This window comes from Leuciscus leuciscus, assembly GCF_965113295.1.
Source record: "Leuciscus leuciscus genome assembly, chromosome: 3".
Classification (NCBI taxonomy): domain Eukaryota; kingdom Metazoa; phylum Chordata; class Actinopteri; order Cypriniformes; family Leuciscidae; genus Leuciscus; species Leuciscus leuciscus.
In genome coordinates, this window is record NC_138727.1 from 13,328,792 (window position 1) to 13,472,970 (window position 144,179).

General features: G+C 40.1%; 5 protein-coding genes and 3 long non-coding RNA genes across 13 annotated transcripts in view; 7 read left to right on the forward strand and 1 right to left on the reverse strand.

Moving 5' to 3' along the window:
• Positions 1 to 533: 533 nt before the first annotated feature.
• LOC309494390 (uncharacterized protein) lies at positions 534 to 3,714 on the forward strand. Its single transcript, XM_082163710.1, has 2 exons — positions 534 to 2,779; positions 3,185 to 3,714. The coding sequence occupies exon 1, from the start codon at positions 793 to 795 to the stop codon at positions 2,245 to 2,247; it is 1,455 nt and encodes a 484-aa protein (XP_082019836.1). The 5' UTR covers positions 534 to 792; the 3' UTR covers positions 2,248 to 2,779; positions 3,185 to 3,714.
• A 25,204-nt stretch (positions 3,715 to 28,918) lies between these two features.
• On the forward strand, positions 28,919 to 64,792 carry pcdh7a (protocadherin 7a). 2 transcript variants are annotated; one of them, XR_014204855.1, is made up of 5 exons: positions 28,919 to 32,386; positions 33,187 to 33,903; positions 60,508 to 60,706; positions 61,879 to 62,797; positions 62,950 to 64,792. XR_014204855.1 is itself a non-coding variant. In XM_082165745.1 (5 exons), the coding sequence occupies exons 2-5, from the start codon at positions 29,825 to 29,827 to the stop codon at positions 62,379 to 62,381; spliced, it is 3,981 nt and encodes a 1,326-aa protein (XP_082021871.1). In that variant the 5' UTR covers positions 28,919 to 29,329; positions 29,467 to 29,824; the 3' UTR covers positions 62,382 to 64,792. The 2 variants fall into 2 exon arrangements, 1 of the variants encoding a protein (XP_082021871.1); XM_082165745.1 differs by having other exon boundaries at positions 28,919 to 29,329; positions 29,467 to 32,386; positions 61,879 to 64,792.
• A 5,967-nt stretch (positions 64,793 to 70,759) lies between these two features.
• Positions 70,760 to 71,898, forward strand: LOC309495914. The gene is made up of 3 exons (XR_014204870.1): positions 70,760 to 70,900; positions 71,502 to 71,591; positions 71,665 to 71,898. It is a non-coding gene; the product is annotated as an uncharacterized lncRNA (long non-coding RNA).
• A 128-nt stretch (positions 71,899 to 72,026) lies between these two features.
• Positions 72,027 to 75,407, forward strand: LOC309495911. Its single transcript, XR_014204867.1, has 3 exons — positions 72,027 to 72,133; positions 72,279 to 72,399; positions 74,684 to 75,407. It is a non-coding gene; the product is annotated as an uncharacterized lncRNA (long non-coding RNA).
• A 2,049-nt stretch (positions 75,408 to 77,456) lies between these two features.
• On the forward strand, positions 77,457 to 93,565 carry hgsnat (heparan-alpha-glucosaminide N-acetyltransferase). 2 transcript variants are annotated; one of them, XM_082165792.1, is made up of 18 exons: positions 77,457 to 77,742; positions 78,566 to 78,687; positions 80,451 to 80,587; positions 80,737 to 80,855; positions 81,294 to 81,363; positions 81,479 to 81,548; positions 81,822 to 81,919; positions 82,504 to 82,580; positions 82,771 to 82,801; positions 84,221 to 84,381; positions 85,659 to 85,774; positions 86,764 to 86,885; positions 87,365 to 87,491; positions 88,370 to 88,456; positions 89,088 to 89,165; positions 90,972 to 91,042; positions 91,239 to 91,351; positions 92,037 to 93,565. In XM_082165792.1, the coding sequence occupies exons 1-18, from the start codon at positions 77,583 to 77,585 to the stop codon at positions 92,216 to 92,218; spliced, it is 1,941 nt and encodes a 646-aa protein (XP_082021918.1). In that variant the 5' UTR covers positions 77,457 to 77,582; the 3' UTR covers positions 92,219 to 93,565. The 2 variants fall into 2 exon arrangements, with proteins under 2 accessions (XP_082021918.1, XP_082021919.1); XM_082165793.1 differs by lacking the exon at positions 77,457 to 77,742 and adding an exon at positions 77,846 to 78,335.
• A 993-nt stretch (positions 93,566 to 94,558) lies between these two features.
• Positions 94,559 to 112,371, forward strand: pi4k2b (phosphatidylinositol 4-kinase type 2 beta). Its single transcript, XM_082165819.1, has 10 exons — positions 94,559 to 95,071; positions 102,371 to 102,522; positions 106,042 to 106,242; positions 106,344 to 106,475; positions 106,860 to 107,013; positions 107,419 to 107,483; positions 109,075 to 109,174; positions 109,582 to 109,715; positions 110,156 to 110,215; positions 111,523 to 112,371. Exons 1-10 carry the CDS (start codon positions 94,738 to 94,740, stop codon positions 111,694 to 111,696), a joined length of 1,506 nt encoding a protein of 501 aa, XP_082021945.1. The 5' UTR covers positions 94,559 to 94,737; the 3' UTR covers positions 111,697 to 112,371.
• Positions 112,372 to 118,090: 5,719 nt separating this feature from the next.
• The window catches only part of dlc1 (DLC1 Rho GTPase activating protein), a 118,343-nt gene continuing 92,254 nt past the window's right edge, over positions 118,091 to 144,179 (reverse strand). For 3 of the 4 annotated variants that reach the window (XM_082165741.1, XM_082165742.1, XM_082165743.1), the window contains 13 exons: positions 135,368 to 135,439; positions 134,133 to 134,214; positions 133,025 to 133,088; positions 129,732 to 131,302; positions 129,024 to 129,203; positions 128,021 to 128,180; positions 127,008 to 127,215; positions 124,017 to 124,230; positions 123,566 to 123,680; positions 121,539 to 121,751; positions 120,700 to 120,917; positions 120,415 to 120,588; positions 118,091 to 119,724 (listed from right to left, as the gene is read on the reverse strand). In XM_082165741.1, the coding sequence (XP_082021867.1) occupies positions 119,628 to 119,724; positions 120,415 to 120,588; positions 120,700 to 120,917; positions 121,539 to 121,751; positions 123,566 to 123,680; positions 124,017 to 124,230; positions 127,008 to 127,215; positions 128,021 to 128,180; positions 129,024 to 129,203; positions 129,732 to 131,302; positions 133,025 to 133,088; positions 134,133 to 134,214; positions 135,368 to 135,439 (3,368 nt within the window). In that variant the 3' untranslated portion in view covers positions 118,091 to 119,627. Of the gene's footprint in view, positions 119,725 to 120,414; positions 120,589 to 120,699; positions 120,918 to 121,538; positions 121,752 to 123,565; positions 123,681 to 124,016; positions 124,231 to 127,007; positions 127,216 to 128,020; positions 128,181 to 129,023; positions 129,204 to 129,731; positions 131,303 to 133,024; positions 133,089 to 134,132; positions 134,215 to 135,367; positions 135,440 to 142,892; positions 143,239 to 144,179 lie in introns of those variants that run through there. The other variant, XM_082165744.1, reaches the window with a different exon arrangement.
• On the forward strand, positions 135,446 to 141,315 carry LOC309495913. The gene is made up of 2 exons (XR_014204869.1): positions 135,446 to 139,337; positions 139,457 to 141,315. It is a non-coding gene; the product is annotated as an uncharacterized lncRNA (long non-coding RNA).

A 144,179-nucleotide genomic window follows, 5' to 3' on the forward strand; every position in this document is an offset into this window, starting at 1 on the left:
TGCATTCGTGAGAAGTTTGTATACTGTTTTGATTCAATTATTGATAAAAATATATATATATAAAATAAAATGAATTCATTTTGAGTGCTTGAGAACTTGTGTTCTATGAATATCCCATAGTTTACAACATTTGTGCCACATAAATAAATAACATATTTGGTGAGTGTTATGGAATCGTGTCTTATTTAATGTAACAGTTGGATTTTACTGTGCATCTTGGTAGATCAAAGTATCCCACTGCACTGATTTTAAGTCAGTACACGACTGGCAGGCTCTTTTAACTTCCGTAGAAACGGATTTCCTGAACTGCATCTACAGCTTGTTTTTGCAGATTTACATGCTCCATCTGTACAAGCTTTACAAGCATCCATACTCATGCTCTCCTTTTATACAGATCAACTGAGAACTCCTTGTTTTCTTCATTAAAGGACAAGTTCGGTATTTTACACTTAAAGCCCTGTTTTCAGGTCGTTTCTGATGAAATACAATGGTTAAGATTGAACTTTGGACAAATGCTGCTGTCCCGAGAATTTTAGGTTCCCTTTCGAAAGGGAACTCTACACTACGTCAGAATGACGCTATGGGGAACGCCTCAGGCGTGACAGGTGTCTGAAATCACTATCAAATCACGGCAATCACAATGACCGGCGACAGCCCGTGAATCATTAACGTGAATGATTAACGTGCGACCTGCAAGTATAAAAGGGCGCCTTGCCAACATGACAAACATCTTTTCATCTTCAGGGACTGTCTGTTTGAAATATCGCTGGGAAAAAAAGTCGGCAAAGAAGTATGAAACGCACGGAGAAGGCTGAAAGCTTCAGGAAGTGTGCAGATCCGTGCCCAAGGTATTTGACGCCGTGTGATACACACGAACTGTGCGTTCTCTGTCTGGGCAAAGAGCACGCACAGGCGGCTCTTGAGGGAGCCGTCTGTGCAAACTGTGAGCGTTTTGCTTTGAAAATGCTCCGCTCTCGTCTAGCCCTCTTCTCGAGTGAGGAGGGCTTACCATCTGTACCTCGTGGCTCAGGTCCCGCTCGCGCTGAGGCAGAGCGGCGACTCGCGTCATGGGGTTCCCAGAGGGATCTCGCCGATCGCCTTGAGAGGGGTGTTAACCTCTCAGATGATTCGGCGGATGACGAGGGTGAGTTGCAGGTGGATGACGAAGAGGATTTTTCTCCGACTATTCCTGCAACAGATGCTCTTCAGGACGGGCAGGTGATGGATGAGGAGGAGGTCATTCAGGTGGACCCTGAACCCTCTCAGCCACCCTGCCCCGTGTATGCTGAGCTGCTGGATGTAATGGAACGCGCCACTGACAGGTTGCAACTGCCATGGCGGCGCGTTAGGGGAGAAGTTGCTCGTGGCAGGCTGGACGATCGATTTCTCCCCGGCCATAGACCACCAGCTCAGGCGAGCCTTCCATTTCTTCCCGATCTCCATACAGAGATCGAGAGGGCATGGAAGAACCCATACTCTGCTCGGATCCACCGACATCAGCGGGCTAGTTTCGCTGATGTTGAGGGGATCGGCGAGTATGGGTATGTGTCGATGCCGCCCATTGACGAGACGTTTGCGAACCATCTCGTGTCTGGGCGGGCGTCGACGCTGAGTGCTCCAGCCCTGCCATCCAGACCGCTCAAGACCACAGCGCGTCTGAATGGCAGAGCATACACGGCAGCGGGTCAGGCCGGTGCCGCCCTGCACACTATGGCGGTGTTGCAGGCGTACCAGGCCGACCTGCTGGGGGATCTCGACCAGGGGACAGGGCTGTCCCCTGAGGCGGTGGCTGAGCTGCGCCGCACCACAGATCTTGCTCTCCGGGCCACTAAACATACTGCCGCTTCGATCGGTCGTTCGATGGCGGCAATGGTGGCCACGGAGAGGCATCTGTGGTTGAACCTGGCTGGCATCGGGGAGAAAGAGAAGGCCTTTCTCCTTGATGCACCGGTTTCGCCCTCTGAACTTTTTGGCACCTCCGTGGAGGCGGTGGTCGGAAAGTTCAGGGAGGCGAAGGCGCGCTCAGCGGCATTTAGGACCTGTATACCGCTGAGATCCGGGTCCGAGCCCAGACAGGCGGGAGAGCCTGGCCCTTCACGACCTGAGGGCCGTAGACAGGGCCAGAGAGCTAGTGTCGCCTCTCGTGCACCCCCTCCATGTAGGAACAGGTCACAGAGGAGGCGTGACTCCCGCAGGAAAAAGAAGGATCTGAGGGAGGTGATCCAGTACAAACGATCAAAGCGTTAGTGATGGATCATCTCCTGGAGGGCGGTACAATCCCAGCCTCTCCTCTTTTTCCTGACTCCCCAGGCGTTTCTTACACCAGGCCTGGGGCTGGGCCTATGATGAGAACAAAGTTCTGATGGCCTGCCTCGGCTTGGTTGGTGAGAGCGCCTCTTTCAGGCATGTAAGGTGATGGACCCCAGGTTCATAAAGAACTCTCTGGCGAGTCTTCACTCCGCACGCCGCAGGTGAACTGGTTGGTTTTTAAACAAATTTCTGTGTGTATACTAACACTGATTTGTATTTCTCTACAGACCTTGTTCCCTGTATAGATCTAGGGGGGTCATTCCTAGAGGAGCAATGAGGTAAGGTATTGGACTTCAGGGCCCTGAAGCCTCCCCCCAGCTTGTGGCTAGAACGATTTAGGGAGAAGCTCAAAAAAAGATTTGGCTCCCGTGTTGAGTGTGATGGCCTTCCTGTCATAACATATGATATGCGTGGTGGGCCACCACTCATTTCTATTTAGCCTCAGGGCTTTTAGCCACCTAGGGGTAGAGTAGTTGGTCTTCCAAAAAAAAAAAAAAAAAAGCTTTTTTTGCTTTAGGTTTAGACTGACGCTGGCGCTTCAGATAGATCTTATGTCCTACCTATCGGTTTGTGACATTGGTGTCCTGAGTATTTCGCTCCCCTGAGCTCTAAGGTTTCAGTAGGTGAGTGTTTCTTAGCCTCTCAATCTAGTAGGCTGTGGCTCCTCCGAGCCCTCAGGTAGATCTATGCTTGTAGGTCGGCCCTCACCCGGGCCGCCTCTATAGCTGGCCTAGGCTATGCTAGGGGTTTTGGAGGCGTTCTGCTAAGTATAGCTGCCACATTCATTCAAGGTGTAGGCTTCCTCCCCTTTATTTCAGCCTCCTCCCTTAAATGGGAGTTGTTGGCCAAGGCCCGCCCCTTTCACTGCATTCAGGGGTGATAGAGTAATGCAGGGTGGTAGTTGAGGTATGATCCTTCAGGCAGGGTTAGGCTGTCTTTCGCTCTGCGATGTGATAGTTTGCCAGACCCTGCCGAACAGAGCTACTTATGATTAGGCCTTGAGCTGGCTCCACTTAGCCCGTTGAGCTGAATCGCTCGAGTGATGGGTGAAAGTTGGTTGGCTTGCAAGCAAGCCCCGCTCCCCTAGGCTGGGCACAGGACAAATCCCTGTCACCCTTTGGAGCCATTTACAGGCTCGCTCCCTGTCTAAATTTTCAGGGGCATATGGTGTTACTCCCCTGCTAACTCAGGGTAGTTTTGAGTATTCCATTCTCAGCTCTGTATTATCTACCTCACACCACGATGGCTCCGGTTGAGCAGGGAGTTCTAACTACATTTCATTCCGGTCTTTTGAACTCCGCTCCCTTGAAGCCAGAGCATTGCCATGGGCTGACGCCCATGCATATAGTAGGTAGGCCCTTAAAGTGGGGCCTCCACTAGGCAGAGTGGCATATGTTGTACTCCCCTGCTATAAGTGTATTGCTTTTTGCTGAGTACACTGCCTTTGGCAATGTGATTAGGTACCAGGATGCGGTAAGCGCTGTAGTAACAGTTTTTCTGCCTTGAAGGCTGCACAGTTAGGTAGTAGGCCCCAGCAGGCCTCATTGACCGGGTAGCCCCTACATATGGCTCCTAGGCCAGCTCACCTTCGGTGGTTGGCCCTGGTAGTTCGGGCAGAAGGCTCACTGCCGAGTAGTAGGCCTTAACAGGCCTCCTCGGAGGTGGGTCACAACATTGTGGAACATACACTAGTACAAAACTATAGGAAAAGTTTTTTAATGGTATGGTTCCAGCAGTGCTCGTTGAGGTAGCAGAATAGACTCGCTATCAGCTAGTAGGCTCGACCAGGCCTCCCTGTTAGGCGAGTCCCCAGCAGCAGTCACATCCAGCTGATTAGACTGTTTCAGGGAGTAGGCCTCTTCAGGCCTCCCTGAAGATGGGCTCCCACATTTTTTGTGGTGGTCAGGTAGTAGGCTTTACTAGGCCTCCCTGAGGGCTGAATCCCACATACTGTGGTTACTAGGTGGCAGGCCCCACAGGCCTCCCTGAGGTTGGATTCCCGCTTTTTTGAAGGCAAAGCCCCAAAGACAGTCAACTGGACTGCCAGTCTGGCCCACTGTCAGCTATGGTTTTCAGGTAGTAGGCCTCTCCAGGCCTCCCTGAAAGTAAGCTCCTTCATGTCATGGTTCTCTGGTAGTAGGCCTCACCAGGCCTCCCTGGAGTTGAGTTCCAACATACCTTGAGTTTCCACTTAATGTGGTTTTCTGGTAAAGGGTAGTAGGCCTCTCTAGGCCTCTCTGTAAGTGAACTCCCATGTACTGTGGTTATCAGGTAGCAGGCCTCACTAGGCCTCCCTTAAGTTGAGCTCCCACATTCTGTGGTTGTCATGTAGTAGGCCTCTCCAGGCCTCTCTGTAAGTGAACTCCCATGCACTGTGGTTATCAGGTAGTAGGCCTCACTAGGCCTCCCTGAAGTTGAGCTCCCACATACTGTGGTTGTCAGGTAGTAGGCCTCACCAGGCCTCTCTGAAAGTGAGCTCCCACGTTTTGTGGTTGTCAGGTAGTAGGCCTCTCCAGGTCTCTCTGAGAGTAATTTCACAGTGGTGCTGGGTTTTGTAAGCTAGTGGCCGCTTACTTTCAGTTTAGCAGACCTTATCAGGCAGCTACCGAATGTGAGCTTGCGCCCTGGCTTGACTCAAGTTTTTATTCTCTGCTACGGGTCCCCTCCTGGAACCTCTTTATCCTGCTACAGCCTGGTTGCCTACCAGGTAGATCTAGTGCTCCCCTCACTGAGGGTCAGTATGAGTATGTGGTCTCCTGAAGCTGGTCAGTCGGTCGTAGGCCTCTCATGAGGCCTCCCAGTTAGATCAGTCCTTAGGCCCTCACAGGCCTCCTCAGTGTTTTGAAACACAAACACTGGGTTGATCCGTGGATCGAGTAGAGAAACTCCCCTCGCTGGCAAGGGTTGTAAAGCACTATGCTGAGTCATACTCTCCAGGATATCCCGTCTCTGAGATCCGGGCCGAGTGGTTCACTGCCTACTCCGCAGTTCCTCGGGTTGGATGCCTTCCTAAAGGCGAGTGTCCAGAGGCTCTGTCTTCGGACAGACAGGAAGTGGCCAGACTGTAGTGTCCTATGTAGTGACACCAGGTCAGGCCTGCCTGGTGGCATTTCAGGTGGCACGTTCCCCTGAATAGTGACTGGCTGGGGTTCCCTCGGGTTCCCTAGCCACATTCCCTAGAAGGGACCCCTTCTAAAGAGTTGAAGTTGTGGTCCTAGGCCCTTGAGCAGGCCCAGGTAGACCTTTCACTAAACTTTGTTTTTTTTTGGAGGTTTTCTGTGGTATCATATAGCTTGGGCTATGACCGTAGGGAGTGCTGTCACTGACAGCCCAGTGTGACCTGAGGGTGAGTGGTTCTAGCGTTTCATTTGAATTTGCTGGTTCTGACAGTTGTCACTGCCATTGGGCATGCACTCCCCTTAGCATGGTGGCGTTGGTATATCGTTCCCCATAGCGTCATTCTGACGTAGTGTAGAGTTCCCTTTCGAAAGGGAACGTCTCAGGTTACGACTGTAACCTATGTTCCCTGAGAACAGGGAACGAGACACTACGTCTTCCTGCCATGCCTCGGGGCCTGCCTGCAACAGTCCCTTCAGACGATAGGATGTTTGTCATGTTGGCAAGGCGCCCTTTTATACTTGCAGGTCGCACGTTAATCATTCACGTTAATGATTCACGGGCTGTCGCCGGTCATTGTGATTGCCGTGATTTGATAGTGATTTCAGACACCTGTCACGCCTGAGGCGTTCCCCATACAGGGCTCCAGACTAACTTTTTGCCTTGGTTGCACTGGTGCGCCTAACTTTTTTATTTAGGTGCACCAGCACAAAATTTGGGTGCACCCAAATTTTTCCTCGGCTGTATCACCTTTAACGCCACAATTTTAAGGTCACCTTTTTATTACGCTCTATACACATTCATATATATTATGTAAATGAATTTAAACAAGAAGGTGTAGGTAAAAACGTTTATTTATTTTTTGAAGCACAATTATTAACGGTATTCCTACTCTTACCGATACTGCTTATCGATACAGTACTTTAACTGTATTCTTATGGTTCTTTTTGTTTTATATATAACAAACAAAGATAAACAATAGATAAACAAAAGATAAACAATTAAACAAAGATACACTTTATATAGGCCTACACAGTGCTTTAATTTCAGGAAGGCCTATCAACATTACTGTTCAGGCATGGTCTAAAAAGAAATCTAATAAAGTAATAAAATGTAAAATAACACTGTAAAATTTATCATAAATAGATTAATGCTTATTAAAGCTGAAGTTATTCTTTCAAGAGCTGTGAGTGATTTTTCTCTTGTTGTTTGATTTACAGTAATGGCGCAATCGTCAGCATGTTTATTAGACTGCGGCCCCTTTAAGACCGGGTGCAGAATGCAGATCTAATAGGCTACTACTGATGCACCATTTTCTCCCAACTATTTCCATAACTACGTCCATTTAAGACATAAACTGTTTTAGTGAATCTCAAAGCCGGTAATTGACACGCTTTTGTGTACAATTGATCGTTTAGACGCGCACAATCTGCACATGAAACCGAAAGTATAATTTGCTTGTCTCGGCCGGTCTCGGTCTGTTTCGGAGCGCGCGCCGCCATGCGAACAGCATCTCTTGCGCAGATTTTTGTGTTTTTAATATCTCTTTCAGTTATTAAACGCGTCCCGCAATTTAGCAACAGTAGCTAGACTGCATTTACAACAATCACTGATCGTGCTGATTCTGAGTTTTAGGGAGAAATGACCGCCTAATGCTGCTAAGGGAAGAAGTTGCGCGTAGTTAGATAGTTTTTAATGGGTTTACCTCAATATATATTTTTTTATAATCTTTGGAAGCCGAAATTTTAAATAAAATCAGACTAATATAACAGACCTTAAGTGTAACCAGGCTACGTTTAAATGTTTAATTCTGTCCTCCGTCGTCACTCATTATTAAGCAGGGCTGTCGTGCGAGCTGTGGCACCGCGTGAGAGAAGAGTGTGAGTTCCGTCAAAGGAGAACAAACGCCAACAAACGTCCGTGGAGAGGCAGCGGATGCGAGGACGTTAGGTGCACCGGTGCGACTTAGGAAAAATGTTAGTCGCACACTTACAAAATTTGGTCGCATATGCGACCAAATTGGTCGCACTCTAGAGCCCTGCCATAGCGTCATTCTGACGTAGTGTCTCGTTCCCTGTTCTCAGGGAACATAGGTTACAGTCGTAACCTGAGACGTTTTGTGTTAGCATCCCCCCACCTTAACAATGGCTGCATAGGTGCACTGGAATAATCCTTCCTAAAACGCATTAAACTTTCGTTTACAAAGACGTGAAACTCACAGAGTGGTCAGGGGTGTTCACTGATATGCTCACACAAAAATCGCTGCAAAAGATGCTTTCCAACAGGTTTTATCGTAGTTTTTGTCCAACTCCATTGACTTGTATAGGACGTGCTGTGAGACCGCAGCACCTTTACGGTATTACTCCGCCGCTTCTTCTTCTGCTTCTTCTGTGTATTCAATGAAATGCCAGTGGTTTGCTTGCAATTGGCAAAGGTGCATTATCACCACCAACTGGGCTGGAGAGTCTATTATTCAAGCTCTCAACGGAAGAATGTACGGGTGTGAGGCGTTTGGAAAAATAGGTCCACAGTTTTACAACGAATGGTAAAACACCTGTTTGAAAGCATCTTTTGCAGCGATTTTTGTGTGAGCATATCAGTGAACACCCCTGACCACTCGGTGAGTTTCACGTCTTTGTAAACGAACGATTTTTCCAGTGCACCTATGCAACCGTTGTATAGGTGGGGGGTGCTACCACAAAAACCTAAAATTCTCGGGACGGCAGCATTTGTCCAAATTTCAATCTTAACCATTGTATTTCATCAGAAACTATCTGAAAACAGGGCTTTAAGTGTAAAATACTGAACCTGTCCTTTAAGCTTGTAGAAATAATATATTTTCATGCCTTGTTTAGCAACTTGGGTGATAAAATGTTGTTGACACTTTTCTTTAAAGTAGGAATACAGCAGAGAGCCTTAATGCTGAATGCTTTGTATACATTTACAGCAGCCTTTCTGTCAGGTCCGGGTTGAGGAAGGAGACAAGCCAAGCGAAGTACCAAAATAACAATGGTTTATTAACAGGAGGTAACTAAAAACTAAAAACAAACAAGAAACAGTGTGCTGGTGCACAAACAATAACCGACAAAAGACGAGTGAAGACCAGGGCCCGTATTCATAAAGAATCTTAATGCAAAGAGTACCTCCTAGTGACAAAATTCTAAGAAAATTCTTAGAAATGTGGGCGTTTACTCTTAAAATTTAAGAAAAAATCCTAGTAAAGAAAAAAGTAATTCAGAAAGCATCTTAACCCTTAAAAGAGGTCTTAAGGTCAAAATTGTTAGGAGCACGGACGAGGACTTTTAAGAGGCTTAAGAGTTTCTTTAGCAGAGGAGAAAATGGCAGAAAGACGAAGAGGGAGAAGAAATGTGTTGAAGACAATGAATAACAGTGAGTTAATAAGACGCTATAGATTAGATCGTGCAGGGATCATGTTTGTGACTGATCTTATTAGAGACACGCTAACATCTCCGACACAGCACAGAAATGCCATAGCGCCAGAAATGAAAGTAATCACTACATTACGATATTTGGCAACTGGGAAAATTCCATGTTTGATACATTAAAACCAACATTCAAACCACCACTTAAATAGACATGCCAGCAATCAGTGTAATTGGAAAGAGTGGAACAATTTTTATCATTCTAAGCCAATCAAATACCTTATACGGAAATTAACAGCATGGTAAATAAAATAAAAAGGATTTATATACACATATATAATGTGTGTGTGTGTGTGTGTGTGTGTGTGTGTGTGTGTGTGTGTGTGTGTGTGTGTGAGAACGGTCAAATAGGAAAAATTATGCATGTAATTTCAAAGTGAAGGCTTAGAATATACCCTATACTTAAAATCAAAAAAAAAAAAAAAATTCTTCTTGGACAACCAACCAATCACAGTCTTCAAAAGATTGTGTCATACATAGCAACGGGGTCAACCCCGCCTCCTTACTAAGATGAAAGTTTTTTGGCTTTTCCTTACTCAGAGTTGCTCTCAGATCAGTCCCGAATCGCTTTTAAGCTAAGACTCCTACGTAAAAGTTTTTAAGCTAAATTAAGAGTTTTCTTAGAGGATTCTTAGAATCTTTATGAATACGGGCCCAGGAACTTAAATACACACACAGATGAACACAAGTCAGGTGATGCAGATGATAACGATGAACAGGTGGGTAATTGAGGGAGTGAGTTCAAGAGTGGAGACAAGGAGGATTCTGGGAACTGTAGTGAACAGCACTAAGACAGACGGTGAATGTGACATTACTCCCCCCTCCCGCTAGGCGCGACCCGCGCCGTAGAAGGCAGAACACAGGAGGGGGGGTGGGCATCCTGGAGTCTGTGACCAAAGGGTGAACAGAGAGAAGACAGGAGACTCCAGGATGGCATCGCCGCCACGGTGGTGCAGGACGAGGAGGTGGCCATGGTGAAGCAGGCCCTTCGGACGGCCATGGTGGAGAAGACCCTTCAGGTGACCATGGCGGTGAGGACCCTTCGGGCAGCCATGGCGGAGAAGACCCTTCGGACGGCCATGGTGGAGAAGACCCTTCAGGTGACCATGGCGATGAGGACCCTTTGGGCAGCCATGGCGGTCAGGACCCTTCGGGCGGCCATGGTGGAGAAGACCATTCAGGTGGCCAGGACGGCATTGGGAACCGTGTCGGTGAGACCTCCACGGTCCCCCCAGAGGACAGAGAGACAAGCGGGCATGACGCGAACTGCCTTGGCTTCGGCAGATCTGGCGTGAAGTGCAGGCTCGGCTGGACTGGCGTGATGCGACAAATCGTGGCTATCCCGAGCCAAAGCCACGATCTGTCCAGCGAGCTCCCAGCTCATGATGTGGTCGGTTATTCTGCCAGGTCCGGGTTGAGGAAGGAGACAAGCCAAGCGAAGTACCAAAATAACAAAGGTTTATTAACAGGAGGTAACTAAAAACTAAAAACTAAAAACAAACAAGAAACAGTGTGCTGCTGCACAAACAATAACCGACAAAAGACGAGTGAAGACCAGGGCCCGTATTCATAAAGAATCTTAATGCAAAGAGTAGCTCCTAGTGACAAAATTCTAAGAAAATTCTTAGAAATGTGGGCGTTTACTCTTAAAATGAAAGAAAAAATCCTAGTAAAGAAAAAAGTAATTCAGAAAGCATCTTAACCCTTAAAAGAGGTCTTAAGGTCAAAATTGTTACGAGCACGGACAAGGACTTTTAAGAGGCTTAAGAGTTTCTTTAGCAGAGGAGAAAATGGCAGAAAGACGAGGAGGGAGAAGAAATGTGTTGCAGCCAATGGATGACAGTGAGTTAATAAGACGCTATAGATTAGATCGTGCAGGGATCATGTTTGTGACTGATCTTATTAGAGATGCACTAACATCTCTGACACAGCGCAGAAATGCCATAGCACCAGAAATGAAAGTAATCACTACATTACAATATTTGGCAACTGGAAAAATTACAAGTTTGATACATTAAAACCAAAATTCAGACCACCACATAAATAGACATGCCAGCAATCAGTGTAATTGGAAAGAGTGGAACAATGTTTATCATTCTAAGCCAATCAAATACCTTATAGGAAATTAACAGCATGGTAAATAAAAAAAAAAGGATTGATATAGCCTACACATATATAATGTGTGTGTGTGTGTGTGTGTGTGTGTGTGAGAGAGAGAGAACGGTCAAATAAGGAAAAATTACACATGTAATTTCAAAGTGAAGGCTTAGAATAGACCCTATACTTAAAATCAAAAATTTTTCCTTCTTGGACAACCAACCAATCACAGTCTTCAAAAGATTGTGTCATACATAGCAACGGGGTCAACCCCGCCTCCTTACTAAGATGAAAGATGTTGTCTTTTCCTTACTCAGAGTTGCTCTCAGATCAGTCCCGAATCACTCTTAAGCTAAGACTCCTACGTAAAAGGTTTTAAGCTAAATTAAGAGTTTTCTGAGAGGATTCTTAGAATCTTTATGAATACGGGCCCAGGAACTTAAATACACACACAGATGAACACAAGACAGGTGATGCAGATGATAACGATAAACAGGTGGGTAATTGAGGGAGTGAGTTCAAGTGTGGAGACAAGGAGGATTCTGGGAACTGCAGTGAACAGGACGAAGACAGACGGTGAATGTGACACTTTCACTGTATTAATATAATTTTATAGATGTGCTAGTTGTGTTGTTTACATAACAGTCCTTTTGTATTTGCATTTTAAAAATAGCCTTGTACAGTGCGTAATTGCAACAAGACAAATTTTAAATGGATAAAATCTGATGTGAAACAGTTTTATTCTACCTAGTTTTAAGTTCTCCTGGGAAAAAAATTGAAATCACAATTATGATATAATGTGCATTCAAGTGTTTTTTTTTTTTTTTAAGGTAACATTTTTGACATTTTCTTTTTTTAAGCGCTGATGGAACAAAATGAAGGGCAAAAGACTTGGATTTGTTGTGTAATGATGTTTATTAAAGGGATAGTTCACCCAAAAATGAAAAATCATTTACTCACCCTCCATTCAACCTGTATGAATTTCTTTCTTCTGCTGAACACAAAAGAAGATATTTTAACAATGTCGGTAACCAAACAGTTGATGGACTCCATTGACTTTCATGGTATTCCCCCCCCATCAACTGTTTGGTTATCCATATTCTTCAAAATATCTTCTTTTAATCTTCAAAATATCACCCTGAGTGAGCTGTACACAGTCCGCCATGTTTATCTCCTCGCCAGAGCATTTAACAGCAGCATTCAAGCAAGAAATTTCTTCTTATTAAAGCTACTAAAGTTATCAAGTTAGCAGTGAGTAGATATTTAGTAGTAGGTACTGTATATTACGCTGCATACACAGATCTAATATACACATGTGATTTCTTTGCTGGCTGTTTACGTTCACAGACATAACCAACTGTGTTTATGTGAACTTTGTGGTTCTCTTACGAGAGTACTCTCGTGTTGCGTAAGCTAGCTTACGCTACAGGAAAAACCCTTTTCTCGAGAATACTGAAGCCAAAAAATTATCCTTAATTTTTGCATTAATTTAAAACGCATTGCTGCATAAGCAGACCTAGGCGAAGCAGCTCGTGCGCCTATTGGTTGCTCTGCAGCAACTGCTGCAACCTATCCAGGGTCTGCCCGTGACGACGCACCAATGAGGGCGCGGGCACCCGTGCACGTCACGTCCCGCCAGAATGGGCATGGCTAAAGGCTATAAAGGCAGAGTCCAGAAGGTTGTTCTTTGATTTTTCAACTCTTCAGCGAAGTGGACTCTCACCTCGCTGTTCTCCAGAGAAGCCTGCGCCGTCGAAGAGCCTTCAGCGGGACGAGCCTTCAAGCCGGCCATCTCTCGCCGCTTCAGCCGCCGTTCCTGCTGTGCAATCCGGCGCCAATATCCTTTCTCTACACGCGTTTTTTACGTTACACACGCTTTTATAAAAGAGCGAGGCGTTGTTGCAAATGCCTCTTTTCAAGAAATGAAAAGCGACGGGGACCTCTCAGCGACGGGGACCGCCACATCCTGTGTGTTTCCTGCCTGGGACAAAGTCACACGGACCACGCGCTTTCCCTGGGTGGCTGCCCGGAATGCGAGGAATTGCTCGTGAGGAGAAGAAGTAGATAAAGAAGGAGATATGGCGGACTGTGTACAGCTCACTCAGGGTGATATTTTGAAGATTAAAAGAAGTTATTTTGAAGAATATGGATAACCAAACAGTTGATGGGGGGGAATACCATGAAAGTCAATGGAGTCCATCAACTGTTTGGTTACCGACATTGTTAAAATATCTTCAATTGCAAGGAATTGCTCATGAACAAGATGGCGCCGCGGATGGCTTCCTCGGTGTGGAGCTCTCCAGTTATTGTGTTGTTTTTGTTGGTTTGTTCTGCGTTTAGTCATTCTTTTCCTATCAGTTTCACCAAAGACAAACTACTGGACATTAGGAAACACACACCAGACAACTCTTTTACAGATTTTAATTACTCGGACGTTTTACTGGACATTCTCGTCGGAGGGGCAGCGGTGGTGTTCAAACGCGCGGTCAGACGCAAACGCGGGAAGCGCGCCGGCGCGCTGGTTAAACTCCGCGAGCGCGGCCTCCGCACTGCACTCCCCAGTATTCATCTTGCGAATCTCCGATCTCTTCCTAACAAAATGGACGAACTTCTTCTCCTCACCCGCACCAACAAGGATTTTTTAAACTCCGCTGCTCTGTGCTTCACTGAAACCTGGCTGAGTGAAGCCATACCGGACAACGCACTACATCTGCCGGGCTTCCAGCTGTTCCGAGCGGATCGCATCGCGTAACTAACGGGGAAAACGAGAGGTGGTGGATTGTGTTTCTACATTAACGAAAGTTGGTGTTCAGATGTAACAACACTGAAGAAGATGTGCTCTCCTAATTTAGAGGCACATTTCATAAACTGTAAACCTTTCTACTCGCCACGGGAGTTTTCCTCATTCATTCTCGCGAATGTTTACATTCCTCCAGACGCGTGTGTGAGCGCGGCGCTACAACAGCTGGCTGAACATATAGCTGAAATGGAACAAAGGTACCCAGACTCTCTTTTAATCATTCTTGGGGATTTTAACAAAGCAAATCTCTCCCGTGAACTGCCAAAATACAGACAGCATGTTACATGTCCTACCAGAGACAGTAATATATTAGACCACTGTTACACCACGATAAAGAATGCGTATCACTCCGTCCCACGGGCAGCTTTGGGGCTCTCTGATCACTGTTTGGTTCATCTTATACCGACCTACAGGCAGAAACTGAAATCAGCTAAACCTGTAATAAGGACTGTAAAAAAATGGACCAACGAAGCAGAGCAGGATCTACAGGCCTGCTTCGATTGCACTAATTGGACTGTTTTTGAAGCTGCAGCCACCGACCTGGATGAGCTCACAGATACTATAACATCATATATCAGTTTCTGTGAGGATACATGCATTCCTACCAGGACATTCTTATCATTCACTAATGATAAACCATGGTTTACTGGGAAACTCAAACAGCTTCGTCATGCCAAAGAGGATGCTTACAGAAGTGGGGATAAAATCTTGTATAACCAGGCCAGAAACAGACTGACAAAGGAGATCAGAGTTGCTAAAAGAAGCTACTCTGAAAAGCTGAAAAAACAGTTTTCAGCCAACGACCCGGCATCAGTCTGGAGAGGCCTGAGGAACATCACCAACTACAAATCACCATCCCCCCCATCTGTGGAGAATCAACAACTGGATGACACTCTCAATGCATTCTATTGCATGTTTGAGAAGCCCAGACTCACACCTCACACCCGCTCTGATGTGCACTTCACACATCCACCATCACCTCCTGCAACCCCTCTCAACCTGAGCTTAAGGTCTGTGTGGAGGACGTGAGCCGAGTCTTCAAAAAACAGAAGACTAGGAAAGCTTCAGGCCCAGACGGCATCTCATCTGCTTGTCTAAAAGCCCGCGCTGACCAACTGGCCCCAGTCTTCACGCAGATCTTCAACAGATCATTGGAGCAATGTGAAGTTCCCTGCTGCTTCAAACGCTCCACTATCATTCCGGTTCCCAAAAAAACCTAAAATCACTGGACTTAATGACTACAGACCTGTCGCTCTCACGTCTGTGGTCATGAAGTCATTTGAAAGACTGGTGTTGGCCTATCTGAAGGACATCACTGGACCCCTGCTGGATCCCTTTCAGTTTGCATACAGAGCAAACAGGTCTGTGGATGATGCAGTCAACATGGGACTGCACTATATCCTGCAACATCTTGACAGACCTGGGACTTATGCACGGATCTTATTTGTGGACTTCAGTTCGGCCTTCAATACCATCATCCCTGATCTTCTCACAGCCAAACTGACTCAGCTCTCCATGCCATCCTCAATCTGTCAGTGGATCTCCAGCTTCCTGACGGACCGGCAGCAGCGAGTGAGACTGGGGAAGCTCACATCCAGGACCCTCACCATCAGCACTGGCGCCCCCCAAGGGTGCGTTCTCTCCCCACTGCTCTTCTCCCTGTACACTAATGACTGCACTTCTAAAGACCCCTCTGTCAAGCTCCTGAAATTTGCAGACGACACCACCGTCATCGGTCTCATCCAAAATGGTGACGAGTCTGCTTACAGACTGGGGGTTGAACAGCTGGCTGTCTGGTGCAGCTATAACAACCTTGAGCTGAACACGCTCAAAACAGTGTAGATGATTGTGGATTTCAGGAGAAAATCCCCAGCACTCCCCCCTCTCACCATCATGAACAGCACTGTGGAAGCAGTGGAGTCATTCAGGTTCCTGGGCTCTACCATCTCTCAGGACCTGAAGTGGGCAAATCACATTGACTCCATTGTGAAAAAGGCCCAGCAGAGACTGTACTTCCTTCGCCAGCTGAAGAAGTTCAATCTGCCACAGGAGCTGCTGATCCAGTTCTACTCAGTTGAGTCTATTTTAAGCACTTCCATCACTGTCTGGTTTGGTTCAGCTACCAAATCGGACATCAGGAGACTACAACGGACAGTCCGGACTGCAGAGAGGATTATTGGTGCCCCCTTGCCAACCCTCCAGGACCTGTACTCTTCCAGAGTGAGGAAGAGAGCAGGTAAAATCATCACAGACTCCACTCACCCTGGACACCCCCTGTTTGAACTATTACCGTCAGGACGGCGACACAGATCACTGGCCACAAGAACATCCAGGCACAGGAACAGTTTCTTTCCACAGGCCATTTCCCTTCTGAACACTTAACATGCCCCCCAAGGTATATGCCTGTAAGTGCAATACTCCCACTGTCTAGTGCAATATTCTCTAACTCAGGTGATATTTATATTTATATTATTCATACTACTCAAAATACTGTAAATATGTTCATAATCTGTAAATGTTTATTCGGACTAAACCCAACTGTGACCCCTTTTTTACTTTTATACTATTTAAAAAAAAAAAATTATATATTTTATTCTTAGAATTTGTATTACTATGTTTCTTGTTGTATTTGTATTTGTATATATGCACTGGAAGCTTCAGTACCAAGAAACATTCCTTGTGGGTGCAAGCACACTTGGCAATAAAGCTCTTTCTGATTCTGATTCTGAGGAGATGTCTATGGCGACCCTGCGGGCTCGTCTAGCATCCTTCAACGTGGATCCCGCTCCTCCGCTTCTCTCTTCTGGGCCGCTCCGTAAAAAGCGCCGTTCACAGAGAACGCCGGAGGCATCTGCCGCGAGCGCTTGCATGCCGGATCTCTCCCCGTGTGCATCGCTCTCTGGATATCCCACCTCTATCACGGCCGGCCAGCTCCCTGCCGTGCATATCGAGTCCGGGGGAGATGACGCAGAAGAGGACAGCTGCTCTCTTCTGGCTTCTGAATGTGAAGGCTGGTCGGGCTCCATTCCAGACCCCGCCCCTTCCCTTCAAGAGTCGAGCGGTGTACGTTCTAGCTTCGACGCCGAACTTCTCCGCCTGCTCACCAAGGCCGTGGAGGACCTCGGCCTCGATTGGTCGCTGCCCGAGGAACCCACGCCCAGCAGGCTGGACGGCTGTTTTCTGCCCGGTCGCCGCTCGACGCCTCACACGAGGCCCGCCCCCTTCCTGCCGGAGCTCCACGAGGAGCTGACTAAAAACTGGAAGGCGCCATTTTCTGCCAGGCTGCACTCTACTGTCTCTTCGACGCTCTCTCATATTGACGGCGCGAAAGACAAGGGCTACCTCTGCATTCCTCCGGTCGAGGAACCGGTAGCCACGCACCTCTGCCCGCCTTCCGCCGGATGGCAGTCCAAGCCTTCGCTGCCCTCTAAAGCCTGCAGGACTACTTCGGCTCTGATCGGTCGCGCTTACTCTGCCGTCAAGCCGCGTCAGCGCTTCATTCAATGGCCGTGCTCCAGGTGTATCAGGCTAATCTTCTCCGTACCATGGACGAGGCTGGCCCGAACCCGGAGAACTTCACGGACCTAAGGAGTGCGACGGACTTAGCGCTACGAGCCACCAAGTCCGCTGCTCAGGCCATCGGGAGGAACATGGCGTCTCTCACCGTCACTGAGAGGCACTTGTGGTTAACCTTGTCCGACATGAAAGAGTCCGACAGAGCCACTTTCCTCGACGCGCCTGTGTCGCCATCAGGTCTCTTCGGCCCGGCAGTTAAGGGGTTTACGGAAAGGTATTCTGAGGTACAGAAAACCTCACAAGCCATGCGGCACTTCTTGCCTAAGCGCACTAGTTCCGCGACGGGCCGCCCAAAGCAGCCGCCCAGCCGGAGATCAGCGCCACAGCCGCCCCCGCCGCCAGCTTCACAACGCCGTCAGCCGAAAGACTCTCAGCAGCGCTCGCGCTCTTCGAGCCGCCACAGGCCGCCTCCCCCCCGGGGACCCCGGCCCAAGATAGTGCTGAAGTCTGAGCCCTCAAAGTCTTCCTGACCACGCTAGGAAGACGGAGATGGTCGAGTCTCGCTGCAGCCGGACCGCCATCAAAATCAGCGCGCTTCGCTCTCTCAGTTCCCTCAGCAGAGGCGACTGGAGATGTGTATTTCACAGCCAACGAGCCCGTTACACAACACGCTCGCCTGTACCCAAAGGCCGTTTTTACGGCCACCCAAATAAATCTAAAAAAGAGCATTTTGTCTGTTTGTCCGGCTCACACCGATGGTGTTATAAACGTAAGTTCTGTGCCCACTCCCCAGTGCTCACTCCTACACACAAACACGGCCCGTTCAGTGATACACACTCATTCACGGCCCACATCAATAAACCCGGCGCACGCCACATGTGTTTTAAACGTAGAAAAGGTGCCCGCTGTACTGCACTCACCCCTACACACAAACACGGGTCGCTCTGTGACACGCACTCACTCAGAGCCCCCGTCAATAAGCACAAAATGTGTTCTGTGTGCAGACAACCCTTCAATAAACACAAATTGTGTTACGTGTGTGCAGAGCGCGCGCGCCTCCATGAGCGCGCGCTCACTATCAAGCGCTGTATTTGTGCCACACACACACAGCGACAACAGCCCGCGCACCATTCTCCCCTTAGCTTTTCACATAAAAGTTTCACATGATCCCGGGCGTGTCAGATTGGGTACTGAAAACGGTAGAACGAGGCTATTCACTGCAGTTTGCTCACAGACCCCCACCTTGCGAAACTGCTGAAAAAAGGGGCTATAGAAATTGTCCCTCAGACACTGAGCGAGTCAGGTTTCTACAGCAGATATTTCCTCGTTCCAAAGAAGGATGGTGGTCTCAGACCCATCCTAGATCTCAGACGGCTGAACAAAGCCCTCATGCAGAGATCGTTCAAAATGCTCACGACCAGACAAATTCTCGCGCAAATTCGCCCGAGAGACTGGTTTATCTCGGTGGATCTGAAAGACGCATATTTTCAGATTCAAATAGCGCCCCATCACAGGCCTTTCTTGCGATTTGCCTTCGAGGGTCAGAGCTATCAGTACACCGTCCTGCCGTTCGGTCTATCTTTGGCACCTCGTACATTCACGAAGTGCATGGATGCAGCACTCGCTCCCCTGAGACAGCGGGGGATGCGAATACTGAACTATTTGGACGACTGGCTTATTCTAGCGCAGTCAGAGGCAGAGCTGATAGCTCACAGAGCTCTATTACTCGACCATTTACGGGATTTGGGTCTCCAAATCAACTGGACCAAGAGTTCGCTGTCTCCCAGCCAGAAGATTTCTTTTCTGGGAACAGACTTAGACTCTGTGTCAATGACAGCACGGCTGACGTCACAACGCGCGCTGCAAATTCAGCGCTCAGCAGTGTCTTTCAAGGTCGGCAGCATTTTTCCTCTCAAGCGCTTTCAGAGGATGCTGGGTCTTATGGCTTCGGCCTCGGCAGTGCTTCGACTGGGCTTGCTTTTCATGCGCCCTCTACAGCACTGGTTGAAAACGCGGGTCCCGCTCCGAGCATGGACCTCCGGCCGCGTTCGCCTCAGGGTGACTCAGAACTGTGTCACAGCACTGAATCCCTGGAAGGTGACAGACTGGTATCAGTCAGGCATGGATCTAGGCATGGCCTCGAGAGGAAAAGTAATCTCGACAGACGCCTCCAACTCAGGTTGGGGCGCCCTCTACGAGGGCAGGCCGGTGTTTGGCCTGTGGGCAGCCCCAGAAAGGTGCCTGCACATAAACTGTCTGGAGATGAAAGCGGTCGATAATGCCTTGGGATATTTTCTCCCCTTCCTGAAAGGCCACAATGTCCTAGTCCGTACGGACAACATGGCTGTGGTGTCCTATATAAACCGTCAGGGCGGTCTCAGGTCACGGAGCCTCCACGCGCTGGTGGAACGCCTTCTTGTGTGGGCCCAGCACAACCTGCGCTCGTTAAGAGCATCACATGTACCGGGTTGCCAAAATGTGGGCCCGGACATGCTGTCCAGAGACAATGTTCCCCCCGGGGAATGGTCCCTGCACTCTCAGGTAGTCCAGTTACTATGGGATACCTTCGGCAGAGCGGACATCGACCTCTTTGTGTCGTCAGAGAACGCGCACTGTCCAATATTCTTCACGAAACACAGAGACGCGCTGGCCCTCGACTGGCCCAGCCGTCCGCTCTATGCGTTTCCTCCGATCGCGCTATTACCACAGGTAATCAGGCGCATCAGGGAGAGCGAATGCTCTGTGCTCCTCGTGGCGCCGCTCTGGAGGAACCAAGTTTGGTTTCCAGAGCTGATGCAACTGACAAGCACAACCCCATGGGCGATTCCGGTGAGGAAGGATCTCCTCTCCCAGGCCAGAGGCGCGATTTGGCGCCCGCGCCCCGACTTATGGGCCCTGCATGCATGGGCCATCAACGGGTACCCACTGATCTCCCAGCGGCAGTGTTGAACACTATTACTCAGGCTAGAGCACCCTCTATGAGAAGGCTCTACGCCTCTAAATGGTCAGTGTTTTCCGGCTGGTGCTCGGCCCAAAACGCAGATCCACAACGCTGTAGCGTTACGGAGATTATCTCCTTTCTCCAAGGGCTTTTGGACGAGGGCAGGTCCCCGTCCACGCTCAAGGTATACGTGGCGGCCATAGCTGCGTTTACGAAACCTTTGCATGGCCGGTCACTGGGAAGGAACGACCTTATTGTCCGTTTCCTGAGAGGAGCTAGGAGGCTAAATCCTCTGGTTCCAGCCTGGGACCGCTCCATGGTCCTGGATGCCATGAAGAGCGAAACCCTTTGAACCCCTTCAGTCCGTGGATCTGCGGTATCTTTCGCTTAAGACCGCTTTCCTCGTGGCTCTCGCCTCAGTTAAGCGAGTGGGTGACCTCCACGCGCTCTCCGTGAGTGCTACGTGCATTGAGTTTGGGCCTAATGACTCCAAAGTCATCCTTAAACCAAGACACGGTTATGTCCCCAAAGTTCTTTCCACTCCGTTCAGATCACAAGTCATTTCACTGTCAGCTCTTCCGAGATCTGAAGGTGAGGGCGATGTGAATTTTCTCTGCCCTGTCAGGGCATTAAGAATATACGTTGAACAGTTTGCTGCTTTCAGGCAGTCAGAACAGCTCTTCGTTTCTTTTGGTGGCTGCACTAAAGGGCTAGCCACGTCGAAACAGAGCCTATCCAGGTGGATAGTTGATGCTATCGCTCTAGCTTATAGGTCTAAGAACCTTCGATGCCCTCTGGGCGTCAGAGTGCACTCCACCAGAGGCATGGCCTCCTCGTGGGCATGGTCCTGCGGAGTTTCACTCCATGATATTTGTATGGCGGCGGGCTGGGCCTCCCCGTCTACATTTATGAGGTTTTATAACCTGGAAGTTCCTGCCTTACAGGCTAAACTGTTGTCAGTTTAACATAACAGGTTCTGTTTGCTCGAACTCTGATCGGCGCAGACTGTTATCAAGTACGTGCTGCCGCATGGAAACTAGATCGACAGATCAGGCTTCCCCTGACTGTGTATATACATTTACATCTGTCCCTCCGGCTCAGGTGTCTGACAAGCAGTTATAAAATCATTCTTAGATTCAGCCCACAGATGTCTATCCTGGCTGTTCTACTGTATTAAGCACCCATTTCCCCTCTCAGGAATGGTTAATTATATTCTCGGGCCCACCCCCGTCGGCCCAGATATTACCACTATTATGTGTATCCCCGGGCACATGCCCTTGGGAACGTATATGCGTATATTCTCTATATATAGCTTACGCAACACGAGAGTACTCTCGTAAGAGAACGCTCTCGGTTACTAGCATAACCTCGGTTCTCTCTAGATGAGGGAACGAGTGTTGCGTAACCCTGCCGTGCTTGTGCTACTTCTGGTTCGCTTAGAATGAAAAACCAAAGAACAACCTTCTGGACTCTGCCTTTATAGCCTTTAGCCACGCCCATTCTGGCGGGACGTGACATGCACGGGCGCCCGCGCCCTCATTGGTGCGTCGTCACGGGCAGACCATGGATAGGTTGCAACAGTTGCTGCAGAGCAACCAATAGGCGCGCGAGCTGCTTCGTCTAGGTCTGCTTATGCAGCAATGCGTTTTAAATTAATGCAAAAATTAAGGATAATTTTTTGGCTTCAGTATTCTCGAGAAAAGGGTTTTTCCCGTAGCGTAAGCTAGCTTACGCAACACTCGTTCCCTCATCTAGAGAGAACCGAGGTTACGCTAGTAACCGAGAGCGTTTTTTTTTTTACATAACCTTGTGTGTATTTGACAGTTTAAGCGCAATAAGACGTGAAAGAGAACGTTTAATACTCACAGACTGACATCCAGCTTTCTGTGCGCGTGCTTCGGGTGTGTGCGCTCAGAAAATCATGTGTCAGAAGTTTTGACTGATATGGCTTTAAAACACATGCAGATAATAATCTTTCATGATGATGAAGAACTGCAATGTCATGTGAGCGTGACCGCGATTCGAGATGACAATCAAAATCAAACAGATGTTTTTGTTTTTGGCAGAGTATCCCAGGCACGAGCTGTAAAGGCTCCGCCCTCTGCTTCCCCGGGTAGGAAGCAGCAGCTCATTTGCATTTAAAGATACATGCACGAAAACAGCATGTTTTTCCTCCTACTCAAAAATGGGCATTTACAACATGGGTATAATAAATGAACTATGGGGTATTTTAAGCTGAAACTTCACAGACACATTCTGAGGACACCTGAGACTTTTATTACATATTGTAAAAAGGGGCATAATAGGTCCCCTGTAATGTATTTTTTCCTTCTTGTGCTGCACTGAGAATAATGAGAAATGTGCTCACATGAAGGTGGTACATGTCTTTAAGGAATTTTCTGGGTTATTTTCATCTTGAAGGGACTGTTCATCCAAACCTGACAATTCTATCATCATTTATTCCCCCTCACGTTGTTCCAAATCCGTATGAGTTTCTTTCTTCTGCGCAACACAAAAGGAGCTGTGAATGTAGAGAATGACAGCCTCAGTCACCATTTATTTTCATTGTATGGAAAACAGACACAATCAAAGTGAATGGTGACTGAGGCTGTCAGTCCTCAACATTATGCCAGACATCTCCTTTTGCGTTCCACGTTAAAAGGAAAGTATATCATGCAGTTTTGGAACGATATCAGAGTGAGTACAGTAAATGATGACAGTACTTTCATTTTTGGGTGAACTATCTCTTTAATGTCTTTCTTTTCAAGCCTGTTGCCTCATACGCTGGTCGTATTTTCTTGCACGCTTCATCAACAAACTAAATTGTAGCAAATCAATATTCACAATTACACCTTAATAATGACCATTAACAACTGGCTTTCATCTTGAACCTCCAGTTGAACCCCCAATCTGCAAATTCAAGGATCAATAAAAATTCTTCCTGTTAATTGTGACATTGCTTGCACCTAGTAAACGCTCATACCAATATGAAGGCAGCATTTCTAGCATATTTCAAATAACCCAACCACTGGCTCCTGGAGAGGTCATATTGCAGGGAAGAGTTGCTGAGTGTGGCTCTTATCTGTCTGAAGCTTACTTAAAGGCGTTCCCACTAAGCAAAGATTGGTTTTTAAGTCTTTAAAAAGACATCACCTGTTACAGTACGTTCTGTCTACATTTACTTGTTAGCTTAGAAGGCTGTCTAAGTAAAAACCACAGTGCTGAAAAGGCCCGCTTATCATTTGCAAAGGCTTTCCATTATGGCTAAATGAAGCTTTTTCATAGACCGAGGAACCACTAATGCATTTTATCTCTCATAAACACACAAATAGATGCAGACACACACAAAGGTGTAATTACAGTATCTTGCATATATTCTTTTTTTTTAACCTTTGTTATGTTGTGGGTCAAGTTGTTGGAAATACTGGTCAACCTATGATTTTTTTCTTTTCTCATTTAGAATCATGAAAATACATGCAAAGTTTCAACATTCTAAGGTGTTGTAGAATGTGCATATCAAATTTTTTGGTTCACGGGTCAAAAACGGATAAATGACTTTAAAATCCATTTTGCACATGTGGGCGGTCATGAGACGCCCCTTTCAGCCAACAAAATAATAGTCCTATGGCTCTGCGTACCACTTCTTAAACTGTACAGGGCAGGTCCTAGATTGGGCTTTCTTCTGTGAACTTAACGTGTTTCACAGAAATATTTATATCAAACATATTAAATATTAATCTGCACCCAGCCGGTTTTATTTAGCTGTGCAGAGTTAAATCTGTGTGGTGCTGTGCTAGACATTGGACTTCATTGTTTGCTGTAAGCTAGTCCTGGAGAGTTCCTGAAAACCTCCACCTCCCCAGCTCCACCTGCCTAGATCTGCTGCGGTATCTATGGATGTCTATTTATGCAGCAAAAGTGTGCAATAACATGCTTAAACTATTCCGAGAGTTGTCATGATTTAAATATATTTAGTATAAAATAATTGTTTTTTTAATTATTTATTTGCTTTACAGTGAACTTAAACTTCTATAACTTTTTTTCCACTTTCATTGTTTGAAGGACTTCACTTCTGCAATAATCTGCAGTGTCTTTAAAGCTGGGGACACCCTTAACGACTAGCTGAACTGAACACACTTACAGACTGTTTCCAACAACTGCAGCAGATTTTAAACATCAACTGAACACCGACTGAACGCACCTCGGCACGTTTGGGCATGATCAGTCATAAGTATCAAATTACATTCATAATCGGCCTTACAGTCGTTAAATGTGACCATAAAAAGAGACCATTTCTAAAGCATTTATGAATTATATCCATTTAAAGGGTTAGTTCACCCAAAAATTAAAATTCTGTCAGTAATTACTCGCCCTCATGTTGTTTCAACCCCGTAAGACCTTCGTTCATCTTTGGAACACAAATTAAGATATTTTTGATTAAATCTGAGAGCTGGATCCCTCCTCCATAGGCATCACACATGACCAGCGTCGGCCAATAGTGAGCCTACGTGTGACGTACAACACAGAAGCGCTGCACAGTTATACTACATGAAAAAACACGAGGCCCAGAGAGAAGGAAATGAATAGTGGAATAAAGTCATTATTTTGGGGGTTTTTTGCACACAAAAAGTATTCTCGTCGCTTTATAAACTTAAGATTGAGCCACTGGAGTCACTTGGACTATATTAACGATGTCTTTAATACATTTTCTGGGCCAGCAAGTTATAATGCCTTAGAAGCCTAGGAGGAGTGATCCAGCTCTCAGATTTAATGAAAAATATCTTAATTTGTGTTCCGAAGATGAACGAACGTCTTACGGGGTTGGAACAACATGAGGGTGAATAATTACTGACAGAATTTTCATTTTTGGGTGAACTAACCCTTTAAGTTTAGATATATGCTCGAAAAAGGGGGATGACAGTTAACTGGAATTCTATTTCTTTCAATACTGATTTTAGTATTCAAATACCCATCCCAAGTTGGCATCCTAGAAACACCATTGTCGTAAAGAGAAATATCTTAGTTACTGGAATGAGTTGATTGTGATAAGACTGAAGTCCTAAGGTTATTCATAGCACTACAGGACTCAAGTACTAATGTATTTCTCCTCTAACTTCATGAAATTGCACTTTTCTGTATTTTCATAAGTCCCCTACTTCGTTCTGCACTCTGAGAACCCATGGTCAATTTTCTCCAGTTTCTTTTTGTTAAAGGTGGCTATAAAGCATTTCATTTCTTTTTCTTTTTCTTTTATTAGGTATTAGGCTTCCACACAAGAGTTAGGCTCCTTCTCCATCAGGGATTTTGATATAATGTCCATCACTTGTTTTGCTTAATATGTTCTGTCTTTCTTCTCTATCAGGGTTTCTCAATTCAGTCTGCATTTACATTGCAAATAAGTGAGTAAACTTTCTGTTCTGATGCTTTAATTTTGAAATGTAACTATGGAAACCTTGTAACTGAAAGTGAGAGCTAAAACTGTGTTCAGAGTAGAATACCTGCAGGTTTTGATTCTAGATGTTTCTTATTTGACTCTTGTATTATTTTATATTTGACGGTGTATTTTGGGTTTATGTGACTTGCATTAGACAAGAGGCATTACATCCTTGGATGCCTTGGTAAAATAACAACTAAAAGACAGAATCAGCCACAGATAGATATGCTCACTGACAGATTGCATGTTTAAGAGACTGTAAATAAACTAGCAACTGACAGTGCAGAGGAAGTGGTGAAAATGCCTCATAAACCAGCCTGGTCTAATTGTCAATAGGTATTAATACGTAACATTTACAGGTACAAAACGTACATTTTTGTACGTTTGGATATGATGAAACGTACAATATATATTGACAACATTTAAACATAAACATTATTACGTATTGTGTTGGGCAACGATTAATCGCATCCAAAATACATGTTTGTGTTTACATAGCCTAATATATGTGTGTGTACATGAGTATAATTATTTTGTATATAATACACACATATGCATGTATATATCTAAGAAATATTTGCATATAATATACTGTATATATATTTATACATCATTTAATAAATATTTTATACAAAAAATGGTGTATTTATATATACAAAATAATTATACACAGCACACACACATATATTATGCAAATATAAACTTTTATTTTGGATGCGATTAATCACGATTAATCGTGGCCCAGTAAAAAAAAAAAAAAAATTTACTAATCGTTTATATCTTAAAGATATTTGTATAATTGCCCTTTTACCATTTTATAGATACATTTTAGATCCTTCAACCCTATACCCATTGTATATAGATGATATAAATAGAATATATAAAGCGTAGAGTCAAAAAAGTGTTGGAAAATGTAAATTTTAGCAACAATAATAAAATTCTAAATCATTTCATATAAGGTAGATGAGTAGCCTAAACTGTGTTTAATAAATGTGACTGAAAACATAATGTCATTGATGTGACAATTGAATACAACAGAATCGAGATATTAATGCCAGGATTATATTATTCATTAACAAGGATAAGGAAAACTCCTGTGAACAGGGGGAGAAAAGCTGAAGAATATAATGAAATTCCATGCAAAATTGTAAACGTTCTTTTTTACAATGCTGAAAACAAACATATCATCATAAAAACAAAGTACAAAAGCACAGTGAACTAATTGGTGCTCCCAATACATAGGCAATTCCCCCAGCTCATTTTACATGTTTAAAATTCATGTCCTCACTCCATGCATCAGTTAGACAATGCAAGATTGCAACAGTGGGGCCGACCTTTCATTCCAAAAATCTATCTATCTATCTATCTATCTATCTATCTATCTATCTATCTATCTATCTATCTATCTATCTATCTACTGTACCTTTCTTCCTTTTAGGTGATGGTTTTGACTGCTTCTTAGATGATGAGGATAAAGAATGTGCATTTTATTTGTATCCACCGCTTTTTCTTGGAGACTTGTGCTGTCTTTTTTCATATGCTTTAAATTGAGGATATAGCTACATATGCAGTCTCATAGCCAGGGGTGTTTGCAATTCGAGTGTGTTCTGCAGATGGTAAAGTTTCACCGGTGGATTATATGCTAACTAGACCTACGCGTTAACGTGATGGGATAAAGATGGAGGGTGCTCGCGGGACAGGAACGCTGAATCCACTCTCCCACCCACTTCGACTGGGCGATTGATTGCAGAAGCGAAATCAAAACGCGCGCGGTGGAACAACAGAGGGCGTGAGATGCAGAGTATACGCTCGTGTGTTGACGCCGGTGGAATGTTAACCAGCCCCGGTGCAGCAGCAGCAGGAGAGTCGCGCCGAGATCTGATGCTGCTCCTCTACTATATGACCAAACGAACTGATATTGACCAGGGAAACCCTCCTACGTGAATCTCAAATCATCCCAATCCTCGAATTAAACGCATGTTTGAGACTGAGGACACGGGATGGAGAGTATAGATGGAAAAGGGCTGCTCCTTTTGTTGTGTGTGACTGTAGTATTACGTTCATTCAGTGCTGCATTGCGCTCGCGCATCCGCGTGGCTACGGGGCAGCCCGTGCTGGGACCGGATAGAGTGAGTGGCGATACATGGTTATTGTTCACAGGATGAGCGAAAAGCACTGCCGCATTCAGACAACGAGAACACTTCTTCGTGATTAAGAGATATACAAAATAAAAATAAAATAAAATTCATAAAAAACAATAAGATAATAACAATATGGATTTTAAATAACGGAATGACATTAGCTATTCAACCCAATAGTCCCTTATGGTAAAAAGAAAACCGTCTAGATCTATCTATCTATCTATCTATCTGCACTTTGAAGTTTTTATTTCACAGTTGAATCTCCTTAAAGAAATATTTGGTGGCCAAATACCTCGAGCACTAACCTTACAACCATTAGCCTATATCATCATTGTATTCAACTTAGCAGTAACAAAAGAAGGATCACACTTGAACACACTGACCTTAAACAACCAAATATCCAAGACATTTCTTCGTATGTTTTTGTGTAGGCCATACACCAATATGGCTTAGAAATGCCAGGTCCATTGTAAAAGACCCCAGTGACCCCAGCCATTATGTGTTTCCTTCTAAACAGCTTCTAACCACAGAAAGACTACCAAACATAAAATAGATACTGTCTCTCTGCATGAAGCAGCTCCCACTTGTATAAAAGCAGCTTTAAGTGGTTGTTATGGTTGCTTTATTTCTTTTTGTTTGTATGTACATGCATAGGCTACACCTCTTTAATATTTTTTAATGCTATGCATTTTAATAGCTTTGAATTTACTACTAATACTTTTCTCTTTTACTTATTTTTACTACATTTTCTTCATATTAATTATTTTAAATGTAACATATTTATTTTAAATGTTTTTGGTAGAAAAATACATTCAGTGTCAACAAGTACTGCTTTTGTTGTGTTGATGCACATTTAACAAATTAAACGGGCACAGATGCTTAATTTTAAATGTCCGTTCACATTTAGGACAGTGCTGTGAAAACTATTTGATTTAATTAGTTGTTCTGTTTTGAGAAAATTAAGTGCTTCACTCGACTTGTCTAGTTATATCAGTGTATTTTTCGCTTCTGAGGTATTTTGTTTTGTGGTCGTATGCAAACACACCCCCTGTATTTGCGCGTTTAGACTGGTTAAAAGGAAAGCGCGAGCTCCTTCGAGACACTCTCGGTCTTCCGTTTCATCTGAACGGTCGAGTTACGTAGCGAGGGAAGTGTTGCAGTGAACGGAGGGAAGAGAGAGGGAGAGGTTGAGAGAGAGTGAGGGAGAGACTGCAGCATCATTTGAGGGACGTTCACATGCAGTGCAGTAGAACGTGCAGGTGAGGGGAGGAGGAGAATGCGGGACTTTTTCCCTCAAACACTTCACACACATCCACCACGGACTCCGGAGGAATTACTAAAGGCTTTTGTTGCTACTTCTCTATCCTGCTCTCCATCTTTCCATAAGTGGCTAATTTACGTGCTCTGAGAAGTCGAACTGAAAAGCTTTTCTCTTTGTCAAGTTCACCGTAAAGGAATCTATAAGAGCTTGGCACGCGCGCGTAAGACTGCGGGAAAAGATTTCCAATTTTCCTCCCACTGTATTTTAAGGTAAGATAATATATAATTTCAGGGAAAGACTTTAAAAGGCACTTTGGCTTCTTCCCAGCCAGTAACGAAAGCTCTGGGATGCGAATGTGAGAGCTGAATTCACAGACAGATCTCTTTTGTGTTCTACTGCATTGCAGTTTAAAACAGTGAAAGCGCGAGAGGAACCCGCGCTCCGCAGCATCTCAATGAGCCGGACAAAGTCATTTAAACTGCTCAAATTTTACTCTCGCTTACTCCTAAAAGACACAAAGGAACATTCTTGTCCGTAAAAGAGCTGTAAAGACTTATCGCCAATGCCGATGTCTTCACAAAGTGGATGTGTTATTGTATCGTGTTGAAAACGTGACTGGGGAACTAAAAGACTGTCGGAGAAAATAAGATTTTGCCAAAGGAAGCGTTTATAGAAATTATTCGGTGGCGAGTCTGTCTTGGACCGGAGGAAACTGCAGATAGAGAGTGAAAGAGAGAGAGAGAAAGAGAGAGAGAGAGAGAGTCATGGGGAGCAGGAGCGTTGGCGCAGTGCACTCGGCGCGCTGCTACCTCGTGCTTATCCTGCAGCTGCTGACTCAGCTCCCGAGCGCCAATTCAGTGCTGCGCTACCGCGTGGCGGAAGAGGGGCCGGCCGATGTGCACATTGGGAACGTGGCTTCAGACCTGGGGCTGTCCACCTCTGGGATTGGGACTGGTGATGTCACTTTTGCTTTGGAATCTGGCTCTGAATACTTCAAAATTGACAACGTCACTGGAGAGCTTACTACAGGCACCAGGAGGATTGACAGAGAGAAGCTGCCGCAGTGTCAGATGATATTTGACGAGAATGAGTGCTTTTTGAACTTTGAGGTGTCAGTCATAGGTCCCCTGCAGAGTTGGGTGGATCTGTTTGATGGCCGTATTGTAGTCACAGACATCAATGACAACACCCCCTCTTTCCCTTCACCAGTACTCACACTATCTGTTGAGGAGAATCGCCCAATCGGCACTCTCTATCTCCTTCCTACAGCCACAGATCGTGATTTTGGTCGCAACGGCATTGATCGCTATGAACTTATCCAGGACAGTAGAGATGGGGGGTCATCTTTGCGCCGACCTGCGAATGGCCCAACAAATGGGAACGGTGGTGACCGTAGGAGAGGGTCAGAAACAGGGTCAGGGCCTGCCAGCAGGAGCAGCGTGTTTGAACTGCAAGTTGCCGACACACCTGAAGGACAGAAACAGCCTCAGCTAATTGTGAAAGGGCCTCTGGACCGTGAAGCGCGGGATTCTTATGAACTCGTGCTACGCGTTCGTGATGGCGGCAACCCGTCCCGCTCCTCTCAAGCTCTGTTACGCGTGTCCATCACAGACGTCAACGACAACAGTCCACGCTTTGAGAGAGCAGTGTATGAAGCGGAAATGGCAGAAAACGCCCCACCTGGCACACCTGTCCTGCAGGTGCGTGCCACAGATCGTGACGTCGGCGTGAACGGGCAAGTTGAGTATGTGTTTGGAGCAGCGACGGAATCAGTGCGGCGCCTCCTGAGGTTGGATGAGGCATCAGGTTGGCTGAGTGTTCTACATCGAATAGACCGTGAGGAAGTTTCACAGCTACGTTTCACCATCACAGCCCGTGACCGTGGCCAACCACCCCGCACTGACCGCACTACAGTCGTTCTCAATGTGAGGGATGAAAATGACAATGTACCCATTGTCGAAATTAGAAAAATTGGACGAATTCTCGTTCGGGATGGCGCTGCAATGGTTCCAGAGAACGTGTTGGTGGACACACCAGTGGCGTTAGTGCAGGTGTCGGACCGTGACCAGGGAGAGAATGGAGCGGTTACCTGCACTGTGGTTGGGGATGTTCCATTCACATTGAAACCGGCTGGTGAGACAGCTCTAGCACCTCCACCAGCCACGGATGATGCCTTTGAACGAAACAAAAAGAAATATTTTCTCCACACGTCAGCACTTTTGGATTATGAAGCTACTCGTGAGTATAGTGTCACTATCGTGGCGGTGGACTCCGGTAGCCCAAGTCTCTCTAGTAATAGTTCCCTTCTGGTGCGAGTGGTGGACATAAATGACCACGCTCCCACTTTTGCCCAAAGCTTAGTGGAAGTGCATTTTGCAGAGAATAATGCCCCAGGAGAAAGAGTGGTCACTGTTGTGGCGGCTGATGCAGACAGTGGCAAGAATGCAGAAATTGCCTACTCACTGGATCCATCTGTTAATGGAGCTTTTTACATTGATGCTGATAATGGTGATATTCGTGCCACTGGGACACTAGATAGAGAGCAGAGGGAACGCTATGAGTTTCGTGTGATAGCTCGAGATAAGGGCACCCCGTCTTTGCAGGGTTCTGCTACCGTCATAGTCCAAGTCACAGACAGAAACGACAATGCCCCCAAATTTGTCCAGGAAGTCTTCACATTCTATGTCAAAGAGAACCTGCTCACCAATAGCCCTGTCGGCATGGTGACTGTTACCGATGCAGATGAAGGCGAGAATGCAGAGTTGAGTCTTTTTGTTGAGCACGATGAAGAGGAGGGTGGAGAGGAGGGGAAGCAAGAAGTTTTCTCCATTGAAAATAACACTGGAACCATTTTCTCCTCTGCATCCTTTGACCGCGAACGACGTAGCGCATACTCATTCCGCGTGCGTGCTGTTGATGGCGGAGAACCGCCACGGTCTGCCACCGCCACGGTCTCCCTGTTTGTCACTGATGAAAATGACAACGCGCCATCCATCACATCACCCGCTAATGATTCATACACCCTCCTGCCACCCGCTAGCGGGGCCCGGACTGTAGTCCGCACAGTCACAGCCTCTGATGGTGATACAGGGTCTAATGCCGATGTCCGCTATGCTCTGATAGGCGGAAACCCTTTTCGTCTGTTTGAGATTGGCTCTAGTAGTGGGGTCATAACCTTGGCAGAGCCCCTGGAGAGAAGACACAGGGGTCTGCACCGCTTGGTGGTCCGGGTCAATGACAGTGGCATGCCTTCCCTTTGTGCCACAGCACTGGTGCATGTCTTCATCAATGAGAGCTTGGCCAATGCTACGCTGGTGGATGCACAGGTGAGACACATCAGTGCAGCATGCTGTTCAAATAAACTCAAACAAAGTGTAATTCAATATAGAGAAACAATAACTGTTTGTGCTGTTGAACAAAGAGCCAGTGTAGAACAGAACCAAATAAGAATAATTAAAGTTTTAGATTTAAATTTAAGAAATGGGGGGTTCAGATTTAAATTGAAATTAATAATTTTATTTCACATGAGAGGATGGAGCAGAGAAGTGAACTGCAGTCAGGAACTTACTGATAACTTTGCACAACTAGGAAATCCTAGCACGAAATAGCACATAAAAAAAAAAATATATATTGCTATTTATAAATATTCATGCATCAAATTGCTGTTGACCCACATTGGATATTGGATAGAAGGAAACACACAAATACAAAGATGAAAGTTACACAAACACGCTCTCACACACACACACACACACACACACACACACACACACACACACACACACACACACTCACACTCACACTCACACACACACACACACACACACACACACAGTCACTCTTGCCTGCGCAGAATAACTATGATTGAATATCCAAGCCTTGACATGATAATTGAGAAGTCTGGGCCTTGCAGTGGGGATGAATGTGTATGTGTGCGTGTATGGTTCAGCAGACATAGATGTAAAATGAGGATGCAGTTATCAAAGGGCAGACACACCATTTATGACTTTCCATTTTTGCTCTCTCTCTCTCTCTCTCTCTCTCTCTCTCTCTCTCTCTCTCTCTCTCTCTCTCTCTCTCTCTCTCTCTCTCCCTTCCTCTGTATGTCTGTCTCTCTTTCACTCAGGTGGCCCGCAGCCTTGCAATCCCCCTCTATATGGATATTGCAGGTGACCCAGACAGCGAGAGAGCTCTGGGTAAACAACGCCTGAGCGTTGCTATTGGTGTCCTGGCTGGTGCTGCCGCCGTTATTCTGGTGATCCTTCTGGTTGTGACAGCACGACAGTGTGGGGTGCAGGGTAAGAACGGCTATGAGGCTGGCAAGAAAGAGCCAGAAGAGGACTTTTTCAGTCCACAGCCTCCCCCTCTACAAGCCCAGGCCTCCCAAAATGAACGTGGGCGCAAACCACGCAGAGACAAGCGTAATAATGGTACTGCCAAATCTGAGCGTTCTTTATACAGTGGAATTATGACGGTGAATGGCTGCAGACGTGGGGGAGGTGATGAAGAAGAGGATGACGAAGAGGCAAGCAGTGCCAGTGAGAGGATTGCGGCCCGTTATTGTGCAGCTGCTAATGGAGACCCCAGCAGTCCAAGGCTAAGCGCGAGACGTCACCAGTCAAGCCCAGATCTGGCCCGCCACTACAAGTCCAGCTCACCTTTGCCTGCAGTGCATCTTCAACCCAACTCACCACCCGTGGAAGGCAAGAAGCACCAGGCTGTGCAGGAACTGCCCCCCACCAACACCTTCACTGGCAACGGCACCAGTAATGCAGACGCCATGTCACTCAGCTCAGACCAGTGCTCCGATTATGGCTGCCAAACTGTCAAGTACAGCAAACAGGTAAGAACATAAAGATATATGACTCAGTTTCACCACTGCACCTTTAACAAGTACAAAAAATGTTACAAGGCTTGTCAGGACAAAAGCCTCAAGCTTGAACTAGATTTGGATCCCCAAACTAACCTGAATTCAGCGAGTCCTGTGGGATATTCCCATATTATTTTCTTTGAGTAAATTGATATGAGATTTTCCAAGAAATAAGCTGGTGTATATGAAAGCCATTTTCCACCTCAATAAAAAAATTAATTAAATTGTGAGATAATGTTTAAAATAAAAAAAATTAAGTCAAGCTGTGATATATAGTCACACTGTGAGACAAAAATTGCAACTGTGAGCAATAAAGCCACATTGTTAGATATAAAGTTGCAATTGTTACATATAACGCCACTTTGTGAGATATAAAGTCACATTTGAGATCGAAAGTCACAATTGGGACATTGAAATTATGAGAAATAAAATATCATAATTTTGTGATGTATTGTCAAAATTACATTTTACAGGCGGGAACAGGCTTCCCTGGATGGATAACACAAGATTCTGTCCATTTAGCTACAATATTTTGCCCATATCTAGTCAATGACCCTGGGGTTCATTTGTATTTCTGAGGCAAATTCTGGGCCTTTTAACGAAATCATATCCCATCAAATACAAAAGAAAAAGAAAAACTATGACAAGCACAAATGTAACAACTTCTGCAATCATCCTGTACTGTTGTTGCGTTACTGCGCGTGGAGTGGTTAAGGTTATACGGTGCTAACTGCCTGCTCTCCTTTCCAGGAGTAGCTACTGAAAATAGACTGTCGAAGAGAGGATAAATGTAACCCATTTTCTCTCACACCACCATAGATCTCTTTCCTCTTGCTCAGTCTCTCTCTTTCTCTCCTTCTGTCTTGCTTTCTATCCTTCTCTCCATCATACTCTCTTTATTTTTCTGTCTTTGACATTCTTTCCCCTCCTTTACATGGTCTTTAATTTTTCTGACACTTTTGGAAGTGTTAAATATAGAGTGAAATATACAGTGTGTCTACCTGCTTTGAGCGGAAACTGGCCAGTGTGTTTGACAGGATGAGCGTGAAGCGCTTGAGGGAGAAACCATGCAGGCTTGCGGAGTTGTCTTTTTTTTACTTAATCTGTCATCTTTACAGTTGTATCCAGGTCAGATTTTTAATGCAGCATATCCAAACTGCTAGCTTAGCACTTAACGAGAAGCATTAAAAAAAGATTACCTGTGCACCCTTTGACAGGTGCTTTGGACAAGCCCGAACCAAAGGGTGGCCTCGTACTATAGAGAGACATGGTTAAATTGAACACTGGGATCGCATTACATTTTCTGACAGGTGTTGGGAGCTTAAACCAAATCCGCGGAGGTCTACATGCAAGATATTGAGTCCTAAATGACATGTAATTTTTGGTCTTTTTAGCATGACTGACAGTCGGATTGTAAATCTCTTTACCCAGAGCCTAAAAAACAGCTGATGCAGTCGTTAGGGAAATGTGCGCCTCACAAGACCTAATCAATCTATCCATGCTGTGGTGATCCTGACCGCAGTGGGTGGGTTAATCCAATACCGAGTCAATCCTCTTAATCTGCTGACTTTTATTTCCTCTGAAAATGCTTAATAGAGAATTCGGTTGTGTATTTATGTGCTTCTGCATGTGCATTCATACTCGTCCAAGAGTATGGTGTGTGTGAGAGAGCGTTAATGCTTACTGGTGAGTTTGTTGGACTCTTTCTGACGGTTTAATCAATTATTGATCACACTGTAATTAACTCCTCTACCGTGGAGCTTTGTGACCTAGCCTAACTTGAGCCCGGTGCAGACGGTGAGTGTATGCGTGCACTTGGCTGTTGCTTCCATGATGGGACAGTATAGCGTGATAGGAAGCCAATACCCTACCGCTGTCTGAATTTGCAAATAGGCCTGTGTGCGGACACATGCATAAACGGCACTCTCGGAAATTGAACGCCAATGAAAATGGTAATCTTGTTGACCTATATCTGTCTCACTCTCTCTATTGCACGTCTCTCCCATCTTCTATAAATGCACAACTCAGCATTTTCCTAAGTGAAACTCCGAACTCCCTCTTTGCTGATGGGCACTTTTTCTATAGCCCCTCCCCTTTACGCCCACTCACGCCAACACCTATCGACCGGCTGCATCCTGTCCCCAGGTCGGCCCACATTACTATCATTTTAATAGACACAGTGGCAATCAATGTACTAGGCTTGTTAATGTTGCTAGCACCGACGCACACCCGAAGACGTGCCACTCGGGTGTGCAGGGTTAACGGTCAGACAGGTGGGCAGTAGGTGAGTCTGTGTAACTCAACACACACACTTGGGATCAGGCAACAGGTCAGATGGATAGCCGATACACTTGACACTCACACTTGCATGCTCACGAGGGGCCATGCATATGCTAGTGAGGGCCGACTCCAGAGATAGATATTATAAATTAATGGAGGAGACCAGTGATGGAGGGTCCAGGAGACAGTGGGAGACACATGGGGAGAGAGAAAGCGAGAGAGAGGGAGAGAGAGAAATGAAGGGAGATTGCTAATGCTAACCTCACTTTTGCAGGGCTGTATTGATTTTCATTGGGAAAGCATTATGAAAGCTTTTACATGGACGTGCACTGCAATGGTTATAAAAGATTGAGAATGATGGTGGAAGTATGTGTGTGTGTTCGACCTAGCAATGTTATTGGGGGAAAATTGATGAGAAATGTCAAGAAGTCTTCTAAATCTGAAGAGGGAAAAAAAAATCAAATTTTGGGGAGATCCTTAAAAGGAAAAATGGTTAATTAAGTCACTAAATTATGTTTTGATTCACCTCTAAAAATGGCAGTTTCTTTTAGGGACAGATTTGGGTTTAGAATGGAGCGATTAGAATTAGTAATATTAATTCCAGACCAATATAAGGCAATTAGAAGTCCCTATTTAGATACATGAACATTTTCAATTCTCTCTGTTTCTGCTTTGTTTTCTGATTGTCTCTCTGATCATATTTAATGTCAAGCGCTCGATTAAAAGTCATTTAGTGTAAATGCAAGTACACTTGCAGTAAATAACCTCAGTACTGTGTACTTCCCATAAAATTGTGCTGGACATCTGTGAAACGCAAGGCTATAAAAATGACAGAGGATGCTTTTTAGTGGCCAAGTGTAACGTACTGAAAAATGAGAGGTTAATAATTTATAGATGACACATTAGGTTAGTAACACTGATGGCCATGACCAGATGGGAGGTGTTCTCATGTGACCACCACATATCTTTACAACAACAACCATTAGTGCAAGGTTAACTCATTGTTTATCCATATATTCCTTCAGTGAAACTGAATGATAATTGAGAATAGAGAAGATGTGTAAATAGTGTTTACATGTATACCTGACATTTAATCTCATATGTTATATTTCCAAGGGGTCCAAAATATGGAGAAGCTTTCTGATTTATTGAAAAGTTATTCATGCAGAGACCTTAAAGTCAGCATGAATTGCTGTTCGCTCGCAAACCCATTTTATTTCCATAATGTGACATATTTCCAATTGAAACAAGATTTTCAGCTTGTAGAAGAGAATCAATTGGGTGTTAAAAAGGGAGTTTTTTTTTGTCAGACTGAATTCAAATTTGCTACAATAATTCACAAATAGCTATTTGACTATTGATTAACATTAGCCTAGCCTGCTTAGTGATGTCAGCGTTAAATGAAAATTAATTTCAGTTCTTTTGAATAACATGCAATGAAGAATCATTCAATATAAGCAACCACAAATGTGCATTTGGAAAGTACTTGGGGTCATTTGAGACTTAATGTTGATTTTTGGCAATTTTTAATACTAAATAAAGCCTCAAGGACACTTACCATCAGCTTACCTCCTGCATTCATGCTGTTTTTCTTTTCAGACTTAAATTATTCTAAAGAGTGAAAGAAAATAGTAAATTTCATTCAAGTAGGTCATATGGATATAAATGCTGGGAAAACACAATTTTATTAAAATATCTTTTTTTCATATCTCCGACACAAAGGCTTTGTTTGCCACATCGTAAAAAATCTGAAATGAGCCAGAGAGTCAAGGCTGTCAGAGCTTTGTCATGCACAGTCCTTTTCGCCCGACTGTTTCAACCTCAGAATGAGACACGACAGGAATTCAGGGTATTCCTTACCCATATACTCCCAGACAAGCAGCAACAGAACGAAGAAAACACACACACACACACACACACACACACACACACACACACACACACACACACACACACACACACACACACACACACACACACACACACATTAAGCTGAGATGCAAAGGTATGCATGGAGATGAAAAGTTCCCATCCTCTTGCATCAGTTTCTAGCACAAGATCTAGGCCATGACTCTTTGCTGTTTCTTCTTCTGTGTCCAGACTGGGAACAGAATTTAGTTTGTGTTTTAGTTAGTTTTTGTCTTTGACAAAACTGCAGCCACTTCATTGTCTTTGCAAAAGTAAGTTGTAATATGATGTTTATGTTGTGGATTTAGCTGACTAATCTCATATACTGTACATATAGGATGCATTTGAGTAAACAAAGTGGTTCAGTTAACCGGTATTCACTTCTTCCAGCTCAAGTAGGTCAATCCCCAATGTACTATGATTGGATTATTAAAATCAATAATTTCTATATTTGCCTTCTTACAAAAACATTGCTAGTGCATTGTTATTATCCTGCAGTGTTTCTTTTTTTCTCCGATCATATTTCATCAACAGTTTTAAATAAAATAATTTAATCACCTTGCCCTCGTTAATGAAAAAAAAAAAGAAAAAGAAAAAAGACGTTGTCAACAAGCATTTTTGTCAGTTATTTTGTTGACTAGATGAATACTGAATGGGAATCCTTTGTAAAGAGATGCTAATGGAATGTTGGAATCAAAATTATTCTTTATCATCTTTCAATGATGCACCATACTTTAGTTCTGCAGCCAAAATATCATCTGGCCAAATGTTTAATGGCTATTATTAGAGATATTCCTGTGCTGGCAGCCCCTTAAAGGCATCAATTCCACACAAAATCACACACACACACACTTAAACAATTAAATACACACACCCTGAGCAGGCTATTAAACAAACAACCCCACACAATAACACACCTCTTTGTTAGCCCTGTGTATTGTGTCTTTAGCACACTGCTGGCATTGAGTGGGAAAGCTCAAGCATTTAGAGTCCCAGTGTCATTTCCTATTCAGCTCTTACTGAATTGCATTCATATTTGAGCCGGCATTAACTCGGCTCTCCGATTCCCTTGTTCCCAGTACTGAAGGTTGTTGTGGGGTGATCCTTTTGTTGTGGTCTGACTGTAGCTCTGTGGTTCTACGGTTACAGTTCAGGGTTACCCCAGTGTCATGAACCAGCCTGAGTATTCATCTTTTATTCAAACACCCCAGGCTGCTTCTGTCACTGCCTGTCAGAGAAAGAGAGATGCATAGTTAAACCCCTGAGTAATTGAAAGAAAAAAAAAAGAGTTAAGTTAATAAATATATAATAGGTAGCCTAATAAATAAATAAAATAGAAAGATCAGCTATTTTTGCAGACTGAGATATTATAAGAAGTATTACTGTATACAAATAAATACAATATCATAAATAGCCTATTAGAGCTGCATGATTCCAGATAAATAGTTTTTTGTGCTTATAATAGAGATCAGGATTCTCTCAAGATTCTTCAAGAAAAAGTCAGTGATTTACAAAACTTGAACATTAGGCTACTAAATAAAATATACAGTATATTTCGAGGTTCTGACAAAATTTTCTTTACTCTGTCCATTTAGAAAATGCAATAAATAGTAGGAAGCATGTGAGTCAAAATATGTCTAAATTAATGGAAGTACATATCCAATTAACAGTTTACATGGGGTACATAGCTTACACACTTTTAGCTGTCCCTACTTAAAAGGAAACACTGGCAAAGATGAATGAAACATTACAGATGTGTCGGTTTTAAGTTTTTACCTACAAGTATTTATTAATTTATTATTTTGAATAAATACATTTTTAAACAAATTGGTTGAATGTCAACTCAAGTCACTAATAAAGGTATTTACTTTTTCATTGCTTAATCAATTAGTGGCTTTGAATGAATCAGTCGAAAAAAATACGTTGTGTCCCAATTTACCTACTTATACTATGCCCTAAAAGTATGAGTGTGTTTTTTGAGTGTGTAGTGGAAGAGTAGGCAAGCTTTGGGACATAGGCTACTATTTCATCATACAGTAATTGCGTCTTTAAGGGACCAATCTGTCACTTAGTTTTGTGCATCCTGTCACAGTTTAAAGGCCCACTGAAGTACCTTGAAACACACAGCATTATGTGTTGCCATAATTTCCACTGAAAAAGGAAGACAGGACGGGATATATCGAGCAGCTCCTCCCCTTTTTTTAATAGCCAATAGTGTTTTATTTATATTACAGCAGGGCCAGAGCAGTTGAGCTCGGTAAAGCCGCAGTTTCCTCCTAATCTCCTCCATATCGTTTTAAAATATTGCATTCTGTGTAGAATTAAAATGGGTCCGATATGTTTTCTGGTATGCGCCGACTTGCGCATATGATCCGCTCTGTGCTATCGTGTCTCTGGACCGGAGCTGCAGCAGTTCGCATGACACTAACATGAAACCAGACTTCCTTTGCCCCAGTGGAAAGCATATATGTACTCTGTCTGAATCATTCCCTATCCCCATAGTGCACTATGTGCCATTCACCATGTAGAAAACAGCAAATGTGTGAACAAGTGACCAATTTTAGCCGCAGCTTCAGCGTCTATTTATAATGCAGGGGGCGGGACACTTCAAATTCTAGAGAGCGTTTGATTGGACAGAAAATCTGATAAGAAGCTGAAGTTGGGTTTGCCAACTGCCATTAAAAGAAAAAGAAGAAGTTTAAATGTGTGTGCAGGAGAACTGTTATAGCGTGTACTTTTGTAATGAATAACTCAAAATAATTTATTTACTGTTTTTATCTGCCATCAGATTATCCAAGATGTCGTTGCCAAAACTCGTTGCTATGGGTTGCTTCTTGTTTCGGACTTAACCGTTATTCTGACACCTCGAGCTTCATGCTTTCTAACTTTATCTGTGCTTTCTAATTCACAATTTATTTTCTTTTTGTTGTAATTTTTTAATATATAAAAATATATGTATATAAATACAACGGTAATTGTTATATTGGAATTACTCCATAGTGATCGTATTTATAAAAGTTCACAATGTTGTTGGAGATAAAGTATAATGTGGATAACATTGAATACATTTTTTTTTTTCATCAGGTTAGATACTGATTCTTAATCACTCAAACCCCTTACTGTCGGTCTCGCATTATGTTTGTAGTTTTTAACACTTTTTATTTGTGTTTGTTGTAATCGAATCCTCGTTCAAAGCGCGATGAGTTGTGGGCAATATTAGCTGTTAGATTGTGCATGGATCTGCACTAGACCATTCGGGTATCTTTAGAATACTAATTTCAGCATATTTTTAATACTATTCATCAGGATGGATATTATGCAAATTGTGACTCAGCAAATCTTTCGTTTTTTTTTCATGAATGTATCACCGTATTTGAACGAATCGGTTGAATGAATGATTCAATGAATCACTAAATAAAACTAAAGTCGTTTGCAGTTTTGGTGGTGCTTAACAATTTATTCATTTGAAAAGTCTTCATTTCATACAGCTATTAGCTTTGTCAAATTAGGTTTAAACATTAAATAACTTTATTAAATAAATATATCTATGTTAAAACTTACAAATTAATTTAATTTATTGTAAGTACATATATTTATAATTTTCATAAAGATTTGTAGGCCTATGTCTCTGAAATTGTCTTTAGTGAAGCTGTCCTTACTTTGTCTAAATTATCTGTTTGCTTGAACCGCACATTACATTCAAACACTAATGAGATCACGTTGAAATTCCATATGCACAATGTATCAGTTTGGATAACAAAGAATAAAGGGCACAGTCTTTAATTAGCGTTTTAGTCTGTTTGGACTTGCACACTTAATTATAAGTCTGTAATTAGGGATTTTACCTTGGCTCAACTTTTTCTTGCTGAAAGAAAGCTCAGAAAGGAAAGTAGATAAAAACGGAGAGAAGAGGTTTTCTGTCCTCCTTTCATCACATTGTTAGGCCTGCGAACCTGATCATTATATTGACTCGCTAATTCCTGACTACCCATATATCCATGAACATGACCACCCAAGAGTTTGTTCATGTATGTATAGTTGTACGTCAATCAAATCAAATAAGTTTGTATTTTTAATTGCTCACTTTTACCGCATTGTACACAATCCATGTGTGAACAGCATGATGATGTGTGAAAGAATAGTGGCTGAATACAGCATTACCGAGAGTCATGGGTTTGTGAACTACAGTCTTAGAAAGGTTCAGATATACTACTGTGACATTATTCTGCTTCAAACCACAGGCTTTACTCTTTATTTATTTGTTTGTTTAACTATTTGTATATTTTACCATTTAAGGCACACTATAGGAACACTATAGATTTAATCTTTTGCTCCTTTTGCTCCTGTTGCAAAAGCGCTTTTCATGTAGAAGAAAAACTACTTGTCGTTCTCCTTGGATACACCATTATACAGTCGTCCACCCCCCTCCGTCTCACAATGAGTGTGTGGGCAAGTTAGGGCCTGTGGGCCTGTTCCTCTGTGTGTGCGCGTGTGTGTGTGTGTTAGTGTTTATGTGTGTGTGATCCCTTACACCTGCCTGTACACGTCGACCGGAAGCCCTCAGAGATAAGGCCTGATGCTTTCCCTACACTGCCCAAGTGTAACAGTGTTCAGAACAACACCCACCACGCTTCAAAGAATGCTAAAAATGCTTGAAAGTAAAGCAACCGAGGCAACACACTTTCTAACCCTGGATCTAAATCCGACACCCTCCCCAATCTGGATCACACTCACACACACACACACACACACACACACACACACACACTCTTTCGGTCTGCTTTTTGATGCGCACACATACAGCAACACCCATAAACACCCATGTGCACAACCCGCACACACTCACACGTGGCACCGGCCCCGGGGGAAACAACAGCCGCCTGGGCGAAAATAAAACTCTTCACTCGGTTAGAATTAAATCAAAGCGATGCAAATCAAATGGCCAATTAAAGCCACAAACACGTTTCCTGGGAGATGAAATGCTGACGCCTAATTGGTCGGATAAAAGGGGCAATACATCTAAGAAGACAGACCTGAGAAGGACGTTTTGGAAACGCAGCAATGAGAAGAGAGGGAGACGTGTGTGTGTGTGTGTGCGTGCGCGCGTTTGTGTTGGGAGATTCGCTGAACATAAGTTAGACTGTCAACTATGTGGGCCGTAAGTGCCTCGTTCTCTTTGTAATTTAGAGCGAGCACTTTGCTAAGCGAAAAGCATAGCGTGAGGTGGAAAGTCTTTTTTTGAAGTTCAACAACACAGTAGTTCTTCAGGCTTCTCACAACAGAGGAGGGATTTTAAAGGCGTTTGTGCTGGAAAAACAGCTATGAAGAAAGAACGTGTCTGATGTCTATGCACACACACAAACACGTTCAAGCTGGGGCTGAGTCTTCAGTCGCACGACACGGTCAGATAACTCCCGCTGAGATGTCACAGTTGCAGTGTGTGTTTGGTGTGGGTGATGACGAGTGAAACAGCTTGTGAGGAGAGGCAAATTCACAGTATTTCACAGAAAGTGGAAATGTCTGATGAATTGATATGATTAAATAACCAAACAAGGAAATGTCAAAGTAAATTTTGAAATTTACAATTGTTTTGGTTCAGAATTTCAACTAATGGTTGTCAACTTCAACTTCAACTTCAAACCTCAGCTGTTTTACTTGGTCAACCTTGTGAAACAGAAGTTTACTTTTTATACTGAATATGCACTTGTAGTGTACTTCAAATCTTAAAAGTATATTTTTCAAAAACGACTTGCAGATTATATTAATGAAATTAAAAACAACTTAAAGAGAGTACACTTTTATGTATCTTAACACACTTTTAAAGTGCACCTTGCAATAATGTCTTCAAATTAAACGTTTTACTTTAAAGAACATTTCAAATCATTATGTTTTATAATTTTTCGTCATGCTTTAAAGAAGTACACTTATTTTGAAGTGTTGACTAACGTACTAAAGCACATGCAAAGTACTTAATTGATTATAATTGTGGCTGTAGTTTGTTATTCGATACTACTTTTATGTACTAAATTGCAACTTCATCTTTACAAATGTGTAATTAAAATTTTTACTATTTTACTATTTTCAATAGAAGTGACTTCAAAGTATATTTTAGTTTACCTTAAATGATGATTGTCAGTGCATTATCACACTTTAATTATATTTCAAAGACAATAGAAGTAATTATGAAATCTTAGTCCTATGGGTCAAAAAGCATTCTAACGTTCAGTTAATTGCTTTTAATTTGAATTTAAATTATAATGCATTTTCATTTAATGGCAATTAACATGCAATTAAGTATCTAAAAATGACTTTTAGTTTCCTAATCCCTATTTTGTTCTCTCCTTTTTTCTTTTTTTTATGTTGGGTTTTCATGTTTTATGCGGACTTTCCATAGACATAATGGTTTTTATACTGTAAAAACTGTATATTCTGTCCCCTTACACTAACCCTACCCCTAAACCTATTTATCACAGAAAAGCATCTGCATTTTTACATTAAAAAACATCACTTAGTATGAATTATAAGCTGTTTCCATCATGGTGACCAAAAAATGTCCCCACAAGGACAAGGATTTCAGATATTGCCATCTTTGTGGGGACATTTCGTCCCCATTATGTGGGCTACAATTGTTTATTGCTTCTAAATGGATAGATTTTTTTTTCCCTTTCCTGTGTCGGGTATTTCCAGAGGCAGCACTAAAAACTGTCTTTTCTATTCTAAGCTTCTTAGGTTAGTGATACTAACCTTTTTAGCCTTATGTAGCATCAGATTCAGTCTCCATCAGGCCACTATCACTGACCTGATCTCCGTTTAAATCACCATTCCTTAAAATACAGTGGTTGTGGCAGTTTTGGTGTTTCATAAGAAAACATGGCAGCTTTCTCCCTCAGGAGTGCTGTGAGCCATCAGTTATATTCGGATCTGATAAAGCGTACAGTATGATATTCCACATAACATTTGTTTGAGCTGCAGGCTTGTGCTTTGACACATTGAGCTGTGGTTTTCGTGTGAGAAATGTGGGTTCGAATCTGACGTGAATTGATTCTATCCTCCATCATTTTAAGTTATCTGTCTACTTTCTCTCCCAGTAACATGGTGAAAAATATACAATAGACAGACAACTGTATATATTTACAATATATAACAGATACTTGAGACATAATAATCAAGTTCCAAACGGATGTTCAGGAGGAGCATGTTCATCTAATTCTGCTAATCATGCCACGAAGGATATATACACAGCTGCTTATCTCACTCCTTTGATAATTCTTCTGGCATCTCTCCACAACCCAGACTCCACCTTAATTTTTATAATTAAATACGTCCGGGAGGTGGGGGTGGGGGTGGACTCAAGCCCCTTCATTGTGGACAGCAAATCCTTCATCACACTCAAGGATATGATGAACATTTGAACTCATCAAATTGATGTTTACAACAACCTGGTCTTTAAAGAGAGGTGCCCATATTGGCAGGTGTCTTTATGATGGTTTATGCTGGTCGTTATAACTCTGGATTGGGTTTTATTAAATGTGCAGAGTGATTTAATGTTTGCATTTAAAGGTCTGAATATTTTATAGCCTAAAACAACAGATGGAGAGAGAAAAAAAAACAGTAGCAGAGGGAAAGGAGAGCTGAACACTGCTTTAAAACTGTAGCTTGTCAAGTTATGCTTTTGGAAAAGTAGTTAGCTACTCTATAATACCTTTTTTGAAATGTGTATTTTTTTATTATTTTTTTACAATGAACTTCAGCATTTGACAGATTTATTTACACTTAATTACATGAATAAAGCTAGAAAACAACATAATTTATATTAAAAACATAGTGACCAACAGTGACATTTAGCAAAATGTTATTTTAGTTTTACAAAATATTACTACAAATATTAAAAGGTAATTTTATATATGGCTAGAAAATGAAAAATTGTCACGCAGACATCTGCACATGGACACAAATGAATCCATTCCATAGAAAAAAAAAAAAAAAAACTTAATTTATATCAAAGACATTTAACAAAATATTGTTTGAGAAATTATTGCTATAAATTTTATGATTTAATATTGTGTATGACAAACGAAAATACTGCATTGACACAAATGTGAATCGTTTTATTGAACTGGTGCATATACAGAAATTGTTCAGTTTATAAAATAACGTAAAAAATCAGTCTCCCAAACTCTCCGTTTGAGACACAGAGAAAGAAGATACTTATCCAACATCTCAATTTGTTTAATGTTTTGTACATTAAACCACTACTTGTTGGAAAAAGTGACTTGTATCTGCAAGCAGTTTTGAAAACAGCAGAAATACTGTTAGTCTGAAAAAATGAATCTTAACTTTGCAGTGTAGCTACTTTTAGTTAGCTACTTCCTGACACTAGATGTTAATTATGCCTTGGTCACAGAAAGGGCCTATTCTCACAGTGGACGTCATGAGATGAACCTAGATGATGAAGGCTTCACAGAGATGAGCGATTGCGTCTGAGAGGAACTGAGAATGGGGGGCGGACTGAATGAGTGTAGTGTGTGGTGTTAATAACACCCCTCTGTGTCACACGCATACACACACTGAGGTTATTGTCACAGCAACCACAGCATGTCGTGAGACATTCGGTGTAAATTTATGTGTGTCACAGGGGTGTGTTCACTGTCTGGGCCACTGAGTAGGTGAGTGCGAATTTATAGTTTCGTGTTCAGAGACTGTCCAAATCGCATGATTTCGGATTTTGTCATCGTCACGTGTCATCTCAGTGACAGGTTTCTGACAGGAAATTGTGTGTGCGTTTGTTATATGGCAAAAGTGCATGTAGCATAACTGATTAAAAATGGCATATATAGCATGAGCTCATCTTCTTGTGAAAATAACTCACCCGGCACGGGACATACTTATACAGCTCATTATACACACATTGTAAGACATCCTTATTCACTTAATTGTGTATTTTTCTTTGTCTGTAACAGAACTGCATTGTTTGGTTGCTGGTCAGTATAAAATGGACAATAGGGGACGGTGTGTGTGCATGTGTGTGTGGGTGTATCTGTTCGTCACAAGTGGGTATTCATTAAAATTCAGTGTCTCACCATATATACCCAGACACACATGTGAAATTCACAACACACACACACATATGAAGGCAAAGCTGGAGCTGAAGCATCCTGTTTACTATGTAAAGCACAATGGAGACTTTTATGTGGAAGTCTGAGACGATGATGAGGGTAAAGCCATAAATATCACCTCCACATTCATACAGTGCTTGCTAACATCGGGACACCCTCATTAAGTAAGCCTTGTTTTCAGAGAAACAAACCAGGGAGACACAGAGACGTCTGTCAGACATGCACCTAATCATTATATTTTATTTAGTCAAAGCCCAATCACGTATGGATTAGTTTGCCCTCCCCTCAGGAGCTTAATCCGTCCCAAACGCTGTGTGGTTGGTTAAACAGCTTTGCTTCAGACGATGCTCTTTGGTTCCTCTAGGAATTATGTGCTTACACTTGTTTGACTTTGACTCAGCTGTGGCACTTTGACTGGAGTCAGGTGTCTGACTTCATTAAACTAATTATAATAATGAAAACTCACTGCAAGGTCAAGGAATATGATTATTATTATTTATCACTAATTAAAGCACTTGAAAGAAGTCTGCATTTATTTGATTAAATATAATAAAAACTGTCATATTTTGAAATATTTAAAATAGCTGTTTTCCATTTTTATATTTAAAATGTAATTTATTCATGTGATGTCAAAGCTGAATTTTAAGCATTATTACTCCAGTCTTCAGTGTTTGAAATCATTCCAATATGCTGATTTGGTCCTCAATATGTTTAATATTTTGTAGAAACCATGATTTGTTTTCAGGATTCTTTATTGAATAGAAAGTTAAAAAGAAATAGAAATCTTCTATAAATGTTTTTATTTTATTTTTTTTGTTTTTTTTTACCTTTGATCAATGTAATGCTTTCTTGCTGAATAAAAGTATTACTTTTTATTAAAAAAAAAATCTTACTGAACCAAACTTTTGTACTAGTGAAAAAAAACCTATACCAACATTTTAAATACATTTATTTCATTAAGTATACTATAAAGCATTGACATATTTACTGACATATCGCTTGATACTTACTGATCGAAATATTATAATATAGTATAAACTTTATGTGGATGACTTCTTTATTGCACTTTATCTTTATTTGGACCTCAGCTCTAATTATGGATAACTTAAGTGCATTAAGAACCAAACTAGTTGTTCCAATTTAGTATACCAAAAGTACAATTGCAGGGTATTTATATTAAGTACAAACATATGTAAAGGTATATTTAGCATTAAACTTCAAATAAACAACAACATTATACATACAGTATATTATTATTATTATTTAGATATTGGTCAACTTTTAAATGATTACAAATAATTTGTAAATCGCTGTCAGTGTGAATGCCCCTTATGAAAGACTAACGCCGCCTTCACACTGGCAGTTGAAATCAGCTCCGTAATACGCAATACGCGGACAGCGGACGTCGTACTACACCGTTGAAAAGCGTCGGAAGCTTCGGAAGCGAGTAGAACAAAAATGGCAGAGAGATTAGAACGGTTGATTTTGTCAGTGTCAGAATGTACAATATAATTGTATTAACTGCCCTAATAACGTAACATACGTTTCCTGTAGTTCTTGACCAGGTTTGCACACACTGCAGCAGGGATTTTGGCCCACTCCTCCATACAGACCTTCTCCAGATCCTTCAGGTTTCGGGGCTGTCGCTGGGCAATACAGACTTTCAGCTCCCTCCAAAGATTTTCTATTGGGTTCAGGTCTGGAGACTGGCTAGGCCACTCCAGGACCTTGAGATGCTTCTTACGGAGCCACTCCTTAGTTGCCCTGGCTGTGTGTTTCGGGTCGTTGTCATGCTGGAAGACCCAGCCACGACCCATCTTCAATGCTCTTACTGAGGGAAGGAGGTTGTTGGCCAAGATCTCGCGATACATGGCCCCATCCATCCATCCTCCCCTCGATACGGTGCAGTCGTCCTGTCCCCTTTGCAGAAAAGCATCCCCAAAGAATGATGTTTCCACCTCCATGCTTCACGGTTGGGATGGTGTTCTTAACTGCCCTAATAACGTTAGAAAATCATGAAAATAAAAAAATGACATGACAACTTATCGTTAGAAAATCATTATTTATTTTATTAAAAGTTAAGAATTCAGGTTTGTTTATCAGTACCATAGCAACGCTAACTTCCGCTGGAATTGTCGGATAGGAACCGTCCATAGCCTTTCGCAAGAGTTAAATTTTTTTGAACGCATCCGGATGACCAACTGACACGATTTTTTCCGCACCGCACTCGTTCGGACCCGGTTCGGACCCATTCGCATGCGGTCTGCGAATCTCCATAGGAAATGAATGACTTCCGGTCGTTTCGAAGCCGTATCGGAGCTGATTTCAACTGCCAGTGTGAAGGCGGCGTAGGTGAGTATGCCAATATTATGCTGACATCATGGCAGACAAAAGGATCCAAGATTTTGATTTCTGCTCATGTAATTTCTCAGTCCCTATCCTCTATTCTGCTCCTCATCATTTCTTGTCCAATCTGTCAAACAAAAAGTCAAAAATAAGATTTTAAAAGGTATAAAACTTATACGAATCAAAATATATAGCAGACCTACGGTGGGGAGAACAAGTATTTGATACACTGCCGATTTTGCAGGTTTTCCCACTTACGAAGCATGTAGAAGTCTGTAATTTTTATCATAGGTACTCTTCAACTGCGAGTGACGGAATCTAAAACAAAATCCAAAAAATCACATTGTATGATTTTTAAGTCATTAATTTGCATTTTATTGCATGACATAAGTATTTGATACATCAGAAAAGCAGAACGTAATATTTGGTACAGAAACCTTTGCAATTACAGAGATCATACGTTTCCTGTAGTTCTTGACCAGGTTTGCACACACTGCAGCAGGGATTTTGGCCCACTCCTCCATACAGACCTTCTCCAGATCCTTCAGGTTTCGGGGCTGTCGCTGGGCAATACAGACTTTCAGCTCCCTCCAAAGATTTTCTATTGGGTTCAGGTCTGGAGACTGGCTAGGCCACTCCAGGACCTTGAGATGCTTCTTACGGAGCCACTCCTTAGTTGCCCTGGCTGTGTGTTTCGGGTCGTTGTCATGCTGGAAGACCCAGCCACGACCCATCTTCAATGCTCTTACTGAGGGAAGGAGGTTGTTGGCCAAGATCTCGCGATACATGGCCCCATCCATCCTCCCCTCAATACGGTGCAGTCGTCCTGTCCCCTTTGCAGAAAAGCATCCCCAAAGAATGATGTTTCCACCTCCATGCTTCACGGTTGGGATGGTGTTCTTGGGGTTGTACTCATCCTTCTTCTTCCTCCAAACACGTCGAGTGGAGTTTAGACCAAAAAGCTCTATTTTTGTCTCATCAGACCACATGACCTTCTCCCATTCCTCCTCTGGATCATCCAGATGGTCATTGGCAAACTTCAGACGGGCCTGGACATGCGCTGGCTTGAGCAAGGGGGACCTTGCGTGCGCTGCAGGCAATTTTAATCCATGACGGCGTAGTGTGTTACTAATGGTTTTCTTTGAGACTGTGGTCCCAGCTCTCTTCAGGTCATTGACCAGGTCCTGCCGTGTAGTTCTGGGCTGATCCCTCACCTTCCTCATGATCATTGATGCCCCACGAGGTGAGATCTTGCATGGTGCCTCAGACCGAGGGAGATTGACCTTCATCTTGAACTTCTTCCATTTTATAATAATTGCGCCAACAGTTGTTGCCTTCTCACCAAGCTGCTTGCCTATTGTCCTGTAGTCCATCCAGCCTTGTGCAGGTCTACAATTTTATCCCTGATGTCCTTACACAGCTCTCTGGTCTTGGCCATTGTGGAGAGGTTGGAGTCTGTTTGATTGAGTGTGTGGACAGGTGTCTTTTATACAAGTAACGAGTTCAAACAGGTGCAGTTAATACAGGTAATGAGTGGAGAACAGGAGGGCTTCTTAAAGAAAAACGAACAGGTCTGTGAGAGCCGGAATTCTTACTGGTTGGTAGGTGATCAAATACTTAGGCCTATGTCATGCAATAAAATGCAAATTAATTATTTAATATCATACAATGTGATTTTCTGGATTTTTGTTTAGATTCCGTCTCTCACAGTTAAAAATTACAGACCTCTACATGCTTTGTAAGCAGGGCTGGACTGGCCATCGGGCATACCGGGCATTTGCCCGGTGGGCCGACGTGCTTTTTGGGCCGATACATCTCATACTCATACATCATTTTTATTTTTATTTTTTTTACGGCCCATAAAATTTGTACATCGGCGGCCCATTCGTTTTGTTTTGTTTTGCTTAATTGGCGCCGCTGGGTTTGTGGCGGTGTATATGCAGTGGTCAAAAAAGTCAGTGTTAGTTTTTTTTCTCTGACAGACCAGCCCATGAAACACGTAGATCAGCGGCCCATTGGTTCTTTTCTTGATTGACACTGGGCTGGCCCAATCACAACTTTAAACGAGTGAGCGAGCGTGCAGCAGTGTCAGATGGGTGGTGTTTATGATCATATAGTGGGCCAGTCTGGGCCAAAATGCCCGGGCCGATTTTTTGTCCCAGTCCAGCCCTGTTTGTAAGTAGGAAAACCTGCAAAATCGGCAGTGTATCAAATACTTGTTCTCCCCACTGTATGTATATGTATATGTATATGTATATGTATATGTATATGTATATGTATATGTATATGGGCTACAATTATCCACAATTAAAGAACGTGTAGGAAAAAAAACTGATGTCATTCCATTCACAGCATGCTGCTTGAGAAATTGACAGTGCTTAATTTCAGCCACTGAGCGGCACTAGTGCTCGTCTTCCTCTTTGACTTTGTGTTGCAGTCAGTCGATGACCCCTCTGCAACAGTTAATGTGTGCTAATCCACGCTTGTCTATCTCTGTGTGTTTGTGTGCGTGTATACTAGCGCAACCACTTCTTACCTCTGTTTGCTCTCTGCTCTTCTCACGACACTCTCCACCTCTCTCTCTCTCTCTCTCTCTCTCTCTCTCTCTCTCTCTCTCTCTCTCTCTCTCTCTCTCTCTCTCTCTGCAGTGCCTCTTTCACTGCATGGTGATTATTATTCCTCACACAGACTCACACTGCTGATACTCAGATACTGCTGAGCAGCCCTGTAAATCACCTGGAGCCGAAAGAGAGGAAGAAAGAGAAAGAGAGAGAGGATGAGAGATATACAGAGAGAGATGAGAGAATTCAAGGTGGGCTGAATGAACCAAAGAGGTTCAAACAGCAAGGGAATTGCGGGAAGAAAAAGGGATGAGAGTTATGGATAAAGAGGAGAAACAAGGGAAAAGGAAGAGAGCAGAAAGAATGAGTGAGTGAGAGGGGAGCGTGAGTGTAAAATGCTGCAGTTAGAGCGAGCCATGGTGCAGGATGATCATCGGGAGTATCTGTCACGCTATTGCAGAACACATACGCATCTCTGTGACCTTTATTCCGCCGCAGAAACGGGAGTCCTGCGCACACACTCGCTTATCCTTCTCATGTCATTGAGCAGGAGACGTACAGGAAATTGTAAATGATGTGTGTGTCTGTCCGTCTATCTCCGTCCTACACAAACTTGCGCTTGTCAGTTTGCCACCTGCTTGTATTAATAACTGTCAGTGTTTGCTGCTGTTACACACACGCGAGTGAAATTGTTTTCCACAGGACAAGCATATGAGTGAATACTAAACTAAAGCAAACACACAACGACAAAGTGTCTCTCAGTGTGTGTGCAATTTTACATCCTCCTTTAACGCCTTTAAGTCCTACATTTGTAAATGCTTGGTGTATTGCTGGCTTTTGGGCAGACACTGCTATTTCATAAAACTTTAATGCTCAGAGGTTGCTCTTTCATAGATCAGGACAGAAGAAAATTCTGTAAAAAACAAAAGCAATTTCTCAATATCTTATTGTTCTAAAGCCATATGACTTTCTTCATAAAATTAGGAATGTTTTTATTCCTTGCACAATATTATGTTATGACCTCCAAACACATTTATCATGGTTCAAGGTTTTGTAAACTAATATATTTCCACATTGCCTCACATAATCATCTCCATATCTATGGCTTTTCTGATGTGGTAAACTTGCTTGATAGCTCACCTGATACAGCACTGCACTTGCAAAGCAGACACTCAGGTCCGAGTTCTTGAAACAAGAGTCACAAAAAAAGAGCCCAATGACTTGTAGAGGCAAAAATGGCATGGTTGCTTCATGCATTTCTTATTATTTCATGTTTGCTTTCAGATAAGTTCAGGGTAGGGTTTAGTGTAGATGGAATGTTATCTTCAAACACAATTAACATTTTAGGGCCAATCGCTGGACATATTTCCAATAATACACTCCTAACCCACACTTGAATGCCATTGGCTCATTCAGTAGTCAGTCTTTGAGGGGAGGTGAAGCGGCCATGTGATTCATAAAGGAGAGTCTTCTTTGAATAAAGTGAGTCAGTACATGTAAGTGAACGAGAATGATTCATTCAATAAATAAAATTCCTTCAAAAACACCACTGAACAAAACACAAAGAGTAAACATGCATTATGATAGGTTCTCTTTGAGTATTACAGAGATTTATTTTTTGGTTGAACTATCCCTTGGAGGTCTCAGTCTTTTAAGAGTTTGATTAGAAATGTTTGAGTTCGCATTGAAATCCTTGGCTTTTGATTAGAGACTTTGAACTGGGCAAATCTGAGCACATTCTGAGATATTGTTGACAACTTTTGCTCTCTAGGATAGAGATTGTAGAGCGAATACATTTGTGACTTTTCTACAAACTGGGAACAGAATAGACTTGAGCAGAATATTAATAATAGAGAAAAATTATAATTCTGACCAAAATGCTAATTAATCATTTACGGAATAAGCGGAATCGTTAACAGGACAGTTTGTACACACTAATCGTGAATAAAACTGATTCCACGGTTAATGGCGGAGGATTGAGGGGCTCTTCTGTGCTGTTTGAGTGATGTCACTAATTGAATGTACTTATAGTTGGAACACACTATAGATCCATATCCAAATCAACTCGCCTGAATTATTCATTGTATGCGGCATGCCCTTTCAATATGCAGAGTCATGGAACGCAGAGGAGAGGCTAAGCACTAATTAATCAGGCCTCATTAATTTCCTTTGAGCCGTCAGGTAAGAGTGTTTCTCTCTAATTATGTTGATGACTGCGGAAAGCAGACACACATACACACACTCGGGTCTGATATCTCACAAACAAGATTGTTAGATGTGCATGCACACCGGTGTAGATGTGGACACAGACACACACATGCACACAAAGGCAGGCAGGCGGTGATGCACACCTGGTTTAACAGACAGTCACATCATTAAACATACACAGACTCAGTTGGATGTCATGCTGGAAAGGGAAAGGAAATGGCCTGTGTCAGATTAAAGGGTTGGTTTTTAATGTTTGCCGTCAAAGTCCATTAATATTCTATCAGCTCTGTTTCTGCTGCTGGTGCACTGACTGGACCCCGGCCAAGACCCAAACACACACACACAAACATCCAAAAGCCCAACCTTTGTGACTTTAGCCAGACTCTGCTTTTCACACACATCCACACAGCCAAACCTCTGTGTCTTTAGCCAAACTCTTCTCTCACAAACACAAACAACCACAAAGCCAAAAGCTCAACCTCTGTGACTGACGCGCTCTCAGTTTCTGTCTCCCACGCAAATGTTATGCCATCATATTGTGACAATATGGCATAGCATGTGTGATACAAATGTAGAAACTCATATTATTATTCTGTAAAACCTCCTATTTTTCATGGGTAGCAGTTTGACATGATATACAGGTGCAGCTTCTGAATATGCATTACATATGCATATTAAAGAGCCCAGAGGAACATTTTATTACTTGAATGCTTCTCATTTGTGGCTCAGAAGAGAGTGGATTTCCACGTTATTCTTCATTCGTGTATAAGTTTTGTTTCAGATGTACACCATTTAAAAGTTTGGGGTCAGTACGATTTTTTAATGCTTTTGAAAGAGGTTTATTATACACTCACCAAGGTTGCATTTATTTGATAAAAAATACAGAAATGTAAAAACAGTAATAAATATTACTACAATTTATTTTATAATGTAATGGCAAAGCTGCATTTTCAATGTCCCTCAGAATATGCTGATTTGGTGCTAAAGAAACATTTCTAATTATTGATATAGTATTTTATTTTTTTATTATTGAATTATTCATTGAATAGATAGATCAGAATTTATGAAATAGATCTCTAACCTTATAAATGTCTTTAGTGTCACTTTTGACGATTTAATGCATCCTTGCTAAATATAAAAATATAAAAGTATTCATTTCTTTTTAAATCTCACTCACCTCAAACTTTTGAACAGTAGTTTTTTTTCATCATAAAGAGACATAACATTAGACATAACTGAGAAAATTGTTGACACAGTAATGTAAAATTAATATTGCATAATATTAAATAGCACCGCTCAGATTATTTGGTCTTTGAAGAATTTAATAATAAATGTTCTTATTGAAATATATTGAATGCCCTTTTCTGACACTTGAGATTACAGTAGTCTTTTTCTCAGAAGAAAAATCAGAGAAGCAGGAGACTTAAGTAACAGCTCCATTTATTCACCATTTAAACTCACTTAAGAGAAACAACAATGTTAAAAAGATCTAATTCTTTGTTTTATCCTTCCTATAAGAGACCTTCACCCACAGGCTAGCAAGGTTTTAATCGAAAGCGTTTCTAAATAGATAATACATAACGACAGTGAGAATCACTCTAAAACTAAACGTAATGATGACAGTTTAGAACAATGGCTCGTTATTTGTCAAGGAAACCGCGTGAAACCTTAAAACAAATGTTTAATCACTTTCTCACACTCATAATAGGGCTGATTACGCTGTTTCTCAGCCAAATAGGCAACTAAAGTTGAATCTGTGGAGCTTTTAGAACAACTTATAGCATTACTCGTGAAACCTCAAAAATGAGAAGGTTATTCTCAATTCAGTGGGTAATTTGTAGCAACCCTTCAGGCAATTGTGGGGATATAATGATGCTCTACAATGTTCTGAAATGTTCTTTATGAGCTATGTTCTTTAGCTACTGGTTTAAGTGCAGATATCGTTCTTAAATATGAACTTATTTAATCTTCATCAAACAAATCAAATGCAGCCATTAGTGTAAATGTGGGCTTGGGTAATCAGTATACAGTGGCACATAAGCCAGCAGTGCTTGGCAATTCAACATAAAATCCGCCGTAATCTGATTGGTTCCACTGTGTCGATAAGACAATGCAGCAAACAGGCTTATATTCCCACCCATGTTATTGAGCCTCTAGACCCACCCTCATACAGTTAAATGAGTCAACCGTGTACAGTTTTCACAGAAAGCAACTGGTTTCACTGAATTTACATTTACATTTATTCATTTAGCTGACGCTTTTTATCCAAAGCGACTTACAATTGCTATATATGTCAGAGGTCGCACGCCTCTGGAGCAACTAGGGGTTAAGTGTCTTGCTCAGGGACACATTGGTGTCTCACAGTGGATTCGAACCCGGGTCTCTCACACCAAAGGCATGTGTCTTATCCATTGCGCCACTACCACCCCTTCCCTGAATTAACATGGATGTGGGCCAACAATGTACTAGTAGAGTTTGATTGGAAGTGTGGCCTTGACATGCATTCCTGGTCTCAAACAGCACAGCATAGTGCAAGCAACGCTACGGCAGGCTGCTATGATTTCCGTGATGTCGAAAACACAGACGGTGTCATTGAATACAGTCATAAAGATGGAAAGATCGAATGGACTAGTGTGCATGAATATGAAACCACAAAAAAATATGAAGTCTGCATTTTCTGCATGTATCTGTGTGAATGAATGGCGCAGTTTCATTTACAACACATACTGAAGCATGCAGGACATGGACATTATGGAGATAGCGTCTCAGAAACTCAAATATCTTTGCTACAACCTTCCAAAATAAAAGTTTGGTTAAACTTAAAAAAGATTATGATAGAAATATTACCATTATACATTATTATATTGTCTAGTTCAAAATAAACAAGAATCGGCACACTGCCACTTCTGCTCCCAAGGATTTATTAAAATGAACAACGTTTCGACCCAAAAGGTTCTTCGTAACAATCATAGAAAGGTACAATTTATATCAGTGTGAACCATCTCACCTGACCTCATTAGTGAACTAATTACCCAATCATAAAATGCAATAACGACCTAATCAAACACAAATGTAACCACTAAATCATTTTTTTTTAAACTGAAAAACAAAGCACAGAAAAATACAGAAAAATAACCAACATGATATAAAAAATAAAAAAAATTATAAAAAATTATAAAATAAAAAGTTATACACAAAGAATGTTCACAAGAAAAGTTTCAAATCAAACTCCATATTAAAACCTTTTGGAGAAAGAGTATTAAGTGAATGTATATAAAAGGCTTCCCTCTGTAGTAAGATCTTATTAATGTCACCACCCCTTCTCTTACTAGTTCTATACCGAAGTAGCGAAGAGTTGACAAATTGTATTTAAAAACATTGAAATGAACAGCAATGGGGTTGTTTTGGTCATTCAAATGTACATTACTTCTATGTTCTGCAATGCGCGTTTTCAAACAACGCTGCGTTTTACCTATGTATGCTAAACCACATGGGCATTTGATCATATACATTATGTTTTTGATGTTACACGAAATTATTCCCTTAAATTGTAACTGTTTCCCCGAATGAGGATGGCTAAAAGTGTGACATTTATTTTTGAAATTACATTGTCTAGTGCAATGCACTTCTCAAAAGAATAATAACAATTAAACAAAACACTTTATTAAAACAGTTTTTTATTGAATATCACACATCACTTGTTTTTTCTTTCTTTTTTGCTCCATGTTGTAATTTAACTTGTAAACATCTTTTTTTCTTTTTTTTCCCCAGTAAATGAAAGGAGTTCAAACAACAACAAAAAGAAAAAAATCATTAGGCACTATTATTGTAAAAAAAACAAAAAAAACAAATTATTAGCTGAATAAATGTAACTTGAATGCAATGAAAGTCACATTGGATAAAAGCGTCTGCCATATGCATAGTAAATGTTGACGTCATCAGTGAAAGTTCACAATGCTATTTATAATGCTGTATATGATTCAGTGGTCAGTTACATTTTATGATTTCCATTCAGCATTGTTTTCCCCTGCTGTTTATTATCAGAAAAGACCTACAACCCATTTCTGGGTCGCTATCGCACCAATTGAGAAACCACTTATATAATGCATCTGTAACTGCACAATGTTTCTCTCTCTAGCGTACAGGAGAACTGCGCTCAATGTCTGAGTTAGACCCTTGGAGATCCCTTTCTTAATTGAAAGGCAGACATTCCGAGAAAAGTGAGGAGTGGAGTTAGTAAACGAGGGTGGAGATTATGGGCCAATAAAACAGCTTTCCACTGAGACTTCCAGCAAGGGTCAAGGGCACTGCATTGATTGGCTCAACATAAAGCTGAGTAAAGTATGTGTGCGCACTCTCTTTATGTGCCTCCAGAGATGCACACAGAGAAAAGAGTACAACGGAGAAAAGTACAAAAACAATATTAAAGATTCAAGGATCTTCTAGGAATGACTGTATGCATAACCATCAAATTATTACGCATTATGCTCCTGACACAACACAGAATCATTTTATAATGATACAACATGCAGAATACTGTACATAATAAAAAGCAGACAGAATGTGTGTTTTTTTTTTGTTTTTTTGTTTTTTTTGGCTTGATGTCCCTCAAAACCTCTCAAGTGTCAGGACCATGTCAGACATCAGCTCGCAGACAAAACAGATGATTTGTTCTATTAATGTTCATTTGTCGCTCGCTACATTTGACACCTGACACCCATAAAGACTGATTCATCACCCTCTCCCTTCTCCGTTACGATTCCACTTCCCCCCCAGTGAAAAATGAAACCATCAGTTAATTACGGTGTTCATTTAGCGCACTCTCTCGCTCCTGTTCTCTCTCTCTCTCTCTCTCTCTTTTCATATAGTCTTGATTAAGGCAGACACCGGAGCATATAAATATGCTCCTCATAAGGCAGTTCTCCTAACAGCTGTCAATCATCGCTCCAGTAGACACTGAAGGGACAATGTGGGACTCGTTTGCTTGGCTAGACTTTCTTCCTTCGGTTTCAAACAGCCTGAACTGGACTTTATGATTTTGTTGGAGACTTTGAATGTGCTGATTTGCTGGTGCGAGATTAGGTTGGGGAGATGGAGTCATACCCATATAGATGAGGCCATAAAACACATGCTATAAAGTATTCCACAGGGTGTAATAAAATGTGTTTTTTCTTATTATATGTGCATCTAAAGTTTTACATTTTCTGAAGAAAATGTGAGTGGTGCTTGCTCATGTCAAACTTGCCGCCATTATGCTAGGATAGTTGCAGGGTTATTATCATTATCTAAAGATAAAACTAAAGCTATTACAAACAGTTTGTTAACTGCAATAAAGCTGAAATAAAGTCAAGTCAAGTCATGTTTATTTTTATAGTACTTAATGCAATAGATTGCAAGCAGCTTTACAATATTAAACATAACAAAACAGTGTCAGCGTTGCTTTCGATTAGAATTACAACTTCAATTTCTACCATAAAGCAGCTCTCCGGTATGTTCTGACCTCAATAGACTGAACGGTAGAAATTAACCAAAGATTTCCATGTCAAAAAAGATGGAGCCTCAGAACAAACCTATTATGTATTCACTATGGACCAATGATAGTTCGAAGGTGTTATCCAGTCTGAGCGAACTCCCGAAGCGAACTCCAAAGGAACTACTTTGGCCTGATTTTGTTCTGAATGATGTCACACCAATTTATCCTTCAGTTTCGCTTGAAGTATATCAGTGCCTTAACTTAAATAACTGAAGTTGAAGCAGTACAATTACTAACTGGAAATAAATAAAAACTAAAACTGAAATAAATTAAACCAAAATAGTAATAATAAATAAAAAAAAGAATAAAAATGATAAAAACTACAAATTCGACTAAAATGAAAACTGAAAATAAAAAATAAATAAAAGCAAATTAAAAATATTGATAACAACTATAATAGTCAATAAATAACAAAAAAGAGCCCTCCAGTCTTTGTAATAATCAGGTGCCATTGCTTAGTATAAAGATACTGTATACATGTTTATTTATTTATCCACAGAGTCTCAATGAGAGATCATTGGGAAATCAGATCAATCAAATGTCTTATACAGATAATCCTTATTGACGTAATACCTACCGTCGCCTATCATGTTTTAATCCCATGTCTCTCTGTGTGTCTCTGCAGCCTCTCAGAAGAGTGACATTTTCTGTGGTGAGTCAAGCTCCGGATCAAGGCTGCTATGATAGTGGGGTGGAGGACTCTGAGACCCCGAGCAGCAAGAGCTCCTCTGGACCCAGACTGGGATCTTTACCACTGCCTGAGGACGGATATGAAAGGACGACACCAGAAGGGAGCGTAGGCGAGGAGGAGCATGTGGAAAATGGTAAAAAGTCATCTGTGGGAAAGGTCTGAGACCACAAAGTGAAAAATGACATGCTTTTCAGAATTTCAAAGTAGGCTATGTCGGGGTTTTTTTCGTTTATGTCTTTTGCTTTAAAGGGATTGTTAGCCCAAAAATGAAAATTCAAAAGAAGATATTTTGAAGAATCTTGGTAACCAAACAGTTACCATTGACCTTTAATTGCATGGACAAAACACACTGAGACATTTCTCAAAATATCTTCTTTTATGCTTCACAGAAGAATCTAAGTCGTACAGGTTTGGAATGACATGAAGCTGTTAATAATGAAAGAAATTCCATTTTTGGGTGAACTTTCACTTTAATTACAGTAGCACATATTATTATATTATATTATATTATATTATTAATAATTATGAAAAATAAGTATTATGTTTTTTTCACTGTTTCGTTGCACATACATATAAAAAAATCCATCATGATAACACACGTGACATATTAAAAAAGCAATAATTATTAAACAACCTAAGATGTAACATAAAACCCAAATGTACTTATCTGATAACAAAAACTAACAAGAAACATTACTATTTAAATAAAATGCCATCAAATGTAAAGTCTCAAAACAGGGAATTGTGGGAATATCATTTTCACTGTAAATTATAAGATGACTGTTCATTTTTACTTCCAAAGTTTAACAGTATTTTACTGTAAAATTACTTCAAATGTCCTTTTAGATCTATTTCCACCATATACAGTAAAAGGGAACTTGCCATTAACCAATTAACAGGTTTTAACATGTCATTTTTACAGTATTTTACCATTGAAATTACATTTTTTACAGTGAGGTTCAAAAGACCGTTTTTTCTTCTAATTCTATACCATATTGTTACCATTACAAATTTTGTTCTTAGCAATTGAAGGATTAACATTTTTAACATTTTCTAAGTATTTGGTTTGTCATCCTTTGCATTTTTTAAAGCAGTAAATTACAGCAGTACTCAACCTGACATGAACATGGTCCCAGACCTTAGGACGCCGCTGTAGATAGACATTCATTCATTCTCCAGGGACATCACGAGTGTCTAAAACTTGACAGTCTGAACAAAAAATGTTGAACTATGACCTGCGCATATTTCAGTTGAGACAGTTCCCTGACAGGATATCCTAAAACAGCCTCTGTCTCTGTTCCTCAGACCCCAGGCAGCTCCCTGACGTGGCTCTGACAGGAAAGTGCACGCGAGAGTGTGATGAGTTTGGTCACTCTGACACCTGCTGGATGCCCGTGCAACCGTCACCACGAAGACGCATGGAAACACCCCAACTCTCCACCTTCGCCTCGCCCGGCGATAACAACAACAACACGGAGGACGACAGCGACCGAGAGGAAGACGGAGACGGGGGTACGGATAAAAGCAGCGGAGGAAGCGAGGAGGTCCGGGATTCGCTTGCAAACGGAGATCCACTTGGAACTCTCAGCCGCCGGGACCGGAACAGGAACATGGGCGACCACAACCGTAATCTCCTGAATCGCAAAATGACCTCTGCGTCCTATGACACGTTCAGCAGCGCCGGCTTCGGCCGTCGTCTAGAAGAAGAAGACTCACACACCCCTGAGGTCATACCCCTTACGAGGACGGGGGGCGACTATAAGACCAGCTCGTGCCTCACTCTGTCTCGCAGGGAAGTGTACCTGTGAGCTCCAGCCAACCCCTCACGCCACGGGACCGGCCTGAGCAACTTCACGACATCGGAGCAGGAGGATCATTAAGAGACTAGCTTATACCTGTTCTAAACAGGCATCTTCTCCTTGCCAAAAAAAATCATCATTAATTCATTTCTCTAGATGCAAAATATCAAAGTTGAGGAGAAAAAAAAGTGAATCGTCGTTTATTCTTTCATAAACTTGGTCGGACTTTGTCAATGGAAAACACTTGCATGTTAGGGCTCCCGCAGACAGGGGGCGATGTGGGGATTGATGGACAAAATCCGGTTACAGACCACGGAAATGGATGCGATTGTGGCACATTATGGAAATAAAACCATGTAGCATCAGGAAAAAGGAAATCCTAACCAATCATATTTTAATCTAAGTAGTTTCCTGTTGCTGAGCCGGTACAGTTATTTAATTACAGTCAGACTAGTCATGTAAATGCTTTCATCTCAGACTTTTAAAGAAAAATAAGAACAAAAAAAATCTGGTCATCGATTTTTATAATTTGTAAAGCTACTTGTTTTTCTGAATTTTTTTTTTTTTTTTTTAACAGATATGGGAATATACTACAGCTCTCATTAGTGCTTCAAAATTTTCGGATATTTTCACAATGACTGTTACATTACCATCCCATCAGACCTCAGAGTTTAAATCAGCCAATTAAATCATGCGACACATGTGCACAGCACAAAAACATGCACACACGGAGATACATGTCTATATCCATTTAGTGCAGATGTGTGTACAAGTGTGTATGTACTGTATAAACAGACATGTTTGGCATACCTGAGGCTTTTTTAAGAAACGGTTTTTTGAAAGTAGATGTAGCATTTTTGCCTGCTTGATCTTCAACTAGTATATAAGACACTGAAGTGTATTTGAATAACTTAATCATTTGTGTAAAGTGCATACACAGGGGCATTAAACAATGTTTAGATACATCTATACTATACTATAAACAACAAATATACTGTATCTCATCCCTTTTAAGTAGAGCTCATATGTAAACCAAATTTCTTTAAAGGCAACACTGCATGACGATAAGCTAATGCTTATTTTGTTAAATAAGAAAGAATCAGATTTTGTTGTTTTTCTGAGGACATGACCTCGTTAGGAGGAGCGTGTTTGAGTGTGTGTGAATGCGAAGCGAGGTCGGTGCAGTCGCAGAGGAGAGCTAGATCTTTCATTTAGCCTGAAATGACACACACAATGTAGTTGTTCAAATACCTGTATTACAGTTCAAACGAATCAAATGAGTCTTTGTTAATCAGCCTCGTCCAGGTCTTCGCCACAATTGGCATCTCATCAAGCCTCTGGAATTTTCAAAATTGAGTTTAGGAATGGCATTTTTAGCTCTTGTTATGCGTTGTAAGTACAATCTGATTGATAAGAACAAATTCACCAACTCTCAGGAAACTTGAGATTCAGTGTGTGTCCTCGGCTTTAGTCTGCGCTCCGATTTGTCCTCACAAGGCCATACATTTGGGGAGCCTGTTTTCTCGCCCTTTCCCTTTTTCAGACACAACGCACCTGGCGACGGTTCCCGAAGTGTGTGTGTGTGTTTCCTGGCTTCCCACGGCGAGAATCGCAGACTCATCCCTTTCACTTCACGGAACAGCCTTGGGTCTGGAGCGGGACTGGTGGACTCCAGTCCATCTATGCCAAAATCTGTCCAGTTTTTCTGGTTTTACTGGAAGCACTGGTGCACAAACTTACCTGAAAAAAAGACTAGCCCAGAACCTGTGGTTCAGTGCCTGGATGACAGGAAAGTGTTGAACTGGCCTACACAGGGTTTGTGAAACCGGAGGACTTGAGAAAAGGGGATCTGTCTCTAAAGATGGCATGTTTCCTTTGCCAGGTTTATAGGCTAAATATGCTGTTATACAGCAGTCTGTAAGTAGTGTACAGTATGGGGTGCGTAACGGACTATGTATATGAAACCATGTCTTTTCTTCTTTTTTTACTGCACGTTTACCTAACAGTTCAGCTCACTTACTGCAAAACGGGGAGGGATGGGAAGGGCAAAATAACATTGTGTCTAAAGCGTAACATTCACTTGAACTTTTTTATGAGATAAACACTGAACTCATGTACTAGAACATCCGCCATTTTACTGTTACCCTCTAGAGAAATGACCACTGAACTTTAACCTGAAAGGCATGTTGACGGTCTTTAATCCTGCACCTGTGAGGAATTTTTTTTAATATTATTTCTCTGTTTTTATGCTATGTGAAAGAGGAGTTTTTGAAGCTCTCTCTCTCTCTTTCCTGGAATTAATGCGTTCATTGCGTTTGTTATTACAAATAACAAATCAAATGGGGTTGGAATGTTGGAATGAAAGTTTGGTATGTGACATGTAAAAGTTTGATTTTGACATTAAAACACCTTTAAACTGTGTTATGTTTCCTTTTTCACTCTTGAACTTGCTGTTTGATATATGTTTTTTGCACATATTGATACTGAACACACAGTGATAATGTTTCTTTTGCAATCCTGCACCCTGCTGGTAAAAGATAAAATTACATTCCTTATACACTTCAGTCATATACGCAGTGTCCTCTCACGCATCTTTTGATCTCTCTTTTTACATTTCCACAGCTTGGTTTTACATAACTTTTTATCACCAGTAAATTATCCTGGGTATTATTATTATTTTTGTAAACCCATGGTTAAATGTGTTGCAAGTAACAGCACTAATTAGCTAAATAAAAAGGGTTCTGAGAAAAGTTTATGATTTCTCATCTGCCAACAACGGCTTACAAAGCCAAATGTCCTAAAAAATAAGATAAGAGAAAAATAAATGGCCAGAAAAAGAAGCAAGATAAGAGTGAACATATTGGCTTCTCACCACTGGAGGGAGCTGAGAATCGCGATTGATGGTTGCTGAGCTTGCTTTTTCTTGTTCTTGACAGGTAAAATCATTGTTACGATCAATCGGTTGTAGGAAACGTTGTCTAATTTTAATGAATTAATTCTGATGATGATGTATTTTTGTAGCATCAGCACCGGAAGTTAGCATCACCATGTTTCCCTCGACCCATTAGGATTTGGAACAGTTCATCATGATAATCTTGACAAGTGAACATATATTTTATAAATTTTGGAGCCTACAATCGCCAGAAAAAGCTAAACAGTAGCCTATGCAATAAACGGGATGCGCGGCCACATGGCCATTAAGCTTTCCACAACTCCTTCAGTCTTTATAATAAAAAAAATAAAAAAACATTTTCCCTGAAAGTTTGAATTAGAATAGGATGCACGTGTGTGATTATAAACACAACAAGACTATGAAAGTGAACTTGTGTGTAGATGAGTTTACCTGTTTTTCTGATAACATTTAATAACCCTGACAACCCCATTTAGCCACGTTTAAGCAACTGCCTTTTTCAAAACAGGTAAAAGCTCACAAAAAGGTATTACTGATCTATTTTTGTCATAGAATAAAACAAGTAAATAGGCTATATTGAACGTGCTTTATCCACAAACCTTATTTCAGGCATTTAACCAAAAAACCATTTTAAAAACCCATTGAGGACGATGGAACCGGAAGGTTTTGGCCTACAAAAATGCGCCATTCCCTACAGCACTGTATTCTATCTGATTTTGTGAATTTTCACTCCAAAATCTATATCAATAGGAATCCAGGCATTTGGAAATTTTGCATTAGGGCGAACAATTTCCCTACACAGATTTCACAGGTTCAGTTTGGTCACATGCATTTGCTGATCAACAGAAAGCTGTTTGATTTGAAACTGCATGTGAAAGTTATGACTGTGAAGCGCAACAATACTATTTAATGTGGGCAACCAAAAAAAAAAAAACATTTTCAGCTTAGTTTATGATTAGTTATCTTATGCAAGACAACTAGGCCTAGTTGTTACGTCTGGGCACTACATTGTTTCACATTGTATCCTTTGGCATTGCGTTTTGTGTTTTGCACTGTAAAAGCAAATTTCTCTGTTTTCTCTTAAAACTATTTGGTTATTATTTTATTACTGTTAATATACATTTTGTAGAGTCTTTATTTTCAAATTTTCCACAGACCCATTAGCATCCCCCAGGACACAATATTGAAATCCCGTGGTCTTTACTAAAGTTGTACCAGAGTACTGGCTGATGTAATAGAATATCTAAAATTTTGTGGAACTCGCCTGAATTAAAATCGAGGAACTCATCCCTGAAGGCATTTTCAATGAGCCAGAGTTCTTTGAAGAACGGAGCTGCTTAGGGAGGATGATGTTTTCACGGATTCATTTGTCCCAGTGGAATATAGAAATGCTGCTCTAGTTATGGAAACAGCTCACTTACTTTCTACATTTTTGTATTTCTCTGCCATTTTCAGGGTCTCCTTTATTGCCAGTAGCTTTAGAACATCAGGGATGTCCAATCATTTCTCTAGTCCAGCATGTTAACATTTTGTTTGCTCTGTGAATAGTCTAAGTAATCTGGAAACATACCTAATGCCCAATGTAGAATGAATATCAGACCAATCATTCAAGTTTCCCAAAGTCAAATGAATACATATACTTGGTATTTCTTTCCAGGCTTCAAAAGAGTGCACTTTTTTACAGCTTGCTCATGTACATTTCTGCATGCTTAATTTGGATTCACATCGTGGGCTCATGATGTGCAGCCACTTTGAAGTGCTGGACTCATGTATTAAATCTAGCGCATTTTACAAGACAAATGCTTGTAACCCTGTATACATAAAGACTTTTTGTTGTTGTTGTTGTTGTTATTGATTTTGGTGCACATAATCATGCATCGATTACTAGATCTGCTGTCAACTGTAGTTACTTATCTGTATAGATATTTTGCATTCCATTGCTGTCGCTTTTAAGGCGGTTGTTCTCAAAACACAGGTGGACTCAATTGACCTCAGTAAACAAAATAATTATATTTCACAAAAAGATGTCATGTTAAATATATTTTTTAATCGTTATTTATTGACCTATACTCCTTTGTCAGTTTACATGAAAATCAATGCCTAGTTGGCCACTGTGTTGACAGATTTTGCTGACCATTGTACATTGTAGGCCAAATTATTTTCTAGAGAGTTTTTTTTTGTGTGTGTGTGTGTGTGTGTGTGTGTGTGTGTGTGTGTGTGTGTGTGTGTGTGTGTGTGTGTGTGTGTGTGTGTGTGTGTGTGTGTGTGTGAGTGTGTGTGTGTGTGTGTGTGTGTGTGTGTGTGTGTGTGTGTGTGTGTGTGTGTGTGTGTGTGTGTGTGTGTGTGTGTGTGTGTGTGTGTGTGTGTGTGTGTGTGTGTGCAAGGACTAAATACATTGGTCAGGTTCAAGTCAAAAGCAGAAACATAAGGTATTTCATAACTATGTCCAATGCTAACCATGTCGGTTACCACATCAGGAAATGGGCCAATATTTTATCAGTATACCCAGCTGTCCAACTACATGATGTGAAATGCTGGCTTGTTGAGCCATTTGACCTTTTTAAAAGTAATATTCAGCATGAATCATTAATTGGTCATTCCTGTTACGCAGTATATTTCTCTAAATATGCTAGATAAAATACTAAACACAATTTTTAAAGATGAAGATCATTAGTTACCTTTTCGTTATAACAATATCCCAATTAAATGAACATGGCAGTGGATTTTAAATAATTTCTTTGATTTGAGTGGATGTCCCCAAGTGGTGAACACTTTTAACATGAAAACCTGGTAATTTGATAAGAAATGTTTATTAATTGTTTCCCTCTCTAATCAAAACATGTTGAGAATATTGTTTCAATTGTCTTCCTAGTGTCCTCAATAACACAATATCACTGTATAAACTTTATGGGCACTAAAATGTGACAGCAATGCAAAATGCTTGACATATAAGTAAATACTAGAAGTCTTTGATGAACCAGGGGAATACTCAGGAGAAACACACAACACAATCTAGATATTAACTAATACAAATAACCGACAGAGAACTGAACAACATGGTATACGTGTATATACACAGTGAAGTAAACTAGACACAGGTGGGACTAATCAGTAAGCAAGAAAACTAATGCCTAGTTCACACTACACAATGTTAAACGTCGGCAGATCGCTGTGCTGTTTGGACTACATGACTTGCTCTGGAGTCTTGAAGTCGTTGTGGTGTTCACACTATGTGACACTATACGTAAATGATCTGCAACAGGGGGTTACAGACTACACGAGCTGACAACAACTCTGTCACCCAACGACTCTATCCGGTCCCAAAACCACATTTTGTCACGAAAACATGCGCAAGAAGTGGAATGGGAAATGGCGCATTCCAATGGCGCATTGTCTATTTGAAAATGGACGGCGGGACAAAATTGGCAAAAAAACAAAAAATTATATATACAGGTGCTGGTCATAAAATTAGAATATCATCAAAAAGTTGATTTCTTTCAAGAATTCAACTTAACAGGTGAAACTAATATGTAGACTCATTACATGCAAAGTGAGATATTTCAAGCCTTTTTTTGTTATAATTTTGATGATTATGGCTTACAGCTTATGAAACCCACGAAATCAAAATCCCAGAAAATCAGAATATTACACGAAATCACACAGTAATTACACAGTAATACCATGGTCATTGAACCAGGTTTTGGTTCTTTTGGCAGTGTGAGCAGGTGCAAATCCTGCTGGAAAATGAAGTCAGCATCTCCATAAAGCTTGTCTGCTGAAGGAAGCATGAAGTGTTCTGAAAATGTCCTGGTAGACGGCTGCGTAGAGTGGACAGCACAGTGGACCAACACCAGCCGATGACATGGCTCCCCAAACCAACACAGACTGTGGAAACTTCACACTGGACTTCAAGCATCTTGGATTGTGTGCCTCTCCATTCTTCCTCCAGACTCTGGGACCTTGGTTTCCAAATGAGATGCAAAATTTGCTCTCATCAGAAAAGAGGACTTTGGTCCACTGTGCTTTATTAAATCCAGAGTCAACGCAGCCGTCTACCAGGACATTTTCAGAGCACTTCATGCTTCCTTCATTTTCCAGCAGGATTTGCACCTGCTCACACTGCCAAAAGAACCAAAACCTGGTTCAATGACCATGGTATTACTGTGTAATTACTGTGTGATTTCGTGTAATATTCAAATTTTCTGGGATTTTGATTTCATGGGTTTCATAAGCTGTAAGCCATAATCATCACAATTATAACAAATACAGGCTTGAAATATCTTACTTTGCATGTAATGAGTCTATATAATATATTAGTTTCACCTGTTAAGTTGAATTCTTGAAATAAATCAACTTTTTGATAATATTCAAATTTTATGACCAGCACCTGTATATATATATATCTCCTCCTTTGTGGGCGGGACTGCTCTAATGAAAATCACTAAAAATGCTGTATTCTGCTTCCATGCCATTAGATGGCGATGAAACACTATAGACTGAACACATAATACGTATGTGCATGATGTCATCGTTTTCAGAGATTCACGTTTTTGTTGTTTAGCCTACATGGAGACCATTTTTAAAAACTTGTTTTTAGTTGAAAACGGTGTCGTGTAAACTGCCCCTAAGTGTGTCCCATCGGGTAATCAAAAGTTCTTTACACTCTTGCGGTCTTCGCACGCACTTGAACATTTGGGCCAAATACAGGAAATATGTCATGTAAGTAGACAAGTAGTCAAGTGCAAAGACTGCAAGTGTGGATAATTGAACAGGCCTTATATGATTGTGGTATGAGTGGTATGAATGATAAAAACCTCCCAACTAATATTTTTATTAAAAACACATCTGTGTCAAAGAAACAATATCCATAAACCTTTTTATTAAGTTTCTCACTAAATAAAATTCGATCACCTTTAAAATTGGACTAAGTTTTTGTCATTGCCATTAGTACTTTAGAAAAAAAGAAATGCAAAGAATACTTTTATTCAGCAAGAATGCATGACAGTAAAGTCTTAAATTATTACATCAGCATATTATAATGTGACACTGGAGACTGGAGTAATGGCTGCTGAAAATTCAGCTCTGCCATCACAGGAATAAATTACATTTGATTATATAATAAAATATAAATCACTTATTTTATATTGTGATAATGTTTCACAATATTAATGGTTTGCTGTAAATTTAACAAAATAAATGGGGTGTGCATAAGAGTCTTATTAAAAATAAACAAGAAAATCTTACCGAATCCAAACCTTTGAACGGTAGTGTATATTTTAATGCATTTATGAGTTTGACTGTGCATGTTGGAATTTGGAAAAAGTTATTTTAGTAAGAACAAATTTGTTTAATTTGTTACTCATTTGGAACCTTTGCAGTTTGGCTATCTCAAAGTCTTATGAGGAAGGAAGGCCACAGTGAAAATGCTGGTCATCTTATATCAGCTAGTTAAGTTCTGCAAACTTTATGGAATGTGTGGGTTTATGAATCTTTCATCTTATCAGTTTTGTGCAATCTACCACAAATGGTGAAGATGAATCAGCTTTCCACATATAAGGATTTGCTCTAATGTAATAAACTTGGACCTCATCTGACATTCTGTCTAATCTCCACCTAGGTAAGAAATCCAACATATTGGGCTCTCTGAAATTTGTTTTTACTATTTAAACTATTATTATTATTATTATTGTTATTATACAAATTAAAGAGGTTTCAATGATTTAACTTGTGCTGTTGTTTATAAAGCATGTTGTTTAACAGGTTCATTTTACCTCAACATTTTCAGAGACTGATAATGAAGTGGGCTGGAAGCTTGGAATTATATTTTTCGCAGTGTTTTATTTGTGTTACCTTAATTTTTCATTGTGCAGGGATTTATTCACCATTACAACATGCAGTCAGCTGGATTCCTCCTGTTGTGCTTTTCACTCAGCATTCTACTCTATGAATCGAGTAAGTATAGTGAGCCAAAAATTCTGCATATGTAGCATAATGAAACATTCATCTCTCAAAGCAAAAGAGTTGAAAAAGAAACAATATTTCTTATTCTTTATTTTTATGGTGACTTGGAAGGAACTGAGGGTAAATTAACTTATCTAAAGATGAGACTGTTAAATCATGTTTAAATGGGATAATTAACAACATTTAAACATTATTAACAAATTGAAAATGTTTTATCACTCATTCATCTGTAAATTCCAGAATGTTGTTTCCTACAGATAATACCCCTACACCTGATAGCCCGGAGGTGCTAAAAGTCACTGCAAAAAGTTGCAGAGAACTTCTGAAGAAACATGGGAAGAAAAAGGGTACGTATGATCACTTTCAGCACAACACACTCATTTCATCACAATATTATAATACTCTGACTATGTTCCCCAGATGGTTTGTACCACTTGCTCTCTAAAAACAATGAGATTTACCAAACATTCTGTGACATGACCACCAATGGGGGAGGCTGGACACTGGTGGCCAGTGTATGAGAACAACATACACGGGCAATGCACTGTAGGTGATCGCTGGACAGGCCAACAAAGCAATTCTGCAGAATATCCTCTGGGAGATGAGACATGGGCTTATAAAGTCATATTTGGGACTCCAGAATCTGCAACCAATGACGACAAGGTACAGTCTAAATAAAATTATCAACAAACAAATCAGCATTACATACACTCATTGCTTATTGTTATTACAGAATCCTGGCTATTTTGACATCCATGCAAAAGATATTGCCGTGTGGCATGTTACCAATGATCATGAGCTGGAGTTCTGGAGAGTTGCTTCCGTTTTACGCTACCACACTAAGAACCAATTTCTGAAACCGTATAGGAATATTTACAACTTATTTAAGGTACTTGTTCAAATTTACTTTTCATCTTCTGGCAATACGAGATCTACTGTAGCTCAGTATTTCTGAGATTTGAAAAACTAATGGCAGTCTAAGTGTAATTAAAAGCTAAATTAGAACTTACATTTATCATCTTTTTCCCCCCTAGAAACATCCTTTAAAAGATGGCGCAGGGGCATGCAGGGCTGATAGAGGAATTTCTGTTCCTATTGTTTATGATGTTGGCGACAAGATGAGGACTAATGAATTGTATGGAAAATATGTTAGAGGTAAATCTTACATTTACTCATGAGCAGTATAAATATTGATAATTATCTTGCAGATGAGACTTTCAGAACAGAAAGCTTGAGATTAGTGGTTCTCAGTTTTTTCATTCATAATACCTTTGGTAAAAATATAGAAGTATAGAATTGTTAATGGCCAGTGCAGCCAGAACAGATTTAACTTAGAAAGTTTTATTTTTTTTAAGTCTTTAGTCTCCTTATCAACATGAATGCAACAATAATACAAGCAATTCACAAACTCATGTGTTGAGGAAGGTTACTTTTAAAAGTAATGCATTACAATATAGCATTACTCCCTAAACAAAAGTAAGTAATTGTGTTATTTACCCAGTCAACAATTTGATCTCACCATGAGCTTACAGGATACTCATGATGTGGTCACAATTTGAGGTCACAAAAATTCAGTTTCCTTCTTTTCATTTCCCTATTCTTTTCAGCATGTTGCTGGCATTTGACACAAATACAGACCCTTTCTAAAAAATTAGAATATCATGGAACAGTTTATTTATTTCCATAATTCGATTTCAAAACGTTAAACTTCCATAGATTATAGATTCAGGGCCCACAACTTAAACAGTTTCAAGTATTTAGTTGTTTATTTGTACATAATTTGGGCTTCCAGCTCATAAAACCTATGAAAACAGGATTTCCAAAAATTAGAATTTTACATGAAATCACACAGTAATTACACAGTAATACCATGGTCATTGAACCAGGTTTTGGTTATTTTGGCAGTGTGGGCAGGTGCAAATCCTGCTGGAAAATGAAGTCAGCATCTCCATAAAGCTTGTCTGCTGAAGGAAGCATGAAGTGTTCTGAAAATGTCCTGGTAGACGGCTGCGTTGAGTGGACAGCACAGTGGACCAACACCAGCCGATGACATGGCTCCCCAAACCAACACAGACTGTGGAAACTTCACACTGGACTTCAAGCATCTTGGATTGTGTGCCTCTCCATTCTTCCTCCAGACTCTGGGACCTTGGTTTCCAAATGAGATGCAAAATTTGCTCTCATCAGAAAAGAGGACTTTGGTCCACTGTGCTTTATTAAATCCAGAGTCAACGCAGCCGTCTACCAGGACATTTTCAGAGCACTTCATGCTTCCTTCATTTTCCAGCAGGATTTGCACCTGCCCACACTGCCAAAAGAACCAAAACCTGGTTCAATGACCATGGTATTACTGTGTAATTACTGTGTGATTTCATGTAATATTCAAATTTTGGGAAATCCTGTTTTCGTGGGTTTTATGAGCTGGAAGCCCAAATTATGTACAAATAAACAACTAAATACTTGAAATCGTTTAAGTTGTGGGCCCTGAATCTATAATCTATGGAAGTTTAACGTTTTGAATGGAATTATGGAAATAAATAAACTTTTCCATGATATTCTAATTTTTTGGAAAGGGTCTGTATTTCTATTTGACGGATTCAGATTATGGTGTTGTTTTGGTGACTCCTTTTCACTTCTTAACCTCTATTTCTTTTCACATACTGCTTCTGTCATGATTCTGCCATCTAGTCTTTAATTTCCCCTGGTCTTGAGGCAGGATCATGACAGACCCATGTTTTGTGTAAGCACATGGCCATTTGTTTGGGCTGTGTGCTTGCGTTGTCTCGTCACGTAACCCCGCCCACTTGTTACCCTCGTTTAGTCATCATTGCTTTACCCTTGTCGCCTGTTTCCCTCATTAGTTTCTCCCCATTTAATCCCCTTGTGTTTGCTGTCCTGTGCCGGTTCATTGTCATTCTTTATGTGAAACCAACTGTGAGTAACCTGTTGAAAGTCTTGTGAAGAGTTTGTTCATGTCTTAGCTGTTAGTTTATTGTTCAGTTTTCTGTCTGAGTCTTAGTCTAGTCTTGTTAGTCTTATATAGTCGATCCTGTCTTGTTTTGCCCCCTCGTGGGTTTTGTTTTCCCTGTTTTTCTGTAATAAACGTAGTTCACTTGCATACTGTCTGCATTTGGGTTCATCTCCTTGCACCATCATAACAGCTTTGAAATGCGCAACCATATCACCAAACAAAAATCATTGTATTCTCATTTCTCAGCGTTACCGCAAGATCATGCTATATTGAGAAGTATTGTAAATTCAGTCAGTTTTCTCTTTCGGGGAGCAACAATTTTAGAGCTTTTTATCTAAAAATTGTAAATCACATCATACATCATTGTATTAGAATGAATTAGAAATAGAGAATAAAAAATGACAGCTTGAATTGAAAATGTGAGTTGTGTGTTTTAGACTCCAGAATGATTCAGTGATTTTCTTTCAGGGGATTTCGACCCTGGATATGTAACATTCAGAGTTTTCAACGATTACAATGAGGCCTTTGCAATGTGTTCTGGGGTCAGGCCGAAAGAATGCTATGCACAATATGTGAGTATTCCAAATGACAGAAATGTTGAACTTAATCTTTAAACAGCAAATTGAGGCTGGATTTTCTTTTGACTTTTATAAGTTTTGTCCCATTTGTGACATATGTCTATTCCTTAGTATATTGGCATTTATATCTGTACATTTATTTGTTTTGCAGTATTGCATTGGTGGTGGTGGCTACTTTCCGTACACTTATTGCAGCGATTTCGCCTATCAGGGTGCAAATAACGGTGCAACACATAAATATGGTGCATCTAAAGAGCTCATCCAAGCATCTGTGCTTATTTTCTACCGCTAAAATACAAGACATTACAATGTAACTTCCAACAACTGTTTCTTCTTGCACTTAACCAAAGTTCCTTAGTAGACACACACACACACACACACACACACACACACACACACACACACACACACACACACACACACACACACACACATGGTTTTGTATTAAGATCAAACACAAAATGAAAAAGTGTGATTTGCTACAATATTTCGTCATCTTAACTTGACACCCCAAAGTTACTGCAACACTTTGTCATTGCATTACTATTGTATTAGCCTACTTCATTGCTAATAAAAATAAAAATAATAACAATAAAGCTTTTCAAGAAAATACATACGATTGTTGGTATGTTTTCAAATAATAATATTAATAATTTACAGTTTTTCTCAATTGCTTAAACACTATAACCAGGCTTTTGAACTAAAATTCAAAACCATAATGCCATTTATCAGAAAGCACACCCATTTCACTAAACTATAAACACTATTCCCTGTTTTGACACATGAGTCAGATTTGTTGAACTGTCACTGCAAAACTCTACACACAAATCCCTTCATTTTTCATTGCCTACACCATGTTGTCATTTAGAAAGCACTAGCATTCAATATTGTTCACTCAAGTCAGCACAGCTTCATCTCAGTTAGCACACAATTACCCAGGTAGAAACACTAAGAGTCAAAATTGAACACACATCAATCAGATCCTTCAATAGATAGATAAAAGGGCCCAAATCAGTTTACTGAGTTTTGGAACAATGGATCCAGAAAGACATGAAGGAAGAGATCGAGGAGGGATAAGGAGGAGGAGGAGGAGGAGGAGGAGGAGGAGGAGGAGGAGGGGCAAGAAGACAAGCAGTCTCAGATGAAATTCAAGCCACTCTAGTTGCCCATGTCTTTATCAATGGTATGACTATGGGGGAGGGAGGCTGGGCTACGAGTAAGGCCAAATTTTAGTCGCTTTACCGTCGCCTCGAGAACCTTCAGGGAGGTGTGGTGGCAAACAAAATTCTATTACTGAATAAAAGACAAACATTTCCAATAGTCTTTGATGAGGTTTATTTTCTTGCAAGAAAAGGCCAGCAGTCATGCAGTCAGATGACAGTGAAGGGAGGGCATCCTTTCTCCTTTATAGTCTTGACTCCCAGTATGTTATCTTTCTAGGCAAATGATGGTATTTCAACCATATGTGGAACATTCTTAGACGTGTTCATCATATTGTCTCCTTGAGTGGAGGCCCTCCTGTCACGTCCCAACACCCTTTACCATTCCAATACAATTCCATATTAGAATAAGGTTTGTGTGTGCTCTTTTACTGTCATATGATGGTCAGACACATCTTACTGTAAGTAAATATATTAAAAAAAATGTTTAGAGGAGAGAATACAGTAAAAAAAATTAAAAAAATTGTTTTGTTGTGTGTGTGTTGTACTAACTAGTACATGAATGAATGAAAATGTGCCAATGTATCCATTGGTTGTGTGTCTTTTGTGTTCATCATGTGAAAAGGTTTGTGAGGGGAGGAGGGGGGGGGGGGGGCAACATAACTTACCAGTTTTGGAAATGTTGTTTTGACTATGCTGTGTGTGTGATTTTGAGGGCTTGTGTGTCCTGTCTGAGGGCAAATTAGTTTTTTCAGCAAGAGTGAATGGTTTTGAGTGTAGAGCTTCCTTTTGACCTGAAAATAGGATGTTTGGGGAATTGGGTGAGACTTCATGGATTTGTGTTTACAGTTTTGAGAATACGAGGCATAGTTTCAAGAAATGTGTTTAAGCAATCGAGAAAAACTGTAGGCTACTGTTCAGGTACTGATAAATCATTAGATTAATAAGGGATTGTTATATTATATTATAGGCCTATTGTTTAAATTGTTTATATTTATATTATATTGCTTAAATGACAGCAGCACTAAAGCTGCATGAACACATGATCAATTTCACAAATGTGCATTGGCTAGGTCACGTTCTATTTGATTAGTGACCTAGGAACAGTGCATATTCTGATTATTTCTTATTATAATGTAAATTTATCAAAATCCTAAATCCTTCCTGAAATCCTTTCTGTTTATTTCAAGTTTAAATGAAATGTTTAAAGTGATCTCATAATTTGAGTGTAGCCTAAGTAGCCTATACGGTTGCCCATTGCACAATCTTTCCAATCTATTTTTAGACATTCAGGTAAATAATGTAAAAATGTATCCAGAGAGCCACATATGTAGGCTAAGGAATGACTGCTTGGCCGTGTCTCTAAACGTAATGAGCTGCCTACTTAGACAGACAGCATTTATGGGCGTCGTATGTGCGTGTAAAGTTTCACATTTAATTATGAGCATAATTAGCGCGTTCAATATTTGTTCAACAGTTCGTTCAGAATTAATAGTCATCTACATACCCCCCACCCCCCTGTGTTAGCTTTTGAAACACATCATACGGGCAACGTTAGTCGATGTACTTTGACCCTCCTCTCTTCCACTACTTGCGCTGCTAGGAAGGAGGGATCGGAAGTATGTTGTAATGAAACAGGGGGAAATCTTTACATCAAGAAAGGATCGAAAAGAGGAGGCAGTGAGGTGTGATGTTATGGCATCTGAAAGGGGATACAGATGGACTGTTTGTGCTGTGATTGTTCTTTTGATAGCTCTATGTGCAGCCCATATGACAGATCGACCTGCCCGTGAGTGTCATACCTTAAAACCAACGTTATTCTCATTTGATCGATGATGTTGTTAAATATAAAACACATTTCCTGATGTTTTGGTTCCCTTTTGTTTTTTAATTCTAGTTATCTTAGCCAGTTAGCTGTTTTTAGCCTATGCTAATTGTCCTATAATTATATTTAAAAAAAAACAGTAAATAGTTTTACTTCTTATTGTGATTCACCTCAATGTATTTTTTAAACTAAGTTATATGTAAGGCATCCAAATTATTCACATATGTTCTCTCTGTTAGACCTATTCTTTATCTTAGCCGTTTAGATTCTTGCTTTTGCATGTATAATAATGATGCCCGTATGTATATAACCACAACAAAAACATTTAGAGATGAAATGGATTCAAATTTCCCTCGTTTGGCAGATCTGGGCAGTTTTATGATGTTTCTTGTGAGTCAGATTAGTGCAGGCATGTGACTGCAGGAGGGACAGAGTAACTATTGTAATACTGCAGTTGTAGCTTAGATTACACCAAAGCAGCTGACCATTTAGTTTCATTAGGAGACCTACAGTTAGGTTGAATTGAATAAGAGCCGGCTACTGAAGTCTACAGAGTGGTGAGTATATTTAGAAATTTGTTGCTAAATGTTGCTTGAAGAGAATTTGTCTCTTTGTCAGAAAACCTAGTCAAATGTCTATCTAAACAGCATTTTTGGCCGTCAAAGGTGTGATTCCTACAGAAGCTACCTATTTAGAGAGTGTTTAACTGCAATCTCTGATCATATAACCTATGATTTGTGTTGCAAATGTGTCACAGTCGGTGATGATCAAGTGGGTTTGCTTTCAGTTTCTCACCCTCACCCTCACCACAAGACTTCTGTGCTGAAGATGGATGAGGCCGCCCTTTCGGTGGTCAATGAGATCGAGAATGAAATGATGTTATATGTGCTTTCTGATCACTGCTATCAGGTATCAAATATTCATGTTCTAGGTATATAATACATGCAGAATTTGCCATTGCAAAGGCATGCAGTAATCGCTGATCTTGAGCAGCATGGTGTTAAAGTCCCCATGAAATCAATTTCACTTGCATATACAGTAGTGGCCAAAAGTGATGTCTGGAGGGGATTGGTTTGGGGATTTGTTTTTAATGACCGTACAAGTTCGATTAAACCATCAAAATATGAGAAAAAAGATTTTATTTTTTATTTATTTTTATTTTGTATATGTTATCTTATATATCTTGGAATGTTAATAAAGTTTTTTGCACAAAAACAAATATTTGTGGAAAAAAATATATTTTCAACCCTCATTCAAAAACTCATTAGTCATCTCTGTCTAACTCGTTTTTAATGGGCGGCTCCTTTAAGGCTTGTCAGTATACGGCCACTGTTATAACATAATTACATAGGAAACAGCATCAACGGCCACTCGCTATTGCACATGAATAAGTGTTTTGAAACATTATCCAAAAAAAGCAGACATTCACAGACAAATCATTATGAAATTTGTTTACTTGCAATTTGCAAGCTGTCGTACAGTCCAATACAGCTGCTTAGCTGCTGTTAGATCCAATACAGATGACTCCTTCATCTATCAACAAAAGTTTCTTTGCGAACTCTCTGTGCTTCGCTTACAAAATAATCTTCAGTCAAATTGTCTGAACAAACGTATAATCCTTCAACACAATCTAGGACGCCATTAAAATAAAGCATCCACTTGTTCCTGATGCTGGTATCCTTTGGAAGACAGTACAGAGACGTTATTTACTCTTCCATTTGTCCTCTTCTCGGTAGACTCAAGTGTGGAGTAAAATGATTGGGTATCTGTATACTTACTTTTATTATACAGTGTAAACATCGTCAGTGATTTTAATGGGTTCTATTTGCCTTTGACGCGCCGCTCGCGTGGCATGTGGCATGTGGTGTAGGCAAGTGTCAGCCATTAAGCGACTGAATGCCAGTGGGCGTTCTATGATGTTCTATTGTTCTATGATGTAAAAACTATTTGTCGATGTCTTGCTTTGGAGGCAGGCATATGCAAATGAATTTGCCCATGTGACGTCACAAATCCCACAATATCCAAACGAGCTGTTTTTGGAGCTTGATTAAATAAATGCTTTGTTTATAATGTGAAGGACATTTAAAGCTCTGAAACTTGCCGGATTTTAATGGTAAAGACCTCTTATCAAAAGATCAAAGTTACATTTTTCATGTCATGACCTCATCTCATGTCTCATGTCTTTAAATATTTGAAATATGAGGGAAGAACAAAACGCTAAACTTGGTAAACTGGTTAAACTACAGCTACAGGTTTTATTTTGCTATGCAAAAAAATGCATAGAAAAACTAAATGCTCACAGGAAAAGGCACACACTGACTACAACATATTAATATTTCGTGGTTCGCTCTTGTTTTTGCACGTTTTAATGTTTTAATTTTTGTATAACAGCCTGGCCAAAAATTATGTCCACACAACTATGCAATAAGCTTACATATCATTTGTATAAAGGGTGAAGATGTCAATTTTCCTAGGCCAGACATCCCTTTTGGCCAATAGGGAAGAAAAGACTTTGCAACTGCCATTTCATGCTGACTTTAATACTGAATTCTGCAAGTAATTACATGGTAATAACATGATTGAATGTACCAGTATAATGCTGCTTAATGCTGTAGTATTGTTCCAATTGGACCTCTTTATCCCTGTGTTGTCTGTGCATGCGTGTGCATCAGTGTTTGCCCCAGCCGTTGGGAATATTACCTGCAAGGCCAGTTTCTGGGACCCCCACTACAGTAGGGTTTGTTGTAAGCACACAACACGCTTTGACACTGCTGCTCAACAACACCTCTACAAACCTGGAGCAATGCAAGTGAGTTATGCATAGATGCATTTAACACAGAGCAATGGCCGTTTCTGACCGACTTTATAATACCGAATACATCTTCACCATGTTTATTTCTTTTGGCCGTTATTGTCAAGGCCAGATATAATTGTCAGACAATTGATTTGTTCTTCCAGTGTTCACTTCCACTTTGGGGAGCAGGGGAACTATTCTCTTTGGGTGAAGAACCTGAATGAGCCGTCGCAGGTCAGCTGCACTATGATTACTGAATCAGAGCCCATCAACAGCTACTTGCGTGAGTCAACCTTACATATGCACACTGCATTTTTGGTCTTTAAATTGAGTTTTCTTCTTGGTCATCTAGTATACATGGCCATAAAATAAGGGTTGTCTATAAATCCTTTAATTTTGGAAAAAAAATCTTCTTACTTGTGGCCAACTAATATAATTTTTCAGCGGCTAATACTGATGTATTAAATATACCATTAAATATACGAATACCATTAAATGCTTGCAAATGAGACATGCTAAATTTAAATGAAGTCTTATTTTACACATTATTTACAAAACATATACAGATATCAGAAGATGAATTGGCCTGGGCCTATACATGATCATGAAAAGAGAATTTGTTTTTAATTCTGGAAAAAATATAGCAATAAAACAGGTAAATAATGTATTAAAATCACCTGGGCTGGATGAATGAGTAGTTTTATTGTTTGTTTTTTTCCAGCCATTTTGTTCGCTTTTCTGGCATTTGCTTTTCTGGCTGTATTATCTGCTATCTGGAACACAGTTAAAAGGTAAAGACATCTTTAAAAAAAATTTTTAACCATGTAATGATGACATTTAAACAAGCAAGAACAGCTTGTCGCAGCTTTTATATTTGCTTGTAAATATAGTTCTTCCATTTTTAAGGCTGGATGTGGTGACAAATCTACTTATTCGCTTGGGAAGCACAGTGGAGACAGAGAGGCTGATAAACTCGGTAAGAGTGCTTTTCTCTCCTTTTACACCTTTTTTTACACTTTTAATATTTTCTCAGTGTGATTTTATCATCTTTGAAATAGAATCTCAAACCTCCAAATATAGTGTTTTTGTCATAGTTCAAATATGGTGTGCTAGATTTACTGTAGTGTTTTTTGCAGGTTCCAGCTAAGTGGAAAAAAATACGAGAAAGAAAAGGAATTTTAAAGCTCCTTTTCTTTTTTCCCTCATTAATTTACACTCTCGCTGTCTTTCTTTCTCTCTTCATCTCCAGGAGCTTGGCACTCCAAACAGATTGGTAAATGCCTCCACGGAATCGATAATTCCTGCCACTACAGGACGGAGGCTTCGTTCTTTGGATACTTTCCGTGGGTATGGTGCTCTTTCACTAATTGTTTTGGGTCCAATGCGCTTGAGATGGGAATTGAAACATTCAGGTGAAAATGATCTTGCACAGAAGCTGCTACTTTGCATACTGTTAAGCTGGTGGTTGATGTCAACATGTAATTTGCATTTCATTTCTTATTATCCTGAAATAGAATTATTAAATTTGAATTTGTTAAAACAAGGTTACGTTTGCTGGTAACCTTACCTGACAATTGGAACAGTTATTTTCTTTTTCAGTGTTTTATTGTCTGCCTAATTTATAAAAACCTCGGTTACACTTTATTTGACGGTGTCATTGTTACAGTGTAATTATATATTTAAGTACTGAGTAATATTAATTAAGTGCATGTACTTACTATAGAGTTAGGGTAGGATTAGGGTTTGGTTGAGGGTTAGTTGCATGCAATTATGCATAATTAACTGTTAATACTATTGTAAGTACATGTAACATATGTAACAAGGACACTGTAAAATAAAGTGTTACCAAAACATCTCCTGATTTATTGTGGTCTGGTTTAATTCCAGATCTCTGTTAAGACAAAAATGAACCTTGCTCCGTTTCTCCACAGCTTTGCTCTGGTCATTATGGTGTTTGTCAACTACGGAGGTGGACGTTACTGGTTCTTTAGGCATGAAAGTTGGAATGGTAAACTCATTTTTTCTTTACAATTGCTGATCTTTTAAGCATCAGACCATTTATTATTGGTAACAATGGGGAGGAATACATTTAGTATATGAACATATTTAGAATATGTCTGAAAAGCACTCATGAATTTAATAGACCTTGGTATGACAACAGGAAGTACAAGTATCTGATTGTGTTCTTCCTCTTGCAGGGCTCACAGTGGCTGATCTCGTGTTTCCTTGGTAAGCCAATCCAACGTCACAAATGACTGATTCTTCATTCCACATGCATCTTTTGCAGCTTCCTTAAACTCTGTTTCAGTTATTTTATGGTGCAGTATTGCAGTAAAGCTTTTTATTTCTGTACCATGCATTGATTCATCTGCAAGCCACATCGGCGCTGGCATAAGCTGTAGTGTATTGGAGCCAAGCATGGGCGCTTATCACTGTGGCACACATGAAGTGGCACATCAAAGTCAGCATAAATTGGTTTCACAGCTGAACTAAACCCAATAACCTTGTTTTCTGCTGTGCAGCTGAAAAGAAGCTAGTTAAAGTCATGACACCTCTGTGTTGTTGCAGGAAGCCTATATGATATGATCATGGAAGGTGTAGTAAAACATAAAAATGAACAGTCTGTCATCATTTCCTCACCATCATGTCGTTCCAAACCATATCTTTCTTTCTTTGGTGAAAAAAAAAATGGAGATGACTGTCAGAATGTTCTCACTGCTCTTTCCCCATATGAGGGAAGTGTAGGGACCGGTGGCTGTCAAGCTCTAAAGGAGGAAAAAAATAAAGATAATAAATTCTAGTTTAATATATTTTAAAATGTAATTTATGCTGTGATGGCAAAACGCAATTTTGTGCATTATTATTCCAGTCACATGATCCTTTAGAAATCATTCTAATATGCTGATTTGGTGCTCAAAACTGTGGAAACTGTGATACTTTCAGGATTATTGGATAATAGAAAGTTCAAAAGAACAACATTTATTTGAAATTAGAAATCTTCTGAAACAATGTATATGACAGTGTAGTCCAAGGCTTCTCAAACCATATGATTCCCTTTTTTGATAAACAGACTGAAATGTATGTATTTATTCGTTAAAAATCTCCTGTAGCTCTTGAATCTCTATCATGCTTTCACATAGTCAAAATTTCCATCACGGAATAAGAATGACGCGTCTTTATGGTCTAAAATTTCTCATTCGTATTCCACAAAAGAAAGAACGACTTGAAGGCAAGTAAATAATGACAGCATTTTCATGTTTGAATGAACTATCTCTTTAATTCTATCTCTTTAGTTCTGTGGTTATGGTGCTTGAGACAATATATAGCATTTCTTACACAGAATATTAAGCCAAGATAAAGCTTTGGATGACTTTACTGATGAAGACAGTGTATTTGATTTGAAAGAGATAGTATAGAGAGACAGGAAACCTGGGGGGACCAATGAGATCAAAACATGAGAGAGACTCCAGAGACAAATGTGTTCTACAGATGTTGAAGAGAAATTGGCTTTCACACAGTTCCATTTGTGGATGATGCTTAATCTGTGTGTTTGAAATCACTCCAGAAAGTAGCACTTCCTAAAATGAGTATCTTTTTTTTTTTTTTTCTCCCCTTCTGTCTTACTTCATCTAACTTTCTTCTTCACAGGTTTGTGTTCATTATGGGTACTTCTATTTGTTTGTCCCTGAGCGGTTCAATTCGCAGAGGTGTCAAACGCACTCATCTGCTGTGGAGGATTGTCTGGAGGAGCTTACAACTCTTTCTTATTGGAGTCATCATCATCAATCCTAACTACTGTCAAGGACCCTGTGAGTAGGAACACATTTTCCTTATTTTTCTTCATAAAACTTTCAAAACAGTGCAGCTCTATCCCTGCAGATATTAATAAATTCTACATTCTGTACTGTTTTATAAACTAAATGCAGTATATGAACCACACATAGACTGTAAAAAATATGGACAAAGCGTCTGTGACGTCACCCATAGACTTCTGAAGAACGGTTTTGAGGCCGTTTATGGGGGGTATGGGCGGCGCCATATTTCAATACAAATGTTCAGAAAGGATAACTTACAGGTGTGATGTGTTGTGTCAGATCATGGCCGAGACGTCAAATTTCAGGAATTCCACTCGGCGCAGCCTATGCTCGTTGTCAGCTGTCAATCAAGCTGTCAATCGCCCCCTTATTTGTCATACATTTTATATCTAAATACGATCTAAACTAACGAGTTAGAAAAAAATGTACCCCCCTCACAGTTGTCAGGCACTCGGAACCTATTGAAAAATACAATAAAAGTCCATGGGACCAACCTGTAAAAACATGAATTTATGCTGTGAAAACGGACATTTTAACATGGGGGTGTATGGACATTTGCTCCCTTTTGGGACCTTCCCCTAGCGGATTTTCGATGTATTGCAGTTTTTCGCACTTCCGGGTAGGCTTAATTTTTCAGATTAGAATGTTGCCGCTTGGAACCACATCAGTATTAAATATGATACAAATGAAGATTCTCATTTTGTTGTTGTTGCATTGGATAGTTAAAGGCCCTATGAAATCAAACTCTAAGGACTTGCTGGTTTTTAGTCCATGTCTGTAACTTTGAGGTCATCTGAATGCTAGTGCACATATTTTTCAATGGATTAGAAAAAATCGGATCATTAATCAAATATTGAACACTGACTCGACTTAAAAAAAAACAATAAAATGTTCTCTCACTGAGAATACCATCTTTCTCCAGCTAGCAATAGCAAGTAGCAAATAATGGTTTTGTTGAATAATAGCGTAAAAAAGGCATCCAGCTATTTCCTACCGCAACTTCCTTTTTCAATAGGAAATACGTAAACACAAGAAAGAAAAAAACAAACATTTAATGGGGTCTTTAGTATTGTCATTTAATAATATATTCAAGCCTAACATTTTCATTTATTTTTCATTTTCAGATTATTTTTAGTAAGCTGTTTCCAAAATCAGTAAATTTTATATGGCTTCTGATTGTGAAGTTGAAGACTATAAACACAATGTAAAAGAAAATATTGTTAAAAATATAAATAGTGATGTTTCATGCATGTGTCTATGTATCTGTACAGTATCTTGGGACTCTTTGCGTATTCCTGGCGTATTACAGCGTCTGGGCTTCACGTATCTTGTTGTCGCTGTCTTGGATCTTGTGGTGGCCAAGGACGGACTAACCAATCTGTCAAGTGTGAGTCATGTTATCCTTCTCCACACGCAATATGCACGCACGTAATAATAAACACTGTATAGAAACATATACCAGGGTTATAATCGTTAACTAAAAGTGAAAACATTTCTGATAATTGAAATAAAGCTGAAATAAAATAAGACAGAATAAAATGTAATTAAGGTGAAGCATAAAAAAAATAAACGAACTAAGTACTAACTAAGGGTACGTTTACACAACAACGATGTACTAAAGACGGAAACACTTTTCCTTTGTGTTTTGCGTACAGACGACAACGTTGTCAAAACGATCTTCGCTCTCACGGATTCACGAAAATGACAAAAAAAAAACGCTGTATTATGCATGCCAGGCCAGTAGTTGGCGATGTCACTTTGTCGAAGAAATACGCACATACGCATTCTTCTGCATATGCAAATAATGTGTCTCTGCTGGTCGTAGTAGTGGTGCAGTAAATCTACACTTTGCTGGAGATACGTTAATAAACTCAGTGCTCGCAGTGTTGCCATGTCCACTTATTTTAAGCGTTTTTGGGCTTGTTTAAGCTTGGATCATACAGCGATCGAGTTTATGGAGTTATTAAAGTGCACAGGTGCGGGTCACAATATTTCAGTCTTATTTTCAGCATAAAGCATTTCCATTAATTTAGTTTTTTTATGGGCTTGTTCTTGTTCGCTGATTTGCTTGCAAGATCTGGCAACACGAATGCGTCAGGCTGGCACCGCTTTGCCTGTGATTTCTTGCACCGCACATACAGACGAGATAAATCTAAATTAAATGCTATATTTTTGACAACTAAATATATTAGAACAATTTTGAGTGAAAAATTAAAAAATGTAATTGAAAATTTTCCCTTGAATTTTAGATTAAAATGTTTACTGTATAAACCCCTTTTGTTTGAATGACACTCTAACTGGCATTAACTCTTACTGTAATTATTTTTTAATTATAATAATAATAATTAACATATTCTATCATCTTGTTGTTCACAGGAAACATGCTGGTATTCGGTGCATGATGTCTGCCTCTACTGGCCCGCATGGCTGTGTGTGATTGTCTTAGAGACGATATGGTTATGTTTGACCTTCCTCCTTCCAGTGCCAAACTGCCCAACGTTAGTAAACTCATACTCATGATATGAGTATATCATTTCTTTAACAGCTGTCTAAAATGTCCTTCCTCATATCCCCTGCCTCATTTGCAATCACAAAGGGAACCCGCTGCAGAAACTACTCTTTTTCTGATTTGTTAAAATTACATGCCATTTGCATAAATATCAGAAAGATATCATATATATATATATAAAATAGATTTGAATAGGTCTGCTAATTAGAATTGCAAAACAGATTGTTAGCATATTTAAAAAGTACTTTTTCCCCTGGTAAATTATAAAGGGTGAAAAAATTATTACATAATGTTAGTAGCCAGTTGTAATTGGTTATATTGAATGGATGGAATGGTGCTACGTAAAATGACTATGCAAATGAAAGTGATTTGAATAGCATGACTCATGTCCATCTATTTGCTATTCATGACATGCATTTTGCATGGAAATTGCTTGATTTTTCTTCTTGATGTCTCTCTCTCTTGCAGTGGTTATTTGGGTCCAGGGGGCATTGGTGACTTTGGCCTGTACCAAAACTGCACTGGTGGAGCTGCGGGTTACATTGATCGCTGGTTACTCAGAGATAACCATATTTACCAGACACCTTCATCACGGGTAAACAGACACCACAACAATGAGAACTGGTTGTCATTCTGCCAGACATATTTAGTAGGGCTGAGTTTCACTATTCAAATCGATTAAATTCGTATTTATTAATTTAATTTTAAAAGTTCAAATTAACAATATATAAACATTAAAACTGTACATAAGGCAGTTTTTTATAAATAATATATTTTTAATTGTAAAATTATGTTTCTACTCCAATTAGATTTTTTTTAAACATAAGAATTTAAACTCGCTGTCATAAATTGTTTTCATTCATACATTTATTCAAACATACATTATTGAAGAACAAGTTAAGTAAAAATATAATGAATATGTAATAAAGTGCATATATTTAGCAACATGTTCTTCTCTAGAGTTGATTTTTCTAGCTAACTATCAAGCTATATTAGACATTGAATGTGACTTTATTTTCCAGCTGTTTTATTAATGTCTTTCCGCGGTTGAAATTGATTGAGTGATTTCATGACATTTTGGTAAATTGTAATGCATCTTTCAATATACCTTCTGATGTTCATTCATGTTTATTTAAGTGTTATAACTAGCAGTAAAGAGGAAGAGATGGTTTTGTTTGAATTTTTTAATAATATTGACTGATTTGAAAGCTAAGACTTTTTTTTTATATCAAAAGTAACAAAACTTATTGCAATTTAGGCACACTACAAATAATGTTTAGTAAAGTTTTGTTCATGCATCAACTGAAAACAGCATAGAACAAAATTTAAGAATCGATATCAATTCATCAAAATGTGAATCGATTAAAATTCAGAAATCAGTTTGCTAGAGCAACAGATAAGTTTCCACTCTTACTTTCTGTACGAGCACTCGCTGATGCAATTCATTGTGTTTTTGTCTGTGCATATGTCTAGGTTGTATATCAGTCTATGATGCCCTTTGACCCTGAGGGTGTTTTGGGAAGCATCAACTCCATATTGATGGCTTTTTTGGGTCTTCAGGTGAGTCGTAGAAGGAATCTGGTTTTCACAGTAGATCTATTTATGGACCCTTTTCACAGACTGGTGCTGTGTTTTCACAGTTATCAACAGTCAAAGTTTCATATTTTCATAACTTAAAAAAAATACATGTATAACGCTGTACTTTGTGTTATTACCCTGACAGTAAATGAATTAATGAATTATCACTGTTGTGAGGGTGTTTCTAATACAATGGTTGAGGGAGTGACGGCAAATTTGACATCTTTCTTTCTTCTGGCCACTGTAATCAGAGATTCTCTATATTTTTTCCTTCTTTTGGAAAGTCGTTAAAACACTCATGTATTTTTTTCTTTTTCTTTTGATATTGGAACAAATGGGTATACAAACATTATATTTGTTGTTGTCTGCCATTCACCACTATAGAAGTTTACTTCCACTTCTAAGAACCCCGGAAATTGCACGTTTTTTTTTTTCTCTCTCTCTTTATTTAACCTCATAGCAGCATCAGTGATTCTCCTTTCCCTCCCTCTCTCTTACTGTATCAGTTTCAGCAGTGCTTCATGTTAACTATTTTTGTTCTGCAGTGCTTCCGGGAATCACATCTAATAATTGTCTTATCCTATTGCATGTTTTGTGTTTATTTGTATTTCAGGCAGGGAAAGTTCTGCTGCATTACAGGGACCAACACAAGCAAATAATCACACGATTTCTCATTTGGGGATTCATACTGGTATGTTTACCATCTGATTATTGTTTGTTTTTGCTAGCACTTTATATAATAACTATATAATAACTCAGTAAGATTTGTATACGTTTTATTCAGCAAGACATTTATATTGTTACAAAATATTTCTATCTCAAATAAAAAAAATTTTTTTTTAACTTTCTATTCATCAAAGAATCTTAATAAAATGCATTCGTTTCCACAAAAATATTAAGCATCACATCTGTTTTTAACATAATAATAATGACATGTTTCTTGAGCACGAAATTAGCATATTAGAATGATGTTTGAGGAATCATGTGACACCGAAAACTGGAGGAAAGCTTTGTAGAAAACAGGTTTTTAAAATTGTAATAATATTTCACAATATTACTGTTTTGACTGTATTTTATATACCTACTGTATAATGTAAAAAAAAAAAAAGCCAGTCATTGGTACAACATGGTGATCAGGACCCCAGTACGAAGGGGTATATTTTGTGATAAAGAGTTGATTATGCTATTAATTACATGGCTACTCAACAGATAAATTCATAAATCGACATTAAATACTGATTTACAGTAAGTAGAAATTATTTTGTTATGAGAAGAAAGAGACCTGATATTGGTGCAGTTATGTAAGAAATAAGGGTCATTTATACAGTTAAGCAGTTGTTGTTATACAAAAATATTTCAAGACAGAATGCCATGAATGACCAATAACAATCAAGTGCTTCAGAGAGTCATGTAACAATGTTTGGTAGTGCTATTAGGGATGCATTTAATGGGCCCTATTTTAACGATCTGAAACGCAAGTGTCAAGCGCAAAGTGCAAGTAACTTTGTGGGCGGGTCTCGGCGCTGTTGCTATTTTCCCGGCGGGATAAATTACTCTTGCGCCCGGCGCAAATCTAAAATGGGTTGGTCTGAAGTAGCTTCATTATTCATAGGTGTGGTTTGGGCGTAACGTGAAATAAACCAATCAGAGCGTCATCTCACATTCCCTTTAAGAGCAGACTCGCTTTTTCCATAGCGCATTGCTATTGTAACGGCGGATTTGCCAGGCGCGCGCCAGGAGCGGTTCACAGCCAAGGAGAGCAACGCTCTCGTCACGGCCGTAAAAGAGAGAAGTTACATTGAAATGGAGAAACCCACCCAAATTAACTTCGGTTAAACAGGCGTATGATAATTTGGGTAATGTGTAAAGCTAGATGTATGCTTTTATAATAAATTGTCTGTCTATCTATCTATCTATCTATCTATCTATCTATCTATCTATCTATCGTATGATTTGCAAAAATGAAAACTGCTGCTTCTGTGTAGATTAGAGAATCAAAGTGTATGCGCGTTGTGCACACTCTACATTGATTATGGCCAAGCATGCGCCCTTAAAATAGCATATGAATAACATGCGCAACGCGCCACTGACTTTAAACTATTTTTTCCTGGTTAGTGGCGCAATTGTTTTCTAAACCATCAAAATAGCATGAAGGAACGTTTGCGCCGGAACACGCCTCCTTTTTTGCGCTGAACCGCCCCCGGGAGCGCAAGTTCATTCCCTAGTTTAGCGACGTGCTTCTGTGGAGGGAAAAGCGCGCTTTGCACGGGTGCAAAATAGGAATGATACATGCGTCGGTGTACAAAGTCAATTGCGCTGGGTGCAAAATAGGGCCCATTGTGTTTTTATTTATTTATTTATGTTTATGTTACAGTTGTCTTATTTTGAACCCCTACACATCAGAAGATACAAACACAATTTGAAATTGACACTGTCAGTCAATATTTATATAAAGCTGTGTTTGTGGAAACCTCATGCTGTCTATCTTTGCATTAAGGGGATCATCTCAGCTGTATTGACCAAGTGCTCCAGAAATGAAGGCTTCATCCCTGTCAACAAAAACTTGTGGTAAACTCAGTCTGCCTGTAGTTTGACTTATTTTAATGTTTTTATTAGATACTATTTATTTTTATTTTTATATCATTTGTGGTAAAAAATTTCCGAACATCTTGTTCATACATGAAAGTATGCACAGCACTTTCATTAGCAGAGGAATGTATTGTTTGATGTGTGATTCACAGCTTCTGTCTTGTGTGACTTTCAGGTCTTTTTCGTATGTGACGACTCTCAGCTGTTTTGCTTTTGTGACACTGGGGGTTTTTTACTACACGGTGGATGTAAAGAAGTGGTGGTCTGGAGCTCCTTTCTTCTACCCTGGTAAGCACTTTAAACAGCCAGAATGAATGTACCTAGACTGATGAATGCACCCAAATTTACTTTAAATGGCTCTTGCATTCGACCCCTATGACTTAGAAATATGTATCCGTGTCTGTATTATTTGTGATATTGTGGCAGTAACAAACCTCAAGGGGACGATATAGTTACCTTCAAATGCCTGTGCCAGGGTCAGCATTAAACAGAAATGGCGATAGTTTTTTCTTCCCTATTATAAAATATATATGAGTAAACCGGCTTCTCGAACAAGAAAAAAATGGAGGGCGGGACTTGAATTTGTCCAATGGGAATTGATTGTATCGTTGTGGTTTGCTTTTGCTGTGATGTCATGTGAGTGACATGTTGTCCGGTAAACACGCCATCAGAGAAAAGATGTCGCTGCAAAACGGAGAGGAAGTTATTTTGATTAAAGAAAAAAATAATGATGTGCACAGATAATTAATTTATAGTAAATACTGCAATGTTCTATACAAAATGAGAATTGTCGGGAAATTTTGATTCCATGGTGACTTTAAACTTTTCAGGCAGCTAGCTATAATCATATTGACAGTTTAATCAAAGTAAGAAAACTGACTATAAAAAAGGCAGTTTATGCTAATTATCGCTATTATACCTTATAACTATGGTTTTTTATGAATTGCTTTCAATTTGATGTTTTATTTGGCAGGTATGAATTCCATCTTGGTGTATGTGGGACATGAAGTGTTTCAGGAATACTTCCCTTTTCATTGGAAGATGGCCAATAGCCAATCACACGCAGAGCACCTGACACAGAACCTCCTGGCCACCTCTATATGGGTGTTCATAGCCTACCTGCTCTACAGAAAGAAGATCTTCTGGAAGATTTAAGAGCATATCTGTATCCTGCAGATTTTAGGACCTGCTCTTCATTGTGAAAGAGATTTTTTGGGGGGGATATTTTTAGATGTAGAAAATCAGCAGATCTCTGAACATCTGTGGGGAGACAAAAACTCACACGTGATCCAGGAATGGAAATTGGCTATTATATAAGAGCAGAAGGAAGAGAAAAGATGATCAAATGGCAGTGCAAAGAAACCTCTCTGGACTCAACCAAGCCATCAAAATGAATGACAAGATGCCAATGGCAGATTCTGCTAAATTCTAATTCAGTCCACTGGTTTTGGGTTAATTAATGATGTTTTGAAGCACAGTGATGCGTTATGACTGGATTTGGAATTTCTGAACGTTTCATGAATAAGTTAGGTTTAGTTAAATAATTGATTTCAGCAATTGTGAAACTATAAGCAAATGAGAAGGAAAGAAAACCCCAAACTGTCTTCCATCAAGGTGCTGAAAGATCCACTATTAAGGCAAAATAATGTTACACAATTTTTAGGTTTAATTTTTAATGTTATGAACACTCTGGGACTTTGTGTCTTTTTTTATTTTCAGTGGACTCTTTATCTCTCTTTTTTTATACTGTGGTTTTATTCTTTATATCTTAAGATCAAAGTATCATGGTAAGATTAGGATGTATATGTGTTCTGCCTTCTCAAAAACTCAGGAGATTTGCACAACTTGGAGTGCCAAATATAGTGTACGTTATGCTTTCTCAGATAAAACAAAGTCCTTGTTTGTTATAGTCGACCAATAACTTGTAACCTCTCCCAAAAATATACATCAAATTACAGAAAAAAAGAAAAAAAAAACACTAATCACTGACATATTTCCCATACACATTGCTGCTTAAGAAAATAATTGTTTCAAGAGAAGGGAAAATATTGATCCACTGTATTTGTTGCCGACTCGAAAAATCAATTCCATTTTTGTTACGGATAATGGCTATTTTACAGATGTATGAACTACATTTCCTCATGTTTATCTTTGTTTTATCAACATGAATCTTTTTTTGCCATTAAATCTCATTTTTTTCTTTTGAGTTCATTATATGGATGAGGTGATCATGGGACCAGTAGTGCCATCTTGGCCTGGCAGCTTTCAATGGGCTCATCTTCAGGAGGGTTCCCCTCATATCACCAGTCAGTCTCAGACAGTCAGTCTGAGTTTACATGCTTGCCGAATCAGACATCCATTGTAGTCCTTTATATACTTTAAAAAAATTTTTTTTTCAAAATTCATGTTTGAGGTATGTGTGCAATTTTGTGGAACAAAACGTGAAAGCTAAATGTATTATTTCATGGATAGTTCACTCAAAAATAAAAATGTCTGTCATTACCTGCATGTCATTCTTTCTTCTGTGGAACATTAAAGAAGATGTAATCGAAATTATCAACCCCATTGCAAATCAGGTTTATTGCCAAAACTCTGACAAACTTTCAGGTGTTTGCAATGAACAAATCAATCAAAAGTAATTTAAATATCACAACACAACAAATGTTTCAAGTTTTCCCCAAACTGAAAATGCAACTTTTGCATTTTGCAATGACTTCTGCAGTCTCAAAATTATTCAACCCCCCTGAATAGAATCCCTCACAACAGCACACATCTGCAAAACAGCTGTTGTCTCAAGCAGAGGTGTAAAGTCCAGGTTTAGAAAGTAAAAGTCCTCCTCAGTATTTTGTTCCAATCACCTGGATTTGCTAATTAGCACAGTTTTTCAGCCAGGAGATAGAACTAATTAGTGAAATCAGCTGGCTGAGTTCACGGGTGGAAGAAACATATGGCAGGACTTTTACTTTCTGACCCCTGGACTTTACACCTCTGGAGCACACCTAATGCCACTAATCAATGGCTTCCTTAGTTGCACCAGGTGTGCATATATATATATATATATATATATATATATATAGCAAAATATGTAATGCAATATTTTGAGAGTGTATGGAGTGCAGTGCTTCACGGGAGTGGTTGAGGCTAAAGATATCTTTTGGAGCGTTTTGTTTGCGTCAACACTGATTAACAACCTGATCATTTTCCCTAAATGAATGGAGTTTTTTACTTTTGGAACCAGATTGGATCACTCGCTGTGATCACATTAGTGAAAGGTTGTCCTGCCCTGGCGCCAGTAAACACGTCATCAGAGAATATTAAAGTTTACAGGGCACATGAATTTAAAAAAAAATGTGTATGGATAAATGATTTATAATATATATACTGCAATATTCCATAAAAAATTGAAAAATTTCAATTTTGTTTTCATTGGGACTTTAAGCGTTACTGCGCCTTTAAAAACCTGGCCGACGGTGCGGGAACGCAGTGCGCATGCTTGAGAATATAGGAAGTCGGTAATGGTGACGGGTGATGTGGACTTAAATCGGTCGAGAGCATCAGCGCGTCTTTAAGAAGAAAGAACAAACTCTTAAAGACGGACTCACGGATATGACGCGGGGTTTTTGAGAGGTGTCTGAGTTTCTCTGGACAGAGACAGAAAACACCCACAGTCCACAATGATGGCAGAATGCGATCCCACCGACGGCGAGCCGGAGAAAGGCGGTGGAGATTTAACACCGGAGGCGAACTTTCTCAATTCGGAGGTGCCCGCGGTCTTATTTGAAAAGACCCGGCCGGTGCCATCACTGGGACTTTCGCTTAACCCCGGGGCAGCGGTTCGGATCTCGGACTCGACGGAAAGCGTGCTGACGGAGCTGGAAGCGGACGGGTCGGGGGAAGAGGCGCTTCTGTTACCAGTACCTGCCGGGAATCTCTCACCTCGGGCTGGGAGAGAGAAAAGGACGCGAAGGAACAGACACAGTTCATCATCTGATAATCTGGCATCTCCAGGTGAGCTATATGAGCTGGATATCACTCATAATCTGATTAAACTGGCTCAAACTATAGGTGTCTTCACACACTTAGACACCTTTTGTTTAGCTTCTCTAACAAAATACATAGTTTTAATGTATGTTTGTTTCAGTGCAATATTTCAGGTTTGCAAAAAGCAATTTCCTGTTACTACTTTTAAACAAAACTAAATCCACCCTATTTATGAAAGATAACACTACTGACCACGCCTTTATATAAATATAGCCACTCCCCCTTTTTTAAATGACAGCCCATTCTCGTCATTTTATTGTATAATCTGAGTTAAATTGGAGAAAGAACGCACACGGGACCAGTCTTCTCTGCATTAGTTTCCATAGCAACCGCGCGTGTTCTGTTTCTGTTAAGCGCAGTGTGTTCCAAAAAAACAGCTAATATACTTTGGGGAACTTTGTAAGATTTAAATCAAACAGAGAGGGGAGTTTTATTTTATATATATATATATATATATTTTTTTTTTTTGCCCCGTCCTAACACACACTGAACAAGTTTTAATGTAAAATAAATACTATATGAAATATTCTAAATTCACTCCCACACGTCTTGCTGCCTGTTACCCCATCTGCTTTATCTCAGAACATGGTCTGTTATGCAACCTTTCCAGAGTTCAGCTTACATGCTCTTTGAACTTGGAACACACATGCACAGGTGATACCACAGCAGCTGCTGGAATATCTACACAACTCTTGATAGTGATACACATGCTTAACTGTTTCTGTGTGTTGTAACTTGCTGCATATATTTTCGTCTTTCCAGGTGCGTCTGTACTCACAAGATTGTTAGAGTAGATGTGGAGTGCACTGACGCAATAAAGTTTCCTTGCAAATTAATAACGGGTTCATTTGAATGCGGATAAGCTAGAGAGCAGAAACACACTTTCTGCTTTCTTTGAGATCCACATTCGAGCCTTCAGTGAAAGGGAAAACAATCATTAGGGTCTCTTTAAAGGGGTTGCATTGGCATTGCCATTGCCTACTTTAAATGAAGGTATTATTAGAACTTCATCACTGTGATGCTATTTCTTTTTTTCTTTTCTTTTTTATAAGCATAATGAAATGTGCAAGTGTTTAACATATAGTTGTTAAATAAAAATGCTTCCAGAAATTAGACATTATTTACACGACAAAGTAATATGATTGATAACATCCAAAGATCATCACATGACACTTAAAAAAAAGCTTAAAATTGCAATGAAACAGAATCACAATGACAGATTTCTTCCATATTGTGACATAGGCCTACACTTAGCCTAGAAATCTAGACGCACCCTAGTGGCAGCAAATTTTATTTTGATGCCAGTGTCGTCTAGCAACTCTCCGTTTGCTTTCAAGCTGGAAAAACCAAACTCTAGTCAGGCCAATCACATTGTGTATAGAGTCGGTGGGCGGGCTTAATATAGTGACGGCAGAGTTGCGATGGTTCCGCGTGAATTCCCAGCTACTTGAAAACAACGAAGATGGCTGCTGGCGAACAGCGGTCTGTCGAATCGGCTTTGGCTGCGACTCTGGAAGACTTTGAGTTAAGCTTTTCTTTGAGAAAAAAACAAAGAACGGCACTGAAGTCATTCTTAAAAAAGGAAGATGTGTTCCTTTTGTGTTCCGACCGGATACGGCAAAAGTTTAATCTATCAACTAGCTCCGCTAGTGGGAAAGTGCTCTGGTTGGTTGTAGCGCTATCCTTTTGCGTGCAATGGGAATTTGAAAGACAACCGTTTATCCCGCCCCTCGGATTGAGCCCTGCCAATGGTGTGTTCCCAGACCCAACATCTTGATGTGGGTCTGGCTTGTCAGGCTAACATTAGCCGCTTTCTGACCAAGTAGTTACAGGAACTTAGTTATAGGAACTGTCCACTTCTAAACAGTTCTATGAACTACTCTCCCCCAAACTCGGTTTTGCTGTTTGCATTCGCATAGGAACTGGTAGGAGGGGTAAGGGAGTGACGCTTGTTGTTGCGACTTTTATTTTGACAGCGTGGCGGACCTTTATTTTGATGGCGCTGAGAACGCCAGAGCAAACAATGCTCGCATTCTGTGTTCATTAGTTAGCGATCTGTCTAACAGTACTGTTTAATATGTTATTAGATAGAACTGTTATACATAGAAAGTAGACAGTATATGAAAATTAGTTATTAGCCTATGCCGTGTGGTTGATGTCCAGTGTTGCTAGCTGAGCAGAAATATATTATCATGTTTGGCTTGGTCCCCTCTGTTGCGTTGGATTTTCTCTTCAGAATAAAGGTTTAGAGGCCCATCCATCACTGTTTTCCATGTTTGTGTAGTTAGTTTCTGGAGTAAATATATAATCTGTGTGTTTACATAGCTGTTTTAAAAATGGCAGGTGCTGGTGTTTTGCGTGCGTTCGGTCAGCGTACACTAACGTCACGAGTAGTTCCTATAGTGCTGGTTTAGACCCTACTCTGAAGTAGGAGCTAAATTAGTTCCTCCAAATGGAGTTCCTAGAACTAAAATCGTTCCTAGTCGGCGTGTTCGCACCGCAGGAACATCCGGGTATTGTGAAACAACTGTGAAAAGGTTCCTCCGGTCGGAAAGCGGCTATACACTGATAAGCCAAAACAATATGACTAGGCACAGATGAAGCAAATATCGTTGATCATCTCCTAATGACTCCTAATCGCCATCTCCTAATAATAAGGTGACATGTTAAGGTCTGGGTAGACTAGATGGAAATGCTCGGAAAGCGTCGAGACTCGACTTAAGCAAACAATCAGTTCTTGTAATCAACATGTTGGATGCAGGAGAACTGGCCAGGAATAAAGATCTGAGTGAATTTGACAAGGGCCAATGTGGCAAGCAGGATGGGGCTGAGAGGCGTGGGAGCGGAGCGAGTCCGGTGGCGCGAGTGCTAATGAGCGGAGAGTAGAGATGCGCGGATGGGCTATTACTTCATCCGCAACCGCATCACAAAACTCATCCGTCCGCCATCCATCCGCACCAACGTTTTTGACCAATTTTCAAAACTGCACCCGCCCGCCATCCGCTGATTGGTGTATACATATATTTTTCATTGGATTGGTTCAACCGCCCGCCACCCGCCCGAATTTAATTAAAATATTATTTTTCGTCACGTCATCCACCCGATCCGCGAAGTCTGCGACTGTAACCGCAAACCGTGCATCTCTAGCGGAGAGCTCACTGCCGTGCTCCTGGGTCTGTGAGGGGACGGAGGAGTTTGTCGTTCGCAGGAGGCCAGACCTGCTGCCGTCTGCCATGATGAGGAGGAGCAGGCAGAGCGAGGGAATGGGGAGCTTGCTGCCCGGCGCCTGTAGCCGGAGGAGCCATCGTCGTTCGCCAGGAAGCAGAGGAGGATGGCGCTGTCTACCGAGGAGCGTCCACTACCATTGCATGGCACTGCATGTGAGGGCCTCTAAGCTGGTTGAGGACCAAGCGGCAGATTATTTTCCTCATCCTTCTCCTTTTCTCTCGCCTTGTCTGTCCTTACCCCCAGGTGCTGCGGCCGTGAAGGCCCCCCTGGAGTTGGGGAGAGTAGAGCACATACTCAAGGGTATATGTGGCTAGCAGAGCGAGGCCGAGCGCCTTGACGACAGAGTGCTAATGAGCGTCACCTGCGCGCCACACCGGTCTCGAGTCTCACAGACAGTGCAAGATGAGAAAGGACCCAGGCCTGGACTATTTATGTTGTGTTTTGTTCATATGAGACAGTCATCCGTGAGGGGCTGTCGCTTTACTTTGGTTTTGTTGGTTGTTTATTTGTGTCATTAAACTTTACGTTGATAGTTCGCCGGTTCCTGCCTCCTTTCCTGAGCCTTTAAACTTCGCCAAATTGTTATGTAAAGGCAATTTGGTAAGGTACCTCTGAAACGGCAAGGCTTGTGGTTTGCTCTCGGTCAGCAGTGGTGAGAATTTACCAATAGTAGTCTGAGGAGCTACAAACCGACGACCGGGTGTTGGGCGCTCAAAGCTCATCGACGCACGAGCAATGAAGGTTATCCTGTCTGGTCCGAGCCAACAGAAAGTCTACTGTAGCACAAGCCACACTATTTTTTTTTTATGATAGTAATGGGAGTATTGTCACAACACACAATTCATTGCACTCTGCTGTGAATGGGGCTGCGTAGCCGTAGAACAATCAGAGTGCTCTGTCAACCGTCGAAAGCGCCAACATTGGGCACGCGATCGAAGGAACTGGACCTTAGAGCAGTGGAAGAAGGTCGCCTGGTCCGATGAGTCCTGTTTTTTATGTAATGTGGATGGCTGTGTATGTGTGCGCCGTTTACCTGGATAAGTGATGGCGACAAGCCGGTAGAAGGGGTGTGAATTTTCATTTCATGTCGACCTTAAATTTGTTCTTATTAGATCTAAAACCTAATTATGCCTTATCACCCTGAAGGTGGTTATTTTGTGTTGATTCTGCTGTAATGTGGAAGTGGATTGGATGTGAGTATATTTGAAAATTAGTCTAGTCTTTTTGAAATCATGCAATTTTGGCAGCATGACCAAGACATCTTCACTTGGCAGTTATTTATTTCAATGGATTTTTTACTAGACTCTTTCTGACTGTCCTTTTTTGTGTAAATGAGATCTCTCAGGATGCTTACAACATCAGTTTGATTTAAATATTGGAATGTTGAATGAATTTGGAAATGGTACAAGTACATCTTAATTATACATTGTAGCTAAGATGAAGTCTTTTTAAAAATCAAGCTATTCTGATTGATATTTATGACATGCAGATGTTTCTGAGGTGTGTTTGTATGGGTGTGTCTGGTCTGTGTACGTACAAGAGAAGGGAGAGTGTTCTTGTCTTCTAAATGTTTAATGGCCATCAGAGAGGTTCTGTCTGTGTCTAATGGACTCTCTTATTCACCCAGGGAAAGCTGCCCAGAGACGGTCAGCTGAGTGTGTGTAGGAGTTTTACCTTTAGAGCATATGTAGACCACTTTGTGTTAGTTTTACTGCAGTGTATGCATTCATTGTAGTGGATTCTGGTAAAATTAATTGTGAAATAAATAAATCTCCTTCATGGGTACATGTATTGTGACGCGTATGTGTGCTAGGCTTTGTTCACACTGCATTTTAAAAATAGATTTTTAGGACTTGCTGACTATGCTGTCATTTTGCAAGTGACTTAATCTGATAATCTGTTAGTAGAGTGTAGCTGCATCGGTTGCTATAGTAATAATGCATGCATCTTGCAGATACAGCAAGGCTTTTTTCAACAGCTGAGAGCATCAAACCACTTACCGATTTGGCTTTGATCAGGTTTGTAAACTTTGGGTTTCGTGTGGGTGTGGGTTTGGGTTTCTACATGTATATCACTTTTAGCTTAGACCACAGCCTTACCTCCTAAACAACTAATGAGCAACAACAAAAAAATTTCAAATTGAAATGTTTTATTTCAAATTACAGGCCTATGTAAGAAGGAATATAGCCTAAACAAAAAGTCCTGTAAAATTAAACGAATAAATGGGCCTAATAATATAAATAAAAATTATATAAACAAAAATATACATATCAATTTTTTTTAAGTAAATTAACTATAAGGCCAGAATTTTGATAAGTGAACTTTTGCGCAACGCGCACGATTAAAATTTAAATTGGCTTCCATACACAAACTGCTGTAAAATTAAACGAATAAATGGGCCTAATAATATAAATATTATTACGGACGACACAAATTCGGCTAAATAAAACGAACTATTAGGTCTACTTGAATGAAAAAACGAATTTGTTTGAATATTACGCTATATTTAATTTACACTTTGTTACAAGTTACCGTATTCAATTTGCTAACCTTTTGTTGCGTGTTCGCGTAGGTCACGTTCATGTTTTCGAGAGATGTGTCTTTTGAGATTCCAAAATGAATCTTTGCTGACTGAAACGATGTCCCCACATTCGTTTTCTTGTACCTCATTATCATTGTTAGTTAATTTTATATTAATTGTAGCCTATACACCTGTATGACTTCTCATTTTCCTTTTTGAAGTAGCCTACTTTTTGAACTCCATTATTGAGCCGAGTTTTGACTGAAAATAGTCTACTGTTGATGACTGTGCAAGACAGATGGATCCTGGTTTAGGTTTGACTGAGCATGCTTCAGACTCGTGGTGTGAACTGAGCGAAATTGGAGCGGGAAATAAGGCGACGCTCCGTCCTTTTAAAAATGCCGCTCTGTCCAAGATCCGCCCGCTCCCGCTCCACTCCGCTCACATGCTCTGGCTTGAATCATATTCACTAGTTTTTGCTGCCTTTCTAAACAAAGCCTTAGTGAGCATGTTGTGTAGGCCTATGTCGTTCAGTGTTAGTAAGAGACATGCAGGCCCTCTCTACTTTAGTTTGGAATGGATGGTGACTGGATCTGATCATCAGTTGCCTCTACGCAGATCACATGGGACATGAGTGTGTGTTTGCATTAGGAATCCACAATGGTGTCACTACAAAAAATAAATAAATACAATTTCTTCTGTATTATAAAATCCAAGTAAACATCCGATTAAAATGGATTTTCAAAATATATAAACAATGTAGGGCAGTGATTTGTTTTTTTAATTAGATGGAAGCAGATCTAAATGTGAGTTTGCAGCTGATTGTAAGAAACGGTGGTTATGAAATGATCGGAGAAGTCCAGCATACATCACCAGAGAGAAGTCTGTCATTTCTTGGGAAGATCGAGTTTAAAGGGCATGCATTTAAAAAATGGAATTAAAATAGAAAGGTGATCAAGCCAACTTGAAGGAATATGTAGAAGTCTTCTTTGTGGTGCATGCATTAAGAAATACTATAATTCTTAGCTTTTTTACAAAATGGGTATAAGAACCCACATTTTAAGCTGTCAAGACCTAGTACAGCACATGAAAACATTGCATTTGCTGGTCTTTAGATGAATCGCTTTGATATTGAACCTTTCATCTAACGCCTATATATTTTTTTGCCTTTTTTGCACTCCAGAAATGCACAGTGCTTTTTTTTTATTTTTATCTTTTTGAAGACTGGTTTGCAGACATAGCAAAAGTGTTTGACTAAATTGCATGCTCACTAGTGATTCAGCTTTGAAGCTTTGATTTCTTGGGGTAGGTTCAATTTTGTTCCAGATAAAAATGGCCTTGAGCATGAATTTCACTCTGATGGAAATTATAAAAAAAAAAAAAAAAAACATCATTCCCCAAAACGTTCTGCTGTATGGCCTTTTAAGATGAGGGGACATATTTACATATAAATGCAGACACAAGTGAATATATTTGCTGCACTGTACATTTGACTCACTTTGTATTTGTGGATATAGGTAATAGCAGTGGAGATTTCAACCATTTCCCAGAAGACCCAGAGTTTGGAGAGATTATCCAAAGGGCGGAGCAGGCGATAGAAAATGGCGTATTTCCTGAACGCATCTCGCAAGGATCCAGCGGAAGCTACTTTGTCAAGGATCCTAAAGGGGTATGTGTATTTAAATGGGTGTTGAGATTGTCCCTAAGAAAATCAGTTTAAACGCTGTAACAGAAGAACATTACATTTAATCATTTAGCAGATACTTTTGTCCAAAGCGATTTACAAATAAGGTGAACAATAGAAGCAGTTGAATCAACAAAAGAACAATAATGGCGCGTTTCCACCGAGCGGTACGGTACGGTACGGGTCGGTACCCTTTTATTTGCGTTTCCACTGCCAAAAGTTGAGAATGGTACCAAAAAGCCGAACCGTACCGTACCACTTTTTGGGTACCCTTCCGTTGGGGTACCTAGCACAGTGGTACGGTACTAAAAGGTGGAGCTAGACTCACTGCAGGACGTTGATTGGTTGACAGAGAATCGTCACTTGCGCGTGCTACGAGGGGAATGACAACATAAGAAGCGCCATTTTTTAATATACAGTTTAATATAATACTACTGTTACTGTGTCACGAAATGTAATTTTAAGAGTTTTTCAGGCGAGAATGTAGTTGTTTAAAGCTCAAATCTGTGGTTTATTTATAAAGATGATTTGTTTTTCCCCGGTTGTGAGATCCATGCGATCAGCGGGCGCTCGGCGCTCATGTTTCCCGGCTGGATGAGCCTTTCCTCGGCTAACGTTAGTTCTTCTGACGTTCGCCGATGACTCCGACGGTAGTGGTTAAACATTCGTCTTGTGTAGACCTAACGGGCGATCTTTGGTCTCGTGAATATATAATTCGTTCCCTGTCAATCGTTTTGGCTGAGGGCTAAGTTTAGTTTCATATTTTAGGCTATTTGTATTTAACTCTACTGTTGTAATGTTAGACTAGAGCGCAGAATTTGGACATTTGACTGAATTGTTTGCTTTATTTCTTATTGTATAGCTTCTTGTACCTTTTACTTAAACTTTTATATTGGCTATTATTGATAAAACTGAAATTTTACAAAAAGAAATATGGTTTCTTGTCATTTTCTTAATACAAGATTATCACTGATGTTTATTGCAACATTTGTACAAATGCATATATTGCCTGTAATATGTGTAATTTTTTTTATTATTTAAACGAAAAGAGGTAACGTTAGGGTTGTGTTTTAAATTTCGTTTTGTTATAAATAGAATAACGTATAACGTGCAGTGAATAATCAATATGCGTTGCGCATGAACCACATTTGTGTCCCTATAATGTTTAATTTATTTAAATGAAAACGAAAAGAGGCAGAGTAGTGTTTTATAACATATTTCGTTTTATTGTTGCTTAAAATGTACATACAGAGTAACAGAGATGAGTAGCAGAGCGAGCTGAGTGACGCTTTTAAGAACGCGCTGTACCATTTGCATGTAGTGAGTCGCACATGGCAAGTACAAACTTTGCGTACTTAATATTGAGAAAAGCCTAATGTCGGCGCTTGTCTTCTTGTGACAAACATGTCGAGGAGCAAGAACAAGATCTGCTGTATATGTCATCCATTGTAGTTTACTATGTTCTTCTTCGCGCGAAAATGACGTCGATCGAAACACCACGCCTATCAAGTAAGGGTACTGTTGGCAGTGGAAACGCTAGCCAGATCATGGTTAACAGACCCGAACCGTACCGTACTGTACCGTACCGTACTGTACTGCTCAGTGGAAACGAGCCATAAGACTCAGGTCATTCCACCAGCAGGGAACAGTCAAGGTAAAGGTCTGTGAAAGGGATTTGGCACACATGGTGCTGTTCACTTGCAGAACACACACTTCTAGAGGGCATATAAGTTTGAAGTAGTGAGTTTAGGATATAGGGGTGCAGAGCCAGTGAAATTTGAAGTGCCTTGAATTTGATGCAAGCGTCTATTGGCAGCCAGTGCAAATTGATGAAGAGAGGCGTGACGTACTCTCTTTGGTTCGTAAAAGACCACTCTTGCTGGAGCAGTTGCAGAGGTTTGACAATGCATGCTGGAAGGCCTGCCAAAAGAGCATTACAATATATTCCAGCCTGGCTTGGAAAACGAGTTGTGTAGCATTCTCCGATAGGAAGGTATACTTCCTAATGTGGTATAAGGCAAGTCTGCAGGACAGGGTAGTTCTAGCAACGTGGTCTGTGAAGTTTAGCTAATCAAACACAGCTCCAAGGTTCCTGGTTGTCCTGGAAGGATTTATGGATGATGAGCCTAGCTGAATTGAGAAGTTGTGATTAAGTGTTCAGTTGGCCGAAACCACAAGCAATTCTGTCTTGGCAAGGTTGAGTTGAAGGTGATGGTCCTCCATCCAGCAAAAATATCTGTTAGGCAGGCTGAGATGCGAGCAGCAACCGTCGGATCATCTGGCTGAAATGAGAGGTAGAGTTGTGTGTCATTAGCATAGCAGTTAGGTGAATAGCCATGTCTCTGGATGACAGATCCTAGTGATGTCAAGTAAATGAAGAAAAGTAGTCCAAGCACAGAGCCCTGAGGCACCCCAGAAGCTAGATGTTGCAACCCTCCAAGATACCCTGAAGGACCTATCTGAGAGTTAAGACTTAAACCACTGGAGTGCTGTTCTGAGATGCCAATTGTCATGAGGGTTTATATGAAGATCTGGTGGTTAACCGTGTCAAAAGCAGCAGACAGATCCAGCAAAATGAGGACTGGTGATTTAGAAGCTGCTCTTGCCAGTCTCAGAGCTTCAATTACTGAGAAGGGCAGTCTCAGTTGAGTGGCTGCATTTGAAGCCAGACTGGTTGCTGTCTAGAAGGTTTTGTGTGAGAAGAACAATAGCATTGACAAATTCCCATCAGCAGTGGAAAAACATAATGTAGATGATGAATTACAAGAAGTGTTTCTTAGGGTTCTTTCACACTAGTTCTTTTGGTGTGCACCTGGGTTCTATTGATGTCAGATTTCGGTTTGTTTGGATGTGAACGCTGATTTCCAAAACTCGTGTGCTCACCCATGAACCGTACCAGAGTTCGCATAAAAGGGTTGGTCTGTAGTATGGTTAATGTGAACTCTAGGGTGGTTCGCTGCTGATATAAAGGCAGTTTTACTCAATTTAGGATATTTAATTAAAAAAAAAAATAATTAAAAATGTGTGTTCTCACTACTTTCCTGGCAATGCAAACAGAGATAAGGTATATCTCATTTCTGCTCGTCTTTAGCACAAATGGACTACTGCTTTCTTTAGAAAATTTGCAGTAACCTACATTTGAGGCACATAGACTCAAGTGCTGTTATGTGCTGATGCTTTGAAAGCAAAACCAAAAGTTCAAAAACCACAATATAATAGTGAGTTGAGCAATGCTATGCATTTTGCCGCCACCTCCTGCATCATCTCACCATGCAGTGAGTAAACAGCTGCTGCTTTTGATGCAAACGCACTGCGGTTCAAAACCAAATAATATATTGTGAACACAATCCAGCAGGGGGAGGGGGAGCAATCAAACCAAGCGTGAAAGCACCCTAAGAGCACTAAGCTTTTTACAGTATGATTTATAGTAGTTGCGTTCAAATCTAGTTAAATGTGATTTTTTTTTTCTTTCTTTTTTTCTTGATTCTTCTATCTTATCTTTAGAAAATCATTGGTGTATTTAAACCAAAATCAGAGGAGCCTTATGGTCACTTAAACCCTAAATGGACCAAATATTTCCATAAAGTCTGCTGCCCGTGCTGTTTTGGCCGTGGCTGCCTCATTCCTAACCAGGGCTACCTCTCTGAGGCAGCTGCCTCACTCGTGGACCAAAAACTGGGTTTGGGGATAGTACCCAAAACTAAGGTGAGGAGGATGGGCATTATAGAGGCATTTAAATTTATCTTAATGTAAAGCTTTGATCTTGGAATTAAGAGCCAAACATTTTTTTTTTCTTTTCTTTTAAGGTTGTAAATTTGTCAAGCGAGACTTTTCACTATAGTGCAATTGACCGTGCCAAATCCCGTGGTAAGAAATATGCCCTGGAGAAAGTCCCCAAAGTTGGACGGCGGTTTCACAGAGTCGGCCTTCCTCCAAAGGTAACACCTCATGGTAATTCCATCCCCATTTTCTAAAAGGGATGGTTCTTAAAATTAAAATTGTCCAAACTTATTTTCTTGTGTGGAACACAAAAGGAAATATTTTATTAATTTGCACACTGATCTTTTCTGTATAACAAAAGCATAACTTTACACTTTAGTCTAGGTTTTTTGAAGCCATACAATTGCTTGGTGTCAATATTTGCTGAAAATGTTGTTTCGCTGTAGCTCTAAAATCTCATTCGCACTTTGTGCCCAAGTTTGTGACCAAACTTTTTAGATATTAAACCTGCCTTGACACATGATGTTTGAATACATGGAAGAAAATTGAGAGCAGCAGAGGGCAAGATTTTCAGCAGTATTGATTTGTTCTCTTTTGTGTAGGTGGGCTCATTTCAGCTGTTTGTGGAGGGCTATCATGAAGCAGACTACTGGCTGAGGAAGTTTGAGGCAGAGCCTCTTCCAGAGAACATGAGGAAGCAGCTTCAGTCTCAGTTTGAGAGGCTGGTGGTTTTGGATTATGTGATTAGAAACACAGGTACCCAATACTGATGTATGAGTTATGAAGTATAATGCCTTTGGGCATTAGCCTATGTTCTTGAACCTATTCCCTTTCAAATATTTACCATGGTGACCATAGTCACTACTGTCAAAAAAAGAAAGTATATTTTTATACTTTTTGGAGGGTAATTTATGATTTTGTTACTATGGTATTTTGGTTGCCGGTAAACTGTGGTTGCCATGGTTTTTTTCTTTTTCTTTTTTTTTTTTTTACAGCTAGGCTTTACATTATCTTTCTTCATTTCCTGTTTTTCTACCTCCCACACAAAACAAATGTGCCTTATTTTTGTAGCACAACATGTTATTCCCATATAAAAGAAATGCTAATTGTTTACTGTGCCTTTGAAAAGGAAATCTGACATCTCTTATGTGGCTTCTTCAGACAGAGGGAACGATAACTGGTTGATCAAGTATGAGAAGCCAGGCGATGGAGAGCTGACAGAGAAGGTGAGCTGGGGGATATTTATAGAGCTCTTCTGCTGGGCAGCTCAAAGAAAATGCCATGACTGAGAACCATGTGTACTATGTGCTGTAATGGAAGCAGGCAAATGCAGGGGTGTCCTATTTTTTTTTATATGCCAAATGAGCATATGTATAGTATACTAAAATATATTTAATAATTAAACCTGTTGGGGTGTAATATGTTGTTATATCAAAATATTGCGATGTAAAATATGACGATATGTATCGGTGATGTGAACAATATGCATTGTGATATAGACTCGGCTTACTGTATTTATAAGGTATAGTTCACCCAAAAATTCTGTCATGTACTCACCCTCATGTCGCTTTAAATCTATAAGGTTTTCGTTCATCTTCCAAACACAAATGAAGATATTTTTTTATGATACCTTAGAGATTTCTGTCCCTCTATTTAAAGTTCATTCCTCAAATTTAAAACTCCACAAAAAAGGCCACAAAGGCATCATAAAAATAAGTCAAACGGCTAATCCTAGTCTTCTGAATAGACATTATTGCATTATATTATGAATAGATTTACAACGCACATACTGTAGGAAACACGGACTGTCAAATTTTCTTGCGAGAACGACGTGACTAAGTAAATGAAAACAGAATTTACATTTTTGGATTAACTAACCCATTAAAGTTTGGTAATAGTCATTTTGACATGATTTGTGATTAGAACTGTGATTGATCTGAAGCACATATGCACTGGAGCTTCATTCCTCAAAGGGAAAGCACAAACATTTAAATCACTATCACATTTTTAGTTTTAGTAGTATGATGATTCAGAGCATTTTAGGTGGTTTATTCTTATGTAAGTGCATTAATAGAGGCAGAGACAGGAGATGGAGAGCACCGTTGGGCAGCTTGTGTAAGAGGTCCAACAAATGTCTGCACTGAAAGTGCGAGTGTAATGTGTGAGAGGAAAAAAGAACAGAGTTTTAGTGATATTACTTCATTAAATGTTGAATATAATGTATAATACTGCAATGGGGGGAATATTTGTGTCTTGATAATGCCAAATGCCTACATTATTTTAAATATGCAGTCAGTGACAGAGTGAAAGCATATGTGTCTAACATATTCATGATTCTGAAAATATAGAATTGTTTATTCTGGTGTCACCATTGCCCTGTGCACTGCCTATTTAAGTCCACCCCGTAATACCAAATTTAGCATTTAACAGTACTTTAACTTTTTACCATATATCTTAGAAGAAATAATAATTAAAAAAACAAAAGCAACAAAAAACTCTTCTTTATTTTTGCTTAAAGTATCACCATAGTATCATATTACGATTTCAGTACCGCGATAGTATCGTATTGTGACGAGTGTATTGTTACACCCCTAATGTATACATGGTATCTCTTAGTAAACAGTTCCTTTCATATTCACAGTAAAGCTCTGTAAACATCACACCACGTCAAACAAGACTTATTCAGTATTGCGAAAGCAACTGTGTTGGAGTCCTTTTATTTCTATTTGGTTGAGTTGCTGCAAAGGTTAAATTAATGGAATGATTGTTTCTCAGTCCAACACTAATGCTGAGTTTCTCTTCCATGTCTCTTTTCAGGAATCTGAATGGACTGACCCAAAAGACTCGGCTATAAAGATCGCAGCTATAGATAATGGTTTGGCCTTCCCTTTTAAACACCCTGATGAGTGGAGAGCATGTAAGGATTTTTTGTTTTTTTACATTTCATTCTAATATGCTGACTTGATGCTCGGGGAAACACTTCGAAAACAGTCGTGCTGCTTATCTTTTTTAATTTTTTTACTATGATGCATTTTTTATTTAATAGAAAGTTCAAAATAGCAGTGTTTATTTGAAATAGAAATCATTTGTAACATAATACATGTCTTCACTGTCACTTTCAATCAATTTAATGCGTCCTTGCTCTATAAAAGTATTAATTTCTTAAAGGTTTTTAAACAACACTAAAGAAGTTCCCATATATGCTCCGTTTATTTTTGTCTACCAAGCTCAGTTCAAATATTTAAGCATAATACAACATAAATACAGTTTAGTATGTCCAGATTTTACTGACTGAATAATTGGTCTTTGTTTTGGTTCATGTAGATCCGTTCCACTGGGCTTGGTTGCCTCAGGCCAAAGTGCCCTTCACCCAGGAGACCAGAGACCTTGTGCTCTCACGCATTTCTGACATGAACTTTGTACAGGACCTCTGTGAGGACCTTTATGAGATGTTCAAAGTAGGTAATCTAATGTACCTGTATTCTTACCATTCAAGGCAGTGAATTTGTTATAAAAGTGTTGCTTTGGCTGTAGTTTATTTAGAGACTCAACTTCTAGGACAGGGCTTTAGCAGGCTGTCAGTCCAGTTTCTGTTAGCAAGTTGAAGCTTAGCATGCTGTCAGCACACTAAAACCCTTAAAGAAGTTGCGTCACTAAATTCATCCCATTTTAAGTGGCTCTGCTAAAAATATTCCTGCTAAAATTCACAAAACCAAGAAAAAGTCTAGATAACTCATTAACTGATCCCTCTAAGCGACCTGACCTCATAAATCTGTTTTGTATGATGTCGGTATAATCTTACTCAATCTTACTCTATGCATTAATTAGCAAGAGTCTTAGTATGTATTAATGTTCTTTTAAGTTAAATGAGTTTTCACATGAACCACTCTGTTTTCAGACGGATAAAGGGTTTGACAAAACCATGTTTGAGAAACAGATGTCTGTTATGAGAGGACAGGTAAGTTTTATGCTTTGGAATTATTGTTTTACAATGCTTTCTCTGCTATTCCAGAAACAGAGTTCTGTTCTCACTAAATGCTGGAGATCTTGACAATGAAAAATTCACAGCTAACGTATAATTCGGGAAGCTATTTTTCACCCTATCACTGCTGAGATGTAGACCTGAATTTAGACCTCATTTTTTGCAATGCCAAGTAAAAGATTGTCTCTAACATTATTAGTTTTTTTTCTGCATATGTTCAGACTTACTTTGTCTAGTGTTCTCTATGCTATTATATATTTTAAAAGATTGGGGTTGGTAAGAATTTTTTTTTTAAGTCTTTTATGCTCACCAAGGTTGCATTTATTTGATAAAAAAAAAGTCGTATTGTGAAATATTATTACAATCTAAAATTAACGTAATGCTATGTGTATTTATTTTAAAATGTAATTCATTCCTGTGATGGTAAAGCTGAATTTTCTGCAGACATTACTCCAGTCTTCAGTGTCACATGATCCTTCAGAAATCACTCTGTTGATTTGATGGAAATATTTATTATGATTAGTAAGAACTGTGATTTGTTTTGTTTTTTTTGTTCTCTCAAGATTCTTTGATCTAGAGTTCAGAAAAACCCGTTCTATTCTAGCTTCATGCTTTATTTTTTATCAACCCTTGACTGTGGGTTTTCATTTAAGCTGAGCAAAAAGCTGAGAAAATTACATTTTTGACAAAGACTACATCTAGATCAAATTCACAAAGATGATCAAAACATAGATGGAGTAGATCGAGTCCATCAACACTCCTGAATCTTCAGTCCAATAGGTCCTGGGTCGACATTTCATTTATAACATTATGCAGTTTTGATTTATATGCTGTTTAATGTTGATCGCGTATTTTTACATATGCATATGATTCCATATGATATCACTTGTTTGTGCATCATCTTTGCGTGTGTTTTGATCAGGAGATTCAGTACTCTTTCAGAAGATGCTTAATAGCGCCTCCTACCGAATAACAGTGAAAACAAGAAAAGCCGGAAAATTCCATCAATGGCAGGGAACCGTTCTCTCATAAATAATGGAAATTTACATCAAAAAGAGTTAATGCAGGGTTGGGGTCACTTTTGATCAATTTAATGCATCCTTGATGAATAAAGTTAAACTTTTTTTTTTTTTTTTACTGATTTCAACATGTTTGAGCAGAAGTGTATGTAGCATAGGCAAACTGATTAATTGGAGTTGATTAGGAAGTGTTATTGTGTTGTAAGAGCTGCATAAAACCCCCTGCTTTATGTAAAATTGTACTTGCCTGTTCTTCTCAAATAGATCTTAAACCTGACCCAGGCTTTGAAAGATGTGAAGAGCCCCATCCAGTTGGTGCAGATGCCTCGTGTGGTGGTGGAAAGGAGCCGTGGAGGAGGCCAGGGTCGTGTGGTCCAATTGGGCAATGCTTTTACCCAGACGTTTCACTGCAAGAGACCCTTTTTCACCTCCTGGTAAAGGGACCTCACAGAGAGGATGAAGACTGGGTCCTATCTTTGATGGTTGGGGCATATTCAGACACTGGATGGAGAACTTTCTGATAAGGACTTGATGGATGAATGTAGCAAAGGGAGAGACTTAAAAGACTGCACGGAGGATCTGAGGCCTTTTGTTTTCCTGAGCCTTTTCCCAGAATTCTCCTCTTCAGCTCACTATGGCTGTCAAGTTGGAATGTCAAAAGGGAATCGTTCTTTGAAAATGTTGAAGTTATGTCGTGACAGCCTTTCTCAACTGCCAATTATTTTATAAGTATAAATATAGATATTATAAATGAAGAATGATGCTTAAAAATTATTTAAACTTGAAAAAAATGCCTGAATGTAACCTGCAAGTTTACATTTTACACGTCTCCTGAGCACATTTCAACACCAAGGAACTCTGGTGATCATGGTATTTAATATGATGAATGTATTTGCTGATTATGTAACAGGATGCTGGTGACGGCATATACATTGTTAAAGGTGGGTGCTTTGAATCCCCTGGTAAAAGTATAATTCCAAAAGGTTGTTTTCTCTCTTTCACACAATCCTGTGTATGCATCTTGGACTTTGTATTCCAGCTGAACGGTTGCTAGAGCAGAGCTGTATATTAAAAATGAAGTGAATAAAAAATAAAGCTTTGGGATTGGTTAAAAAAATGACCTAGTGTTTATTTTTTACGGTTTTGATTTGTTTGTAGTCGATCATCCCTTTAAGCCAGGGGAGGGGCTTTTTTGCATGTAAAAAAAATAAAAAATTCCTCGTTCCAAATCAGCACGTTTTTAACTCCCTGTGGAGAAAACTGTTTGAGGGGGAAAAAAAGTGAAAGTGTTCGAAATTGTTTTAAATTTTAGAATAAAAAATTTCCCTCAATTCTATTACCCTGGAAATCCAGAGTTCTCGCGAGAGCACAAATGAAATTTGCTCAGCGAGTTTACTCTGGCGTCCAGTAATGATGCTCATTAAATATGCCCTTGTATCCGAGCTGCACCAATCACATCGGGTTATCTGATTTAGGCGGGCCAGAGGCGAGCTAAATAGATGACGACAGCGTTGTGACGTCGAAGTCATTAGTAAACATTGCAAGATGGCTATGGATGAACACCAGTTGTTTGAAACGGCTTTGGCCGCTACAATGACCGAGTTAGACTTGGCTTTTTATCAAAAAGAGAAACAGAAGACTGCGTTCTAATCGTTCCTTTGCAAGAAGCAAGGTCGTTTTGCCGACCGGATACGGCAAGAGTCTAATCTACCAGTTAGCTTCGCTGGTAGCTAAGCGTATGGGGCTTGTTGTGATTGGTCGTAGTGTTATCCAATTGCGTGCAGTGAGATTTTCAAATGCATGCTTGGTGCCGCCCCTCGAGCTGGCCGAGTTTCATTAGTCGAAGCCAGACCCTTAATCTTTCAGTGTTAGGTCTGGATTTCCAGGCTACATTTCTCTAGTATTCACTCAAAAATGGTCAGAACACTTTGACCCACGGTTGAGTAGATCTCAACCTTTTTGACTTCATGCCCTCCCCCACCCCAACCCCCGTCACATTTTATATCCAATAAAACAATTTTAGATCCTGGCATAAATAGAAAGAGAGTGGCATTTTTAACATTAAGTGACATGGCATCTGACGCACAGAAGCCGATGGCACATGTCGCTGTGATTGGCACATCCAGTGGTGTAACGGACATAGGACAGAAAGAGCTGTGCATGTAAACCTCACTCCCCTGGCCTCAAGAGGCGCGCTAGCGACAGCGGGCCTTGTTAGCATGCCCGTCTACCATGCTGGTTCGAATCCCACTCGGAGCGGGTTGAGTTGGACCGGTTTCATTTGGTGCCGTGACCCGGATGAGAGTGAGGTTTAGGAAGGGTGAGTATAGCGGACGTAGGCCAGTAAGAGCCGTGCCTGACACCTACCGGTGTGCATGCAGCATCATCCAAAAATAAACGAACAGTGATTTGATATTCGTAGTGACTTACTACTGTATATGATAGCTTCATTTGTTGTGTTTCCTAAAATGGGCAGTTTGCGTGATCAACAACATTGGAATTACATATAACACTTAACCAGGATCTGAGTGGCACTTGCCACAAATTGAACGTTTGAAATTTGGAAACTTTTATACACTGTAAAAAAAAATTATATGACCACACCACATATATGTTTACATTACTGTAACTCATCAAAATAAGTTGAGCAGTTTTCAGCTTTTTTTTATTTCTTTTTATTCAAGATTCAACATTTTTTAAAAGTTAGTTTAATGTAATTTAAGTTGAAATGATTTAAACAGCCAAGTTGATTGTACTTAAATATAAGGCAGCAACTTTTTTATGTTTTAATTTAAAAATCACTAAAATAGACTATTTGTTTTGCCAGCTCATCTGTCAGTCACTACTGGAGGTGTCACAACATACGCCGAGATGTTCCTCGACAGTGTCAGTGGCACATGCCACAATCCACTCGCATATGCCAATGAAGACCAGATGTGGCAGCATAGCGACATGTGCCATCGGCTTCTGTGCATCCGATGCCATGTCCCTTAATGTTAATATCGCCTCTTTAGAAAGATATATATATCTGCTAGTAAAAAATCAAACAAGCAAACAAATACAAAGAAATATCTAAATTTATTTTTAGTATGTTTAGATTATTTTAATGCTTTTTTTTTTAAGTTTTTTTTTTTTTATAGCTAATCTTAAGTCATCTTGAGGCTCCTTAGTAGGGCCCCGGCCCCCTGGTTGACAACATTGATGTTCTGTCATTGTGCTGCCACGCTGTGGGCACTTTTAGTAACTGAGCTCGTCCACCTTGCTTATAGGCCTACTGTATTTGCAGTGCAAAAAGTGTTCATGTTGTCAATGTTTTTGTTCTAAACTTGGTAGTACCTACCTGTATAAACCTAGGGCATGCATAATGTCATCATAACATAAGTCCTGTTCCAGAGCAAAGGACAAAGTGACCGATATAACCTACGTCTGCTACTTCTACTGTGTATGGAGTGCTGCATGTTCTTATAATGACCAATAGGTGGCAGTGTTCACTCACAAACGAGCACCACTTCCTCACGCCCTAGCTGAGAGAATGCCACCACATCCTGGATAGTTTTCTTACTGCTGTATCTCGCATGTCAAAACAAACCAAACAAGTTGATTAATCACCCTATGTAGCGGGACTGAGTGAAACATGTCCTCAATTCGCTGTTTAACCATGTTGCCTTCAATACCTAAACAATGCTTGTTAAATATCAAATATCTAGATATAGGCCTATTCGTATGTGAAATAGGCCTAATCAGTGTTGTGAAGATTACTTTGGAAATAGGTTACAGATTACAAGTACCCTATTTAAATTGTAATAAGTAGTGTAACTATTTCAATTACTTTATTAAAGTAATGTAACTGATTACATTTCCTACTTTTCTACATTTCTAACAAAGGTTGTCAACTGTTGATTTCATTTTCATTTGACTTTTAAAATCCTTCATCACTTGAATTAAGATTATAATATTTTCATTGTAAAGCACAGCCACCACAAAATCAGTTTAACTTTGAGATAGTTCTGAGCTTAAATACAGATTTCTGGATGAAATGATTTTTACATTTCCAGCACTGGAACACTTTTTTTTATCACTCGCCATGGTGGCAACTCTCAGACAGATTGTATAATAAAGCTTTCAGAATCAATGTGGATTGATGTGATTGGCAGACGTGGTGCGCTGCAAATTCAAACAAGAGAGCCAATCAGCAGCATCAGAATAGCATCGCTTTACGAAACGGCCACAGCAGGAGGCATCGTGCGCATCATAAACAGGCAAAGCAACATTAATATTATTCAAAACATCATAGATTTTTAAAGAAAATATTCAGATGTAACCCCCATTGTTATCATTTAGATTTTCATAAGTAGGCCTACTGTAATTTAAATTAAACTTTTTTTCTTAGTAACTGTAGGCTTACTGATAGTTACATCTATTTTGCAATTAAATTACGTAACACCGTTACATTGTAGTTACTCCCCAACACTGGAAATAATGCTATGGAATCGAGTTTGTTGAATTGTCCAAATCGTTAAATGGACAGTGTTTAGTTACATTTGACTGCCAGTTTACAGTTCCCTGAAAGTATGAGCACCTGCATAGACTCAAACTGACTACATTAACCCTTGTGTGATGTTCATATTTTTGTTACTCAGCCAGTGTTCGTGGGTCTGGTGGACCCGCTGCATTTTTGGGCTCTTAATTCAACACTATCAAACAATTTTATGTTAAAATACTCAACAGATGTTTCATTCATCCCAATGACAAGCAATATAAACAGCATATGGTTAATATTTTCTCTTTACCTTTGTTAGATCACATTTAAGGGAAGGGAAGGGAAGGGAAGGGAAGGGAAGGGAAGGGAAGGGAAGGGGAGGGGGGGGGGGGGGGGGTGTACAGTGTGTGGTTATTGAAAATGTGTTCTGATATATATTCTTCACAGAAAATGAGCCAAGGCCAATGAGTCTGAGTTTGAAAAAATAATTAATCGTATCATTTTTCTTTTGATAAAAAATTTAAACGGGAACCACAGACCCGAACACCATACAAGGTTTAAACTAAGACTGAACTAAAAAAAAAAAAAAAGAAGAAGAAAAAAAAAGCATGCATTTGTGAAACATTATAAAGTCAGGCTGTTCTATTAAAGTTAGGCAAGGTTATTTATTCTCATTGCATTCATAATGCCTAATACATCATATTCTAAATAGGCTAATCGTAACTGCTGATATTTAAGAAATATCAGGATCCTAGCTCAAGTGCTGCTTCATTAAGCACAGAAAAAAAAATACTGACAAGAATAAATGACAAATTCAATAAATTAATGTTTCATCATCCATATTATTGCCTTTGTTCTACATTGTTTTCCTGTCAGACTGCTCACATGTGGCGAACTAAATTGAAGCGGTCATAAACCATACACAATCTGGAGGAATGTGTTGTCCTGCTTTCCCTCTTTCACATTAACACACTATCATTTATCATTGTGGGAACTCTCCTCTAGCTCATTCTCAGAAGAAAGATGGAAAATTCTGAATCTCTCTCTCTCTCTCTCTCTCTCTCTCTCTCTCTCTCTCTCTCTCTCTCTCTCTCTCTCTCTCTCTCTCTCTCTCTCTCTCTCTCTCTCTCTCTCTCTCTCTCTCTCTCTCTCTCTCTCTCTCTCTCTCTCTCTCTCTCTCTCTCTCTCTCTCTCTCTCTCTCTCTCTCTCTCTCCATCCACCCCAACTTTCTTCACACACATCTTATCTGTCCTTTCCTGGCTTGTTTTTCAGTTCCCAGAAAAGTAAGTGTTGGATTGGTTCATAAATGTGACTCCATAAGAGGTGTTAGCCTATTTACCTTTCTTGGAAATCAGATTGCTGGAAGTGTTAAGGGTGTAAAGGTGACAGATTTCTGAGTCTGGCCTCAGATTGCAGGTTTTGCAATGACAATTCCCTCTTTGTTTGAGCGGTATAGATGCATTATGTAAGCAGATGCTGAGATCACCAGCCACACAGCTGGTTCACTCCCTTGAGACTAGACACTGACATTTTCTTCTCAAACATTGGTGTTGGCTTCAGTAAAAAAGTTATTAGTAATGTGGTCACACTTTAGATTGAGGTCCAGTTCTCACTAACTATTAATTATAATTCTGCCTCAATAAACTCCTAATTACTGCTTATTAACAGTTAGTTAAGTTTAGGTATTGGATTGGATCAAGGAATGTAGGATATGGTCATGCAGAACAATGCATTATTATGTGCTTTATAAGTACAAATCATCAGCCAATATCCTAGTTATATGCAACTAGTTTGTGAAAGTTGGACCCTAAAACTAAAGTGTTACCATAGTGGTCACTAGGAATGTCAATTAAGAGAATATTCATAATTTTCAAATAGTTTAAATGAACACTTAATCATAAAATACTTAAAACACCTGTATGAATTTAACAACTCTACCATTTAAAAAATAAATTAAATAAATATGTCATTATTGGTACATATATTTAGTTCACTGTATTTAAGTGCATTTGTTTGTTATTATTTATAAATAATATATTATAAATATATATATATATATATATATATATATATATATATATATATATATATATATATATATAAATTATGTCAATCAATATAATCAGGTCAATTAATAATTTAATTAAAAAAAAAATATTGTTAATCTCATACTTTCTAATAAATGGAAAAGTATTTCTATTTTTATTATATTTGCAATTCACTGTTTTAATGCAAGTTTAGTATCAATTTGAGATTAATAATGTGAGTGCTGAACACAACTGTACAGAAATTGGTCAAACATTTAAATATTAATGAAAGTCAAACATCAATCATTAAACACAAACGCATCATAGATGGAAGCCATTCATGCTTTTTTAATACATTTAATAGTGCATTTTGACCATGATTAATCTGTACAGAAATAACATTAATAATAAAAAAGATAAACAACTTTCTCATTTCTGTAACTTAGAGTGTAACATTTACAATAAAATAAGATACATACAAAAACACGATATGAGTGATATAAATACAGAGGCGTTTAAATTAACTGTCATTGTCATGCGTTATTCTCTGTTTGGCAGCATACGCTTAATTTACACACATTTATGATACACCGCCGTGGACAGGCACGTAAGTAGTAATAAATCGAGACATCAAACCCAGGACCGTCAGTCATAAAGCGCCTCAATAGGAATACTGGACTCATCACGTCAGAAAGAACTCTGTTGGATGATTTCAGCACTCCTACTCTGATCTGCTGTGTGACCGCAGGCCTGGCTATATTTAAGTGTAAATGCAAGCTTTGTTACAATTTTAGACTTTTACTTCATTTCTGGTTAACACTGACAAAAACAAACAGACATCACTTCTCCTCATACATTCTCTACCATCCTCTGACAAAGTTGTTGGCTTGGTAGCCCCTATAATCAAACCTGAACATCCAACCCAAACAAAAAGCTTTTCCTATCCTTTCAGGTCTTTTCACGCTCTTTTCCCATTACTCGAAATGTTAAATGGCCCAAACTGTTGAGCTCACATTAATTTTATTGGTTTGCAGCACTGATCTCGACCAATCACAGGCCTCAGGGTGAGTAAACTGTATTAATGTTCTTCTTTGGAGTTCTGTGTGGAATCCTGAAGAATTGGTCCGTCGGTATATTGGTCTCAGCTTTGGTTTTGGTGCTGTTGGAACCTTCTGCTGTTTAAGTGTCTACATGCACTAGTCTTTTTCTCCATCACACATTTCCTGTCTTCCTTTCAAAGGTGTGCCAGCCACCACCTTCTGTCTTGTCTATAGACAAACATGTCATGTCCATCCATTCATCCATCTGTCCATTCTCTGTAAGCACTGTACACAGCTTTGCAGATACTATGTAACAGTGACGCACACAGGAATAGATATAAACACTGTATTGCAGCGGGTGCCAGTGCATAGAATATGTCTCATTTGTCAATAATACGCACACATAAACATCAGACACACTATTCATATGCTCACTTCCACAGTCATTCAAAAATACACACACACATACTTGCTTCTCAGAAGCAAAAGCACCTCCCATCTCATGTAGTCACCCTATGACATATTTAGTAACAAGGTCAAGCGTTGTGACGTCAAGGATGATGATGTCGTAGCAGCAGGAACGCCTATTTCCAGTCTTTCAGGCTCGTCATTTGATGGCAATCAAAATGGCAAGAACTTTGACCAATGTAGCTTGTTGATTTCGGCACAGTTGACAGTCCGTATCATCTAAGGGCTCAGATCGTGTGTTAAGGGAGTTTAAAATCATCTTCCTCTCTAATGTAAGAGTTTGTTGAGAGGTGAAATGAAACGTCAAAGTGCACACCAGGTGTGTGTGTGTGTGTGTGTGTGTGTGTGTGTGTTTATTTGTCCAGGCAGGTGAAGGAGTCTCGTATCCTCACCACCTCTGCAGCACACAGGTGACCATACAGCTTATTGTACCATTCAGGGCAACGACCCCTAAAAACACAGAGAAAAAAAAAGTATGTGAGTGATGAAGTCCTTTACACGTCATTGTATTTAATAAAAATATTTTGAAAAAAAAATTACATAATTATTTTTATTAAAAATTATATTGTTTTATATTAATACTAAATATTGAATTTAATAAAAATGTAAATAATATATTGCATATTATTTATTTATTTTAAAATGATTTTAATTAAATAATTACAGTTACACATATATTACAGTATATATATATATATATATATATATATATAGTATTTGTGTTTATGTTTAATATATAAATACAAATTGAAATGTTATTAAAATAAAATAATTGGTACATATATAATTTTATAATTTCAATATTTAAATTATATAATACACATTTTAATTGAAAATATAATAATTAGTATACATAAATATTTCATTAATAATAATTGTTAGTATTATTAAATATAATATATAAATTATATACTATAATACTATAATTAAATATAACTAATTAAATAAATACATATACAATAATTATCATATATATTAGATATTAGATAAATATTAGATTTTATATTATTAATTTTTTTTTTTAGGATTTACACAAAATTCTACCTCATCCTAACAATTCATAAAAAAAATAAAAAATAAAAAAATAAAAAAAAATATATATTATTTGTTCTGAGGAGATATAGAGGTTCCTTTCCTCACCTGTAGTCTATTCTGGAAATGTGTGTGAGACGGCTCTTGTTGGATCCGCAGGGTTCGATGTAATAGCGAGAGGTCAGAACATTAGCACGAATACCCAGCGCCGCTGCACTCTCATGATCCACTGACACACACACCAAAGCACACACTCCCTTAGGCAAGTCTGTCACCCACGACCTGAAACATAAAAAATAAATAAAGCTTAGGATTTTTATGAACACAAAAGAAATCTTCGGATTCTAATTTCAAATATAACTGTAGCATGAAAAACGTTGTGTTTCTAATCACCTGAGCACCACGTGATCTCTTGGCGGATGGGGCGCCATGGAGTTCCTGACGTACTGATAGACTTCTGTGTTATGCTCTAGTGCCTCCACAGTCCTGCACTCTAACAGGTCCTCATCCCAGTTTTCCTGTTCCCGCAGAATCCGCTGCAACACGTCCTCAGCCGGCGCAGGCACATCCACGCACACTTTCCACTGCCGTAAAGACGACCCGTCCTGAACCTGTCGTGAAAGATGATGCTATACGGTCATTAACAGTTCCAGCACAATAGTACTTAACACGTATGATATTACTCCTAATTGTGATTTCATCCAAAAACGTGCAATTCTATAGGTAGCTCAGAGGATTCTATACTGATTCATTGCAGGGTCTCCAATCTCGCTCCTGGAGAGTCAATGTCCTGCAGAATTTATCTCCAACACACTTGCCTGGAAGTCTCTACTTATCCTGAAGAACTTGTTTAACTGGTTCAACATGTGTTTAATTAGGATTTGAGCTAAACTATGTAGGTTAGTGGTCCTTCAGGAGCAGGTTTGGACACCCCTGCTTTATGGGTACATGAAATAATGTCCAAAGACATGGGAACTAGGCTGAGTGAAAACTGTGATGAACACAAGTGTATTTTGGTTGGTGTGAAGTGCTAGAACAGCCCACAAACTGATGTCATGGTGGGCTCTAGGCCAAAACAGAGCTGGGAAAAATTTCACATGAAAAAGGTGATGTAAGGGGAAAAAAAGACAGCTTTTCCATTAGGCACAAGCAAGAAAATGAGCAAAGGAAGGAAGGGAGCTTGAACATGAAATGTGACTCGAAAAGGGTGTGTATTTATAAAGTTCCCTTACCTTCTTATATGCAAGTTCGGCGTTCTCTGGAGTAGAGCAGCTGTCATAACCCTTGAATTTGTCCTTGGCTTCTTTAAGCAGGGCATCAATACTGTCTTTGAGCAGACTTTGGTAGCTACAGGACCCACAGTCTTCCACCAACACCTCCATCCGCATGGGACTCAAGCCCTGCTCCACGTACGAGTTCCTACAGCGTGACATCTCTTCTGGGATCTGAAAGAAAAAGAAGGTATTAATAAACTCATAAATCCCTGAAAGCAATCCAGGCTTTTTCATGCTGGTCTGGTTTGGTGCTCTTAGGCCAGCATAACCATAATGTTCACCAGCAAATCTGAGATCAGCGTGATCTTTGTGATGAAACACGTCATGCTAGTTAAGATAGTCAACGGCCCGATGTTGAAACCAGCACACCAACGACCTATTTTAGGGTCCAGCTAACAAAAGACAACATATACAAGCTAGTCTTTTCAGCAGGGATGCTTTATAGAGAACAAAATTAATTTAAAGAGAAACTCATGACTAGTTCATAACATGCAAATCATTAACTTCACCTATGGGAGCAACCAGCAGAGAGTGAACTTCGTAAGCTCAATTTTACATTACTAATGACAAATCATGATAATGGTTGTACAGTGAAAAATAAAAAAATAAATTGGTGTAAAAGTAATTTTAACTCAGAAATAAGTAAATTTCACAAACAATCACAAAAAAACTGAAATTTTAAATATATTTTTGTAAAACGTACTAAATTAATCTTTGTTTAATAAAAATCTTTTTTTCACAGTGTAGTAGACTAGTTTTGTCAGTCTAAAATATGTGAATGTGAAGGGAAGAGAAGTGACAAGAGTGATTCATTTGTAACTGGAAGTGGCTCATCCTGTTTGTGTGTGTGTGTGTGTGTGTGTGTGTGTGTGTGTGTGTTGTCCAGCGTTCTGCCCTTTGTGCGTGTTTTTGTGCGTGTCCTGTCCTGCTCTCTGTCCTTTTCCTGCCTGACTGGTGATGTTTATCATTTCATGGTTCTTGTCCTTTTCCAGCGTTTTGTTGAGATAAACTTGTTATCTGCGTACAGCAAAAAGGATTACGAGCGCGGCCAGACCTTCCTCATCAGATTTAGGGGCGGAAGACCTTTAATACAAGATGCTATCTTTCTGTTACTCATTCTGAATTATTCGCTCTCTATAAATAGCCCATTAAGAAGAAAATAACTTTTGCTAATAGCCCGAAATTGAGTTATTTTCTTATGTAAAAGGCTCCACATAATCAGCTTAACTTAATAATGGAGTTTGTTATGATCTGCTCAGGAAAAACAGTGGCACATGGTTTAACAATTGTGCAAGTGTATAGATGAACATTACAAGACAATGCTGCTTTGTGGACTTCATTTCAGTCGGATGCAAAATTGAATTTCTTATGTTTTTCAACTTCTTCTGACTTTCATTATTTTAAACTTATCCAGTTAAGAACTTCCTTCCTGACCTCTAAATAGGTACTAAAAGGGAAAGTGTCTGTCTATGTATGTGTACGTTGTAAAAATATTAGCTAAAAACCGGCTGTTTGTGACCAGGGGGTAGCTATTTATTTACTTAAAGTTTTCTACAATTCCCACTGATAGAAAAACAACACTGCTAGCTGTAACCATGGGTGCTTATTCTGTATGCATTTATGAGTGTTTGTATGGGCAGTTAGGAAGGATTGGTCATTGCGTAACATCTGCATTAATCTTAACTTAAATAAATTCAGCGTTTTTTGGATGCTGTTTTGGTAGCAGATGTGTTGAAATGCTGTAGCGTGAGCGTCTGCACGTTAAACGACAGTGCATTTGTCTTTTTATCTGAGCAGCATATGACAGAGAGACACATCTGGTGCAGAGTGATAAGACCACCAGTTTTAAACTGTTACTGACACGGCTTTGATAACATTGATATGCGTGAGAGATGAAAGTTTTGTCTGCTTTTTTTTTTTTTTTTACATATGTGTTTGTGTGTTTCTGTTGGACAAAATGCACTCAGAGATAAAGTCATGCTCACCAGGAAGAGTTTTCTGCACTCCTGTATCATATGGGCTAAGCCATGTGTGGCCGCCAGGTTCTCGTTCAAGTCCCTTTGGTCTGGTTTTCCCAAGGTGTTCTTTCTGTTCATGACCCTGTGATAAGGAAAACACATTAAAAGGAATATCCGGGTAAAGTAAAAATGATGTTTGATGAAAGCACTTATCTAATCTGGGTGTGACAGCTAAAATTTAATGCTACATTTTTAAGTGCAGCGGGCATTCAAAGCCTTACGTAAGTCATCTCTCTTTTTTTAACCTATTCTTCCCTAGTTTCCTGTTTTTGTAGGGCGTTTTTTCAAGCGAGATGGAGTATAATTGCATGGTTTAAGGGTTTGAAGTAGTCGCATGCCAAATATACAGTTTGCAATTAAAAAGATGAGCAGATCTATGTGAAGTCTGTTAACAGGCTACACACACACACACACGCACCTGGGTGAGGAGCTCTCTCTCCGCAGTGTGTTGAGGTGGAAAAGAGAGGGTGCCAAACACACAGCCAGGTTAGTGCAGGTCATCTGGTTTTCACCCACGCTGGCTGTTACATCACTCAGGAAGCACAACAAAGTCTGCAGAGCCTCGCGGTTCTCATCCGGTAAAAGCAACACGGCGGCCCTCACTGCCTGCAGACGCTGCTCTTTGGGAACGTCTGAAAACGACAGAGTTGTTTCATTAGTTTACTCCGAAAAGTGTATGATTGGTCGATCGGATCACAAGTGGAAGATGCAAAATACAGGCGTAAATGGAATGTTATGAGATTGTCCGCTTTCGACCACTTCCAGAGGTGGTCGAAAACGCATTCGAACGGATTACTTTTGTAGTATAAACACTCATGTGGTCGAATGTGTTCAAGCAGCGGCAAAACACCGCCTACTGACCTAATATGTAAAAATATGGGAAGCGTGCTAGCCAGACGAGATTTGTCGTCCGGAGACCCAAAAAACATACGAAGCACAATGTTCTGATTTCAAACACAAAGATCTGAAAAAGCCCATACATAGACCCTCCCCTTGAATAAATGAAGACAGAAGTGGTTAAAAGTGGACAAAAGAGATAAATTAAAAGACCAGGTTTTAATCTACTTGTGATCTGATCGACCAAATTGCATCTTAATCATCAAAAAGTCTCAGGTTACTACTGTAACCTTTGTTCCCTGAGAACAGGGCCTAGGACCACAGCTTCAAATTTCGAAGGGGTCTCTTCTAGGGAATGTGGCTATGGAACCCGAATGAGCCCCAGCCAATCACTATTCATGGGAACATATTCACCCGAAATGCCACCAGGAAGGCCTGACCTGGCGTCACTTACATTGGATACTTCAGCCTGACCAACTTCCTGTCTGTCCAAAGACAGAGCCTCTGGACACTTGCCTTTAGATAAGGCATCCAACCCAAGGGACTGCAAAGCTGACAGTTAACCACTTGGCTTAGATCTCAGAGATGGGGTATCCCGGAGAGCATGACTCGGCATAGCACTTACAACCCTTGCCAGCGAGGGGAGTTTCTCTGCTTGATCCACGGATCTACTCAGCGTTTGAGTTTCAAGACACTGAGGCGGTCTGAGAAGGCCTAAGGGCTGATCTAACTGGGAGGCCTCACGAGAGGCCTACGACCGTCTGACCAGACCCAGGAGTCCGCATACTCATAGTGACCCTCAGTGAGGGGAGGGTAGGCAAACCAGGCTGTAGGCAGGATAAAAAGAGGTTCCGGGAGGGAACCAGTAGCAGAGAGTGAATACTTTAGTCGAGCCAGGGCGCAAGCTTGCCTTCAGAAGCTGCCAGCTGAACTGATAGCAAGCGGCCACTAGCTGCCCGAACCCAGCAACCCACTCGCTGCCGGACTAAGTTCTCTTTTTTATAGAAAAACTTTCATCCATCCACCTGCAGCTCACCCTCGTCAGCCGCCAAATCATCTGAGAGGATTACACCCCTCTCAAGGTGATTTTATTTTTTTTTCAGCATGAGTGGAACTTGAACAGGACCTCTTCTCTCAGCGGCTGTCGCCGGTCAATGTGATTGCCGTGATATGATAGTGATTTCAGACATCTGTCACACCTGAGGCATTCCCTAAAGCGTCATTCGATGCAGTGTGAGTTCCCTTTTTTCACATTTTAATCTAAAAATAGCTACATAGTTAATACAATCAATACACCCACAACACTATCCTTTTTCATTATGTCATTCAGAGAAGGAAGGAAGGAAGGGAGTTAGTCTTGACCAGGGAGGGGTGTTCAAACTTCAGAAATCAACTATATAAATAAACTGGACTGACAGAAGAATCTATCCCATTCAAACCGCACAATCTCTATATTCAGCATATCTGCAATGTGTTGTAATATGCCACTGAAAAAAAAGCGGCTTTTGAACAGCAAAGGACGGATTGATTGAACTGAAATGTCATGTATGGAATTGTGTGTGAGTGTCCGTCAGATGATGTCTGTTATTTCCACCCTTGGGAATGAAAGACCCTGTGTGAACACAAAACAGGCACACACAAACCCTTGCTTTTCTGTGTGGGATTGAGACCTCTCTTGTGGTTGGGGTCAGTTATAGTGTTTGAGAGGACATATTTGTGCTGGTTGTTTTCTTCGTAATTTTGGTTGGGGTAAAAGACCACTATAAGTGGTCATAATGTTATAATGCTGCTTATTGTGAGACTGTCCAAGCAAGAAAAAAGTACTATAATATCACAGGACAGCTCCAAGCAAGAAAAAAAGTACTATAATATCAAAGTATCAATTTAATATCATGTTCTGTTCACTACAAATGGAATAATTACTGTGATTTTTTGACACATGGCCGACAGACATCTTAAATTACATTAGAGTAGTCTATAAAATTATATTATATTCTCGTTACATTTTCTAAATGGAACATTGATAAATATAAAATGAAATAAATTAATGGAAAAAAAATGTTTTGGCTCAAAACCAGACATAATTTCGTATGCTTGTACCGTGGCATCATCAACAGACTCATTTATGGATGGTTTGCTGTACGTGTTTGGAGTTGTTCAAGATTCTCATATTTTTCTGGTGAGCACACACACATATTAGAGAGTTTGTGTGCTGTGAAATAGCTGTGGTAAGTACACACTAGACCGCTTGTGAGTTACAACTTGGTGCTGGCACTGATTCACATTCTGATTTATAGGTGCCAAAACGTCATTTGACAGCTATTTCCTGAACTTGTTTAGATTTCTTCACCCATCCAAGAACAAGCATCTACAGTATAGTACAGTCTTTGTGTAGTTGTGAGTTGCCCTCTGGATATGAAATGCCTTGTTCTTTTAATGTTTGAGTTCTTGTTTAAAAAAACAAGATATCAATGTTTACGAGTACATTTTGTTCAGGCATATGTCAGTGCAAGTGTGTGGTCTTCAACAAAACAATGTAGAAAGTGAAAGTGAATTCTATGCATGTTCTTACATTGATATATTTGCAGAAAGGTATCAGACAGTTTGCTGGTAAGCAGAGGCTCCGGAAGGTCTCGGAAATACTGCTTTAGCATGTCGGCCACATCATAAGCTGATTGGCCCTCGTAGTTGACTCCGCCCCCACCAGCACCACATGATTCGTTCATTTGGCGAAGGGCTTGGATACGTGACTTCACCCCTGATTTCCTAAACAACCCCACCTGTAAAGAAAAATGGTAAGACATTTAGTATAAATTGTAAAAAAAACACTTTGCAATTGCAATTACGGCCAATTATGTTTTGAAATTTGAAATGCAAAATGTCTTTAAATGCAGGCGCTTCAAATTATCTTCCCTTATACATTTGAATGCTCACTTTCTTTTTCAAACTGACAGCTAAATAGATGGATTACCGCTGTGACCTTGAGTTTCCCAAATACAGGAAAGACATCTTTAGGAAAACTCCCTACCACTTCTTATATAACATAAGTTATGAAGCCTGGAAATATCTAAAATTGTAACTATTATGTAACTTGCCAAGTAGTCTTCCTATCTGACACTAGAGAGAGAGTCCATAGATCACTTGCTTTCTCATAAACACCTTTGGAAAGGAATTTCAACCATGTGATTAACTGTGGTAATATGTAACTAGTGGATATATGGAACCAGGACATTCAGGCATATTTTGCTACATGCAAACCTAGACTGAGAGTGTTGAACTCAAATATGTGGTGAGAAAACAACAGATGTCTTGTGCTTAAATATGGCCTTGTTGCATGTAGCAACACAACAGGGGATATACAACTAAACAGCTGTTCAAATAGGGATAATTTAACTAGGTTATGACCTTGACCAGACATTATTTTTCTCTTTGCAGCTTTTTAATAACAAATATTTAGACTGAATATACCACTGAATAAACCAAAGTTGGGTATGCTATGACGTGTTTGTGAAACCTTCTGTAAGCTTTGAAGCATATGTTTGGACATGTGCGTACTTGCATATGTGCACGTCTGTCATCTCTCACCTGGTCGAGGCATTGGCTCCGTAGGTAACGCATGGCTTGCTGAATACTCTGAGGCAGGGGTTGTCCGCTCCTTTGAACTATCACCTGCAGTGGAACACCAAACACACTCCTGTCTTTATAGTCTCGAACCTTGATCCGCTTCATAAACTTGGGAACAGCCCTGTAAAGCACACAAAAATTTATATATAAATTCAAACTGACATTACAAACAGTGAAGTGCTGTTTTATCGTGCTACACAGATACTTGTTTAAAAAAGAAGCTTATAACCAAGTTCTAATTTAAAGTAGTAATTTAATGTCAAATCATATCTCTATAATAGTACATACATATCGAACAAAGGCAGATTTTAAACATTTTCATCAATATTACATAAGTGTTCAGAGGCACACATGAGCAGCATGTGTCAACAGGATGCTGGTTTGCAAGTGTATAAGTGTGTAGATAATTGTGTATTTAATGGGAAAACATCAAGAAGCTGGGGGGGGTGAGGGGCACTAAAAGCTGTTTCCACCTTTACAGACAAAAGGATAAACACTGTGACAGCAGACAATGGCTCTGAGCAGTAGAAGGGATATAATGGAACAAACATATGTGTGGACATCCATGTGGCAGGTTGTTTTTGTCTGTGCATTTGTAAGTGTGTATGTCTCTTAGGTGCTGAATTGCAGGTTTGTCACTATCATGATGTTTGGTATTCACACACTGAAATATCTTATTTTATATGTGGTGATGTGCAAGTGTGTGTAAGTGAACACTAATAACAGGAACAGATAATTTACCGAACTGCAAAGACACAGCAATGCCAAACGCCAATGAGCAAGGAAAGCAGGGAAAAGCGGAAAAGAGATGGGAAAAGCGGAAAAGAGACAGACAGACAGACAGACAGACAGAGATAGATAGATAGATAGATAGATAGATAGATAGATAGATAGATAGATAGATAGATAGATAGATAGATTTTGTGTATTTATGATGTGTATTCATATTTATCTGTGTCCTCACCAGCTGAAGCCAAGCTTGTTGGTGGGTGTGTATCTCTCCAGTAGAGCAGTAAGTTTGAGCAGGCTGTATTTCTGGAGGAGGTTCATCTGCAAAACTGACTGACATCCAACTTGTAGCACTCTTGACGACAGACTTGGCCTGTGGGAGATCTGGAAACTTGGCCAGCGCAGTTTCTGAGGTCTGTAACATAAACATTCACACAAAAGTTACACCTAACCAAGCTCAAACAATCACAAAATGTTCAAAACATAGACATTGTAGACAAATATAAATTATTGTTTATAAACTGCAAGTCATAAACCACGCAGAATTTATTATGGTAACACAACATTCACTCTCACAAGTACACAGAAAAAGTACCTTGACTTACACATATTGTGTATACACACATAAATGCAAGCTAAAGGATCAGCTGTAGATAACAGAGATTAATCAAGGCCTCTATCACCAGTTGGGGGTTAGAATTCCTGTGGTACATTCCACTAGGATTCTGTATCCTTCAAGTCCCTTGTTATGTAAGGAGAGCCGTTCTGACATGCTCTCTCCCTCCCCCTCCCTTAATTCAGCGTGCTTTATTGCCATGATAGTTTTCCATAGAGTTTTGCCAAAGCTCTAAATTACTACATGATTGGTTTTGGTAGAACTGCCAATAAGAAAACATAAGAAATCTCTGTCTCATAGATTACTCCGTGTGTGTAAGAGTTTCACCTGTTGGCTCGTGTAAGTGATGCTCCCACACCAGAGTCACATCTTTCACGTGAGCTGAGTGTCTCATCCCTTTCTGCTAGCGGGTTTCCAGTGCTGTCCTGGTCACTGCCATTCTCTGTCTCTTCTAAGTGGTTCTGCAGTGGGGATGATGGACAAGGAGATGCAGAATCAAGGGCTGAATCTGAATCCCCTTCCTCTTCATCCTCCTCTTCTTCCCCAGTTCCTGTTTCTGACCAGGCATTGACCAGTTGCTGCAGGCCACTGACTCGCTCCAACACATCCTCAAGTTTTGGCTCATCCTCTCCTTCTGCTTCGTCTTCATCATCTCCCACTTCTGAGAAAGGAACATTATCATAGACACTCAATCGACTGTCTAGTGAGGTGGCAGAGCCCCTCCGGGGTGGGCGCCGACTTAAGTTGTTGTCGCCACTATGATAGGATCCTCCATCCGCAAGTGCTTTAGGAAAAGTGCCAGGCTTGTGGCCTTCAGGCAAATAAAAGAAGATTACACCACCTTCCTCTTCTCGACTCTCTTCTTCCTCAATCTGTCTATTATCTGAACTCTGACGGTTGCGTCGATTGTTCTCGGCAGTTGAGCTGGGCTCCATCCTCTTACTTTGGGTCTGGTGGTCCTGCTTTCCTTCTTGGTCTACCGAAGGTTGCAGCACAACGAAATTAAATGGGTCGAAGCCTTCCAGGTACATACCACCTCTCTTGGTGGACCCAGCTGCTGTGCTGTGACTACGTGCTCTTGAGACCGGACTGGGCGTACTTACAGCACTCCCACTGCTGGCCTCTGACTGGCTACTCCCTGCACTCCCACTGCTTGTCTGCGTTGAATAGGAGATGTTTCGGTTTGCATTGCGATCCAAAGTTGCAATGTCCACACAGTTGAGGCGTCGCAGTTTGTCTTCGTCAAGACCCTCTTTCAGCACTGGCCCACTGATCTCAAGTCTGCCTTGCCCAGCTACACCCTTCTTCTTGCGCTTGGAGGCTGCATTGCTGCTGGTGCGAAGCCGCAAGCTTTCCATGCGCTTCAAGAAGCTTTTTGCTCTTGAACGTGTGCTTTTTTCAGCGCCACTACTTATCAAGCTTGGTTTTAGATCAAATGCAAAGCTACCGCGTTCCAGTGGCGATGGAAGCCCATCAGACAGGGAGTCTTCATTGGCGCCCGACGTTCCAGAGGAGCAAACACTAGCTACTGAGCTCGCCCTGGTTGTGGTGGCTGTGTTAACATTGGAGATGGTTGTTGCAGGACTGGATGGTACGGTGGTACTCAGGGACCCACCTCGACCTCCACTACCAGCGCTGTGCAGAGAACCCACCTCTGGCTGCTCACTAAGATCCGTTAAAATGCTCTCAGCACTAGCATTAACTCCTTCCTTTAGAAGGGGTCCTCTGGCAAAACGCTCATCTTGGGAAAGGAAGGGAGTGAAGGGGCCAGTATCTCCAGCTGGAGGGGAGAATACATCCAGGTCCAGCTGGTCCAGACGAGACCAACGCTTGCTGTCACGCTGGAAAGTCCAACGGCCACTTATGGCACACGGCTCATCCTCATCAGAGTCCTCACTCTGAAATAATATGTAAGAGAGTTAAAGCGACAGATTAAAATTATTAACATTAATGACATTAGTGTTATTGTCACATTTGTAAAAGTAAAGAAAAGTACAATGAACCTAAATCAGAGAGCCTTTCTTACTGCAGGAAGTGATTTAGTGTCACAATTGTATCATTTATTCCCTTAATTCTTTTGAGGTATCATTTTGCTCACTCTAACAAGCCTCTTGGGCTTGATAAGGTGTCATATGCATGAAACCACTGTCCACTAAAGGAAAAAGATTGTATTGTGGTGGGCTTAGTCATGTCAGAGCACAGTCACATGTTCACCATTCCCCCTCTCTGCTTTACTCGGGTTAATCTATCTCCTCCCTAAGGGTGGTAGGGATGGAAGAAAGGGGGTGGTGGACACAAAATTCCAGGCCAGCTCTCAGGGTTCACACCCCAGCCTGAGAGGGCATGTCTGGTCCCATCCCCCATCAATGCAATCACTTCAAGCAAGCCTGAAGAACCTTGTATCCTGTGATGTGAATCCTGGACAAAGGGGTTGGATGGGAGGTGAACATATTTTAGTGCAAAGCATGATCTCTATCATCAATCAACCTGTTAAAATAGTCTTAAATAATTATGACATTTCCAAGAGAGATTAAGGAGTTAATTTAGTGGATTCTGGACCACCAAGTTAACACCCCTGGTTGAGTTATTGGATCTCAGTTTAGCTGTAGAACAGACTTGCTGTAGATCAAACTAGAACAGTCCTGGAGCCCTAACTAATAAGCAAAAGCTAAACTAGTTGGCCGGTTAACAGGGGGTCGCGGGATCCATAGGTGTCTCCTTCACGGTTCATAATAACGGAGGCAACGAAAGTTCGTAAAACTTGGGTTGTTATTTTATAGTCCCTGAGGGCAAGCCTTTGATCAGAAGGAACGAAGACCTGGTGTGCAACGTTCCTTCACTGGCCACCAGAAAATCCGCTATAAATTCAAAAAGACTGTTTTCACTTTAAAATAAGCTGCATGGACAGGAAGATGAGGAACAGAGGAGGACCCTACAGAGGCCACCTGAACAGATCAATGCATTCCAGGGATGGTTTCTGCTTGTATGTTTGAAAAGGGCAGATCACTTCCTCAAGTCATCTCCTGACCTCTACCTCTGACTCCATCAACACAAGATGACACTAAAGGGTCATCAGCTTTCTATACAGGACGCACACTTGACAAGGCTGCCATTGTTCAGACTTACAAATGTTAAGAGCAGAAAAAGAAGCTGCAGTCAGACATGACGGTTATCTTCCTAAGCTCCCTGTTGTGATTGCATAGTTGGATTGTTTGCTGTTGCATTCTCGACCTGCATGTAGTTTGAGTCATTGCTTTGGGGTAGTCTTAGACTATACACACTCACTCTTAAACCACACTGACAGAGCGACCAACAACCGAAGGCAGATTGTGCATTTTCTTCCTTTTACGGTATGGGGGAGGGTTTTAGGATGTATGGTGAGAAAACATGACAAACAGGAGCAAAGGAAATCATAAGGAGAGGAGCTAACGAAAGCCCTTCATTTGGACATAAAAGCCATTCAGACTGCCCTTGAGACATTCTTTATAATTAACTGACACAAAAAGCAAACATGAGTTACATACATTTAGGATCTTTGACTGGACAAAAGAAAGTAAGAGGGTGGCAAGTGAAATGATTTAACAAAATAAAGAGAAAGGGATTTCTGACAAGACACTTACTCTCTTTCTTTGAGGGGTGATCTCTAATCTCATAAGAGCGCACTTGTTTAGGGTGTTCAGTCTCCTGCAATACACACACACATACAGATTAATGAGTGAAACTGTGACAGTCTTTTAAGCAGATACCTTGAAAAGAACCATGGGGTTGCAAACAAAGGCTAAATCCAGTCATTAGCCTACAAACAGATTTTGCCAGAGTCAAAACCGTGGACAGAGACAGAAAGAGAGGAGGGGGCAGAGAGGGGTAAGCAAGAGATAGAGATACAGACTGAGATAGAAAAACATGAGAAGAGGATGAGAGAGGTGGGAGCCAACCCCGATAATGAGCTGCTGAGGGATACACTTCAGATTAAGGAGGAAGACAGACGGACAGAGAATTAAAAAGGAAGAAAGAAAAAAGGAGGTAGAAATCTGGAGTGGCGACAACAATACAACAAAAGAGATGGAAAGCTTATCCCAGAAGCCACCTGGTTGGTGTCATGTGACCCTGAGTAAGGGGGGATGTGTGTTTGTCTGCATTGGGGGGCTGGCACCAGAAAATGGCCTCCAGATGTCTGTGAGCTCCAGCTGGTCTCTGATGGACCATTCTTGGAGTGAAGACACTAAGTCCTGCACTTTGTCTTTCTTTCTTTAAATTATTCTAAGATGAGTCAGTTTATATGAAGAGTTCAGATGTAAAAGCCTCTAAGTGCCATCTGAAATTTTCTTCTAGAATGATCATTTTCATCAAGCTCGTATATTTAAGTTCAGTAATTTCACTTAAATGACAATTAATAGGTAATTTTCATTTTCATTTAAGTGAAATTACTGAACTTAAATATACGAGCTTGATGAAAATGATCATTCTAGAAGAAAATTTCAGATGGCACTTAGAGGCTTTTGCATCTGAACTCTTCATATATAGAACTGAACTCTGCAAATGATAAAAATCAGCTCATTATTAAAGCTTGTTGTCTAGATTAAAATTAAAATGTTTAGATTATTTCTAGTCTTAACATTGTATCGTAAACAGTTTTAGAGACATGGGAATAGGAAAATTGGGAAAAAACTGTGTCTATAAATGAGCTAAATATGACAAAATAATCCTTTGGGTAAATGTGGGTCTCACCTGCACAAGGCTTCTATAGCATCTTGATCCAAGAAGTCATGATCTCTGGTAACTGATGAAATCTCAATCGGAAACCGACCATCTGAAAGAGAAAGAGAAAACAGAAATGAATTAAAAATACATTTAATATAAAAAGGATGGAGACCCAATCAACAGACTTAAGTGTATGTGTGTAAGGGGGGTGTTGGCAGCAAGTGGAATGTGTGCCTGCCCTCTACCTCTACCCCCCTCTACACACGCACACGCACACACACACACACACACACACACACACACACACACACACACACACACACACACACACACACACACACACACACACACACACACACACACACACACACAAACCTCCCCTCCTCCAGTGTTGAAAAGGTAGAGGAAGTACATCTTAGCCAGCCAAACAAACACAGCTGCAATACTGCAGCGCTCAACAGTGGGAGGTGTGTGTGTGTGTAGGAAGGGGGTGTTGGAATCACAATAGGTGCTCAGCAACCCTCAGAGAGCCCAGACTGCGTTATTACCTACGTTTTTAATAATCATTAATTCAAATTTTTTGGGAAACTCTACAACTTTTCAAGACCAAACAACTTGAATGTATTTGAGTCTGTACAAGTGAGAAAGTGAGAACATAATTATTTTATTGTCTTCCTGAAGACCTTTTCCTTACTGTACTGGCTCTCTTATCTATAGTGGGGCAATCATGACAGTTGGTCACAACTGCCTCTCTCATGGCACAATGGCAGGAGTCAGTAGGTCAAAAGTGTGCGATTTTGGACACCTGAGGTGTGGCGTTATCTGACATATACTGTATGTATGTTCCTGTATGGCTTTCATTAATAAAATAATTGTAAAATTTATTATTATTATAATTTTTTTTTTATATATGAGCAAGAACATTTTGGAGTGCTGAAGTCAACAGTAAATTGTGATGCTGATCGCATTTTCAATTTTACAGAGTAAAAATTCCCACTCAAAGATGAATATTATGATGATTAAGACATCACTGGACCTATTTAGCCTTTTGCCACTTTATTGGGAGGATAGAAAATGATAGGGAGAACATGGGGGAACTGGAATGGGAAATGGCATGATGAGCATGTGCACTAAACACTAGTCAAAGTCTCTAACCAAAACCACAATTTTAGACAAATGCATGCTAACAAGGCATAACTGGCCACTGTAACGCAATGTCCTTTAGTCAGGAATGGGTGATGTTGGAAAGTCAAGGGTCCCACCTTCATAAAGCTGAGCATACTGTGGAAAACCTGCAGCCCTCAGCCATGTACATGCCTCCTTCGCCTCTATTTCTGTAAGAGAGAGAAAGAGATTGACATTTAAAATTCATGAAAACATTAAGCAGAAACATAATGAAGAAGGAACATAACCAAATTATGTCACACATTATGGAACATAACCAAATCTTTTGAAAGGAAAGACTCTCGCTGAGTGCTGGTTATCTTGACTTTTCAACTTGGCGCTATAGTGTAATGTTTGAGACAGCACTGCTAATTGGCCGTCCAAAGCAGTCAGAACTGTTGTTGAGGCGGCGGAGAAGTGCCACATCCCTGCCCATTAACTGTGAACGGCCCTTTAGATACCACATGCCAAATGGCAAACACCACTGAAAGCACCTTGACTCCTTCTGGAGGCCTGTTTCACACAGTGAGGTGTCAGAATTAGGAACTTAACTGCGATTCTGTCACTAGAGACGATATTTTTCCCAGCAACACTCGCACCATGTAAATACTTGCTTAAAAATGCATATATGAAATCAAGATGTGGTATACAATTACAAAGCCAGTGTGTGAAAGCTCTTCAATAGTCCCAGAAAGTTAATGTCAAGTTTTTTGTGTGTGTGTGTGTGTGTGTGTGTGTTTATCGGACTACGTGATGGTGAATGGACAGATAAGGATCTCAAAGATTGCTGAACTGAACTCAAGCAGGCATGACGCAGGAACTGGCGAGTTACTGAGATCGCAATCATTCCTGATAACCATTGTGCCCCTGTAGCAAGGCACTTAACCTCAGGCTGCTCCAGGGGGATTATCACTGTGGTTAATGGACTTTTTTGGGGGGATAAAAAGCATCTAAACTCTTTTGTATTTGTGTAAAAGTTCTACATAGACCTCTACACAGACATAGTTCTACTTTAGCACCCTCTAAAGGTTTAACACAGCTATTGCATCTCTCTGCTGGCCATGCTGTGGTCTATCACAAGCACAATCTACACAATCACAGCTCACAATAGGTCGTAATCAGCAGAGAGGGACCTCTCGCTTTTCTCGACGGCTAATTGCGCACATTCCAGACTCTAAAATTCCAATTATTGTAATTGCAATGACTGCAAAGATGCCGTGCAAAATTGAAAGACCACCTGAGATAGGTTCCCCATCATTTCAACAGAAAGAAAAAAAGGCCAGGGATTAGGAGGGGCAAAGGAAAAGAGACGTGATAGAAAGACGTGTGTAAAAAGACACTGCCGACTTTGCCCAGAGGAAAGGACACAGACTCTTGTCTCTACTAGCGGGGATACGTGACTCCCCACTCGAACGAGCGTGAGAGTGACGGCACGCATGACAACAACAAAGGCACGCGATAAGGGAGGTCCTCTGCCGGCGGAGAGAGAAGAATAAAGCAGGAGAGAGGAGTATTTCAAAACGTGCTTTGACATCAAGAATGGCAATGCGAAAATAACTGCACACATGCAACTGAATCTCAAGAATCCACATGCACATGGCGGGATTCCTTTCAAGCAACTGACAGAATTTTGCCCGAAAGCGCTTTTTAGGAGTTCGTGAACTTTGAAGAATTTCCTACACTTAAAATAATGACATACTTTTCTGGTAAGGTCTGTAATGAGCGCCGTGGCTTCCTGTGTAAGTGTGTGTATAGATATGTGTGTGTGTTTGCACTGGCTATAGGCACCACTTAAGACCATCCAGCTGCAAGAATGTTAGAGGACTGTATGCATTTAAATGTAAATGATGAAGAGACACACAAACACACACAGGCTCCACAGCAGTGTCTCACAGACTGACTTTTCCTTTCATCAGCAAGGTGCCCACCCCCCGACCCCCGCCTGGTCACAATGGGCCGCTATCACACAGGTGCCTGTCTGACACCAACGGTAAATAAGGCTTTCTTAACTGAGATGGCATCACAAAAAATCATGCAGAGACATATGAGATTACTGGGGGGTTTTCTCAGGAGAACTGTCTAAGACAGTGTTTCCCATCCACGTCCCTGAAGGCATCCCAACACAAAACAACACATTTTCAAACTCTTTCTACTCAAACACATCTGAATCAACTTATCAGCTCATTAGTAGAGACTCCAAGACCTGAAAAGGATAGGCCAGATAGGGGAAACATCCAAAATGTGCTCTGTTGCAGTCCCTCCAGGAACAGGGTTGGAAACACTGGTCTAAAGTTACAGTAACATTTAACATTGCTCAGCGAAATTGAGTGGGCAAAGTCAAGTCAATCCCATTGGATTCTATATGATCAGGAGCTTCGCGTGAGGGTGAAAACAGTTCACCACACAGAAATTGCTTGTGCATAAAATGATCACTTGAGTTCACTGCGTTCACCAACAGAAAGCTGTTTGGTTTGAAAGTGACTTCTGTGTGAGAAGTGCTTTATACATCTTTACTCTATTCTGACAGTGGACAATAAATGTGTTTGCCTGCAAAATTCTGCTGACATTTGCTAATGTGACTGCACCTTATGAAAAGGGAAACATCACTCTTCGTTTAATCTATATAAGAAACAATTGAGATATTAAATAGATCTGATTTGAGACTTTTCTTTCCTATGGGTAAACTCGCTAAGCACAGTACAGGAGACATTCATCACAGCTGTACACCCAAAACACACTCAAACATGCTGTCTTTATGAAGATAGATAAGTATAAACACACTTGAGAAGTAGTTTCACACTCTCTCACACTAATGGATGTCACGTAGATGAGCACAGGCTGTTGACACACTGTTTTTTCGCCATCTCAGCACTCAAAGCAGTACACACATCCACTCTTAATTTTCGATTATGGGATGCAAGCTTAGAGTTTTTTTGTTTGTGTACGCACGTCGCATCCTGTGCTCTCCCCGCAAGTCTGTGCGGATCCCCACGCCAGGCGGCGACCACACTTCCCTTGCCTTTCCGAGGCCGACGGGAAGCCAATAAGAGTGGCTCATTCCACAGTTGCCATGGTCACTTTGGAGGACACACCTCCTTTTGTTCAAGGCCAGATAATGGAGGCCTTCAGCGCCAACACAAACACAGAGAATGCCTTACATCCTGTAACACACACATGGAATGTCGAACGTTCGACCTCAGAGAAAATGAGAAATAGGTTGAACCTCCCCAGTAAAGTAAACAGCCTTTGATTCTTTCTTGATTGTAAAGTAGATGCATTTATATTTAAAGGAAACTATATTTCAGATACAAACACATCAGATTGAGCAACTGAACTAACATTGTGTTGAGAGCCAGACTGACGTCAGTATTACTTCATAGAGTTGGATGTTCTAAAAAATGTTTCCTCTTAATATGACGCACAGTATTCCGAGCCAAGAAATATTAAATAAAATAAAAAGTAAGGTCTACAAGTGTTATGCAGGTTATGGGTCACTTGAATTGGTTTAGTACCAGTTTAATAACATATAAATAGTGATGATGGAAAGAAAAATGACATAATCAAGAATCCAAGTTAAAGTAGCCTAGTGTTTGATCGTTCAGGGCCGAGTTGCTGATGGTCAAATCTATAACTCATGAAGGGTGATGGTCAATATAATGGCTATATATATATATACAAATAAGTTATACAAAGAAATTTCATGAATTGACATGAACACTTATCTTACACAATATTTACTGGAATAAAATAATATAATCCATTAAAAACGCTGTTGGAAGATTATGGTAGAACAAAAAATCTTGCTGAATTGGATGCTTTTTCCTTCCCATAATTTTCCTGAAAATCATGTTCTTTCATCAAATAGTTTGGATTTAGTGTTTTAAAACAGTGCAGATAAAAGGGAGCCAACAGTCATCACCGCCCCCTCCTATCTCTTTTCCTCTCTCTTCATCAGCCTTAATCTACAATCCATCTGTTTCATATCTTGGTGCCAGCCACCTAGTGGATGCATGACCTGCGACCCCTTCAACGCCACGGTGACCCAATTCAAGCACACAGGATGTCTAGGCGGTATCTGTCACAGAAACATGTGAGACAGTGAGGTGTCAGAATTAGGAACTTAACTGCGATTCTGTCACTAGAGACGATATTTTTCCCAGCAACACTCGCACCATGGCGGTATCTAGGCGGTATCTGTCACAGAAACATGTGCCTTTGTGCATTCTCCTTTCACCAAAGCATACAATATTCCCTCCGCCTAATGCTTCCGTTTTTATCTAATGAATGAAAGTTTTGATATATGTTGATGAGAGAGGAGGAAAAAAGAGACCGACAAGACAGAAGACAAAGAGGCAGACTACAGCCTCCAGACCCGGAGAAAGACAGACAGACGTAATCTCTTGGGATAACGTCCTATGAACCCAGCTAAAGTTGAATTCCTGCTAGCTGGACCTTTTTTGGCCACTTCTAAAATTACCCTTCCTCCTCCCTTTCTTCTTCCTCCTCTCTTCTCTCTCATCCTCTATTTCCTGTCACAGGAAGTTCTCACAATCGCTGGCCGATGGTTCCTCAGCATGGGAGGGAGGAGGTGGAACCTGAATGCGTGTGTGCTTAAGCAAGTTTGTGCTGACAGACTTCTCTACTATGGAACCAGAATCCAACACTCTTAAAGATAAAGTTTCCAAAAGGGGGTTTCCACAGCAATGCCATAGCAGAAACATTTTGGGTTCCCCAATAACCTTTAAGTGGTCAGTTCTTAAAATATATATATATATATATATATATATATATATATATTCTTAATGTGAAGAGCATTTTAACACAAAGAGCTCTTTTCCACTGTAAATGACCTTTTGTGTAATGGACAGGTGCCGTGGATGTTAAATGTTCTTCATTAAACTATCAATGCCAATAAAGAACCTTTATTTTTTAGAGTGAACCCAAATTAAATATCATAGCCTGGTTTCAAGTGTATGTGTGTTCCTTTTTAAGGCTTTTTGAAGCTGTGCTATTCTAGTTAAAGAGTCCCTGTTTCAAATGAACAGCACACAAACATCAATATCTGTCTTTGAGCAGAGCTAGAAGGAATTTTATCAACGATTCATGTGACCTGATGTCCTACTCGCTAAACTCCCTCCAAGACACTAAGCTCTTTATCTTTCATCTTTCCACACATACACTTTAAATCTGCAGATCAAGAGCAGTCATACATCATTTGTTGAGGATCACGCATATCATATTTTGGCATGGCCTTATACAGACATATGGGGGTAGAGAGTGAGAGTCAGGTAGCTCTGAAAATGAGAAGACCCCCTCCATCTGGTCACAAACACAGGGGATCATGATCATCGTAGGGTTACACCATTCTCACAGTCACTCAACACCACTATCCCAGCCACCTACACACACTTTGCCAGATGGGTCCATTTATGCCTGTCTTGGACTTTCTGACAGATTTAAGCATTAGCTATCACTGACCTAGAGCCAGCTTGGCCAGGTCTGGTGACTGGACACTTTGTGCAACGCAAGGCTGATCTCAGGTCAGATGATTAGATACGCTTAATGATATGTCACCCTATCCATTTCATCTATGATCAAAAGATTACTTAAAGTTGTGAATAAAGAAAGACCCTCTTCTAATACCACAGAGGGCTTCTTACATACCAACTTATTTACCTTTAAATAAAACTAAGCAATCAGACAGTTCTCAGGAGGCAATAAATGAGATTTGTGACTGAAAACCTGCCTACACTTCAAGAATGCTTTTATATAAAAGTTTCAATGGATTTGGAGCCATGCAGAGTGTTTTAGATTGTGTGTATGAGTTTCAAGGCTCTTTACTTGTGTGAGTCCATTATGCTGACCAAAACCATGACCTTAGATTATGAGGTGGTGCATGTATATCTTCAAAGTGACATGTTTTAAGCATGACATTCTTTCCTTCGGCTCCTCACTGACCTGCTTACGGCCTTATCATCTGAAGTTAACATGACCCCAAGTTTATCAACCTCTGCTTAGATAGAAGGAGAAAAAAACAAAAAACAAACATGGAACCTCCTACAACAACATAAGTGTAAACTAGTAAACTAGCTAATCGTATTTTTTTTATTTAATTTTTTTAAAAATAATGTAGATTGATTTAGTTTAGTTAGATTTAGATAGATTTGTGGTGTGTACATTTATAAATAAAGAAATAATGTCGGTTCTAATGTTTTTTTTTTTGTTTTTTTTTTTTGTTTGTTTTTTAAATGTATTGTCAGTCCCATACTGTTCATAACAGAAAACGCTCAAGCAGCGCACTGTTGCTGTGGTTACCTCCTCATGTGATCTCGACTTCTGTCAGGGTCTATTCAGTTCATTCTGTCTAGCTTTTAATCTAACTTTTTTTTTTTTTTTTTTTTTTTTTTCTACTAAAGCACTTTTTCAAAACACCATTATGATTTCAAAGTAAAAATACATATTGCTAGGACAGGCACCCATCAAGACAATAATGCGCCTTCAGAATCAGAGGACCACAGCGCACTCTTTACGCGCTCTTTGGCAATGGCAGATTTGAGCAAAACCTCCCCCAAGTCTCTGCATGAATGAGAGAGTAGACCAACACTGACGAAACACTCTTATCTCCGAACTATCTGAAATCAACGTAAAACCAATGGTTTCGGGGAGCGCCAGGGGAGATTACTTATCGGACAGCCTGGAGCGCCGGTGGCGCGTGAAACCCATCAAACGCACCACCCAAATAATTGCAACTCAAAACTTTGGGACGAAAATAAAATCTGCAGCGGAATAACTAAGAGAATGAATGAAAGAGCACTACAATCATTCCATATTTATTAACATAGGCTATAGCCATCGTTATCCACTTCTACATCTTAAGATCGAATCTGACACAAAATGCGTGTTATTTCTATTCTAAATGCACCCTCAAATGACAACCATTACAAATACGTTTTGCGCATATATTTATGATGTCCATTACAATAATTATATTGTTGGACGTTAACGCTGAAATATTATAACTGTCCCAATGGTTCAGTATTGACTGCTTGCAACCTTTCGGTGACCAGCCACAGGTCCCAAGCAAGTTTCCAAAGAGACATATAGGCTAGTTGAACGTAAATAGGCTACATAAGCAATGGCTGAGCTGTAATAAAAGTAGCTGTTAAAAATGATATGATAATTTCAGTTGATGTCTATTATGGACAGTGGTTTTAATAGAAGTGGCAGGCCTATACTAATGCAAAACTGCTTGATTTACATTTCAAAAAAATCAAGCAGTTTTGCATTAGTATAGGTCTACTACTTCTATTAAAACCACTGTCCAATGGACATCACATAAAAAAAAGGAAAACTAATAAATATACCTATTACAAATTATATGACTTGTCTTATCAATGTCATCTAGATTCACTTCAAGTCAGCAAGTAAAAGGCTTATTTCTGTCGTATCATACGGCATTCATAGAAGCATCTTATCTAATAATTTTAAAATAAAAAGTGATTCATTGGAATGAACACTGCGTCTAAAGACTCAACTCTTTAGACTTAACAGAGAGACAAGTTAGAAAGAGTTACAGTCAATTAAGGTATACAGTTATTAGTAAACATAAGTATGCCTACTTACGAGTAAGGATCATGTTGTGTTTTCTATAAATCGCGAGAGTCCCGTTGCGATATGCTTCAGGAGTCCTCTTCGTCTTCGGTTTATTCCAACATTACAGCGAAGCTCGCATGTATTCCAATAGCCTGAAGTGAATTCGCAAATTCTACAATAATAAATAATACTAATGAAAAAAGTTCCTCTAAACTAAATAACGTTTATAGAAGGTCCAAAGACCAAAGAGCAAAAAGTAAATCCATGACTTATTTCCTTTCCTGTCTGCCCAGGGCAAAAAATTTCCTCAGAGAGCTGTGTTTGAAACGCCTGTGAACGGACTTGTCCGCGTGTGAATGTGAATGAACAGACTGATTCACTGTTTAGGAATGGGAGGACGGAGAACGCTCCACCTCCCCGCCCAGGACAGCCTCAGGTGGGCTTTCGCTGCTCTAGACGGGGAGGTGGAGCTATCATTCAATTGCCAAAGCCTACTTTATTGGCATGTTTATAGCCTATGCACACAATAAAATAGTGACAGGAAAATAATAAAAAATGTAGAAATGTTAATAATAATGCTAAGTAAATTAAACACTCAACAAGAAATGATACACATTAAAATACATAATGGACAAGAAATATATTTTTAAATGCAGCAACCGAATGATTTTCATGACGTTTGCTGAATAAACCTAACCGTTCCCACTGATGCAAAGTGGTTAGGCTGCAAAAAGTGAAATTGTATTTTATTTTTTTATTTATGACTTAGGATTAACATAAAGTCCAAATACTTTTAAATTGATTAGGCTTACCTGCACGCAGCCGGGCTTATGTCCGATTAATAAATTACAGTTATTAAATGGTTAATTCATACCAAATTAATAAACACCACTGCGCGCAAAAGCATTGGCGATTTAATTAATCGCACTCTTCTTAAATATTTCTAAAATTTTTTTTTTTTACTGGTCTACTCCTTGCCTGTCTTTAATCTAAAATGCCCTCTCTCCATCTCTTTCTCTTTTTTTAAAAGCGAAATTCAAATCATCCAAAAGTGAGAGTGTGGGTTCGAATAGCCTGTTCATTTGGCTGAACGACATTGTTTTGTGCTTAACTACTTTAAACTGCAATTAAAACGGCGCGCCGTTAGCATATCATTAGAGATCTTCATTAAGTAGTGGGGCCGTTTGAAAGCCGCTATTGTGGGACGTGATGTTGTGAAAGGGGAAGACAATGAGTCCGTTCTGCTATGGTAATTCCAACAAGCCCCATCAACAGGCGTCCCTGATTCTGGTCTCCTCCCGCACGCACGTACGCACG

Bases quoted from the DNA above. Each gene is read 5' to 3' on its own strand.
- pcdh7a (XM_082165745.1), top strand. From the start codon at position 29,825: ATGGGGAGCAGGAGCGTTGGCGCAGTGCACTCGGCGCGCTGCTACCTC. The intron at 33,904-60,507 runs GTAAGAACATAA...GTGTCTCTGCAG, and splicing joins CTGTCAAGTACAGCAAACAG to CCTCTCAGAAGAGTGACATT. The intron at 60,707-61,878 runs GTAAAAAGTCAT...TCTGTTCCTCAG, and splicing joins GGAGGAGCATGTGGAAAATG to ACCCCAGGCAGCTCCCTGAC.
- LOC309494390 (XM_082163710.1), top strand. From the start codon at position 793: ATGAAACGCACGGAGAAGGCTGAAAGCTTCAGGAAGTGTGCAGATCCG.
- pi4k2b (XM_082165819.1), top strand. From the start codon at position 94,738: ATGATGGCAGAATGCGATCCCACCGACGGCGAGCCGGAGAAAGGCGGT. The intron at 95,072-102,370 runs GTGAGCTATATG...TTGTGGATATAG, and splicing joins TGATAATCTGGCATCTCCAG to GTAATAGCAGTGGAGATTTC. The intron at 106,243-106,343 runs GTGAGGAGGATG...TTTTCTTTTAAG, and splicing joins GGATAGTACCCAAAACTAAG to GTTGTAAATTTGTCAAGCGA.
- hgsnat (XM_082165792.1), top strand. From the start codon at position 77,583: ATGAAACAGGGGGAAATCTTTACATCAAGAAAGGATCGAAAAGAGGAG. The intron at 80,856-81,293 runs GTGAGTCAACCT...GTTTTTTTCCAG, and splicing joins GCCCATCAACAGCTACTTGC to CCATTTTGTTCGCTTTTCTG. The intron at 81,549-81,821 runs GTAAGAGTGCTT...CTTCATCTCCAG, and splicing joins CAGAGAGGCTGATAAACTCG to GAGCTTGGCACTCCAAACAG.